Source organism: Astyanax mexicanus, chromosome 13 (assembly GCF_023375975.1).
Source record: "Astyanax mexicanus isolate ESR-SI-001 chromosome 13, AstMex3_surface, whole genome shotgun sequence".
Classification (NCBI taxonomy): Eukaryota; Metazoa; Chordata; class Actinopteri; order Characiformes; family Acestrorhamphidae; genus Astyanax; species Astyanax mexicanus.
In genome coordinates this window covers 34661631-34768714 of record NC_064420.1, presented here as the reverse complement: position 1 = coordinate 34768714, position 107084 = coordinate 34661631, and the positions used below count along the sequence as shown (strand labels likewise).

Here is a 107084-nt window from a genome sequence, read left to right as displayed (position 1 = left end):
CTTGCAAGACATTGCTGTCCACTGTGGGTAGTAATGCATTCTATGACTTATTCCGTCACACAGGTGACCCATTGAATAAAGGAATGCCAAACAAATGTACATTACATCACATTTTACATTACATTACATTTGGCAGATGCTTTAGTCCAAAGCGACTTACAATAATGATGTACATAGTGTAATAGAAGTTCAAGAAAAAGAAAAACATTTTAGACAGGGCCTAAAGGAGATAAAAGCTAAAATAGTGGGATAGAGGAGGGAAAAAGGGAAAGGAAATTTGGAAATAGAAAGCCCTATCCATCTGCCACTCACTATCTGGCCCTGCCATGAGCACAGCGGTCAGTGTTCAGACTCGCTCACAGCACTCATTTCCTAGTAAAAGGTTTGTTATCACACATCGCAGATCCAGATTAATAAGATAGTTCAATTAATAAGATAATTTGCAGAAAAATCTGGGATGCATGGGGTATTTTATTGCAGGGCGCCATTAGGAACCTGTATAAAAACAAGATGCTTACAACTACTTTCATAATTTATTGTTGGTAACCTGAATCTTCCTTCTAAAAATCATTGCAAACCAACACTTCTTTCTGGGCAACTATTTTTTATATGTATTTACTTTTTTTAAATATATATCATGCTGTGTATCTTATTGCAACAAAAAATACTAATTCTTATCATTCTACCTTGTTAAGGTTTCATGATATTGTGTCTAATTATATTAGAATCAGAATCAGAATTGCCTTTATTGTCACACGGTCACAAGTACCAGCGAAATTAGCCATCAACCCATCCATACAATAACATACAAGGGGAAAACAGGACAGGACAGGAAGACAGGGTAAGACGCAGCGTGTGTCATATCTCCCTTCCTTACTTCAGCTGGTATTTGGCATTGCGCCTAATAATGTTAGGCTTGTGTAAAACAGCTAGGCCTTGAAAACCCATTTCATGAAGCTCCCGATCCTCAGTTCTCATGCAGTCTGTAGTGACTCAGTGAGTGATGCAACAGAGGACAGGCAATTTTTTACATGGGATGCGCACTCTGTGACCCCACTCTGAGTTCGCATAGTCTGCCACTCTGTGGCTGAGCAGTTGTTCTCCGATACCCTTGTGTTATATATTTATAGGATAGTTTTTCATTGCTCAGTTATGTTTTTATATTTTTATATTTGTCTATGAAGATGATGCTTGATTTTCTATTCTGTTAGCAGTTAGTGTTTAAATGCCTAAACTCCATAATTAGACGTGTCCACATGCTTTTGGCAATATAGTGTAAGTCTGAGTTAGTCATCCTTGTTGGACAACTGAACAATGACGTGTATGAGTATCTCAGCATCAGACTGCTGATTTAACATGAGGCCTGTCATGTCCACGTCACTGTGCTAATAGGTTTATGCGGAGGGCAAAACAGAAACTTAGTCAGCATATTAGTTTGTAAAGTTTGCTAAACATATACAGAGGTCTCTGTATTTAAAATACTAGAATGAACATTTTGGAAGTACATATATGTAAAAAAAAAGACCTATTCATTCCATGTTTCTTCTAAAATCATTGTTATTATTTAAGTTGGTCTCTATTTGCTGCAAAAACAGTTTCTCCTCCTCAAGAAAGACTTATCTTACTGTGAACATTTGATCGCAGTTGGAGGTCAGACATGGTGACCTTAGGGAGTATATTGTCAATTGGAAATAGAATTTGAATGTCGTTGTCACCAAAGGGTGCGACTTAAAATAGACATCCCTAATAATAATCTAACTAAAATGAAGGTCTGGATTGATTTGGATATATATAACCTGGCATGCCACAAGTCATAGGATAGCATCATATAAAGTTATGGTGAAGTGTTACCTCAGGGGGCAGCTTGGGAACACCCAAATCTGAAAAAGTTATGAGGTGTTATCTTGTAAATAGGGACAAACAGAGGCCAGTATGCTAATAGCAAGGATATGTGAATGATCAGAGTTCCAGAGATGTTCATAGTGGGTGCCAGGTAAATGTTCCATTTCTGAAGTTGTGCATGCATTTAACATTCTTCAATCCAGAATGGGAATGAAGGCTCACTTAGCACTACAGAGCTAGGTACAGTGCCTAGCAAAATCTTAAAGCTTTACTAAAAGGCTAGACTTCCCTTCCCTTCCCTTAAAGTGTAAGATCCTCTTTATTATAAGGGTAAAAAGAATTCTGGAGGGTGCTGGTTCACTAATCTTTTTTGTACAGGCGGGTTTGTTCCACAAATCCCTGTGGAACCCATTCTCTAATTTAAAATTGTACACCAAAGCAAACATTTTAGTCTAGGCTCCTCTGGGGTTCTAATCCTGTGGTCCACCGGCACTGCACAATTTAGTATTTTCCTGCACCTAAGTAATAATATTAGCATACATTTTCTGTCCTAGCCATTTGGAACCCCCAGATTGTCTAAACCTGTTTTTCAATCCCAGTTTTTCGTTCCTGAGCTTGACAGTTCATGGAGATCATTCAGGCTTTTGCAAACTTCCAGGGAGTCCACTTGAGATACATATAGATTTCAGAAGATTTTCTGTGGGAAAATCCCTTAATTTGTGCCATTGTGTCAATGTGATATCATTTTGGAGTAGTAATCCTGCATAGTTAGACAAATTCTGTGCACAGCAATTGACTGACATGTGGAGCTTTTAAATTTATCTGTGGCTGTGGACAAGTGGAGGACCTTGTGTGTACGCACTGTGCATACAAACGTGTGCAACTTTTTATGATAGTATTGTGATTTGTGACTTTTCCCACACACCTCTTTTAGAACTGCTGCTTTAGCACTGCCGAGTAGCCAGCGCGCTCGGAGGAAAGTGCAGCGATCTGTTCCGATACATCAGCTCACAGACACCTTGTGCTGATCAGGAAAGAGTACCCACCCAGGGAGAGCAAGGCCAATTGTGCTCTCTCATGAGTCCAGCAGCTGATGGCAATCTGCATGACCAGGATTCCATCCAGCGATCACCACTCGGTGCCCTTTTTTTTTGGTTATTTTGTGATTTTTTGTGATTATCACGCCATTGCTTTATACAAACAAAATGCGTCACAGACCTTTTTCTTGAGACCTTTTTCTTGGGCTCGAGCTTGGGCAGAGAATTTAAACTCTTGCCAGGGACTTTCTTTCCCCACACCACATCATAGGCTAATACTGCTACTATTAAATGTCACTATCAAGTGTATTAAAAGCAATAGAACGAGATTGTAGGTCTGCCGTGGGCTGCTGAAGAGCCGGGGAACACTGCAGTGAGGTAAATAAACTGTTAGATACCAATCCTTTAAACTGGAGGTGAGTGGGAAGGGGGTCTCAAAGTGGGAGGGGGCTCCAAGTAGGGGTTTGACGTGATAGCGGAGTAGGAGAACCGTATGAGCGGGGCTTGTGATGCAGGGGCGGAGACAGAGAGAGAGTGAGTGAGAGCGCCTGAGCGACAGAGCGAGCTTGTGCATACGAAAGAGAAAGAGAGAGAGAGAGCGCGAGCGCTCGTCCCCCCGCCCTCCCTCCCTCTGGTGCTCTCTCGCGCGCACGGCAGCCCGCGCGCACGCTGCGTCTGAGCGAGGGGGGCTCTCTCATCACATCGCATCGAAAAGCCCAACTTTGATTTTCACCTCCACGAAATTTACCACGAATTATTTCTCCGCCACCTTACCCCCCTTCTCTGTTGGCTTTCTTTCTCTTATTTTTTCCTTTCCTACTCTCTTTTTCTTCTTTTTTTTCCTTCGTCCTCCTCCTGAACCACCCCTCCCTTCCCTTTCCCGCTTCATCCACCACACTCATCCTCCTCACGCGATGCCTTCATCCCCCCTTTCTCCCCGCGCCGAGGAGCCCCAGCCCGAGCCCCAGCAGGCTGCAGCAGCCGCGGCGCTGCTGTAGGACTCCAGCAGCATCCCCCCTCCCTCCGCCCCGCAACTCAGCGCCGCAACGCCGCTGCCCGCAGCCCCCGCTGGCCCGAGGAGCACATGGCGACGGAGAGCAGGTGATCGAGGTCGCACGTCGAGTCCGTTTTCTCCTGAGACAGAATCCTCAAGAGCAGGAATTGCTCCCCTTTTTATAATCACCCCCCTCCTCTGCTTCCTTTCCTCCCTGCCATTCTCCTCCACCAACACCAACACCACCTCCAGCAACGCTGCGTCGATGTCCTTGGAGCATGGCCTGGTGAGTCTGCTTGCTATTGAGATGCACAGCACCTCAAAAAACAAACAAAATAATAAATAACATATACAGTGTTTAGCTGCATTCATTAGCTGCTTTTATAAAATGACCATAACCCTGCCTCCTGTTTATATTGTGTTAGCTAGCTATCCCTAACAGGGACATTTCAGCAAACGTGGTAGTTATTTAGCCAGCTATTAAACTAAATCATGTCCTAAGGTTTACTAATAGCTGTCCTACAGGCTCCCCTACAAAAAAGAGAAACAAAACTGCTGCATTGAAGCCCAGTGTCGAGTTGTGCTCCCTTCTCAAAGTGTGCTCGCATAGTTTTATCACATGCATAGTTAAAGGTAAAAAGGTAAAGCTGTGTAACTAGCATAGTTATACCGAAGGTACAGATACTTCACTAGATTAAAGTGCCACCATATTAAAAAATGCTACCAGTATAGAAGTATGGGCAGACTTTATTTTATTTGCATAGTCTACACTGTATATTTACTGCAGCAGGACAAATGGAAGGTATCCTAACTGAGGCAATAAGAAAAAATACTAAATCTTTTTTTTGTATTTATTTATGTATCTATTTGACTCGCCACTCACACTCTCAAACATAGCATATAACAGCAATGAATAGCTCAAAATGCACAAAACACCAGAGGAAAACACAATTATTATCATGAAACCCAATCAAACATTAAAAGCTGCTAAATGGCACATATCGATGAGTAACACAGCTCGACAGAACACCGGCATGCAAAGCATAGCCTATTTCTCACTGTCAAAACCTGCTGCATTATACACTACATCTTTTGAGAGCGTTTTTTTTCATCTTGTCCACGGCGTGTTTTGCTCACAGCAGCGATCACCACCAGCATCATCATTAGCGTTCACACTGAATTGGCTCGATTCGGATTCGGGCTCGCGCGCAGCGTCTCTCCTCCCATATGCAGCTCGAGCGAACCGCGTCACCTCAGCGCACCTCAGTCAGTGCTTTCGCCTGGCGTAGGTGTGTGTGTGTTTATGTATGCGTGCGCGCGAGAGAAAGAGAGCGACCTGTCAATTCAGAATCCTGTGTGTGTGTGTGTGTGTGATTTCTCCCCTGCAGTAGTGCTGCTGCCCCCCTCACTGACTGGAAGCTGGATGGATGCTCGCTATAGGTGCTCGTGTTTGTAGAGCATGACTGTGCGCTAGCAGCCTGTAGCTCGTGTGTGTGTGTGTTTGTGCGTGTGTGTGTGTCGATGTGGACGGCCTTTTTTCTGCAGAGGAGCAGCAGCCCGGTAACCTTGCAGATTGTAGTGATGGTGTTGGTGGTGGGGGGGGGGTGTAGATGTGGGGAGTGTGTGTGTGTGGTGGGATGTGGTGGAGGGGGGTGGTTTGTGGGGGGCACCTTCTCTTGCAGTGCAGCCCATCGCCATCACCACTCTCATCCATCCACCAGCTCCAGCTTTTCCCTCCTCTTTTTCCTTTGAAAAATATATTTTAATTAATTTATTGAATAATTAATTTATTGTCTCACGACTAGTTCTGCGCCACTGGACACTCAGTCTATTTTTTGTGAGCGATCGCCCTCTGAAGGTGACCAGCAAAGGTCGTTCTGGGTTTTTTTTTATTGTCGAAAAAAAAAAAAACGTAGAGACAAAAGCCTGACGTGGGATGAGTGACGACAGAGGGCTGCAAAAAAACTCCACTGTCCGGAGTGCAAGAGCTGCTCTGGTTTAATTTAGGAGGATGTATGTGGGGTGTTTAGGATGTATGTGGGGTGTTTCATCACAGCAAGGTGTATGTGTCTGTGGGTGTGGGACAGAGGGGAGAAAGGACACAAGAAGAAGGGGTAAGGGGGGGAGGGGGGTATGGGTCTTGTGGATAGCAGTGGGGCGCTAATAGTCTTGGTGGTGTTGGGTGTTGCAGGGACTGTTGTGGTTGAGCCACTGCTGCTCAGGCTCATGACCGTCATTGAGTCCATAAGTCAATATTCTCTTTTGATTGGTCATTTGGTTGTACTTATCAAGATAGGACCCCTGTCACTATTGGATGGATGGGGATGGGGTGATAGTAGTACAATGGCTAGGCTAAATCTGTGGCTTTGACTGTAAACTAGGCTGCATTTGGATTATTATTAGCATGTCCAGGAACATGTGATGCACCGAAACCCTGTAAACATTGAACTTACTATGAAGGGAAGAGGAGCTTGTTGCTCACTTGATTCTGACTATGTTTGTGTGTGGATTGGGGAGATGCACAGGTGTGTGTTTAGCCTGTGTAGGCCAAGTTTTTCCAGATAGTTTTACTGAAAGTGCTGCATGATGGCTCACTGCATTTACACAGTCCTGGGCCACTTATGCTGCTCATCCATGAGCAAAGCTACAGCTTCTCAGAGTAGCATAAACAGGACGTGTTCCCAAACTTCACACGAAAGTGCTTGGAGAAAGTGTGGGCGCCCCAGTTCTCTGTCCAACTTGCCCTAGTTTGAGTGCTACTATTAAGGAGATGGTTAAACGGGACCAAGGTTGTGTGTGTGCAGAACTGCTGTTGGACTAAGAAGCAAGTGTGCTTCACACACTGGATAGATTGGCCTGACTGGTGCAGTGCCATGTATGATTCATGAGTTGCAATTGAGGGGCCTGTAATAGAGTGTTAAACTGTTGATAAACATGCATAATACATTGACATGTCACATTTCATGAGACAGAAATTAGTATTGTGTTCTATGATTTTTGCCATATCCCATGGAAGCCAAGGAACACTGTACTGAGCTGCAGGATAAGCAATTGGATGCGATTTCTCTGCCAGAGTCACATGTCAGGTTTGCACGGACAATTCTAGCCAGAAGCAACCAACCACAGTCATTGCCATTCGCTACGCTGTCCACTGTGGGTAGTAATGTGTTCTATGATGTATTCCCAGTACATATGTGACACTGAATTAAGGAATGTTAAATGCCCACAACAACTTGTCTCATCGAAATGTCCCATTCGAAATGTCCCATCCATCTGGCCTCACTCCACATCAGTTATTTCATGAATTGAGTCCATCATGTAAAAAACATCAAAACACATATAAGCAAATATAGCATATGTACAACGTTCCTTTTCAATTATGGTGGTGAGCCATTGAGCAATCAGGTATGATGTTCGACTGGATCTACATGTTGAGTCTGCTTTTGGCTTTTACACAGCTAATAATGTGAAATATGAATTTAGTTTGTTTGGCATAGTCACACACATAGTTTTGGTTCCAAATTACTATGCTAATAGAGATGGGTGCTTGTGAATAATCTCTGTGTGGCAAATAACCTAAACATGTAAGAGCTTTTGAAATGTGCTTTACACTTACACATCTCGATTACAAACAAATTGGCATCGCTTAATAACCCATTTAAAGCATTTTATTTTTAGGAGGTCAAAATCTTATAGACCCAGTTTCCACCTGGTCTCTTAATCTGTCTTAAGAATCAAGATTATATTTGAATGAGCTCAAGTCACATAAAAGAGCAAGTGTAAACGCACCCAAGTGACATTTAAAACAGACACAAATTGAATCACACGGTGGTCTGAAATGCATGTGAGCCGCATTCTTTAGCAGTGTAAACACTATGATCGCAGAGCAAAAAACAAATTTGCACATTCTGTCCTTCACAGTGTTCAGATTTCACTCTGAGTAACTGGAGAAGCCTAAGTGTAAATACAAGTTGCTAAAATCAGTGTACTAGTCACATAAAGTGAACAGGTGTAAACAGGGTCTATCATTCTGTATACTGATCTGATGCTCAGTATTGGTGTTGGCCCAATACTGGCCAAAATTACTGGATCAAATTTTGAAAGAAAAAAGTATAACCCGATATGATCCACTAACCTACACTCTTATTTCAAGCCTACATGTCAGTATTTGTTTCATACTTTGAGCATGACCTTATTTAGATGGTTAAGCAAAGTGCATTTAAACACATTTTATATTAACAGCTTAGTTTTGAAAGATGTAAACAGATGGAATCTGACTGATATTGATATTGTGATATACATAAGGTTGCAGTTTCAGTATCAAACAATAAAAAAAGCGGTATCAAAGTGGTATGTATGTGTTTTTCTATGGAATGATTATTAATGACTTTGTATTTGACATTTGTATACTTTCTAATGTGTGCATGAGTGCATGATTTTGACTGTAATGCTGCAGTGTGTTGATTAAATATTGTGTGTGTTTGTGTATGTTGGATTATGTTTCCTTAGTTCGTATATAATGGTTGCTAACTTGAATTATTAATGTGAGCTATTCTAGGATGTTCCTAAACTGCTGACCAGAGAGAACAGATTAAAAAAATTGTTAGATAGCATTTTAAGCTAACTCTGCTTCCACTATAAGGACACTTATAGAAACAATTAATAAGTTATATTTCTGTAATGTTAATTGATCATTATAAATTCAGGCTAAATTCAGTTTTTTATAAAAATAAATAAAAAATAAAAAAAATAACATTTTTGTTTGAGCATCTGGACTTCAATAATTCAATAACCAATACTGGATTACCTGGGACCACGATTTCAAATTGATGCACCGCTAAATTCTTAAGCAGACAAATGAGCTTGTGAGGCATCGCTCCAAAGAACCCTGTTTTGGCACCTTCATTTTCAAGTCTGTACTGAACCCCTAATTGAAGACTGTGCTCTCTGAATACCAGAACGCTGAAGCTTTTAAAGGATGTTTGTTTTGAGCGGATGGTGCTGAGTGTAGCGACTGTGCAGGGTGTGGCTCACACTCATTTATATTAAATCAGATCAAAACAGCAGCAGTCAGTTCATCGTCCGCTGTGTTTATATTTACAGCGCGGTCAAGGAGGTACAAGCAGCTTGACAGCAACATCGTCCAGATGTTTATCACGTTCTTCCGTGGGCCTGGCCGAAGCTTTGCCTCTGACTTTTGCGGAGCCGAGGTGCTTGTGTTACTCCCCGTAGACTCCTGCGCCAATGCAGTCCAGGGCTCTGCCTGAACGGCAGCGGCTGCTGTAAGGGGATGCAGGCCACTGCAGTGAGAGTGTCTGGGAGGAAGTGGAGTGTGGGGCTGTAAGTAGAGTATAATTGGAAAAACAAAGAGAGAGGGATGCGGAGAGGAGAGGAGTGGGGCTAATAAAGTGGTCAGTGGGAGAAAGTGGGGAGAGGAAGGGAGAGCCAAGGTGGAGTGCACTCACCAAGCAGAGAGTAATGTCTCTCTTTCAGCATGAGGATTAGTGCACGGTCGGGGAGAAAGAAGGGGTTGTTTTTCTAGCTTGGTGCATTAAAATATGTAGACTAAAATTAAAAACGCTTCAGAGATGCTGCAGGTGACTTTAAATGAGTAATAAAAAAAAATCTGTGATTAATAAGTAAGGGACAGATTCAGTGTACTTGTTGCGGTTTTGAGGAGACCATTTTGTAACGAAGAACCTCATTTAAAATGATTCTGGCCTGTATGTTGGATTGATTAAGTCTTACACGAGTGTACACACTCTTAGTGAAAGATGCTAGTTATTCTGGAGACATTGTAAATTATGGTTCCAGTAACAACAACTTCAATTAAATGTGTGTAATACATAAAATTCTTCATAAATATATAAAAAAAAATCTAACATCATATAAATACAATCTCTACATTGTTCACATGTCTATGACAATGGGTGCATCCCAATTGGGTATTAATTACTAAAAAATTAACTAGTTTCTGAGTATGTAGTGCAGTATAGTCAAAAGTGTATACAATGAACGATATTCTCAAATCTCTATGTTTCAAGAATATACAGTATAATAATATATACAGTACCAGTCAAAAGTTTGGACAAACCTGTTTATTCAGTGTTTTTCTTTATTTCTTTATTTAATGTATTTCCTACATTGTTGATAAATATTAAATGCATTAAAGCATTTAAGGGACACATAGTATTAAAGGGAATTAAGTAGTAAAAAACAAAACCGGTGCTTGGCTTGTTTTCTCCACGATCTCCTGATCTAAACCTGATGAACTGAGATGCTGATTTGGGATGAGCTGGAGCTTCACAGCGTGAAGGAAAAGCAGAAGCTATTGTTCAGCACCTCCAGGAACTCCTTTAAAACTCTCACTCATGAAAACACTAAGATTAAAATACCAAGAGTGTGCAAATCTGTCCTCAAAGCTAAATGTGCTACCTAGAGGGATCTAAAGTATAAAACATATTTTGGTTTGTTTAACACTTTCTGTTTAAAGAAAAATTCCATGTGGTCCTGTATAGTTTTAATGTCTTTAATATTAAACTTACAATGTAGAAAATCCTAAAAAGGTAGAAAACTAATTAAATGAGATGAGGTGTGTCCAAACTTCTTCTTGTGTAGCATTTCTAAGAGTGTAACTTATAAACCGAAGTATTAAATAATGTAAAAAACAAATCATGGTAGTAGCTAAACAATACATATTGTGACTGATAACTAAATATTAAGCAAAAAGGGTGGTTTAATGTGAAGTGCTGTATTCTACAGAAACGTACCGAAACATAAGAGTTTAATGTCCATGAAAGATTGTTAGGTACATGACATATGTATGTCACTCAAAAACAGACACATTGCATCATCATGAGATGAAATAAAATGTTACAACGAGAATATCACTGAAATTCTTGCTTATTTTTAGTTGCTTCAAATCCAAAGGTGAGAACTGTGAGAGAGAAAGAATAAATATGGGTCACTTTCTCTCCATGTGACAGTGACAGGAAGAAGGATGAGAGAGAGGTATAAATGCATGTACCACTGCCTGTGTAAATACTTGTTATTTTACTTCTCAGAAATCAAATTAGACAGAAATTCCCCAAAAAATGACTGGAATTTCCATTATATATAAAGAAAGAAATTATATATATATATAAAAAGATTTGAACATTTCTTCGAGGGCAACATGGATAGCATGTGTTTTAAAAAAATGTTACTCATAACAGTGAAAAACCTCTATATGCTAGCCCACACATCATAACCAAATTCTAGTGACACATTGCAAACGTATTAGGCTAATATTATGATTATGTAATCACATTCTTGTGCAAGTAATGTAAATACGAGTTGGGATTTGAATATATTTTCATTTCATTTATATTCAGTTGTTCAGTCAGTGGTCTTTAGTTTGGGTCGCTGGTGCTCTGAGTGTGTTCATTCCTGTCCACTAAGGAGAGGAATTTTGGGAGTTCCAGAATGATTCCAGAACAAACCGTAAACGTTAGCAACTCGAATACAACATAAATCTGACAATATCTTACATTATCAGAAGCGAAGGTTCTTAGACTTTGGGAGCGATTGCAGCTGGGGGCTCTCTGTGCTGCCAGTAGCTTGTTGTCTCTCATCTCTGGTCTGGTTGTGAGTTCCTGTGGGAGTATGTTTGCTCGTGTCCTGCTCACTCAAAATCCACAAAAATCACCTTGGTTCCGTCCTGCCGCATGACAGCGCCTTCATTACAGCCTGTGCGAGGCTGCTCCCCACCGTGAGGCTCTCCGTCAGAAGCAGGGCCCACGGGCCTCAGTGCCGGATCTAACCCCTGTCACTGGCAGCACTGCGACCGGGGACGCTCGTGGAAAATCGAGTTTATTATATATTTTTTTTGCATTAGCAAAACTACAAACTGACAATTAGATGAAGGATCCGGCTATCATGCGTTTAGAAAGCTGCATGCATTTGTCATCCTGCAGAAATAACTCCAGAGATGTCTGACCCCACACATCAAAGCTGCATAGGAATGGACTGAGTTTTTTTTTTTTTTCTCCCTCTGTTCCCTCTGTATCACTTCTCTTTGTTCCATTTTTGGAAACAGAACATCAGGGAGCTGCTTCACGGGAGGAGAATTATTCATCCTAAAGGAAACTCAGGCTGACAGTAAGTTACTGTCACCAGTCTAATTTCTTAAGATACGCAGTGTCTGCTTAAATGCCGTTTGTGGGCCGAGAAGAAAGCTCCCCGAAATCTCGCCTCGTCCGCAGGACTATTTTAAACCGTTTCCTGGTCCCACAGGTCCCTGGAGAGTGGCTTTGAAAGTGTTAGTGTTTATTTTGATTTGCTGTTCTGAACGTGGCAGTAATTAAAGCTGTAATCAGGAAGCGCTGGGTTTCTAGCAGGTTCATTTTTGGCACCATGACAACCGGGCCTTTCAAGTGACACCAGCAGAACTGTAAGCGTGCCATCACTAAAGTGTAGTGTGTGATTACTGCGCTTTCAGTGTAGTATTGCAGCACGAGCAGCAGTACGGTGGTAATGATAGATTTTTCTAGTACATTCCCAGTAGTCCCAGCTTACAGTACATTTCTAGTACATAACTTTACATCCCTTCTTCTCATGATCACACAGTATTTTTGCTGTTTCTTTGCTATAACATAACAGCTGCCTCTCTAATGAGCTAATTAGTTGAATCAGGTGTGTTAGATTGGGGTTAAGTTAAGGGAAAACAGTAAGTGTGCACTAGGGGTGTTCCATATCGTATCATAAGCAATAATATCGCCAACATTTTTGATTATTGTGAACAATATTATATCCTAAAATATGGTGACATATCACCCACCACTATTTATCACATCAGGGTACTACTTTTTTTTAAATTGTTTTTAGCAAAAGAAAAAATTACACCATTCTCATTTTTCATTATATATTTACTAAAGGCAAATTATATATGTCCAGTTTTATTTGTTTTACTTCAGTCCTGGATATATAGAGATATTTGGAGTGCATTATAGATATAATATCATGACATTCTGGATCATTGACTTCTGTTACAATCTGATCAAATTAGTTAGCAATTTGATAAAGTTAGCATTTTTCCTTTCACCTTTCCACCTTTAATTTCACCTTAAATGCATCAAACCAACAGTTTTAATACATGCTGAGTTTTAGAGAAGCTAGCGTTTTTTTTTCTAATTAATTGTTACTAGAGCCTGCTAGGGGATATGCGCCTCATTTTTAGTACATTTATATCTCACTCGTGTTTAGCGAACAAGTGGAACAAACTACCTTCCACTACCAGATCAGGAGCATCCATCGTTACCTTTAAGAAACTCTTGAGGACAGAGCTCTTCAAAGAGCACTTACTCTCTTAACACCTCTAACTAACTAACTATCTAACTAACTAACTAACTAACTAATTCTAAGTTCATTTCCTTCTTTCCCATTGGCCTCCTTTAGGCCTTACCTAAAAGGTTTATTTGCCTTGAACTTCTATATCTTATATTGCTGATTGTTCACATCATTATTGTAAGTGACTTTGGACAAAAGCGTCTGCCAAATGTAATGTAATGTATCAAGTTAATGCTAGCATTTTTTCTCAGTCTTTTGTTCCACCTTAAATGCGGCAGCAGTTACATTTAAAGAAAGGAAATCAATGAAAACATTTTTTTAATAAACTCAAAGCTTTTTTGGCAAGATCTTACATTGTGTGAAAGTGTGGAAGAATCACAGCCAAGTTTGACATTAAGTGTGCACAGTTGTTGTGTTCTGGACACGTTCAAAAATAATAATAATAAAAAAAGCATTAATGGTATTGTCTTGGGTTAGTTCTTCATGTAAACTATATATTTTTTAATAATGGTGTATTAAGTGTTGCATGTACAATTACAACATCAGTTTTCTGAAAATCTCGAATTTTGAATCTGAACGAAGCCTGTAATTTTAACTTAAATATTCCTAAATTAATTGATATTGAATCAGAAATGGAATTTAATTGGCACCTTGTGAATCTGAGCCTAATTAATTCTGTAAATCAGAGGTGATACCCAACCCTAATTTTCTGTATCTTCCTTTGATAAATACCTAAAACGCTCTGTTTTCAGTTTGCTATCTGTATTGAAAAAAAGAAAATGTGATATCTTAGCTCTTAGCATCTCTAATAGGTAGACAAAAAGATAGCAGCAGCGTTTTTTCACACACAGGCAAATGAACTCTAGAGGACCTTGGGTGTGGATGGCGTGTTTGAAGGTCAGTGTGCGAGTGCCGTTTGTACATGATGTTCTCTGCATCCGACTGAAGATCATACGTGAGCGTCGGCTAGAAATGCAGTCGGAAATCACAGCAGCGGTGCAGAAAGCCTTATTACATCTGGACCTGCTTGTTTTGTTCAGAGCTTGGTCGTGCATTAGGGCCCTGTCGGTGTTCAGGCTCTGTAATTAGAATGAAGTGAGCAGCATACTGACTCATTCCCCAACACTTCTGTTGCTTCTTTTTTTTTTTTAACACCAGTGCCTTTGATATTGAATTTGGGCTCTCGCTGAAGCAGGCAGCAGAGTCACTTCCTGCAGTTTTGTTGTGTGCTGTTTGATTATGGAGAGCAAATGGACTGAAACAACTAGTCATGAATCAATCCGTTATGCTGGATTGGTATCGCTGCTGATGCTGACCTTATTAAACAGATCAGAACACGATCAATATTGTTTTACAGTCTGATGGTGTGATTGTATAATCCGCCTTGAACAATACCATTCAAATTTGCTCAACCTTAAAATGAACGTTGGCATATCTGGGCATAGAGAAATATTTAAGGGCTAATTTAGGCTTTTTTGCATTCAGTAGGACAGAGTGTTTTCACAGTAGTTTAATTTCTAACCAGGCATAATTGATAAAATAGAATTTAAAATCTTGTAATTGCGCAGGTACAAACTGTCTGGGTGTTTTTTACGGTGTGGAGTCAAAATTAAGATTAAATAGATTTTCTAATTGAAAATATGTTCTCATCATACAGCCTTGGAAAAAAATAAGAGACCATTGAAAAACAATAAGTTTCTTTGATTTTACCAAATTAAAAATCTCTGAAATATAATCATGAGAAAGATGGATGATCACAAGCCATCAAACCAAGCTGAACTGCTTGAATTTTTTCACCCGGAGTGGGATAAAGTTATCCAAAAGCAGTGTGAAAGACTGGTGGAGAACATGCCAAGATGCATGAAAACCAAATATTGATTTCTAAACTCTTAAAGCTTTATGAATATGAACTTTTTTTTTTTTTTTTTTTGCATTATTATTTGAGGTCTGAAAGCTCTGCATCTTTTTTTGTTATTTCAGTCATTTCTCATTTTCTGCAAATAAATGCTCTAAATGACAATATTTTTATTTGGAATTTGGGAGAAATGTTGTCTGTAGTTTATAGAATAAAACAACAATGTTCATTTTACTTAAACATATCTATAAATAGGAAAATCAGAGAAACTGATTCAGAAAGTGAAGTGGTCTCTTATTTTTTTCCAGAGTTGGATACAAATTGTGTGTCATTGGGCGGGCAGCTTTACAGAAGGCTGGTAAGGCTGATATGACATAATAGTGAAAATCTTTGAGTGAAAAGGTTCTTTTGGTTCCATAAGGAATCTGTTTTTTTTATTTAACCAAAAGTGTTTTTTTTCTGCCATCTTGAAAGTGGCACTACATTTAATTTTGGCTGTGTAATCGCACTAACATTAGTGTAGGGCGTACAGGGTATAGATTTTAGTAGTTGCAACAGCATAGTCAAGCTTTTTAATCTAGGGACAACTGTGGTGACTAAACAAACTGCCACTGGAAACTGAGAACCCATGTAGCCACTCTAAACAAACACTGTAGCTGTCTGATGTGAATAATTAATGTATTTGGACAAAAACTGAATTGTGAGCTACAGTTTCTTGTTGTATGAGATTTTTGCCAACAGGCTGTAAAGCCTGTTTAATCTCTCAACAGTTGCTGTGAAAGAACACATTTGTGGGTGCATCCTGCAGGGGTCATTGTAAAAAAGACATTAAAGGGGCCGTATACAAAATGTTTCTTTGCATGTTATAAGTAGGACAAATGTCATATAGTCTACTTATAACATCTGCTTAGGTATTTGAACTAAAACTGTTAATAATTTAAAGCCAGATTTTTGTGATGTAAACAAAGTGATTTCTGAAAATCATTATGCATTATGAATAACATAATGCATAAAATACAGCTCTGGAAAAAGTTGAGAGAGTACAACAGTTTTTGAATCAGTTTCTCAGATTTTGATATTTACATGTTTGAGTAAAATGAACATTGTTGTTTTATACTATAAACTAATGTTACAGACAACATTTCTCCCAAATTCCAAATAAAAATAGGGTTCAGAAATTAATATTTGGTTGAATAACCCTGGCTTTTAATCACAGTTGTTATGCATCTTGGCATGTTCTCCTCCACCAGTCTTACACACTGCTTTTGAATAACTTTATGCCACTCTTGGTGCAAACATTTAAGCAGTTCACCTTGGTTTGATGGCTGCAATTGTCCTCTTGATTATACTCTCACAAGTTTTCAGTTTGGTAAAATTAAGAAAAAACATCATCATTAAGTGGTCTCTCATTTTTTTTTTCCATAGCTGTATTTCTTATGTCTTCAGATTAAATAGAATAGGGGGTTGAGTTATAAGGTATTGAGGAGATGGGGTGGAGTAATTAAGTATTGAGTAACAGGGCGTGGAGTTCTAATGTGTTGAGAAAATGGGGTGGAGTAACGAGGTCTTGAGGAATAGTGGTTGAGTTATGAGGTGTTGGGGAGATAGGATGGAGTAATAAGATGTTGAGGAGATGCAGCTTGGATTATTGAGGAGATTTGGTGGATAAATTGAGTATTGAGGAGATGGGGTGAAGTAGTGAAATGTTAAGGCAATGGGGTGGAGTAATGGAGTATTGAGGAGATGGGGTGGAGTAATAGAGTATTGAGAAAATGGGGTGGAGTATTGAAGTGTTAAGGCAATGTGGTGGAGTAATGGAGTATTGAGGAGATGGGGTGCATTAATGAAGTATTAAGGAATAGGGGGTTAAGTTATGAGTTGTCGAGGAGATAGGGTGGAGTAGTTAAGTGTAAAGGCAATAGGGTGGAGCAATGGGCTGTTGAGTAATTGGGGTGGATTAATGGAGTATTGAGGAAATGTTGAGTGTTAAGGAGATAGGTTGGAGTAGTGAAGTGTTAAGGCAATTGGGTGGAGTAATGGAGTATTGAGGAAATGTAGTGGAGTGTTAAGGAGATAGGTTGGAGTAGTGAAGTGTTAAGGCAATGGGGTGGAGTAATGGAGTATTGAGGAGATGGGGTGGAGTAGTGAAGTGTTAAGGCAATGGGGTGGGGTAATGGAGTATTGAGGAGATGAGGTGGAGTAATGGAGTATTGAGGAGATGGGGTGGAGTAGTGAAGTGTTAAGGCAATGTGGTGGAGTAATGGAGTATTGAGGAGATGGGGTGCATTAATGAAGTATTAAGGAATAGGGGGTTAAGTTATGAGTTGTCGAGGAGATAGGGTGGAGTAGTTAAGTGTAAAGGCAATAGGGTGGAGCAATGGGCTGTTGAGTAATTGGGGTGGATTAATGGAGTATTGAGGAAATGTAGTGGAGTGTTAAGGAGATAGGTTGGAGTAGTGAAGTGTTAAGGCAATGGGGTGGAGTAATGGGTCTCAGTAAATACAATAAAAACATGTTTTAAATCTTCTTTCTTTTTTGTATTTAAATTGGAAAACCAACCAATGCCTCCTTTAAAAAGTAAAAACAAGAAAAAAAATCAATAATACCATTTTTTTTTCATTGCTAAGTGAAAAATAAGCCTGGAGTTTAATGGGTTAACATGCTGAGTAATAGAAGCTTGCCTCCAGTTTGATGAACTGCATTTCAGATATTGAGTATGAACGTGTTTAATGTGGTGAATGATTACGGTAATGATTATAATGAGTGATAATGATTATTATATTTGGGAGATGTTTTTTTTTTTTGTAACCGCTTGAGGGGTGTGCGCTGTGTCTGATGGTGTGCATGTTTGTGTCACTGTTTTTTGTTGGTTACTTTAGACACATTACATAAGGCGCTGGACAATTTATGTAATACTGCTCCCCTCTCTCTCTCTCTCCCTCTCTCTCTCTTTTTCTCTCTTACTTTCCGATTTCAGCCTGAGCAGATTGGCTTGTGCGGCACCAGGCTAGACCTGGGGTAGCTTGCTGCTAGTGCATTATCAACAATATATCACCTAATGGGACGCTAGCACACTCCTGAAAAAGGTTTGGGGAAAACAGATCAATATGAATACTCAGCATAATCTTCAGCCATCTGCCTCCTGCACACACACCACAGCTGCAGCGCTGTTTAACCATGGCCCACTGATGGGAAATGGAAGCGCTCTTATAGGCTCTGATGGAACGGTTTTCTGCAAGTGACCATTAACCCTGCGGATGCACACACACACACACACACACACACACATTCACACATGCAAACATATTATGATTCGAGGTCTGACCTCTTATCCATATTCATGTGACATCCACAACCCCTGATGATCTACAGTCAGCACTGCACCACCAGTAACCTTCACTCTGTACATTACTGAAACACTGCAGAAGGATGAGCAAAGACAAGGAAAGAAAAGGAGAAGAGAAGCAAAAAGAGGAGAAACAGGGATAGAAGAAAATAGAGAGTATAATAAAGAAAAGCATATGAGAGGAGAGAAGCATGAAAAACAGAAGAAGAGAAGAAAGATTTTAAGAAGAGGGGAGGAAAGCTTGAAATGAGAGGAGATGAAAATAATGGAGAGAGCATAACAGACAAATACAAAAAAAAGTGCAAGCAGAGAAAAGGAGAGCGAGATGAGAAGATTAAACAAGATGAGTTCACAAATATGTTGTTCAGAAAAAGAAAACAGACAAAGGGAAGTTAAAGAAAAGTAAAGAGGAGTATGAGCAGTGAAGGAGCAAGAATATAAAACAGGAGAAAGAGGAAAATATTAGGAGGAGTAAAATACAAAAGGAAGAGGAAAGGAGACAAGAAAAGAGGGGAGGAGGAAAGCCTAGGAGGAGTAAAGAGAAGAGAGGGGGAGTAAGGAGTTGAAAGGAGGAGTAATATGATTAGAGGGGAAGTAAGAGGACAGGAGGAGTAAAATAAGAAGAGATAAAAAATTAAAGGACACGAGAGAGGGAGTAACAAGACAGAAGGAGTAAGAGGAGTGTACAGGAGAAAAAGAAGGTAGGAAGGTTGGGGAAAAGGAGAGGAAAAAAAGGAGGAGTAAATGGGAGAGGAGAAAATATTAGGGAAGGAATAAAATGAGAGGGAGTATAAGAGTAGAGTAAAGGAGGAGTAAGAAAAGAGAAGGAGAGAAATAATTAGAGTAGATCAGATGAACAGAGTAATAGGAGAAGAAATGAGGAGTAAAGAATGGTAAAAGGAGAAAAGTAGGAGAAGAAAAGGGGAGCATGAGGAGAAAGAGGAGAAGAAAGGAGAGGAGGGGGCTGGTGGTGCTGAGGGTGAGAGGGTTAGTGAGTCAGCGTGTGAGCGAGTGATGACTCTGTCGCTCCTGCACACTCCCAGCCCTGTGGGCCTACATGGACCTCCTCACACACACACACACACACACACACACACCTTCATCCCAGTGAGAATGATGAGACATGCAGTGTATGAGTGGGCTAGAGAGAAACAGCAGCAGCAGCAATGGAGACAGCGAATCCTGTGATGGCATGTCTTAAGTCAGTGTGCTTACGTGTAAGTGTGTGTGTGTGTGTGTGTGTGTGTATGTAAAAGAGAAGACGAGAGAGAGAGAGAGAGAGAGAGAGAGAAAAAGAGAGAGGGCGAGCGAGCATGAAAGAAAATGACTGTGTGCGTCAGGGTATAGCGAGGCCGAAGGATCTTTGTGGGAGTCTGAGGCATCTGTAGGTTGCCATGGAAACCTCGGGCCAATGCAGTTGTCTTGTTCTCTTGGGAGAAATTGTATAAATTATTTGCATCACCGACTGTGGGAATTTACATAGTCCGTCGCTGTACGTCCAGATATTTTTGTCTCCTTTGAACACGAGCTTGCTGATGAATATGTTTCTCGACGGAGGAACGCATGAGGGGGAGTAGAAAAAGGAAGAGGAGGAGGGGGCAGATGAAAGAGAAAGAAAGAAAGAGTTAGGAAGGAAAGAATAATAAGAGAGGTCAAAGACAATAAGAAACAGCCTGACCCGTCCGTTATCTAAGGCCTGCGTGGTGTCTAATTAAAAGAGGTGCGATCGGTGCATCACTCAATTAAAGCGAGCGAGACCATTAGCAGCACTGAGGTTAGGAAGGCATCCGTCTTCGGCTCTTCTGACTGAATTAACGCAGAGTTGGCCAACTCTCCCTCTAAACCCAGGAGACGGAAACGCTGTCAGATTCCTCGTAGGATGCTATGCACTGTGAATCCTGGGTGGAGCTTAGATAAGCTTGTGTAGCTGATAAAATGGCTGATATTAGGATTCTACAGATTCTACAGATAAAGTGGCAGTCCTCATTATTTTGTTTCTTAACTGAAAGAAGAAGCATTTATGAGTGGAGAAGAGACAGAATATTGTGTTTAATGGTACCAGTGTGCTGGAATAATCATGCCTGAGAAACCTAATATATTCATTCTAAAAACTCGGGTGTTGGGTCACTTTTAGCCAGATCTTCTGGCCACGTTATGCATTTTTACGTACTTACGTACAGCTTCCAAAAGAGGATTCAGCTCAGTTCTACTGAACACGAGCGGCTGGTGGAGCAGTGGAGACTTCAGAAGAGGAAACTCAGACCTCAGTAGCTCATTTACTCTTAGTAAAAACAGGAGATCACATCACACCCGCCCAGTTTAAAATGATTCTCGCAAGCTCTGTACAATTACCCATTCTCACCAGAGAGGGCCCTAAATCCCAAAATGTACGGACATCAGCTTTATCCTTTTAAAATACATTTGCAAAAAAAAATGGGTCTCTGGATTCTTATTTAGCAGCTTTTAAGGGTTATTTTTAAAATGACTAATTCAGGAAGCAGAAACTCAGGTCAAACAGCTTGATTATTGTAACACTTACTGAAACAATACCAGCAAATAGAACTAGAATATAATCGAGTTTTCTGTGATAAATCAGACATTGACAAATATCTTATACAGTGTCATGTGTGTTACCACCTATACCCACCTATACTCATATAAATAGCTGTTGCTATTCAATGCACAGTGTTCTTCAGTGATGCTTCTGTGTTTTTCTCAACTTTTCCTCAAATACATCAATGCAATTTAGTTATATAGCAGAGAGAGAGATAATAGGTAGCTAATGCAGAAACAGGTTCTGAGTTATGAGTATGAGATGTTGATGGGCATATACTCAGTGTTAATGTTAAAAATAGATAATGTGGAGCTATACCTAATACAGAAACAGGTTCTGGGTTATGAGTGTGAGTAGATGATGGGCACATCACCACATATAACTGAACAGAACACTGAAGATACTGATCTTTCTTCTTTTTCTCTCTCTGTTCTTTTCTAGGCTTACACACTCACGACGCCACACTGTTCTCTCTAAACCCTGACCCCCGACCTGCACGCCCGGCTCGTAACACTTTGTTTGTGATCCCCCGACTCCCTCCTTTATCCCCGTCCCAGATGGATTGGAAGCGTTCCAATCCCTCGTTCTGTTGACCCTCTGGCCGCGGGGGTAGAGTGGAGCGGGCAGGATTTCTTATTTCCCCCCCTCACATTCAGCCAGAGTTTTGCCCCAGCCGTGCCCTCCTCTGATGGAGAGTTAGTTAGTTAAGAGACGCAGGTGCAGCCGTGGGAGGGAGAGGAGAGGGTGCGAGCGACAGAGCCACAACACAATAAACGACACAGGCAATCCCCAGCGACTGAGACAGAGTCTCAGGGCATTCCATAGACCTGGACCAGGAGAAGACGCACAGGCGCGAGTAAAGCGGGCCGAGAAGAAGCCAAAACAGATTCCAAAATGTCCACGACAGCCACCATGGGCGAGATGGCGAACAGTGCGGTGGAGTTTTACCCCAAGCGGACGGGCAGCAGGGCAGAGGCCAACCACTCGGGCGACTTCGGGGTCAGTCTGGATGAGCTGCGGTCTCTGATGGAGCTGCGAGGAGCCGAGGCCCTGCAGAAGATCCAGGAGAATTACGGAGACACAGAGGGCCTCTGCCAGAGACTGAAGTCTTCCACCACAGATGGTGAGACCAATGTTCTACTCTCATCAGCATGTTTTCTTCCTCTCTCTCTCTCTCTCTCTCTCTCTTTCTCACTCTCTCTGTCTGCATTTCTCTTTTTCTCTGTCTTCTGCTCAGCTATTATTTTTCATTTTTTTCTCCTTCATCATCACATAATTATCATGGGTTATGATTAGTTACAAAACATATATTGATTTAATATGAAATAGTGGTGTCTTGATTTAAACAGACCTGTTTTGGCCTTTTTAAGTATCAGTGACAAAAATGCATTCTATGTATTATATATACATTATATGTATATATATTCTATGTAATATATATACAGTTCTGGAAAAAAATAAGAGGCCAAATCAGTTTCTGCTATTTCATTTTCAATCAGTTTGCTATTTATAGGTATATATTTGAGTAAAATTCAAATTGTTGTTTTATTCTATGAACTACAAACAACATTTCTCCCAAATTCCAAATAAAAATAGTCATTTAGAGCATTTATTTGCAGAAAATGAGAAATGGCTGAAATAACAAAAAAGATGCAGAGCTTTCAGACCTCAAATAATGCAAAGAAAATTCAGAAATCAATATTTGTTGGAATAACCCTGATTTTTAATCACAGTTTTCATGCATCTTGGCATGTTTTCCTCCACCAGTCTTACACACTGCTTTTGGATAACTTTATGCCACTCCTGGGACATAAAATTCAAGCAGTTCAGCTTGGTTTGATGGCTTGTGATCATCCATTTTCTTCTTGATTATATTTCAGAGGTTTTCAATTTGATAAAATCAAGGAAAAACATCATCATTAAGTGGTCTCTTATGTTTTATCCAGAGCTGTATGTTTCATTTTCTTAATGGAGTTTCCAACACTATACAACTACAATAGTGTGCGCTAATGTGCTATCATGTGCTAATACAAAAGCCCCACGTTAGTGTACATATTGTTTATTTTTATTACTCTTCATATGCAATTGGATTTTCAAAAATCACGAAAGGTTTTGAATCCTGATGGGGTTTATCCTGTTTACAGATATTCCACCTGAATGTCTCTGCTTCTGAATTACAAGCTCATTATGAATGAGCCAGTGCAACTTACGTAACCTCAATTTGACAAAGCTTGTTGTTTTATTTTAGTATATCATTGAGGTCACCTTGTCTTAATTTAGTTCTCTGTGTACATTACCCTCATAAATGCTTCTCAGTCAAGGTCATGAGCATTAAACATTAAAAGCACAACACAGTCCAGCAGCAGATTGAGTTATCTGAACTCACTACAATAATAAACTAGTGGATGAAGTTAATATTTGTGGCTGGTGCTCAAGCATAACTAGCTGACTCATCTCAAATTGAGCTGAGGACCGAGGCCTGAACTTGGCCTGTGTTCCCTGTTCTCTCTCTGATACTTTTGGGATAAGTTGAGATTTATGAAGATGATGAAGTTACATCTTAACTTTACTAATTGTTGTCACTAAATTCAGTCAAACTCTGATGGCAATTTCCCAGACACTAGTAGAATCCTTCATTGGCAAATAGAGAGAGTTACTCCACAAAAACAGAATAAACCTTTTGTAATATCCTTAATTCCAGAAGAAACAATGAATAAGCATTTATAAGTATCCCAATACGTTTGCCGATATAAAGTGTTTTTTGAGGTAAGATGGGTGAAGGTCCAGGATCTGTTAACTATGTTAGCCTAGCAACTTCTGTTCTATAGCTAAGAAGCAAACATCAGATACCAAACATTCATAGCGTCGCTGTCCAATAAAAAACACTTATCTCCAAAACAGCATCCTTACAGGAGAGAGAAAAAACCTTGTAAACTTTCAATGGAAGTCAATGTAAAAAAAAATCTACAGAAATCAGTTTCTGTAGTAAACAAAAAATCGACAAAAATGGAGATAAGTGTTTTTCATTGGACAGCGACGATATGCTGTTTAAAGTAGGGGTGTAAAAAATCTCAATATTATATTGTTTTCTAATATATTGTTTTGCAATTCTGTATTGATTTATTTTTTTAATCAATTTAATCTATACATTTTTTAAATCAATTTACATGTGGAGAATGGCACTGGTTTATTTTGTGTTGTGTTTTAACTCTGACCACTAGATAGCAGTGCTGTACTCTGTTGTTAGATCCCACTGTTCTGATTGCTTAGAAATTGCATTACATTTATTTTATTCAGATTTTATACATTTTAGCAGGTTGTTTTACATTATTGCAGTTTAAAAATTAGTTTGAACAGCTACAAAATTTCACCTTGCTTACAGTATTACAATACATTTCAACAAATTCAATCAAAACCTCTGTATCGTGTTACATAATATTATATCTCCAATACACAGCTCTAGATTAAATGCAGACACTGGATCTGATGAATGGTAAACTTAAAGATAAATTAAGTAATACATCACTTATTTAGCCTTTGAACTATTTACAGCAGTCAGTGTGTAAGTGTAATGTTATTTTGCGTAATGTAGAAACAATGATCTTAGTGAACTTAGTCTTACTTAGATTTTTTACCTTATTCTAAGTAATTTGAACTTAGTAAGCATACAAATCAACAAATTTGAAAGTAGCACGGGCGGTGTTGGCCAAATGTATTAGTGTGACCAGCATTGATTTGTCCTTTTCTAACGTGCAATAAATACACCAGCAGGTATTGGTTTAAAATATTGGCCATATTTTTCTATGTTTGTTACCGATGTAATTGGTAGCGATATAATTCTGTTATCTTCGTGCAGCCCTTGAGAAAACCAGTGATACTCTTCTCTCTCTACCTCTGTTTCTGCACCTCATCCTACTTTCCCTGTCATTCTCTCGGTCTCACCTATCTTATCTGTATTTCTCCTAACGCAGTTGTTATGCTGATGTAGTTTATTTAGCTGGGAGTCTCTGAGTGAACGCAATCTCAGAAAGCAAAACCCACCTAGTAATTTGCCTCTCTTTCTGCCATTCATCCATCTATCCAGCCATCTCTCTCTCTCTCTTCCTCTTTCAGAGCTCCCCCCCCACACACACACACACCTTCACACCCCCCTCTTGCCACTCATCCACCATTTCTCACTTCTCACTCAGCCAACTTCCCACTCTGGGTGCAGGGTTTGTGTCGGGTTGCTAGGCTACGGCGCTGTCGGTGGTGAGGTGGGTGTAGGGAGAGGAGGTTACTGGGTAAACACTTCTCTGCTGTTGGTGAGACTCGCTCATTCACTCTTGGACTGGAAGGACCTCGATCTGTAAGCATTTGAGGGTCCGTGAATGAGTGAAACATGGTCCACTACAACGGCCGCAGTAATTAACTAAAGATAATGAGTTGCGAGGATGTGTGGTCATTATTGTTATGTCTCTATTTAAGGGTAAAAATATACTTAAACATGCTTATATTTAAGTATAAACAGCTCTGGAAAACATCTCTCCCAAATTCCAAATAAAAATATTGTCATTTAGAGCATTTATTTGCAGAAAATGAGAAATGGCTGAAATAACAAAAAAAAGATGCAGAGCTTTCAGACCTCTAATAATGCAAAGAAAACAAGTTCATATTCAAACATTTTCAGAAATCAATATTTGGTGGAAGAACCCTGGTTTTTAATCACAGTTTTTGTACATTTTGGCATTTTCTCCTCCACCAGTCTTACACACTGCTTCATGCAATGTAACGTTATGCCACTCCTGGTGCAAAAATTCAAGCCGTTCACTTTTCCTGCCAGCACTGCTGGTTTGTCAAGCAATATTGCTTTAGTTGTGTTGTTGTAGTGTAAATGCTGCACATATCATATATACCTTTGAATGATGGTGTTGCTACAATAAGACAAATTGACAAGCATGAATGTAATCATAATTTTTAAATGATCATTTCCAGTTCAGTGGAACATAGGCTTGGCCTTACTTCATGTTAAACAGCTTACCAAATTATAGTAAATAATTTGATTGCTTTCAACAACAAGAGTGTTAGTAAGGAGAGAATGTTTGATGATCAGCACCTTATCTGGTTGCCAGCTCATCCCAAAAGTATTAGATAAAACACCATCATTTCACATTGGCCTGGTAAATTAGGGAGAAAATGGGATCAAAATTAGAAATAAATGTATATAAAAAGAGTGCACCGATGTGGAAATATTAAGCTGATGTCAGTATCTGATGTCTTTATGCACATATCAGCACAATTATTTAAAGCATCACAACATACAGGGCACTATTTTAGCGATCTATAGGCAAGCTGTAAACCGTGCACCATGCAGCTTGGTTTAGCGTGTGTCAGTGTGTCTTTGCTATCGTAATGACGGGAAAAGTACACCATGCAAGCCTCGTAACACACAAAAGGCTTATACTAATTCTTTGAATTAATCATGGATGTGTTTTGTTCCTAACGTGAGATAAACCAATCAGTGTGTGACTTGCCATTACCTTTAAGAGCCAGGTGCGCTCTGACTTTGGCGGATTGCTTTTTTAACAGAGCAGAGGGAACTGCAGTGTTACTTTATTTTGTTATTCTGTATTTTGTATTTTTGTATTCTGGTGTGTTTTCCGTTGCCAAGATAGCAGTACACCAGAAATGGTCATGCCCATCAGTGTAGATATATCTGTGATCTCTGACACTATTAAAATGTCACAGGCCCAAGGCATTAAAACATGCTTTTGACTGTTTGCAGGGTGTATGGTAGCAATGAGCATCATGACGCCCTTTGCACAGGGTGTAAGATAGAGCCCACAGTCTCTTCTTGAGTTAATTTAATACATGATAAAATTTTAGTCAAATCTTAGTCTAATGGCAATCATTTTAAAGCAGGTATCTGCCAATGCTGATATAATTCTGATGTTCTCATTCATCCCTAGTAAACATAAGTTACTAACATGTGTAACAGTGTAACTCTTTTCTGTAGTGTTCTCAGAGCTTGCTTGTCCCATTTTGTGCGCTGCTGATATATCGGACTCTTTGTGCAGTGCTTCACAACCACTGGTTTATAACATTATAGGCTCATTTGGACTGATCTACTGTCTCTCCCGTGAGTACAAACCTATACTTCAAAGAAATGGACTTGGATCATTTACTGAAACTAGCAGATGGATTCAAGTTCAGTCTAGAATGAAGACCTCAGACGAGTTTGGCTCGAAGTCTGACAGAGGAATTTTGCTGTTGTTTGATGTTCGAAACTACTAGTAACGAGTCCAGGCTTTGCACTGTGCCACCTGTGTCCGCAAATCCGTGGGGCAATGCAGCTGGATGCGTTCCCAGGATACGGAGTCTGGACTGTAGGGGTCACTCGCTTCTTTTCAGAGTGATGCACTGAGCAGTTGTGCAAAAAGTGGTTTAGCCCAGAGGTTCTTTATTTACAATTCAGTGAACATTTTCTGTAATATAGTTGGTTTAGCTCATGCTCAGTCTGAGTCTGGGGTCATCCAAGTCTAGGACCTAATGGTTTCTCACAAGACTGGGTAATGCATTGAAAATGAAATATATTTATTATATTATCTATTTTGCTGTGGGTGGTACATAGCACAAATTGGAGTCAATAATGAAGAAGGAGCACTACTTCAGATTCCTCAGCATAACTGTTTTTGAAATAAATTATTAGCTGATAATTGAAACTTGGATGGACACAGTTGGATGCTCTAACAGGACAGTCATTCTAAATACAAACTCAAATTGTGCAAAATTATAGTTTTCTTGTTGCTGCTGTTTCTGCTAATTTTTAATTTTCCCAAATAAACTGACATGCCACAAGTCGTGGGACAGGACCTAGTATGCCCTAGTATACTTTTATCATATAAAGAACACCTGACTTACCTAAGGGATGTGTCTGTGTCCGCTTGCATGTAATATGGATGTGATTTCTGCTGTAGTCGCTTGTCTGTTTACGTGGACAGTTCTAGTCAGATGCTGCTGGTTACAATCATTACCCATTACCACCCACTGTGCTGTCCAGTAAATGCCTGCAGAAGCCTAGCTTAAACTCATCACTTCGCTGTGAGCATGCAGGCCTTTGTTCTTCAGTCTCACCTACAAGATAGCACCTGATAACAATGTACAGGGGTTGTACAATGAAACTGAAACACCTGGTTTTAGACCACAATAATTTATTGTCCCGACGGACAGTTGTGGTGGAAACAGGAGAGTTGAGGTGCCGTGATTTGGGCAGCCGTTGTTAGCACCCGAACATCCCTTTCAGACAGCTTCCTCTTGCGTCCACAGTTAATCCTGTTGGATGTGGTTCGTCCTTCTTGGTGGTATGCTGACATTACCCTGGATACCATGGCTCTTGATACATCACAAAGACTTGCACGTCTTGCGCCAGCAAGACGTGCACCAACAATTTGTCCCTTTTTTGAACTCTGGTATGTCAGACATAATGTTGTGTGCATTGCAATATTTTGAGCAAAAGTGTGCTCTTACCTTGCTAATTGAACCTTCACACTCTGCTCTTACTGGTGCAATAATGTGCAATTAATGAAGATTGGCCACAAGGATGGTCCAATTTAGCCATGAAACCTCCCAAACTAAAATGACAGGTGTTTCAGTTTCATTGTCCAACCCCTGTATAATGTAACAATGTAAAATTATGCCTCACTGTTGCTGTGTTTATTTGCTATGTAATTAACATGATCTAACAAAGATCTACACTTACTGAAAAAACATAGTGTATCCAACAAGAATGAAAGCAGAATTAAATCTTGATGATATGATGGCACAAATCTGTGCATGCATGCATATCAAATATTAATATTCTTTCTTGCCAGCTTTAATCAAATTCGAAACCTTGAAACTTTAACTGTACAGCAGCCTGTAGACATTAATGCGCGGGCAGCTCAGTTTTGGCTCACCTTGCGCAAGTGAAAAGGAGTCTTATTGGATGTTTTATTAGATGTCAGCAACATCCAGTGTGAACGGCTGCAGCAAATGTCCTGCTAAGGATGTCCTGCTAAGTGCAAGCTGAGGCATCTAACTAAACCTGTTACAGTAGACGCACATGACAAAAGCTGAGGGAGACGAGAGGAGAGGAAAGGAGAACGGGGAGGAGGTGGAAAAGTGATGGTGAGCGGGGCTGACATTGTGATGATGAGGCTCTGAAAATGGAGGTACATTAGTCTGTGTGTCTCTCTCCATCTCTCTCTCTCTCCCCGGCAACACATTTCAGCACAGCGGAATGAGGCCACTGCCTCGTCTGTGTATGTACCTCTGTCTGTTGCTGTAACACTACACCCAATACATCTGAATCTGCATCTGCCATTCTATCAGCCTAAAACCACAGCACGGATGTCCATACTGCAGCAGCACAGGACGAAAACCTATCTCACTTCGTTTGGGTTGGGTTGGGTTGGGTTGGACAGAGTGAGCGAGGGAGAGAGAGCGAGAGAGTGAGCGAAAGAGAGAGAGAGAGAAAGAGAGAGAGGGCGGGAAGAGAAGGAGAGAGAAAGAAACCTAGTACAGCTTGCCGCATTGTCAAGGACATACCAAGGGGAGATGGAAAGGGGGGGGAGTGAGTGAGTGAGAGAGAGAGAGAGAGAGAGAGAGAGAGGAAGAGAGGCAGAGAAGAAGGGAAGGAGGGGTGCATGAAAAAAAGACAGGAAAAAAAAGATTCTTCATCAAAAGGCTGGGTACAGGCATGACTACTCAGCAGTTTTTTTTTTTTTAAACCCCTTCTTCCCCCTTATCATCACCTGTCGTCTTCTAATCCTGGCTTTAAAGGAATGCTCCAGCGTTTTCCAGCATAGTCCCTGTTGGATGTATGTGTGTATTGGTTGTATATGGTTGATTAACATAGACCATAATTTCAACACGGTACTCTGTACTTGCTACATTACTACAATGTGAGAAGCATATTAGCGTAATTGTTAAAATGAGAAAATGTTACATCCAATAGAAGCCTATGGAATGTTACTGAACCACTGCATTATAATCAGTTTGTAATCAACCTGATGCTACAAATGCAACAATTAGAGGCTAGAGCTCAGAAAATTCTGGGGTATTCCTTTAATTCTAGCTCGTTCACACGCGCACACACACACACACAAACACTGGGCTTGTGCTGTTATCATGGATGCTGTAGAGGAAGTCAAAGGGTTCACTCTGCAGTGTCTGTATGTTGTTCAGTTGAAGCCAGACCATACTTCCTCTTTCATTCACTTAGTATGTTTGTAGACTGGCTGATCCTGTCCTCATTGGTTCCTACAAATATATCACACACACACACACACATTGACTGATGTCAGTGGTGCGTTGTTAATTGTGTCTAGCTCCAGGTCATGCTTCCGACATGAGCGCTCCATTCCACCATTGCGGCTCACTCCAGTCAGGCTCTGCAATGGAGCGGGCCAATCAAAAATCTATTCTTACCCCAGCACAGGCTGCTCTGATGCGATGACATCATCTGTAGCCGGGCGAAAAAGGTGCCCGGAGACAGGAAGTTGAAGAGCAAGCGCGGGTTTGTGCTTGATGTCTTCATTGCCATGGAAACTGCACACAGCCGAGAAATAAAGGAAGAGGGGTGGCAAGAGAACAGCTGAGAGAGCCCTGAAGCAGGCATGTGAGGGGCAGGCCGAGCCGAGCTGAGATGCGTAAGCAAGTAAGGGTTTGGTGAGAAATCGCAATTTGCACAATTTTCCCCCTCAGCCCAAATCTAGATGATCAGCAGAGATTCAGTGTTCAGCGTGTGAAGTTTGCTTTTCCACAGGAGAGACATGAGAGGGTTGTTGAAGCTGTCAAGTGGTGGAAGGTTGGAGCACATTGATTCGCAAATTCATGCATAGATTTGTGCAATTATGCTTTTCCCGCTCGAGCACACCTGATATAACACCTGTAAAACACACATTGACAGTTTTAGTAGGTCTCTTAGAACAGGCAGCAAACTGTACCCCTGTTGTCAACCCCTGGATTAGCATCATGAGTCAGCAACCATATATCTAAATGATCCAGTATCACATCCAAAAAAAAAAACAGAGAAACTATACTGAATGCACTCGCACGGTATGACATGTAGTGATGTGAATGATTACACCTTTAAGTATATGGCCATTTTATCTTAAATTTACTAGTCTTAAAAATGGAGATTTAATACAAATGCAATTTTCTTATAATTTATGACACTCTATGCCATAATAGCTTGTGTTTCTCCCTTTGGCTAAAATTCCATTCCTTATTCAGACTTTTCTACATATGTCTAAAAGTCCCAGACATCAACTGTAAGAAAGATTTTCCCACTCCTCTATGCAGAATTCTTTCATCCGTGTGATTTCTTTGCCACACACGGTTTCACATCTGTGGATTAGCATAATAAAAACTTTTTTAAATAAAAAGCATTTTTAAATTATTTACATTGATACATTGTAACTATGCCAACTACACTGACAATGTATGGGGATACTTAAATCAGGTCACCCAATGAGAACATTTTTTTTTTTAAACATATGATCAGTTCATCTTAATTTTTACAGTATAACTAAACAAATAAACTAAAACATGAAGAAAAAAAGCATTCTCATTTGTAAGCTATATTGTTGCTAGGTTTGTATTGTATATGCATTGTTGCTAGGTTACCAGTGTATGTAGTGGAGGAATTCCTGGAGCTTCGGTCAAAGTTCTATTTTCACTTTTGTAGAAGGTCTCTTTGCCAATAATATTGTGTGGTTATGAAAAAGAGTATAAAGCTTATTACACTAATCTTAACTCTGCTCAGAGCTCCTCTCTGTGATGATCTAGCATGTTCGTAATGTAAAAAAATACAGCGCATCCAACAAGAATGAAGCATACATCTTTTATACAGCTATTAAAACACTGTAGCACACGAAGTACGTAAGTGATTCCACATGCTATTCTCTTTTATCATTAAATTCATTCATATTATTTCCCTTCCACTGATGTAATGACCAGTAGGACTCCTGCAGAAAGAGGCTAATTTAGACATGCACTTAAAACACTGCTATTTTTTGGTTTCTATTACTTGTTAGCAACATTAGCTTCATAGCACTAGTGCAAAATAAGCACAAAACATGTCTTGATTGATTAAACACTTTTGGGCTATGGAAAGAATTGTGTAAATTTGATATCTCACTTTAATAATGACTTTTGAGTAGATATTCAGCTCCTCCCTCTGACATAATGTGCTTTGGTCTCCCACTGCTGATGCGTGGGAAATAAACAATGAATAATTCACGTCCAAAATGTATTAGATTTTGTGAGGTTGGTTTCTTAGGGTTGCGCAACGAAGAACACTCCAGTATAACAGGCTGCAGTCACTCAAAACCTCTCAGGAGAGCGCTCACTTGATTCGGTTGCTCATGTTTTGCTCATCAGTTTCAATTGAACTTTTATTCAGACTGTGCTGTCTTTTTATGGCCTTAACGATATGATTATGGGCTTTATTGCAACGGTCAATTAGATATAAGCAATAGATACAGTATTAGCTAAGGGATATCATTACATCGATTGCTTTATGTTACTGGGGCATGTTTATTATTTTCTCACTGCATGGTCATTGTTATGATGGTGGGAACAGGCTGGAGTGGAGAGAGCCTGGAGATATTAGTGATATTAAAGTGCAATGTGGTGGGAATATGAGGAAAATGAAAGAGGGAAAGACTGATACCAAAAGGTGCCAGTTTGGTATATTTTTCAGGACGTTTATTTTTTGTAATTATGTGTCTGTGGCCTAAAGTTATGCCTCTGGGAGTGTGTGCTCTTGTTGGTTAGATATGAATTACTACATTTTTTTTTCAGATCCCTCATGAGGAAAGATGCAGTAATAAGAAGTGAGCAAATCCTGATGGAAGACCTGAATGTTTTATGAATGATAGGTTAACATTTAGAGATTATACCACTGTATCCACTAACTTTTGAATCATTGGAGGACAATATTGTATACACAAGTCTTCGATAGTCAAAATTATTGATATGCAAGACAGAAGATTAAGAAGAAAAGTTCAATTGGCTATGTATCAGTATTGCCAATTTACACGGCCAATTACCCATCCCACTCATTAGGACTCCTCCTATCACTAGTGATGCCCCAACACCAGGAGGGTGAAGACTAGCACATGCCTCCTCCGATACATGTGAAGTCAGACTCTTTTTGAACTGCTGCTGATGCAGCATTGCCGAGTAACAGCACAGTGTGAGCGCCATCTACCCACCCAGATGGAGCAAGGTCAATTGTGCTCTCTCAGGGCTCTGGTAGCCAATGTCAAGCTGCATGAACAGGATTTGAACCTAGGATCTCCTGATCATAGTGGCAACGCTTAGCCACACAGCCAATAATGTCTAAACCACTGGAAAGTAAAAATGGCCAAATTGTGCCCAATTAGCCATTTTCCCTCCCCTGTGTCTTGTGACTCGTTAGTGTTACAAGGTCTTAGGTGTGAATGGGTAGCAGGGATGTTAAATTTGGTGTTTTCGGCACAATTCTTTCATACTGACCACTGGATACAGCCTAGACCAGTGGTTCCCAACCTATGGGTCGCGACCCAACCTATGGGTCGCCAAAGATCCACGATGGGTCGCGAAGCCCTCTTGATTTTAAGGGGTTTCATTTTAATACTAAATATAGTCTAGGGTAAGCAAAATTCGCCACATAGTTGTATTATTTTATTGATCTAATTATTTTTTTCTTCATAAGATAAAAATTCCTTATGTTTTATGTATCAATTTTTCCTTTTTTACGTGTTTATTTTATTCATCTATAGTAAATGTCAGTTTTTATTTGTCATTTCTAACCCCCCCCCCCCACCCCCCCACCCCCCACCCCAACCCAATTATACACTTACATCTTTTACATTTGGGGGGGGGGTTATGTTGGGTCACCAAAGCTTACAATGGTAAAAATATGGGTCCCTGAAGAAAAAGGTTGGGAACCACTGGCCTAGACTGTAAGAAGACTGATAATGATAACGACCTCAAGCACATCTCCAAGATGACCACTACCAAGCGTGTCTCCAGACCTAAACCCAATTGAGCACCTCTGGGGAATCCTCAAACGAAAGGTGAAGTCGTAGAAAAATATTGACACTTTGGAGTCATTTGGAGTGTAGTCACTTTTGTTTTCAGGGGTTTAGACATTATTGGGTGTGTATTGAGTTATTCTGAGGGCACAACAAATTTACCCTGTTATACAAGCTGTACACTGACTACAGTGTATTTACATTGTACATCAAAGTGTCATATCTTTAGTGTCGTCACAAGAAAATACATAAAAGACAAAAAGACAAGAAAAGACAAAGTACTCACTTTTTTTAAATACTGTTCATCCAGTGATTTGCTGATATTTCACTGATTTAGCCCATCCAGAGAGCTTATCAGATCATATTTGCGAGTTTCAGATTACAGCAGCTCTGTGCCAAGCTTACTGTAGTGGTGCCTTGGTCACAGGAAGCTGCACTTTCGTTTTCAACCAGTAGATAGAACTACAAAGCTGCCGCATGGTTGCAGACACTGGCTTGTCCTGATTTTAGCTCTGTTTAGTAAATGATTTTGTATTGTAGACAACTCTGTCGCAAACTCATGTATTTGTAGAATGTGTTTGACTAACACTCCTCGTGGAGGAAAGGCAAAAAAGACAAAAGGACTTTTAACACAAATAACTGGACCCCCCTCTCTAGAGTGCATCCTTCACACTGTAAAGTGTGTAGCTATTAGTACAGCAACACATCAGAGCTAATAAACACTTCTATCTATTCAAAACAGCAAACAGTGCAGACCATGTTTAAACATGACCAAAAGTACAGCAGCAACACTCAGCTAAAGAAATCATTTTTAAAATAATGTTTTTAGTTCTGGATAAGCAGCCCTTTAGTTGTTGTTTTTTTCACTCTGTGCTCCACAGCGCAGTTCTGCATGAAAATTCATGTCTCTCTCAGCTGGAGAATGTGTTCCACAGAATTTTTAATGGGGTTGACACAGTTTGACAAATCCTGGGCAAGAATGTGACCAATGACAAAACAGCACAGAGCAAACCAGTGCCCTAACCAAGTATGTAAATACTTATTTCAGGTTTTAAGAAACACCTATATTGTTCTATAGTTCTCATGAATTTTGGAACTATTTTTTAACAGGGTAATCAAAAATGGCAAAAAAAAATGGTTTTCAAGAAAAGTGCCTCCTCCTACCAATTATAAAACATGGTGGTGATAGAATAATGGTTTGGATATGCTTTGCTCAGGGCATAAAAGGCTTGGTAGACATTAGGGAATTATGAGTTAGAGATTTCTTTTTCTAAGTGAAAGAAATGTAAGGTCATCTGTTTGTAAGCTGAAGGGCAGTTGGGTCATGCAACAAGACAATGATCCAAAGCAAATGCAAAAAGTAAATGCAGTTGTTGTTTTTTTTTTTTTTTTCTAGGTTTGTCTGATAACCCAGCAGACCTGGAAAGGCGGGCGCAGGCGTTTGGTCAAAACTTCATCCCCCCTAAGAAGCCCAAAACATTCCTGCAGCTGGTATGGGAGGCACTGCAGGACGTTACCCTCATCATCCTGGAGATAGCAGCCATCATTTCCCTTGGCTTGTCATTCTACCAGCCTCCGGGGGAGGAGAGTGAAGGTGAGACAGACAAGTGGGGCAGTGGAGGGGAGAGGATGGACAGAGAACTGTGTGAGATAGGAATAGGAAGTAGAGCTTAGATTCTCTGGGCCGTGTCGGACTGAATTTTACCACCACTTTCTTTGAGCTGGGTCGGGTTGGGTTGGGGCGTAGGCATCTGTTTTTTTAATGTTATTTTTATTATAAAAATTATTATAAAGAAATGTCGTTCAAATCGCAATATAGCAAAGTAACAAATAAAACAGTTTTTAAAAAAGTTGCACAAGTGCGCAGTGCACACTCCACTTGTCCATATTACGCACTTGACTTGCAGCACTGTGCAGTGCAGTTTATTGCAGTGTATAGCCTTATTACTTTTTTTTGTGTTTTTTCACATAGACTATAAGCTCAATATAAAAAATTCATTTGTTTAGAAATTATTTTCTATTCTATTTTCTATTAGATTAGAGGAAAGTCATTCAGACATCATTTTCGTAGCCTAATTTACTGATGTTTAGGCTTTTGGATCATTGTTCACATTGATCACATTGTTCATGTTTTAATCTTTTGGAGATCTGTTCTTTATTTAAATTTTTTTCTTAAATAATAGGTCTTCTTCAGTGTTGCAGTGTTAATTAACCTTATTCTCATTAGATTTCGCTGATTCAAACAGCCTGAAAATATAAAAAAAAGCTCAGTTTTAACGCTCTACTTACTAAATAAACAATATTGGGTTTAATTTGGAATCTGGCTTAAAATGACAGTGTATTGGAAGGGGCCGGGCTCAGGCAGAATGTACCTGATCTAAGCTCTAATAGGAAGTGAAGTTTAGAAGATGTTTAGAGTCAGTAGGGTCGTGTTAGTTAATAAAGGGAGAAAAAAGGGGAGGGAGGGAGGGAGAGAGAGAGATATGGAGGGAAGCCTGGAAAGTGGGAGAAAAGAAAAAGGAGCTGGGTGGAGGGAGAGTGGGAGGATTTAGTTTGAGAAAGGTGAGAGGGAGGGTGAGAAGAGAGATCGAGGGAGGAGGAATGATTAGAGTGAATGCAGAAATGAGGGAAGAGGAATGAAAGAAAATGGCAAATGAAACTTCGGGAGAGTTTAGAGGAGGATGACTAGACTTTCATGTTTTGTATAAAAAAAAAAACTAAACTGAACCAAACTTTCTTTCTTTGTCTGACTTTAATCGCTCCTCTCTGCAGCCTGTGGGAATGTGTCAGGAGGTGGGGAGGACGAAGGAGAGGCAGAGGCCGGCTGGATTGAGGGTGCGGCCATATTGCTGTCGGTCATCTGTGTGGTACTGGTGACGGCTTTCAACGACTGGAGTAAGGAGAAGCAGTTCCGCGGGCTGCAGAGCCGCATCGAGCAGGAGCAGCGCTTTGCTGTGGTGCGCAACGGCAATGTCATCCAGATCCCTGTGGCTGACATGGTGGTGGGAGATGTGGCCCAGGTCAAATACGGTCAGTCCTTCAACCAGAACATGTGAAAGAGTGAAAGATAAACTTGTTAAAAAAAAATTATAAAATTGTTAGGAACGAAAATGTGAGGTTAAGAACTCAAAAAAAAGATCAGTAGGCATTTGAGAACCATGGGTGACTCGGTGGAAGAGAGAGATGTTTGTTTTCTGTGGTTCTTGAGTGATGGTGGGTCAAGCCGAGCCGTACTAAAATCTCTAAGAGCTCTCGTTGCTGATCTGGTTTTGACCAGTGCCATCATGTATGAAGGAGCTGGTCCGCTTTCGACTTTGTAGCCCAGCGTCAGGGTTTTGAATCTGACGCAGGCCGCTACAGGAAGCCAGCAAAGAGAACACAGCAAAGGAATCATAAGACTGAACTTCGAAAGATTAAAGACGAGTCGTGCTGCGGCATTCTGAATAAATTGCAGGGGCCTGGTGGCTCGCAGCGGAAGACCAGCCAGAAGGGAGTTGCAGTAGTCAAGTCTTGAAATAACAAGAGACAAGTGCACAAGCACTTGAGTGGTTTTCTTTAGAGAGAAACAGTCAAATTCTCCAGATGTTATAAAGGAGAAATCTGCACGACCGAGTCAGATTTGCAATGTGTTTTCCCTCCACATTTTACTTTTCACAGCAGTTTTTTACTTTACTTCACTGATTTGCTAGTGTCAGACCCTTTGTATGAAAGCCAAGCCTTAAGATTAAAAAACAAAGGAAGATAATTATTTTACGGAAGAAAAAAAGTCTTTAATGAAAGTTGATGTTGACTGTTTTTGTAAAGTTTCCATTTCTTTTGTCGAACTAAAATCTAGCTAGATTGTCACTCACGTTTCCACTCACTGCATTATCTACAACTTCCAGAAGTTCGGTTATGAGAATATGTCTCCAAAATTTTTTTTTTAAGCTAGAGTTTATTTAATTAGCATGCCAGTACTGTTACAGCCACTGTAATATCTGCCTCTATGCTGCGCTGCTCTGCAGCATAATTCCTGCTACAGGACAACACACCCCTCATTTTCTTCTTGATTAGGACCTCCAATAAACAAGGATTAGAAACGCTACAAGAAGCAAAAGTAAAAAACAGAACATTGTGAAAAAAGAAGATAACATCCAAATTCTCTGGAATAGAACGTCCGTTTTTTTAATTCGTTAGCAACTGGCAACACATGTGATATTACCAGAGGTGGAAAAATACAGAAAAATTGTAATTAGGTAAAAGTACCTTTTCTTTGCTAAAATTCTACTTAAGTAAAAGTAAAAGGATCCATCTAAAAATTTACTCGAGAAAAAGTAAAAAAGTACTCAATTTAAAATGTACTTTGAGTAAAAGTTACATAGTTACTTTTAATTATTTGATGTAAAAAAGTACAACAAATCATAAATTTAATTGTTTTAAATGAACTATTATTTCACATAATAATTTGGACCTTTCAGGCAGTATTTGTTCAGACCACCCCATTAAACATTTTTAAGAACAAGTGACATAGGTTTCTATGATCCATTTTTTTCTTTACTGTTAAAAGTTATGGTCTTATAGGCGACAATAAACTGTATTTTTATAGTTTTACAAGTGATTGTTATATTTTAACTTGTTTTTTTTTACATTCAAGCAGATTGCTTATGTTAAAAAGACTTACCACCACATGCTTTCACAGGTTTGATGTGGAAGTTTTGAAAGCTGACAGCTCTGTCCGGCGGGGCACATTTTGTATTGCATGTGGACGTTATTGCCTCGTTATTCCACGCTCGAGCATCCGTGCGCCAGCGCATCCGCGCCACTTATTTATTTTTTTTTATTCAGACAATTGTGTTTTTCCCAGCATTTTATTTTTTACTCAGTAAAGGGGAGTTTTCCAATGTAGCGAAGTAGAATACTTGTGTCAAATGTACTTGAGTAAAAGTAAAATTACCTATTTTAAAAACTACTTTAAAAATTACAAATTACTCATAAAATATACTCAATTACAGTAACTTGAGTAAATGTAATTCATTACTTTTTACCTCTGGATATTACAGTATTATTATTTATTATATTATGTAGAAGCCAGTTTTAAATGTATCCTAGTTTTAGGACAGTCTTCTAGTTATGTCTGAATGTGTCTCCGCTTGTGCTCTTGCAGGTGACCTCCTGCCCACTGATGGCATCCTAATTCAGGGGAATGACCTGAAGATAGACGAGAGCTCCCTCACTGGAGAGTCGGACCACGTGCGCAAGTCAGCGGACAAGGACCCCATGCTTCTCTCTGGTTAGTTGTGTGTATTTGTACGATTGTTTATTTGTGTTTACCTCGTTGACAGCGTATATCAGTATGACGGAGAGGCTGCTATGGAATCCAGATGTTGCTAATCGGATCAGCGTGTCTCTGGTTCCTGCCATGTTCTGCAGCGTGTGGCCTCCCTCTCCTGCCTGCTGCTATTCTTAGGGCTCACCACCGCTAACTCCATTCATTCTATTAGGCTTTCCTGCCATACGGACGGCGTTATTGAATAATAACCTAATGATATTTGCCTAAAGAAGACGTATGGGGAGGCTGGGTGGGTAAGCACTGTGCCTGCAGCAATGGGAAAGACTCTATGCTGGTCGCTGTTATGTCATTAACATGGTCTGGATGAAAGGATGGACAATTTGAGCAGTTTTTGCTGTATGAATTAAAAAAGGAAATTAAATAGATCCTGCCTTATTAGTGAGAAATATAATAAAAGGGTTTCACTATTAATACACTATTAATGACTTCAATTGAACCTTCTGTATTTTAGACCTTAAAACTGACAGTATAAAAAGGGCATACATTTATCATCAATCATCATCATTGCTCTGCTTGATGTTTAGATTGTATCTACTGTATATGAATATCAGTATGTTGGTAGAGAGATTGTAGCACTAGTGGTAGGCCACCTTAAAATGGCAATAATCCTGCATGATATTTCTTATATATACAGTGGTAATATAGTAGGAATTATGTGTTTATTGCATACAGCAAACATTAAAAATGAATGCTCAGTTAATTTGGTCATTAATTTTTCAATTTCCTGCTATTCACAGGTTTGCTTACATAGGAACTTAAATAGTGAATAGTAGATCATTGTAGAGGAACTTATTGTCCCAACAAATCTTATGTTAATGTATTAGTAATTTATTTATAACATCAAAACACACATCATGCTGAATAATATTGTATATTTAAGTAGCTATTAGCTTTGTATGTAAGCAATATGTATTTTACTTATTATAATGACAAGTGTATTCTAATGGGTATTTTTCATAATAATGTGCTCAATTATGTGCTCAATTAAGTTTATACAGCAAATCTCCACAAGGCAGTACTCTGTTGAGTGTTCTCCCTCCAGATCAAACCAAACCAGTTACACATAAACAACCTGTTCATGTTCTTTTTTTAAATCATAGCAGGTTGTAAACTGCATAGCAGGCTCAATTTGATTAATGTTGTTATAATTACATATATAAGCTTAATGTACAGTAGACATGTAGACATGACTTCAGTATTTTTTGCAGAATTTAGAATTGCACTGGTGTGGAAATTAAAATGAGTGAAGGAACCCATTAACATAAATGAGCTGGTGTATAGACCCACCCATCCAGACTTTCAGCATTTAAAATAGAAAGCAAAAATAAACTGTTATTTATTAAAGATTCTGCTTTTTAGAAGGTGGCAGTTTGCAGTTGCAGTATATATCATTATATATTATATTATAATATGTTTAGCATATTTTTCAAAGACATTTTTTATCATCCGAGGAATAGTTTCACGACAGGCCTATTTGTTGTATAAATAAATAATAAAAATATAGATTTGAGTCAGGAAACTGTGCTGGAATCTGGCCTTCAGTTCCCACTCTATATATTATACATTGATTAAATAACCCAAACCACTAGTCTGGGTGCTGTTAATACAGGCTTTTGCAGGGCCCCCACAAGAGATTTAAATATAGGGAGGCTAAGCTTTGATTGGGGGATCTGATTTGTGGGAGAAAGCTTCCCACAAAAGAAAAAAAAATCTGATAAGTGTTTTATGTATATATTAAAAAAAAAAAAAATTACCTGAAAAAAAGGTCTAATAGCATTAGCAGGACATAAATTCACTACTCAAATACTGAGAATATTGATAAGAATAATCAAATGTGCAGTGTAAATATGTCCGCAAATAACCTGGACTGGATTTTTAGGACAATGTGAAATTTAAAACAGAAAAAATATTTTCTACTTGTTTTTTATTTATTTAGCTCACATTTAGGTAATTCTTAAGTAAAATATTTCCCCACTCGTTTTCCTTTTTCTTTAACTTTCACTATAAAATGCACTTATTTGTATTTGTGGCCATATTTGTGGTGTTTTGTTCTCCGATTCACTCCCTCTCTGTTTTTCTCTTTTCTCAGGCACCCATGTGATGGAGGGATCGGGTAGGATGTTGGTGACGGCTGTCGGAGTGAATTCTCAGTCTGGCATCATCTTCACTCTGCTGGGGGCTGGAGAGGGAGAGGAGGAGAAGAAAGAGAAGAAAGGTAGGTGTGAGGTAGAAGAGGCAGTACCACACACACTCACAGCCTCAAACATTCACACACACACACACACACACATACACACACAGTGAAAACAAGGAAGTTGAGAAGCAGAAGAAATGAGTAACAGATATATGGAAGCTTCATTCACAAAAAATCTCAAAACCCTGACACACTGAACCTATAGCTTCAGAGGAGAAAAAGAGAGAGAAAGAGAAAGATAGAGAGAGAGAGGCAGTGCTGAATCAGTGAAAGTGTGGGAGCAAGTCCTTTCAGATCCTTCATAGCCACCAGCAGCATGGCCAAGTGGAAAGTGGCTCATGCTGGCTCATATAGAATACATAAAGAATCCTGTAGCTGAATGAAAGAGCAGTGTGGTCAGTGCCTGGAGGAGAATTTATGAATAGGATGAAAAGAGAGTACAGTATGACAGCACAGGCATGTCTCATCTGCCCGGACTGAGAGTGAACTCCAGCGTTTGGTTCATTAGTCTCAGTATCAGAGCTGCAATAGGTTATTGAAATTTTAAGTGTTTCGGAAAATCGTTATAATAGATCATGCCAATAAATCTGTGTTTCCAACTGCTTATGTTTTACACTGATAACTGAAGATAGCACGAAACACTTGCACTGTACAAAACAAGGTAAAAACTAGCTCACTGCACCCAGTGTAAAAAGACTAATAATTCAAACATTCAGGTTTGACTTCTCTCTGTGACCCGTACATTGCTATAGTTAAGTTTAGAGATGCTGAGTGGAACATTTAATGAGGGCTAATTTTGCTGTTCCACTTGACTGTTTTTGTACATTACCAGAGCTCTGATTGCAATATGCAGTTTTTTGAAATATAAAATTTAATTTATTAAAACTGTCCATTATATTCCTGTTTTCATGCGCTTTAAATAAAATTGGCCAAAAAATGATAAAGGGAAGCTACTTGCTTCCAGTGGCATCCAGGCAAAAACTGGCAAATGTGCTCATGTTTAATTTAATGCACTAAAAATAAAAAAGGCTGCTAATTAATGTTCAACTCTTACGAAAATACTGCAGTACAGGCAGCCATCTTTTGTGAAAACATATTCAACATAGTCAACAACAGATTAAATAAAAAAGCTAAGTCAAGAGGTGAAGATCATAGAGTTGTATTAGCAGTAAAGTTTCTGCCAAATAATAATGTATTTAATTTTCTTGGACAGTTTGCCCCAATATGTGCATCAGTTACAATGTTTGAGTGTGATATCACGTCCAGACTCAGAAATCAGAAAAATAAAAGACCTTGTAATTATACAAAATTGGAGGAATCGTAAGAAAATACTCAATTATGAAATTATAAAATAAAAAAAAATTCTGTTAATAAGTTACATTCCCTGCTGTATGTATTCATGTACTGTATCCTTAAAAATTGCGCATGTACCCGTGTTTTTCGCACTATAATCGTCAGATTGCGTTATAATCCGGTGCGCCTTATGCATGAATTCTACCAGTCAGGTTGTAATGAGAAGTAAAGCCACTTTGCTAAAGTACAGCAGTTTAAGTGAAGTTTCTCCAGCACCGAGACTCAAGTAGCATTAGCATTAGCCGCTAAGCGTGCTAAGTGCTAGCTCTTTAGTCGCTCAGAGGTGAGTATTATCGGCCTGTAGCTTGCTGCTAACCCCGGCTAGCACTGCTTGAGCAGCATTAGCATTAGTCGCTATCCGCACTAGCTCTTTCTTTGTAAGTACATGGGACTAACCGCTAGCTAATATCGCCCTGGCTTAACAGAACACTCAGGGTTCCTCAGTGCAGCTTTGTTAGGCGGCATTAGCCATTAACCGCTAGAACTTAGCCGCTAAGAAAAATAGCTATACTCACCCAAATAAACATTTTTCAGATGAGAAATCAGTGTAGATTAACACCCAGTGCTCATTTGACTTTTTTACAGTTTTGTTTATTTAGCATAGCTTTACTTAACATAGTTAGCTATTGTTACACCATTAACAAGATCAAAGTAGCTCCACACTTCATTAATAGAATTCTGATGGTCCTGACATTTAAAACAAGGCACTAAGAACGAGGCAAGAAAGTGCACAGATAGTCTATTTAAAAGACTATGTTTATACAGATAGTACCTTTAGTTCTCTGGGTGCCGCCATCTTGAAATTAAGTCCCGATAAGTCGTCTGACAAGCACAAACAAATAGGTAGGATAGGACAGCAGATTGCAAAATTAATTCTGTGGTTATGCATGAATGCTCTTCTACATGGCTTCTACGTGAGCCTGTACTGTGCTGTAAATCAGCCAACTGAAGGAGAGCACATCAAATTATTAACAAACCCACCATAAAAGAAAAATCAGCCATTTTACTTACCAAAATAATAGATTTCAAACTTGTAAGCAGTTCCTGCACTCACATTTATTTAAGCATATTCTTTGAAACATCTTTCAAAAATGTATCCGAAATAACTGAATCAAGTAAAGTTGTACACTAAATCATGTCGTAAAGAGTGGTAACTACAGTGAATCGTGGTAAAATCAGAGATTTAGATTCCTATCACAAATTATGAATTCATCTAAATGAACTCACTACACCCTGTCTGGCTCAATCAGAAGCAGAGATAGGGAAAGAGAGAGTGTGGAGGAGGCAGAGAGAGAGAGAATGTTCTGTTGCTGTCCCACTGAATCACTCTCTCAGTGTGTTTTCAGCTCCGGTATAATCTAGGCAGACTGAGAACTGACTCACAGTAAAATGTTCCCTCTTGTGTATATCTTCAAAAACAATGTCATCCAGCCACATCTGCAGACTAATTTAAGCATGATCTATCTTACTAGAGTACCTTACTAGAGTATCTTACTAGATACTTCCTTGGTACAGCATCCCTAATAGCAACAGTAATGTAGTCTTAGCCTGGGCTACATCTGGAATATTCCATATTCCGAAACTGATCACATATGTATCCCTTTGTTTTACATTTGCTAAATATAATTACACTCATTGTCATTTAAATAGTCGCAAAAAATTTTGCAACCAGAAGGAAGTGTTTGGTTGCAGTGTTATTCGGAGGCGAGGTAAAGGTTGCCAAAAAAAACAAATGCTTTCAATTGTAGAGTGATATGGGCAACTTAATTGAGCTACACATTAGGGCTACACGATATTGGAAAAATTTGATATTGCAATGTTTTTTTTTATTTTATTGACAATATATATGTGATATTAAACAATGCAGGACCCATGACATCACCTATGGCCCCTATCTAGAGAGTTAAGATGCTTTAGAGTCAGCCGATCACACAAAACCCGAGGAAAACAGCAAAACAACAATCAGCCGTTTAATCAGGCATTTAAATGACCTTTTAAAAGGTAAATAAGGGCATTTTTCTGGGATTAAAAGCATGATTTTGGCTGTAACTTGAAAAATCTTTGCAAAACTGTGCCGGACTGATGTGCACAGCTTTCCACAGGCTGTCTGTCGCTGTGTTTACAAGCACATGCCCAGCCATGTGGAGGCCATGCGGTTACCTCGTGTTTCTGTCGCCTCTTTGTGCTTCTCAGGCAGCAGCAGTTGCATTAAGTGGCAATGCAGCTGGAAATTGCATCTTAAAGACACAAATACTAAGCTGTGTCTTCATTCCAAGCTCTTGTGACAGCAGCAGTATGTGGACAAGCGTTGTCCTTTTGGAGATTCCAGATGTGGCCCAGGTTTAGCCCGCATTAATATTGCAATTAGAGATATTCCCCCACTTCCTGACATACTGTCACGTAACGGGCAGTGTTATGACGACTGTTCTTTGTTTCTTACCTCCACCCGATCCTTAAACCTCCCACAATCCCTCCTCCACACCCACATGACCCCGCCCCCCTCACGCTCCCCAATCAGAAGAGAGTAGTTACTCACTCACTACTGAGGCCAAACAGAGCAGCATCACCAATGGTACGTATCGCTACAGACAGACCAGCCTTCTGACCAGCACACAGAACATGCAGTAAAGACTGCAGATAATGCACTGATAAAAAACCTGGCCAGCCCACACAAGCAAACACACAAACAAACACACACTAACACACTACACACACACACAGCACAAACAAAATGACAGTCCTCACTGCAGTTCAACCTCAAGTGCCGTATATGTGTTACTGTTAGTTTGCTGTGTATGTTCATGTATGTATGTGCAATTTGTGTGTGTGTGTGTGTGTGTGTGCGCTTGTGTGTGTGTTTCCATAGTTTTGTGCTTTCTTGTTTCCTTCACTCAACAACACTGTGTGTGCTCTGTCTCTCATTCTGTCTCTGTCTGTTGCTTTCTATTCCCCTATTACTCTCTCTTTCTCTCTTTCTCTCTTTCTCTCTCACTCTGTTCCTTTCTTTCTCTTCACTATTCCATCTCTCTGCTTTCTTTCTTTCTTTCTTCTCACTGCCCTTTTCTATTCTTCTTCCCCTCTTTCTTTTACTATCCAACATGTTCTGTTTTTTGTTCTCTCATTCCTTAATCTCTGCCATCTTTATTTTTTTCATCATTCATTCTCTATTCATTTTCTTTATCTCTCTTTTCACTCTCCCATCACCTTTGTTCTCTTTACTCTCTTTTTATTTTCCATTCTGGGATCTCCCCTTTTCCACTTCTTTCTCTCTGCTTTTTTCCTTTTTCTTATTTGTGTCTTCTGTTTTTTTTCTCTTCGCTCTTTTTGCCTTCTTTTTTTGTCCTTCCCTGTTTGATGCTGTTGCTGCATCTTTCTTTCTTTCTTTATTTCTTTCTTTCGTTCTTTCTTTCTCATTTGCGTCTCTTTCACTTTCCATTTTTCTTCCCTTTTTCATTTCCCTCTTTCCCTTATCACTGTCATCTTTCTTTCTCTTCACTCTCTCTTCCATTGCCTTCATTCCCCTTGCTCTTTTTTCTTTACTTTCTATTTCTCTTCACTGATGTATTCTTTTCTCCTCTTTTATCACTTTCTGTATTCCCTCTTTCCCTGTATTTTTTCTACTTTCTACTTCTCTCCTTGCTATCTTTTTCTCTGCATTTTCCTCTTATTTCTCACTATTCTATCCACCTCTACCTTAATTCTGTCCCTTTTCTACATCTCGCTCCCTTCCCTTCTCTCTCTCTCTCTCTCTCTCTCTCTCTCTCTCTCTCTCGCAGGCAAGCAGCCAGAGGCAGCAGTGGAGACCAATCAGAATAAAGGTACCAGAGGGACAGTAGAGTAGATGAATGAGAGAGGCACTGAGGGGTTAATTATTTGATTGCTGTGGGAAATCTTCACCCAGTAGTTCAACTAGTTGTTGTTAATGGGGGCTATTATCACAGGGAGATGCTAATGTCATGTATGCGCACATGAACGTTTATGGATGTGTTGCAGGGCTGCATTAATACACTCTGAGTGATGTGTATGTGGTATAGCTTCATACGTCCACATGTACCGGTGCTCCATTTGTCGCATAACGGCATACATGACAGCCGGGGCTTTAGCAGACCTCTCTCTAGCTGTGGCGTGTTTTACAGCAGTACACTGTGCTTGCGACATCGTTATGTTGTATGGTGTGTGAAGGGAAACCCTCTGCTGAATAGACACTTTGCTGAATAGTGCTAAAATGTGCAGCCTCTGTGGGAGTTGATAGGGGTGATACACTTGTCCCGTAGCTTGTAGCCACTCTGCGTGTGTTTCCACTGTGCCGTCAGTGACTGTGTCTGCATTCGTCTCGCTTTCTCTCTCGCCATGTGTCCAGTTTCGTCTATAACGCCATATGTACTATCAGCTCATAGTAGAAGAGTCCAAACTGCGATGTGTTCTGGTAATGCATATAGTATTGTGAATGGTGCGTGTTGGTGGCTCATGCTGCTCACCGCAGCTCCGAGCCCTGCCAGGACAGATTTGTTGTCCGTATGTAAATGACGCTCAACTTCTGTCCCGCCCACCAGCCAAGAAGCAGGATGGCGCAGTCGCCATGGAGATGCAGCCGCTGAAGAGCGCGGAGGGGGGAGAGGTGGAGGAGAGGGAGAAGAAGAAAGCCAACGTGCCCAAGAAGGAGAAGTCCGTCCTGCAGGGCAAACTCACCAAACTGGCCGTTCAGATCGGCAAAGCAGGTGAGTGATTCTGTAGCTCACCAATCAGAAGAGAGTGAGGCATTGAATAAATGAATGTTCCACCCATAACCAACTAAATTAACATTACTAAATGTTACTGCCAGTTTGCAGTACTAGTATAATCTAATTATGTAATTACTAGCAAGTAATGGGCAAAAGTATTCGCTCACCCATTCAAATAAATGAACTCAAGCACCAAGACTGCATTCAGGCTGCTTCTACAAACATTAGTGAAAGAATGGGTCGCTCTCAGGAGCTTAGTGAATTCCAGCATAGTACAGTAATAGGACGCCACCTGTGCCACAAGTCCACTCGTGAAATTTTCTCACTACTAAACATTCCACAGTCAACTGTCAGTGATCTCATAAGTTACAGTTACAGTGGAAGCAACTGGGAAAGAAAGCAACTCCTCAGCGGATGCTAAGAAGCATAGTTCGCAGAGGGTATAAACTTTTTTTCAGATACAATTGCTTCAGACCATAAACCTTTATTTAGGGTTTAGATTAGTGTAGAGAGCTTTATGGGATGAGTTTCTGTGGTTAAGCAGCTGCATTCAAGGCTTACATCACCAAGTGTAAAGAGGCAAGCAGATACTTTAGGCGATATAGTGTATTTATACCGAGCCATCAAGTTGCGGAGGTCAAGGTAGTAACTGTCGTCTTGTTTGTCCCCTCCTTCTCGCAGTGAAGTGTAGAGAGTGACTCATACACTTGTTTCTATCTTTCTTTATTGTTCCTCTCTCGCTGTTCTCACCATTGAATTTAAAGACTAAAAATAAACAAGTACAGTATAAATTATGACAGAGCCATAAACTGATGGCAGATCAGTCATGGTTCCTCTGAAGGGTTTTTCTATCATTGTGAGTTTTTTTTAATCTTCTTGGTAAAGCTGCTTTGAGGCAATAGTTATGAAAAGCAATACATCAAAAAATCTGAATCGAATTAAATGAATCAGTCAAGCTCTACAGCAAGCAAGCATTCAAATGTAGCATTGGAACACTTTATGTTGAAGTCTGGAGGATCAGGTGTCTACAAACGTGTATAGGATTGTTTTTTTTTTTAGATAGAGGTTAAGCCTAGTCTTAGATTACATATCTCTTTCAATGGAGACTCTCCATTTACAGTTCTGTATAGTCCGCGGAAATTATCATTTAGACTCAGCCATTCATTCCGGCATTGTCTCTGCAGGTCTGGTGATGTCGGCCATCACAGTGATCATCTTGGTGCTGTACTTTGTGATCGAGACCTTTGTGGTGCAGAGACGGACCTGGCTGACGGAGTGCACGCCCATCTACGTGCAGTACTTCGTCAAGTTCTTCATTATCGGAGTCACCGTGCTGGTGGTTGCCGTGCCTGAGGGTCTCCCCCTAGCTGTCACCATCTCTTTAGCCTACTCAGTGAAGGTGAGGAAGACCAGACGCACCCTGAGTATATGTGTGTGTGTAATTTGCAGTTGCATGAGGCAATCAGACACGCAAATGTACTGTAGCAGTCAAAACTTTGGACAACAAACCAGGCATTCAAAAGAAGAAATAACACGTGTTGAATTAGAAGCTGACAGTGGTAAAGAGATTAGCCCCAGTGATGCAGCTGTACACAGTCTTGGCATTCCCTCTCAAGAAGCTGTGTGAGGATCCTCCTGGGATGCTTTTTCAACAAGCTTGAGGGCATCCCTTGGGGACCCTGGTCAAATTGATGTGTGTGTGAATCTCCTAAGTGAAAATAAGCTGCAACAGAGAATACACTTCTAAACATTTTAATGCATGGTTACTGTTAAAAATAAAACAAAAAATGTGTTATACATATAAATGTTATGCCACATATTATGTCATAGTTTATTGTCCTATACAGGATCTTTAAGGGATGTCCAAACTTGGTGACTGCTAAAAGTGTCTTTCTCTAGAGGACTTGAATGACCAAAAATGAATCTTATCTGTCATTTTTTTTAACAATCAATACTATCAAAGACTTTGAATGTTCAAATTTAGTTCAGAATTATTGTACCATGGTAAATCGTATTAAGAATAAGAACATGTTAATGCAATGCGTAAGAAGAAATTAATTCCATGACTGATGGAAAATAAAACATTTTCCATGACTCTTTTGTTAATTTTCAATATTCGCAAAAACTTGATGGATAGTAACTCTTGCAAACAAGTGAGAAAACTAATTTAATGTCACCTTTTGGGATGACAATGTTTAAACTGTCTGTCTGTCATGTAATTTATCTTTGCTACATTGATTTTGCTGGATTATTTTAACTGGTTTTATATTGTTGATGGCATGCAAAAATATTGAAAACCTGGCCAGAAAACCTTTCTACTGCAAAATGCAATAGAAAGTTATTTTGGAACATTTTTATTGGTCGCTTCATCGTGGAATTTAAACAAAATGTGAAGAACAGCTGATAGTTATAAGTATAACCAGATTTTTAGATCAAGGACTGAGATTTATGTTTTTCCACGGCATCAACTGTATTTTACTTTTTTTTTTTTTTTAATTAAAACACTTGACCTATATCTGCCCATCATCTGCTACTTTCTTTCAGAAAATGATGAAGGATAATAACCTGGTTCGTCACTTGGACGCTTGTGAAACCATGGGAAATGCCACTGCCATTTGTTCGGATAAGACTGGCACTCTGACCACCAACCGCATGACCGTGGTGCAGGTACACTTGAACGACCAGCACTTCCGAGAGATCCCCGAGCCCAGCCAGGTCAACCCCAACACCCTGGAGATGGTAGTTAACGCCATCGCTATCAACAGCGCCTACACCTCCAAGATAATGGTGAGTGTATATATATATATATATAGACAGTTTATAGATGCAGATGGGATCCTTGTATGGCATCCTCTCTTTTTATTATTTCTTCAAGCACAAAGGGCCCGTTATTGGGTAAAGTAATTCATCAGATATTACACATGTAATAATGCCTCAGTTTTTGTTATTCAGTGCAATGTTGGTTTATGAACAAACCCAGGCATACATTCAGACCACAAGTTAAATACCGGTAATTAACAGCTTGTTAAAAAACATCTGGAAAACCAAAGTGAATAGATAAGTAGAATAATAGCAAGTATTTTTTACCCCATCCACATATTATACATTTAAAAATGTAAGTGTTTATCTTAGTCTTTAGCAGAGGTGACATCAGTACAAAAGTTTTTTCTTAAATTTATTAACTGAGACATACAGATGTGGAAAGAATTAAGAGACCACTTAAGTTTCTGAATCAGTTTCTCTGATTTTGCTATTTGTAGGTAAATGTTTGAACAAAATTAACATTGTTTTTTTATCCTATAAACTACGGACAACATTTCTCTCAAATTCCAAATAAAAATATTGTCATTTAGAGCATTTATTGGCAGAAAATGAGAAATGACTGAAATAACAAAAAATATGCAGAGCTTTCAGACCTCAGATAATGCAAAGAAAAAAAGGTCATATTCATAAAGTTTTAAGAGTTCAGAAATCAATATTTGGTGAAATAACCCTGATTTTTAATCACGGTTTCCATGCATCTTGGCATGTTCTCCTCCACCAGTCTTACACACTGCTTTTGGGTAACTGTATGCCACTCCTGGTGCACACATTTAAGCAGTTCAGTTTGGTTTGATGGCTTGTGATCATCCATCTTCCTCTTGATTATATTCCAGAGGTTTTCAATTTAGTAAAATCAAAGAAACTGTCTCTTATTTGTATTTTTTCCAGAGCTGTATACAAGCCTTTATGTGTAAATATTGTTTAACGCTAGAACTGCAGAATCATCTGTATCATACGAATGGCATTTAAATCTCTTTCCTTAAACAAATGTAAACTAACAAGTTCAAAGCTTGACAGATTCATATTCATTTCAAGGATGGCTCTAAAAATAATACACAAATACTTCAAAAATCTGACCAGACTGACCATAGACCTTTTTTTTTAGAAGTTGCAGTTTTTGAAGTGTAAGGAGCAGAGAGTAAAGCATTTTTTAAGGTGCTGCGTTTTACCTGTCCACACAAAAGCACTGAAAACAAAGTTCTTAAGTAACCTCCACCCTGGAGATTGGCTGGCCCCGAGTTCAGTTAGCATGCAGTCGGCCTCCTATCAGTCTAGATATCTGTCAGCGTGTCTGCAATGGGAGAAATAACAGAAAAGAGACAGGTTAGGTTAGAGTGATGTGCTCATCTTACCCCTACTTGAGAGTCTATTTTATGGTAGATTTTGGCCATGTGCTGCTTGGTCCTCAGTGTCAGTGGCTAGCTGTGGATAATTGGCATGTTCTGTCCTTTAAATTCTGTCTTTTAATTGCCTTTCACATTTTTAATTCAGCACCCTGGTCAGCGCTAATGTACTATGGAGTGGCTCATATATTTTGTATACTTATATATTTATGTCTTTTTTGCTGAAAACTTTCACTTTTGATTGAGAAGGGGTTTGACACAGTAATTTGATTTCTCAAATTGTAGGTCAAAAGATTTAAATTTTTATGTATGATAATTTGATTTATAAAAAGGTGTAATAAAAATTTAGGTGTGTTTCTTCTGATTTAAAAATGCCAGAATGATCACATTAAGCAGACTCAACCAAGGTTAAATTTTCGTGCTGTTTTATTCATTGTCTTTCCACCCCTGCCTCCTCATTCATTTTTCATTCACCCTCTTCTCTCTGCAGCCTCCCGATGTTGAAGGTGGTCTGCCTAAGCAGGTGGGAAATAAGACTGAGTGTGGCTTGCTGGGCTTTGTGCTGGACCTGAAGCGAGATTATGCACCTGTTCGTGAGCAGATCCCTGAAGAGAAGCTCTATAAGGTCTACACCTTCAACTCCGTTCGCAAGTCCATGAGCACTGTGGTTCAGCTGCCAGACGGCAGCTTCCGCCTCTACAGCAAAGGAGCCTCCGAAATCCTCCTGAAGAAGTGAGTCTGCTTCTGTACTGTTGCTGTTATTGCTGAATATTTTTTGAATATAATACTCACACACTAGTCCACAGTCTACCGTATTTTTCGCACCGGATCATAAGGCTCATTATCAATAATAAAAGTGAATTTTTTGGTCTATTTTTATACATAAGGTGCACTGGATTATAAAGCACATTTTATGCAACTCTAGTGAGGAACAGGGGTGTCGCCATGTTTTCCCTATAATTCAGCAGGTCTCGCATCTGGGTGGCGAGACCTGTAAGGCTAAGCCATAATAAACAAAACTGTAATTCTTAAAAGAAAAAAACATTTCAGACAAGTCAGACAAGTTAAACCAGCGCTAGATGTTAATCTACACAGATTTCCCTCCTGAAATCTGTCCATTTGAGTAGAAAAACTGCTTCCATTTATTAACAGTAAGCTTAGATTTCCAGATTTCCACTGAAGTTGAAGCATTAGCATTGGGGTTAGCAACAGGCTACAGGCCGATAATACTCGCCTATGAACAGCCAAAGAGCTAGCGCTTAGCGCGGTTAGCGCTCCAGCCTTGCTAGCCGGGGTTAGCACCAGGCTACAGGCCGATAATACTCAACTATGAACTTCCAAAGAGCTAGCGCTTAGCGCTGTTAGCGGCTAATGCTAATACAGCTGGAGAACTGAGCTGAAACTCCTATATAACACTGTACTTTAGCGGAGTGGCTGTTCTTTACAACCTGACTGGTAAAATTCATACATAAGGTGCACCGGATTATAAGGAACACTGATTATTTTTGGGAAAATTAATGGATTTTAAGTGTGCCTTATAGTGCGAATAATACAGTATGTGTGGAAGTGAAGTTAATTTTTAATTTATAGACCTGTAATTTCCGATATATTTATGCAACAATTTAAAATATCTTATGCTTTTATATTTCTTCTCCTATTTTCATATTCCTCTTGCACTTATGATTCACTCCTTTCTTTCCAGATGTTCATCCATCCTAGGTGCAGGTGGTGAGACGCGGAGCTTCAGGCCACGGGACAGGGATGAGATGGTGAAGAAGGTGATTGAGCCCATGGCATGTGAGGGTCTGCGTACCATCTGTATCGCTTACCGCGACCTGCCCGGAGACCCCGAACCTGAATGGGAAAATGAGGCTGACATTGTTACTGACCTTACCTGCATCTGTGTCGTGGGTATCGAGGATCCTGTGAGGCCTGAGGTATGTGGAGATCAGACTTGATAAACGTTATGTTGTGTATATGTTGGGCAAAATAATCAAGCAAGTCAATCATAAATATCATACTTGTGCTGAGCACAGGTGAGATGTGGCCTTCCCAATAATCCATATGTTTTAAACACGTACACACCAGTGAGTACACTCGGAAAACACACGCAAATAGTCATCGTCACGTGCCCGGGAAATATTGAGGGTTAAGGGCCTTGACTATGGACCATACAGTGGTGGCCTACTGGTGTATCTATGACATGAAAGAACATGAAATGTAAAAAGCCTGGTGAAGTTGTAAGAAGTGTTTAACACAGCACTGCTTTTTTAATGAGACGCAACATAGACATCCAATGAAAACAGAGGTAATTTACATATATTAGTATTGAAGACACAGTTTAAAAAAAACATGTTTAATTGCAATAAATAGGGAGAGGATGAAGAATGATTATATAAAAATGAATTATAACATTTTGGTTAATTACTGTTTTTGGTACATAGATCTAGATTTTAAATATTTCTTTTATTAAAGGTTTTATTACAATAGTGCATTTAAATATACAATAAATGTAGTTATTCAATTGCGTTAATTAAAAAAATATATAATTAGTAGAGGCCAAAAACCCTTTTTTGTTTACTATGTAATTACAGATGTATTCCTTAGTTGTTTTGATGTCTTCAGGCAAAAAAAGATTTTTTACTTTTTGACAGAAAATTAACATTTCTGCTGTTCTTTATATTCAGTATTTCTTTGTGAATGGAACCTTGTGTTTGGAATTTCCTGGAAATCTATATTTTTAAATTGTCTTTCATTGAAACTCATGGTTTTCTGTTATTTTGTTAAGTTAACATATCCAGGAAAAAGGGTATTTGCAAGACAGCTGCATTAAAAATAAAAATATAAAATGTGTCTGCAAATGCTTATAGTCAGACCACTACATTCAAAACATTCAACATTACAAATATAATAACAAAATATCTTGCCCTCCAGACAAGGTTGAGGTTCAGGTTGTGGCCTTTGTGCAGATATTGTGTGAATATCACTTAACAGGTTCAGTTTACAGACCCTAGCAAGCCAAAGGCCACGATAAAAATGTGTGCGTTCATCCGTATTATATTTTCATACTAAAGGTCCCTGAAGCCATCCGGAAGTGTCAGAGGGCAGGCATCACTGTGCGCATGGTCACTGGAGACAACATCAACACAGCACGCGCCATCGCAGCTAAGTGCGGCATCATCCAGCCCGGCGATGACTTCCTCTGTCTAGAGGGCAAGGACTTTAACCGGCGAATCAGGAACGAGAAAGGAGAGGTGATGCGTGCTGTTCCTGACATCAGTAACCTTGTCTTATCAACTTTTATTGCTTGACAAATTATCCATACACACACACACACATAAAAACAGCATACAGACTGCAGTTTGTAAACTGACTGTACTAAACGTCATTCCTGTAATAAGAACAGTGTGGCCTCTCTGTCTCTGCTGGTTTATGTGTTTCAGATCGAGCAGGAAAGGATTGATAAGATCTGGCCTAAACTGAGAGTTCTGGCTCGTTCCTCACCCACAGACAAGCATACTCTGGTTAAAGGTAGGAAATTTTATCCATTCACTCTCTATGGACCTCTGAAGTCTAGTATGTCATCATGTAGTCAGGGTCATGTCTATATTTAGAACACTGGGTCTAAACTGGGTTTCTGTATGACAGAAATCAATGGGATTGTAGAAACTGCTGCAGCTGCACCCTGTGGCAAACAACCCAGATATACAGATATACTGAATTCGAAAACAGTTTGAAGCTGACAACAAGGACTCAAAAAAAAAAAAAACTAAAATAAATTTTGATAAAAATGATAAAACGAGACAACCCCAGTACATTGCACCAACTGTCAAACATGGTGGTGGTAGCTTCAAGCTCTGGGGCTATTTTGCTGCCAGTGGATGAAATAGTGAAGAAAGACGACTTAGGACAACTTGGACAAAACTAAGCGATATCTGAGTGTTGCTGCTCATCTCCAGGCATCATCGACAGCACTGTGTTGGAGCAGAGGCAGGTGGTGGCTGTGACAGGTGATGGCACGAATGATGGACCAGCTCTGAAGAAAGCAGATGTGGGCTTTGCCATGGTGAGTGAATCTGTCCTTTCTATCCTTTTCTATATGTTGGCCCCATACGTGATGATGAGGTGCATTGGAACTGTGTTTTCTGGAATGGTGGTATTTTATTCAGTCATTTTGGGGGGATTTGAGAATGAGTTGGGATGATAATCATCCAATCAACAGGAGCCCAGTAGAGACTATCAATTGACCCATCTATCAATCTACAGTGTTCGTGAATCAATGGTTTGTTCTTCTTAAGAATGAATTCAGCTACTTTGAGTTGTGCAATTTATAACATAGATGTGCAAAAGTACGCACAGACAGATGGTCTAGTTCATGTAGAACTAGGAACACTGTCAATAGAACATTGTTGAGCAGATAAACGTGAATCAATGGGCTCCATGCTCAATAATGTGGAGTAGTGGGGATGAGCTGGGTGGCCAGTATCCAACATTCTGACCTTCTTAAAGAACTTGTTCCTGAATGCAGTCAGATTCTCACAGCAATGCTTTAAGATCTAGTCGAAAGCTTTTCTTGCACAGTAAAGACATTTGCTTCAATAAAAGCAGTATAAACTCTTTTTAATATCCTTTATTTCTAAAGAAGAGAATGAGCAGGTGTCCCAACACCAACATTTTTATTTATTTATCTTATACATCTATATGACTATCAATCCATCCATCCATGTACAATATACTGTAGGTCTAATTGTTTGTTGACCCCTTCTAATTAATTAATTATTCTATTTATTTTATGTAGATAAATATGAACCTGTTGGCAACATGCCTAATGCTGTGTAGCAGTGAAACTCTCCGTCTGGAAAGATCTCATTAACGCTCTTGTCACTGAATTCAATCAAATAGAAGCAGAAACAGAAAGTAGTAGAAACAGTTACTCCAATAAAAGTAGGATAAACATAATATATATTTAATCTACGGCTCTGGAAAAAATAAGAGACCACTTAAAAATGATGAGTTTCTTTGATTTTACCACGTTGAAAACCTCTGGAATAGAATCAAGAGGAAGATGGATGATCACAAGCCATCAAACCAAACAGAACTGCTTTGATGTGGCATAAAGTTATTCAAAAGCAGTGTGTAAGACTGGTGGAGGAGAACATGCCAAGATGCATGAAAACTGTGATTAAAAACCAGGGTTATTACACCAAATATTGATTTCTAAACTTCTTAAACTTTATGAATATGAACTTGTTTACTTTGCATTATTTGAGGTCTGAAGACTCTGAATCCTTTTTGATATTTTAGCCATTTCTCATTTTCTATAAATAAATGTTCTAAATGACAATATTTTTATTTGGAATTTGGGAGAAATATTGTCTGTAGTTTATGGAATAAAACAACAATGTTCATTTTACTCAAACATATACCTATAAATAGCAAAATCAGAGAAGCTGAAGTTGTTTCTTCATTTTTTCCAGAGCTGTATCTATCTATTTATCTACCTATCTGTCTTTTGATCTTTACATCCTTCCCTCCATCCATGTTTTCGTCACCCATCCCTTTCATCCCACTTTCTGAACTATGGAATGCTCTAAGCTATAGAATCTGCTATGCTTTATCAGTGATTCTGCTGTGGAAACTGTATCATCACTGTATCATGTTAAAGATCTCCCATCTGGCCCAGAAGCAGAAAAACCACCTTCATTCTCTCAGCCTTTTTATAGCGTTACTGCTCTTTTACACGGCCAATGAATCTTTCATATTGTTTTAATGTTTCTGTGTAAAATTCAACCTTGCAGTACAAGCAGATTGTATAAACACTGTGATGGGGAATTTTCTAGCCACAAGTTTTCCCTTCTATGGGCAAGTGTTTATGGAAACCCTGCTTTTTAAAGCCTGTTTTTTATTTGCAGTTGATGATGATAAATGTAACGGTCCCAGTGTTCAGGCATTTGCTGTTTGTTATAGCACACAAAAGCCAAGTTTGTCCAGTCTGTCTGAACTGTTTCAGTGCATTGCTTTGTGACACAAGTATTACCTTGAATTCTCCTCTCTGTATCTCTCTCCCACTCTCTTTCTCTCTCTCTCTCTCTCTCTCTCTCTCTCTCTCTCTCTCTCTCTCTCTCTCTCTCTCTCTCTCTCTCGCTCTTTCTCTCAGGGCATAGCTGGTACTGATGTAGCTAAAGAGGCCTCCGACATCATCCTGACTGATGATAATTTCTCCAGCATTGTGAAGGCAGTCATGTGGGGGCGGAATGTCTATGACAGCATTTCGAAATTCCTGCAGTTTCAGCTAACTGTCAATGTAGTGGCCGTCATCGTGGCCTTCACTGGAGCCTGTATCACACAGGTAATACACACTCACGCATCACACATTCATGTACACACACAGCAAATATTCAGCACACTTACTTGGACAAGCTCTCAGGCTGTAATCTGTCAGGCATCCACCACAGTTCCATGACAGTTTCAAGTGTGAGTAGCCTGTGCTAGATCAGCATTAGCTCCATGTCATGCAGGTTACTGGAACTTACTGCATTGCACCTCATAGACAGGCAGAGGACAGTGGGGAGAGGCACGCTGAGTTCTGAGCCCCCCGCTGGAGGCTAATAGTACTGAACACTAAACTCTGTCCATGAATACCTGTATGAATACTGGATGATGTCCCACTGTCTGAGTACTGGATGTCCAATTATGAATATCCTGATTTGACTGCAAGGACTACTGTAACTTTGCTTAAATTAATAAGCTATAGTTTTAAGATATGTAAGAAAGGTAGGGAGAATCCTAAAATGCTGATGTTGAAAATGTGTTTTGAAGTCTTATTAATACAGAATACTTAAATACTGTAGTTAAATTATAGTTATACATATCTGGCAAAAAATAAGAGACCACTTAAAAATTTATTTTTACACCAGGAGTGGCATAAAATTATCCAAAAGCAGTGTGTAAGACTGGTGGAAGAGAACATGCCAAGATGCACGAAAACTGTTCAAAAAATCAGGGTTATTTCACCAAATATGGATTTCTGATCTCTTAAAACTTGAATGAATATGAATATGAACTTGTTTTCTTTGCATCATTTGAGGTCTGAAAGCTCTGCATTTTTTTGTTATTTCAGCCATTTCTCATTTTCTGCAAATAAATGCTCTAAATGACAGTATTTTTATTTGGAATTTGAGAAAACTGTTGTCTGTAGTTTATAGAATAAAACATATACCTATGGTATATTTGGTATACTCTCTGCATTTAAAAATAAAGGTTTACAAAATGTTCTTTAAGCGAAGGTATGGATGATATGATATGGATATGAAATAACCATTTTTGCAATTTCTTGGTTGATATTAAATCGTAATAAATTATATAATTTTCTAATTATTACCAATTTATGCATATTTTAAAATTAATATATAATAGGATAATAATGCACAATTTTTACAATTCACTTTCAAAATTAATAATGTGTAAACATTGGAACTCACTGGACTAAAAGAATGCTTTGTATCATCTTTATTTTTTAAAATCTGAGCCTTCTGTTAGATACAGTGACCAGATATCCTGAAATGCCAGATCACCGTATATAATTTTTTTTGTATACAGCTCTATAAATGTGTGCACATGATTGTTTTTTTCAGGACTCTCCTCTGAAAGCCGTTCAGATGTTATGGGTTAACCTCATCATGGATACGTTTGCATCTCTTGCCCTGGCCACCGAACCGCCCACTGAAGCTCTGCTGCTGAGAAAACCCTATGGCCGCAACAACCCCCTCATCTCCCTCACCATGATGAAGAACATCCTGGGCCATGGAGTCTATCAACTTGTCATCATTTTCACCTTGTTGTTTGTTGGTAAGCAAGGAAGTCCCTCAGTGTGATTGTGACAGGTTTCTTAAATCTAATCCTGGAGAGCAGTGAGTTGATCCAGACACAGAAATCCTCTAGATGGTCTTCAAAAAAAGATTTGAAAACCATACAGTGTCAGAATCCACATAAATAAGTTTGAAGGTGGCAAAAAAAAGAGAATAGCGTTATCACTGAAGTGAGAGCGTCTTAAAGAGTGATTTGTTTATATTGAAGATGTTAAGGTGAAGAAAGCTGACAATGGTCCATGGAGACTAGAAGTTTTTATTGTGTAAAGAGTTTATTGATCATCTTGTTGATCAGCTTCTCCCACATGAGAGTTTCTCAAATGAAAGACGTGACATAAGCCAGCCTAATACCAGTGAAAAGTTTCTTTTTAAATACTGAATTTCTGACATGTTATGGAATTTTCAAGTCTCAGGTCATATATTGTTGGATTTTTGGAATTTAGTTTTTGGCTTTAATTTAATGTCATGATGAAAAGGCTGTCAGCGCACTCTGGCTTCACAGGGAGTTGAACAATGCTTAGAGTCCTTGAGTCTTTTATAGGGATCCATTGTGCTACATGGCAAATTCAGTGAGTTGCCACTTTGAGAGTGCAATTACTAAATAACCTAACACAGGCTAATCATTTCAGGCATGCACAGTGAATTTCTTTCAAACTGTCATATTTACTGATATGGACAAAATCAGATTGGGCTTTTGATTTTTTCTTTTTTTTTTCTTGTTTGGGTGTCATACAGGTGGGTTTGTGTGCTTAAAAATACTGTAAAATAAGCATCTAAATTGTACCATGAGCTGGTCAAAACATGAGTATTAGCAAAACCAGATCCAGCTTTACAAAAAACTACAGTTCTTGCATTCTGTTCCCCAGAAAACATTCCAAAATATGTAGTTTTTTACAGTGACCACTGTGCCTCACAAACGATTCAGGCATGCAGTTTGCATGTTTTTATTTGTTTATTCTATTTTTCGGACTATAAGGCACACTTATATTAAGTCCTTTAATTTTTCAAAAATCGACAGTGCGCCTTATGTATGAATTTTACCAGTCAGGTATTAAGGAGCAGTAAAGCTACTCCACTTAAGTACAGCATTATAAGGGAGTTCCAGTGAAGTTTCCGCAGAGCTAAAGCTGAGTGCAGCGCCATTAGCATTAGCCGCTAACCGCAGCCCTGGCTCTTTCGCTGTTTAGAGGCAAGTAATTTGGTCTGTAGTCTGCATGGTTGCCGTGTTAAAACAAACTACGTTTGATGAACTACTAGCTAAATGACTAGGTGTCATTTACATCTCGCTTAGACAAAATATGGGAAATCTAAGCTAACTGTAATTAAACAAAAGTGCTTTACTCACCAAAATAAAATGTTGTCAGAGGAGAAATCTGTGTAGATTTACATCCAGTAGAAAGGATTTTTTTTCTCACAAGAAGTGAAAAATGGCAATACCCTTGTTTGCCCTATTTTTTCACTCTAAGGCTCACTTAAAATCCTTTAATTTTCCCAAAAATCGTTTTCTGTATGAATTTTACCAGTCAGGTTGTAAGGAGCAGCAAAGCCACTCTACTGAAGTACAGAGTTATAAAGAAGTTCCAGTTTAGTTCTCCAGCAGTATTAGCTTTAGCTGCTAACCATGCTAAACTCTAGCTTTTTAGCCATCCAGAAGTGAGTATTATCGGCCTGTACCTTGCTGCTGACCCCGGCTAGCATCATTAGCATTAGCCGCTATGCTCTTTTGCTGTTCAGAGACAAATATACTGGACTGTAGTCTGCGTGTTTACCATGTTAAAACAAGCTATGTGGGACAAATCGCTAGCTAATATCGCCCTGACTTACCGGAACATGCTGGGTTTCTCAGTGTAGCACTGTTGGGTGGCATTAGCTGCTTACCGCTAGCGGTTAGCCGCTGATGCTGTTATCTTCAGTGAAAATCTTTTACATTTTAGATTACTGTAGATAAACGGAAACGCTTTACTTACCCAAATGAACAGTTTTCAGAAGAGAAATCTGTGTAAATTAACATCCAGCACCTGTTTGACTTGTCTGACTCGTCTGGAACTACAGTTTTGTTTAGCTTAGTAGCTTTGTACCTTAGCTTAGCTTTATAGTGGTGAGACCTGCTGAATTTAGAAGGAACACATGGCAACACCCCTGTCCCTACTACTAGTTACTAGTGTTGCATAAAATGCCCCTTATAATCTGATGCACCTTATGTAAGAAAATAGACCAAAAAATAGACTCATTATTCAGTGTGCCTTATAGTGCGATAAATACAGTACTTCACTGTAGGCATCCTTACTAGTGTCACTTATAATGTGTCTTATAATCTGGTGTCGCCTTGTGTATAAAAATAAACCAGAAAATAGACTTTTATTTTCTGTTAGTCCAGTGAAATGGTCTTTATAGTTTTATAGTCTTATAAGCTTTATAGTCCAAAAAATTTGGTACATACACTTTCATTCATTTCAAGCCACATTAGCTTTTTGGTAAAATTGTAACACTAAAGAGTTAGAAGAACTTCAGACGACAAACAAGGTCTTGGCTGACTGACTGCATCTGGAACAAGGGGGAAATTGTTTAAGTTCTCGAGCACACTTCTGTGTCCCCAGCTCTGACCTCCATGTTCATGTCTCTTCTTCGCTGCTCAGGAGAGAAGATCTTTAACATCGACAGCGGCCGCAATGCTCCACTGCACTCGCCTCCCTCCGAGCACTACACCATCATCTTCAACACCTTCGTCCTCATGCAACTGTTCAACGAGATCAACGCCCGCAAAATCCATGGAGAGAGGAACGTCTTTGACGGCATCTTCTCTAACCCCATCTTCTGCAGTATCGTGCTGGGCACTTTCGGAGTTCAGGTCGTACACTGTCTACACTGCTTAAACTTTTAGCACTAGTTCTATAGAGGCTCTTTGAGTTAACAATAGTGGCTTTTACAGAAAATTGAGCGATGTTTAAGAGGTCACCCCATATATAGCAGATTTTCTGTCTTGTAGAAGGGCCATATGACGATAAATAAATAAAAAAAAAAAAAAATATATATATATATGTATACAGTTTGTAATAGTTTTCATTCATAACAGCACTCTTTTCTACCTGCAGAGCAGAAGTACATTCATAGATGGAAACATCTTAAGACACAGTATGCACATTTACTGATCTAAAGGGGAAAATTCTAATAACTTATTGCAAGGAGGGGCACCATATTGGGCACTCTATCACTATATATTTTTCCCCCCCATAAGATGGGTAACCAATAGGGCACTTTGTCTCTTTTTTGCCACTCTAAAGGCTCTCTAAAGGAAAGCTGCCCCCTGGACTCCCTGCCAATGCAATTATTAATCGTGTAAGAAGGCTAGCACGAGAGGTGGTCCATACCATCAACCTCCTTCTATTAGAATAAGTGCTCTTACCCCAACTGAGAACAATTTAAAAAGATGAAATGCAAGGTCAGTTATTGTATATGACTGATTGCAGTACCGCCACACAGCATATTCAGCGGTAGAGTCAGAGTTGAGTAAGTGGATGGCTTGCTGTGTTCCATCATGTGTGACTTGTGTCGTGTGTGTCCACTGTACAGATCGTGATTGTGCAGTTTGGGGGAAAGCCCTTCAGCTGTGCCCCCCTCAACATGGAGCAGTGGCTGTGGTGCCTGTTTGTGGGAGTGGGAGAGCTCCTGTGGGGCCAGGTGGGAGGAGAGAGAGAGAGAGTGAGAGAAAGAGTGAATGAGACAGGAATGGAAACGATGAATAATGAATGAATTATAAATTATAAAAAGAGTGAGAGAGAGAAAGAAAGAGAGAGGAAGTGTGTGTTATAAGGCAGGAATGGTGATAAGTGGATGAGTTAAGAATGAATTATGAAGTGTGCATCATTCCATTTAAATAAAATTTTAGTCACACAACTAAAAAATATGGGTAAAAAATGTGGATGTTTTGATTATACAGCTCTGGAAAAAATTTAGAGACCACTTCAGTTTCTTAATCAGTTTCCCTGATTTTGCTATTTATAGGTATATGTTTGTGTAAAATGAACATTGTTGTTTTATTCTGTAAACTACGGACAACATTTCTCCCAAATTCCAAATAAAATATTGTAATTTAGAGCATTTATTAGCAGAAAATGAGAAATGGCTGAAATAAAATAATAATTTGGTGGATTAACCCTAGTTTTTAATCAACAGTTTTCATGCATCTTGGCATGTTCTCCTCCACCAGTCTTACACACTGCTTTTGGATAACTTTATGCCACTCCTGGTGCAAAAATCTAAGCAGTTCAGCTTGGATTGATGGTTTTGTGATCATCCTTCTTCCTCTTGATTATATTCCAGAGGTTTTTAATTTGATAAAATCAAAGAAACTCATCATTTTTAAGTGGCCACTTATTTTTTTCCAGAGCTGTATATACCACACATATAATTGTTCTTCAATGACCAGAAGTCAAAGCAGAGGTGACTGTAAAATGGTGGACTACATGATATTATTTTATGTTGTGCTGTGACGAGTCAATCAGACACAGCAGTGCTGTTGGAGTTTTTAAACACTGTGTCAACAATATTGCACTCATATCTTGCTTGTGCACCGTGTAGAATCAGAGACAGAAGCTCATGTTTGTATTTCTTTTATCTTCAAGTCCTTTATCAGTGGTCAAAGAACCTTGGACACAGGACTCTGGTCACAGGATGCTGTTTGCTGAATGCTGTTGGCCGGACAGTGAGGTGTTTTAAAAACTCTGTCTGATCCACTCATACCAGCACAACACCCATACACATGAACAAACCACCCAAATAATAGCTGCTCTGTGGTGGTCCTGTGGGGTCCTGACCATTGAAGAACAGGGTAAATGGAGAATAAGTATAGCTGAAAAAATTTAATTGACAAAAGTGTAAAAACAAGTAGCTGGTATTAATGTTAAAGCTTAATACCACCTACTGATATGCAGTACACCTACAGCTGATATACAGCCCAAAAATATGTTGATATGTAAACATTTGCAAAAATTGAGATTTTGTACATACATACAGGATTGGTCAGCCTCTCTCTCACTCTTTGCGCTCCAGGTCATCGCCACAGTGCCCACCAGCCATCTGAAGTGTCTGAAGGAGGCGGGCACGGGGCCGGGCACTGATGAGATGACTGAGGACGAGCTGGCCGAGGATGAAGAAGAGATAGACCACGCTGAGAGAGAGCTGCGCAGGGGCCAGATCCTCTGGTTCAGAGGCCTCAACCGCATCCAGACTCAGGTGCTGTGTGTGTGTGGGTGTGTGTGTGTGACTGCAAAGGCCTTGTCCCCACCAGTAGCAGTAGTGCTAGTAGAAATCATAGTAGTGCTGATAGTGCTTCACAGACAGTGAGACACAGAATGCTGTTTTGATTTGCTTTACCCTCGCTTCTCTCTTTTTCTTTTGTTTTCTCTTTCTTTTCTTTTTTTTTCTTCCAGATCCTCCTAGAGAGTCACTAATACGTCAGTTTACATTGCCTATGATCTTCTCTATCTCTCTCTATGTCTCCCTCTCTTTCTCTCTCTCTCTCTTTCTCTCTCTCAGTGGTCACTGCTTTTGGGATCCTGCACTAAATGAGTATAGATTTCCCTGACAGGGATCTATAAAGCTCCTCCCCTGCTCAAAGCTGTTTTGCTACTCTATTATGTAACTGGAGTCCTTTAGAGGGCTGATTTATTGCTTAGTTTCTCTTTTGCCTCTGAGCTGCAGGGTTCATCCACTGGAGGTCTATGGGACTTCCCACTACTGCTCTGCCTAATCCGGACATAAGAGCTTTTATCTCCAAATTCCTTGAACATTTCCAGTTCTGAAAACTCTCAGCAGTGTACTTTTCTTGGAACCTTTTCTGTAACTAAGGGGAGGATCAAAAAACGAAGGCCATGGTTTTAGAGTTAATGCTATTTTGATCATTTCAGAGTTTCCATGTGTCCTGGAAAGTCTGAAAAACCTAGAAATTTAGAGACATATTTTTTAGTTACGAAAACACATGAAAAATATGATAATTAATAAAAACATTGCAAAATAATTTGTGAAGTCCTGGAAAAGTTGAACTATTAATCCACTATTTGCATATTACATATTATAGCATTTTATCCACTGATCACTTGTTTTTTGTTAAAGTTTGTAATGCAACATGACACTGAACTTCTTTAGGGCAGATCTGGATTTGCGATTTTTGGAAAAGCCCCCATCACTGTCACGCAAAATCCTTGTTTGTCTATTTCTGACATAATCACTTTTTGGCATAATGTTCTTTGTAATGTCAAAATTTCATAATGAACATTGTAATAAAATATTTTTTACTCTGTCATCCATTAAACAATTTGTTTAACAGCAAGGAATTGCTTAAAATACTAGTTGTTAAAAGTATAATGACCTTTTCTCCTCTTTAGGAGAAATCAGTTATTTTTTCTACTATTTTAAATTATTTCATTTTAAGTCTTCATTAATGAGGAAATATAATAAAGAAGGGCTCAAATATTACACTCAGGAATAAATGTATTTAAGTGTGCATATTAAAAGAATTGTAATATGTTAATAGTTTGTTTGCTGTTCTGAAAGTCATGGAGGATGTTCTTAAGGAAGTCATAAAAGATCCAAATAAGAGAGGAAACTCTTATGTATTTAAATGTATTCAATTGGTTAGGTTTCTGATCTTACTGAATTATCAGGTTCTGCTTGTTTCTTGGTCCCTCTCACTTCTGTCTACTTGTTTTTCTCTCTTCATCACAAGGGCTCTCTCTCTCCTTCAGTACTTTCCTTTCATTTCCACACTGTGTGGGTTATAGATTTTCTTTCTCTCAGTTTATTTCATTTCTTTTCTTTTTTTTTGTTAAAGCTTTTCTTTTTCGAATTGTGTCATTGCTTGTTATTTACAAGAGTTTTAAATGAGCAAATTCCCTTTGTTTTAAGGTAACCCCTCTCTGAATGTATCAGAACCAGTGAGCTTCTATGTATTTACAGGTGTGTGTGTGTGTGTGTGTGTGTGTGTTATTGAATGTGCTCTTTCTGCTGGAGCTAGAGCAGTGCCTTTCCCTCCCCCGTGTCTGCTGAGACAATAACAGAGCTGGGATGATGGTTGATGGGACACTGTAAGGGGATGTTATGATGTGTGTGTGGACTAATAGGGAGGTGTTGCTTGTTTGAGGTTGTGTAAGGCTGTATTGGGCTGTTTGTTGGGGTTCGTAAGTCAGTATGTGGTTTGATGGACCAAAATGCACCAAGAAAAACAATGCTCTTACAAATCAGCCAGTGATGCTGTGATTTGTTGAGGTCTGAGAAAATTTTATATAGACCAAAATAACTGTATTACCTGCAGTGTTTTTCACAATCTTTTGCACACACTTAATCCAATAAGTGCAGAGCATTTTGTAATAACAGTAATTGATCTATTGAATAGTACTACGAATACTAATATCTGTTTGTAATACAATGAAAAAAAACTGTTGTCACATTAATTATTTTTTATATACTTTATTAGTATACATTTATATTGAATTAAATTAATTCATTTATATTTACACTGTATGTACACATATTGAGGGATGCCCCTCCTAATGTATCGTATTTTTCGCACTATACGGCGCAGCGTATTATAAGGTGGATTTTAAGAGACACTATAAGGAACTTCTAATTCAGCAGGTCTCAGAGCTGTGTGGTGGTGGGGGTAGCTAACTAAGTTAGGTAAAGCTAAGCTAAGTAAGTTAAACAAAACTGTGATAAAGAAAGACTTTCTTTTAGAGTCAAATGAGTGCTGGATGTAAATCTACACATATTTCCCTCCTGAAACTGTTTATTTGAGTGAGTAAAAAACGTTTTCTTTTTCCGTTTATTTACAGTAAGCTTAGAAACCCGAATTTCACTTAGGCTGGAGCATTAGCATTAGGAGCTAACTGCTAGTCTTCCGGTAAGCCAAGGTGATATTAGCTAGCGGTTCATCCCACGTAGCTTGTTTTAACATGGTAAAGGGGCAGAAGGCACCTCTAAACAGCAAAAGAGCTAGCGCTTAGTGTGGTTAGCGGCTAATGCTAATGTTTTTCCCAGCAGTTCTAGCCAGCAGTGCTCTGTATGGGGAAATAGTGGTTAGCTGCTAATGCTAATGCTACTCCAGCCTCTGTGCTGGAGAGAGAACTAAACTGAAACTCCTGTAAAACGCTGTACTTAAGCAGAATGGCTTTACTGCTCCTTATAACTAGACTATTAAAATTCATACAGATTATAAGGCACACTGACAATTAAAGGATTTTAAGTTTGCCTTATAGTGTGAAAAATACTGTATATTTTACCTACAGTAATATAGGTAATTGTTGGCACAGATGTGCACATCTATAGTCCAATTACTTTTGTCCACATAGTGTGTGTATTGCAAACATGTTCAGCATATTATTAGAAAACATATAGTTAGAAACTGTTTATGATTAGACTCCAGATTTCTGCTCTGCCATTTCAGTGACATTGAAATGTTTTCAGCAAGGCAGGAAGGGAAGTCTGCTTGCTGCTCTGGCACACAATCAATAATCATTCTACAATCCCAGCTTCAAAGAGAATCTTTTAGAACTTTTACACACACATAACACATAGCACCCACACGCACACAAACATGCACATCACCAACAGTTGGTAACACATATTATCCACATACATTTGCTAATGTATACCTACAGACACTCACACACACAGTGAGCTGAGTGGATGGAACGAAGCTGTATGATAAAGGGTTTGTTGTGGGCGTGGCAGACACAGATTGCTGAAGTGCTAGCAAAGCTCCTTACAAGGTTTCCATCGATCCCTGCGCTGCCCGACACTGCGTTGACAAAACAAAACACACATTATAGCAGTTAGCCTCGTGTCATCAGTCAGATGAATTTGATCAAGGCTTTCTTCCAGCAGTGGCTCCATGAAAGAGTGCAAGCTTACCCTTCATTAACAAGATTTAGACACAGGTCATGGCCCACAGTTTCATCTGCTCTAGACCTAGTCTTAGGGGGAAGTAGCACATTAATAGGTTTAATAAGTGTGTTGGAAAATGGGTGTGCTTAGCAAAAGTTTCTGGAAGGAAAAGTCTAATTTAAAATAAACAAAATAGGTGTTTTATGCTGCCCTCAGGTCCTCCTCGGAAAGTTAAAGATCGTAATTACGACTTGAAATGCGTTTGAGTGTTTTATGGTCGGTTGGAAATGGACATCATTAAGAAAATCCTTTTGTTTATATATTATATTATATATACAAATTATATATGTTTATATAGTATGTGAAACAGTTTGTTGAAAAACTGTTTAAAAATATCCTAGCATAAAATCCATATATGTGCACGAGGCACCTAGCTTTGTTGCTATTCCTTAATAACATTAGTGCAAGTTGTTCTGAACCACCTGTACATTTAATATCCATAGAAATATAATTATGTCTAAAATTGGGTTTGCAATAGATTTATTTTTTCGAAAAAAAAAAAGAAGTGATATTAAAATTTGCAGTGATTTCACCAGAACTCAATATCCTGACATATCATTGTTTTATTTATACACTATGTATATGTAGATTGAAGTAAAAATAAATTATATTGGGGAGTTATATCTACTTGTTGTAAATTAAATAATAATAATGAGAAAGGTTTATGATAATGTCACTTGTATTGAAAAGTCACCACACAGAATTAATCAAATGGCATCATGTGAACTTGGGACTCCTAGCTTTCATTAACTGTCAGCAACATTACTATTCTTTACTATTTACAAATATATGTATACGAATAAATAATATTCTTCTGTTGGATTTGTAGCTAGGCGGGCGTAGTCAGAAAATGACCTTTTTTCGCAGAAGTTCCAGTTATTTGTGATTTTTAAGTAATAAAACAAATATAATTGACAAATAGACTGCACAGGGACACTCTGCCTCTGCTGTTTAGTGAACTCTGAAGTCTTACTGTTCTCTATAGGCCATCGTTTTAGGCATCCTCACATGCATTTTGGCATTTGGAGTAATGACAATATTGTGCCACTTTTTGTGTATTCCAGGTTCACTTTGTTTTCTTTGAAAATAAATGAGAGTTGATTGACACGGTCAGGGAATGTGTCTGAGCAGGCGTGAGGGTGTGTTTGTTTTAATGCGTATTCCAGTGTCTTTGGGCTCTTCAGTTGTGAAATTGTGGTGTTGGAAAGTTGTGGCTGTGCCCGTGTTTACTACCATTCTTTCTACAGAAATGTTAATAAGATGGTTTTTGCTACATTCTGTTATTTTTTTCCTGGCTCTCCTCCTTCTTCTCTCTTTCTCTCTTTCCATCTCCCTCTTTATCTGTCTTATCTATCTCTCTCCCTCTCTCAAATGTGTGAAGTGTGTGATATGGTTCTCTCTCTCTCCTGCAGATGGAGGTAGTGAGTACATTCAAGAGAAGTGGTTCGTTTCAGGGTGCAGTGCGACGGCGCTCGTCTGTGCTCAGCCAGCTCCATGACGTAACCAATATTTCTACCCCCACTCATGTAGTTCTCTCCACTGCCAATGCAAGCGCCGCCCCCGGGAGTGAGTCCCCCCGCTTAACCTGTGTCAGATACAACACACACACACACACACACACACACACACTTGATACATGCAAAACACACTCGCTGACACGTGTTTGTTTTTATAGTTTGTCAGGCCACGTGTCCCTTATTATATAGGTGTATATTAATACATATATGATATGTATATAACTATCAACATAACTAACTATATCCAAACTATAATTTATATATATAAATATGAATGGACCAATGTAAATACTCCACTTACATGGAATTAACACAACTACTTTCACTTCAAATTAAAGTTATGTGTTAGCTGATCTTCAGTAACAAAACCAAACGTATTTGCTCATGTAAAATGTGAAATTTTATGATATAATTAAGAAAAAAATTTATTTAGCAAACTATATTTTAATAAATTAAAATATATATATATATTTATTTTATTATTTATATTATTATATTTATATTATTTAAGCATTTTCTTACAAAATCCTTTATAATAAAAATAAACAAAAGATAAACACTTTTGCTCTTTTAAAATGAAACCTTCCTCAGGATTATTCTTCTGGTCCTAATAAATGTGTTTCTCATATTTGGCCTGAAAAAGTATGAAAACAAACACATACATACTTTATCACACACACACACACACATGCACACATCTCACACCAATAACTATTAACACAGTACACTGGCAAACACACAAACACTGCCCACCCGCATACACACATTGCACCAGGGGTGCAGTGTAATGTTTATTATCTACTGTTTATTTTTTATTATTTCTTTACATTGTTTTTCTGAAAGTTGCCTGTGGTCAGTCTGGTTTCTGTGCGTGTTTGGCTCCTTGCAAGTTGGCCCGTCTGACCATGTGGACTGTTGTTTGCACCCCTGCCCCTTCTGTCTTGCTGTGTTGGTCCTCTCCTCTCGCTGTCGGGTTGTCCTTGTCTGGTGGGGCTTGATTTTGTTTTCAGTGCCCTCTGGATGGGCCAAGTAAGCCATTCTCTCTCTCTCTCCCTCCCTCCTTACTTTCATTCGATCAGACCACTTACAGCGCCGATGCACTATGTTAAATGCCTCGTCTGCTGCTTCGACAAGGAGCTGTTTGTGGTTTAGAGTTTCGCTCTCAGAGTTGGGTTACATGTAGATTCCAGCATCCACTTCAGAGCTCTATGGAATGATCCATAATGTAACTCGAGTTGCACAAAGTATCGACAGTTCAGTAACAAAGTTCAGTACTGCAGATTGCCGAACAATTCACTGCTTTTTTCATTTCTGTATTTAAAAATAATAGAATAGTTGTGTTTATATAAAAAGATAATGAATAAAAATTATTTGAAACCTAATCCAAACATCAATGTTAGTCAATGTTTGGAAATCCAAGATTCCATATTTCATCACATATATTGCAGATAAGTTTATGGCATTCTGGGAATAATACAGTATCAGTTTTAAAATGTACAATTGCAAGATAAAGTAAGAGAACTTAACTGATTACTTAAAATAATTATTATAATCATAGATAAACACACGAACATTTGTCAATTCATGTTTTTTATTGAGCACATAGAGTAAATACCCACAGTGCAGGCTAGAAAAAATAGATTGGCCCTGTGTTTTAATAACGTCTGCAAAAGCTAAGAGTTTCAAATAAGGAAATAAAATATGACCATAAAATAAAGGCTGCAAAGCATTGTTAAAGACCTGAACAAGGTATGTACTGTGTCCTTTCCAAAAGAATATATGGAAAGCAGTCCATACCTTCAAGCTAAGTAAATGTTGGGTAATGCAACAGGACAGTGACCCAAAGCAAAAAAAGTAGATAAACTAAAAAATGAATTAAAATTAAGTGTGCACTCACATTTAATCAATTCAAGACCTTCTTAGAAATGTGATGTAACTGAAAGGTCAGAAATCTCTTCCTAGTGATGGAGCTCTGATGGATTTTTAAAGTCTTCTTAACATTCTGCCCAACCATGAGAGGAATCTACCTAAAAAGCATTGGATTGAAATTGGATGCTTCTGAGGAAATGCAGAGAGAACATGGCACCGGGTTCTTTTTTTTTTTTGAGAGGTTTCTGTTGCACTGTAGGTTTGCAGTGGTACAGAGCTAGAGCTCAAAAGCTTTTCCTGCGATCATACATGCCAAATTGTGGCGAAGTGTTCCGGCCTGTGCAGGGGTAAACCTTCGAGTATAAGCCCTACGAGGTTCTGCTCTCTCCCTCGATTTCTCTCTTACTCTGCTTCTTTCTTACTTTCCTTCTTACTCTCTCTCTCTTTCTCTGTCTTCTGCCTGTTTTCAGAAAATGCAGGTTACGTTTTCTCATCTTTTCTGAGCAATTTTGTGAAAGTGTCACCTAATGTCTGTGTGCTTTTGACTTTCTAACACAGCTCCATGAATACAGAGTCAACTTTTCCTGTTTTTGTCACTCACACTGTCTCTCTCTCTCTTTCTTTCTCTATTTCTGTATCTCTTCTATCTGTTTTATTTTCTTTTACCTGTTTTCTATATTTTTCTATAGCTACCTGTTTTGTTCTGTCCTTTTTCAGGGATCTTTTTTTATTTAAAAAAATGCATAACTCTGAACATGAAATACAAATTTAAATATATGTATAAGGTTCTTTTAACACCACTCATTTAAGCTTCGTACTGTTTTATGCATAAGTTTTCTTTTTTTCGTGATTCGCAGCGTAGTGTTAAGAGCGAATCCTCAAAGCTTCTCAAACTTTAAGCTTTAAGCTCTTGTGTTTTGTTTTGGCTTTCTTCCTCCATCACTCTTGTGTGCGCTCAAGGCTCGTTTCTTTGGGTTGCAGGGTAGAAGTGTCAGGCTTATGTTTCTCATGTTCCCCCCGCAGCTGTCCGCTCTGTGTGCTGCTCCATCCTCCATGTCAACACACGTCTCATCCTATTTCTTTTGCAAGTGTGTAGATGTGAGTGTGTTGTGTCCTGTGTGTTGGTGTGTGTGCGTGTGTGATGGGTTTTACATGTCCTCACATGTCCACGCTTCAGTGTAAGATCCCTTTTCCTCACCCTCTAACGCCTGGCTCCTTACTCACTCTCTCCTCTCCTCTCCTCTTTTTTTTGTTGCTGTCCTCATCATGTTGGCTTTCTCTGCCTGCAGTCAGATTTGTAGGCAGAATGTCTGTGTGTGTTTAAATGTGATTTCAGCCTCTAACCTGCTCCCTTATAGGTGAATTACAATGGGAAAAGTTGTAAAACATCAGGTTTATCAGGTCTATATCTTTCTTAGTTAGAACAGAACTTGGTAATCAGTATAGATTAATATTTATTGAGATTTAATCAGAAATTCGTGCAGTATATAGGTATATTAATTCATACTCATGCTCAACTAGACACAAATATAAAAAAAACATTTACAGAAATCAACAAACAAGAATTATTGATTGATGTGGAAGAAACAGTTAACAGGAAAATAAGATAATCTTAGATATGTAAATTATTAATTATTTCAGCTGATCAGTTTTGAGGCTGTCATGATGTTAAGAAAATAAGATAAATATATATATTTTTTATTGTTATGAGCATTGGCGTAGGAACCGGGGGGGATAGGGGGGACATGTCCCACCCAATATTAGAAACAGGTGGTTTTGTCCCCCCCAAAAATGATATCGTTTCACTCAGATCAGCTGTACTTTTTATGAGGAGACAGACCGGACCAATCACGGAGCCGGTTCAGGTATTAAGTCCCGCCTCTCAGTAGAAACAGCCAATCAGCTTGCTTGTTTTGCGGCGCGCGGCGGCAGTGTGCTGTTGGGGAAGCCCCTCCCCCTCACTGTGAGATTTAGCAGCGAGATCGGGACACGCAGCCGCTTCAGCTGATCTTAAAACAGATCTGGATATACGGAGATTTTTCTAAAAGAAAGGTAACGGTAGGCTTACCACGTAAACTGTGATGATGTTTCTGATAGCTGGTTAAAAACACACGTCTTTGAATCAGCACACAGATCAAAACCCACTGTGATTAATAAACTGCAGCTGTGTTAGTGAGTTACCTTAACTTTGGAATTAGCAAGATTGGGAGTCAAGGTTAAAGAAAAAAACAGCTATATATGTAATGTTCAACTTGGCCTGTACCTGATCAGATAATCACTATTTCACTATTAATTTAGTATTACAGGACTTACTGTGAGCTATAATGAACGAAAATACATTTAGCTAACTAGTTATCTAGAAGCTGGATGTAGTGGATAGCCAGAATGTAGTACAGTACATTATGTTAGTAGTTTAAAGCAGTTTCTTAACCCTGATGACTGCCCTTAAAATTGTGTGTTTTCCAGCGGATTTAACTGATCAGCTAATAAACATTTCTTTATTGAGTTTACCTGTTCAAATCCCTTAGCTCCCTCTAGACCCTAAATCAATCATTATGTATATCCAGCAGTGTATTAGACACATCATACCACCACTTACTTTAATAAATGCCTTTAAAGCAGCGAAAGCTCTAGAATATGCAGAACAGTGTTAATATGCAGTAGAATATGTAAGGACAGGGCTGAGAAACAGTGCTGTATCGTGACTTCTGTTCATTTGTAGTTCACAGTAAGACCACATGTCCTGACGTTTATAAAAATCTCTAAGAAACGACAACATCTTAAGAAGAGCTCAGGAGAAAATGTAAATATATGACAGAATTATAATGCCAATTCATAATAATAAAAATAAGAATAATAATAAAAAATAATAAACAAATCTATTATTATTATAAATATTAGGTGATAACTGATCATTTTTGTCATATGTATATAATTCAGACATTGTATGCATAATTTTTAACAGTAACTGTAACGTGGAGTAACATGTTTAGGTTGTAATAGCACCTTATAATAATAATTTACTTTTAATTAGTCATTAATTAGTAATTTCCACAAATGTTGTTCTAGGAAACTGTAGGGTGGGCTTGGGTTCATATTGGCAAATGTGCCCCCCCCATAATAATGTTTTTAAGAATTTTTTTAGGCGAATGAAAGGACATCTAAGAATAATTTATTTCTTAAAACTCCTCTTTGAAACTGCTTCCTGGCTCTACATGTTCAATAGTATTTACACACCTTCTAATTAGTCAATTCAGCTACTTTAACATGCACTCATTACTAACACATGCATCTAGTTGCTCACACACAGCTTTTCTCTGTAGAATCTCTGTAGAAAAGCTACTAGAAATACTGCCAAACACTGGCTGTGAAACTGTGGATCTGCATTGCATATGGAGTGATGGAGCTCCAACTAGTGCCTACTGGATGAGAGATGTTTATGAAGAAGTGAATCCTCCAGCATCTGTACCTGACCCCAGTAATGCTCTTGTGGCTGAATGCAGTCAGATTCTTGTAGCAATGTTCGGACATCTAATGTAAAGCCATCCAAAAGGAGTAGAAGCTGCAGCTGCAGCAAGAAGAGAAAAGACTCCTTACTGAGACTCTACACATGTTTATATCATATTTAGGTAGGTGTATCTGGTATTATTTTCTTAGGCATTACATACGTTTAATTATACAGATTATCCAGTGGTTCACATTTGTTTTGACTGGGGTTTAGTAAAACATGTTCACCCCATGAACGCGTGGCTCTGATGGATATCCCTGTTTACCACTGGCCTGTCAGCTCTCTCATTTGTTCAAACATTACCGTGTATGGTAACTCCCTCTGTGTGTGCAGGAGGGTTTCACTGGAAAAAAGGTTATGACTTCACATGAGTTACAGCAGCGCTCTTGAAACAACTGTAGATCTGACCTCTTCATCTTCCCCGTGAACTTTGGGACGTGAGGCTGTCAAATATCAAACCACTTGGAGGAATACTGATGATTAGTGTTAGAGATTTTTACAACAGATCAGAGAGAGTTGGGACTGTACTGAAGATGCAAATAACAAATCCGTATTTATTACATTTACTTTTGCTTTTATTTCATTGCAGACAGTATAAACACAAAGTATTTTATGTTTTGTCTGGGTACCTTCATTTCGTTTAATGATATACATCCATTCTTGCAGTTCAGGCCTGAAACATATATTAGAAAAAGGTGGTACAAGGGTCATTTAGGCTTAGTAATAGGGTGAAATAAATAACATTTTTTTATGTCAGTGATTAAAATTATGATTTTGTTCAGTTTTTACAAAAGGCTTTAATCAGCAAAAGCCCTGTCAGGACAGAATTAGTTTCTCAGGGGCTTCAGGGGTAATTTTTTTTATTTATTCCTGTCCAGAACGACCATATATGTGTTTTTCTCAGACGTCCTCTGATTAAATTACAGGCTGAATTACCTACTGTTTTTCTTTGTACTCCGTGATCCTCTGGTAATTTTAGTCCTGTCTGGATCCACATCTATAAGTTTCGTCACCTCGCGTTTAATAATAAAATAGCTATTTGTCCACTGCCACGCACCGTAATTTGGGCGTACGTTTCCACGGAGATCCACGTAAACACAACAGCAAGTGCAAATGGAGGAGCTACTGAACGCGATGTCATGTGACCAAGAAAGCCAAAAAAAACTCCCTGGTCTTCGTGTTTTTATTTGCAGTCCGGATGCAAGAGTTTTATCACTATTAGTAAAAGTGTGAAACATATTTTTTACACACGTCCCCCTGAGAAACTAATCCGGTTCGGATAGGACTAAAGAAAGTCAGAGAATATCTAGTCAACCACAATACAAAATTAAATTTACAAAAGCCACTTAAAACTTTACTGTGCAAAACAGAAGCCTTATGTTTAGCATGTCCAGAAGCGGCATCGACTTTTCTGAGCTCAGATGCATGTGGGATGAACAATCGCACAGTGCAAACATGTATTGTGCTCGGACAAATCAGTATTCCAGATTCTTTTTTGGAAAAAGTGGAAGTTGTGTGCTGTGAATCAGTGAATTAAAGAACCATCTAGACTGTAACTTGCAACGAATCCAAAAAGCCATCACACTGTCATGGTGTGAAGATGTGTCAGTACATGTCTTTGATGCAGCTTTTGATGAACACTTTTTTAAGGGATAATTTGAGAAAAATGTATGATGTGATTAGACAAACAAATAATACAATGGGTTCACATTTTTATTTGCATTTTTCATGTTATCCCAACATTTTTTCTGATTTAGGTTGTAATTTGCTAAATACCATCTACATCCAGATACATCTTATACATAGAGTGACTACTACAATTAAATGTGTACAACTACATCAACCTGCATTAGTGACTCATGATAAGTAGATCCTGGGATCTACTGTAGATCCATATCTGTGTGTTTCATCAGTTTGCTGGTGAAGCGAAGGTTGTTTAACCCTGCATTCATTAGAGGGACTGTAGAGCATCAAGTGACGTTGATGATCTCAACCCTCAGGATGCAAGTTTTTGAGTCTAATTCGACTCGACGCGAATTCATAAGGTCAGCGGGATGTGAGGCCATTTTCTTAAGCAGGATGTGAGGTCATTGTCATTAACCTTCTGTTTTCATCCACCCAGCTTTTAAGCACTCTTTCCTTCTTCTGCTTACACGCTCTCACTCTGTTCCTGCTTCAGGGACTCTTATTTAGCCGTAGACGATCTTTAGGGAAAAAAAATATAATGATTCAAACGATTTGCTGAAGAGAAATATCTAATTTTAGTTTTTTTTTTGTTGTTTTTTTTTAATGATCGAGTTTTTCCATCAAGCTCTTTTCTTTGAAGGACAGCGTGGGGGAGACAGTGGACTGTAATCTGGCATGCTAACCATCCAGAGCAAAGAGAAAAACATCAGTAGTGACATCCAGTCTTTGCTTTCATCCATTTCTCTACTGTGGGCATTATACTCGAAAGTTTACCTGCATCCATGCAAAAAAAAAATAAGAAAAGAGAAAACGAATACTAAATGAAAAAATGCCGACAAAATGAAAACGAACAACACAAAAAGTGAAGAAAAATTCAGTTGCATGAGGTCTTTTTCCTTGGTGACAGACAGGCTCTTTGGAAAAACAGATAAACACTTAACCAAATGCTTGACCGTTTCTTCCTGTTTGTTTGTTGGTTTATTTGTTTGTCGTTTTCTTCTGTCATTTGATATCTTTTCTTTCCAGTTCATTTAGCCTCTTTTCCTTTGCTGGGTGAGTTTCTGTTTTTTGGACTGGGGTGAGAGGGGTGATGGGGAGGAGGTGGGCTTTACCGCAGCAAAGGAATGTGCATCTAAATCTTCTCATCTCCAACTCTTTTATATATTTCTATACATGTATACACACACACACATCACCGGCGCGTGTGTATATGTGCTACAGCTTCATTTGATTTGTCCTTACAGCATGAGCCTGGCTGCTTTACCACCATGCATTCAGTTCTTCATTCCCTTTTTCTTTTCTCTTCAGTTCTCTTTCTCTTTGTTTTTTTCTTTGTTCCGTTTCTGTAACAGAACGAGACAGCTGCACTGGAATGAGCGTGTCCACTGTGTGTGTTGGTTTCTGATTGGCTCCTGTGCTCCTCCACTCTTCTCCTGGTTTAGCCAGCCTGCAGCAGAACGCATCCAAGCTCGCGCCAGCTCTTCTGTTCACCCATCTGCACCTGTCTGCACTGCTGCATGCGAAACGATGCTCTGCTTTCTGTTTACCTACCTATCTCTCTCTCTCTCTCTCTCTCTCTCTCTCTCTCTCTCATTTGCTCTGTCTATCTTCATCTCACTCTCTCTGTCTCTCTGAAATATGAATAATAAATAAATAAATAAAAGCACTGCTCCGACACAACCATCCTAAATTATCCCCTACTGCTTTTTAGTCTGACTGGAAAGAAGCCGAATGTGGGAGCGATCCTGAATTGTGCTACTTTCGGAGACAGACAGAATCCAGGCATATGATACTGTACCCACACAGTGGCGTGTTTGTGCTGATTTTGCCGTGTCTGTGTTTACTGTGCCTGTTCTGTGCTTGTCTTCACTGTGGCAGTGCTTGTTAAGGTCTTCTGTCACAGCAAGTGGGTGGGTAGACAGCGTGGCAGGAAATTACCCTGGTCAGTGCAGGCTGAAGTCATCATCCCCTATCAATTAGTTTTTTACTTCAGGTGCCTTAAATTTAGAGATGGAAAATACTTGAATAATAGTGCTTCATTACTATATTTACGTATTAATAAAATGAAGTATTATTAAAAATATATACACTTTTAATTAAAATACATTTTCATTTAGGCCTTTAAAATATTCATTATAAATCTTAAAGATTATACTTTTCAGTAAGTTGAGTTCATGTGCATTTGAGCCTCAAAAAAACATTTGATCAAATTAAGTTTAATTTTAGTTTGTACTCTGGACAAATGCTGTGTGATCCAAGACTAGGCTTAAACTCTGTCTGGAAAACTACCAATAAGAGTGAAATACCTTTTAGGCTAGTCATAGATTTAGCCTAGTCATATGCTATATATTGCTTTTAGTGGAAATTCTCAATTCAAAATTTGGTGCAATCTTAGATTTAGCTTAATCCCTGTCTGGGAAACTGCTCATAAGAGTTGATGGAGAATCTCCATTTAGAAAGCTGAAAACCAGCCTGTCAGGAAAACAAGGTCTGTAGGCTCAAACTTCACTTCTAACCATTTTAATGACATAACTTGCATATTAATTTCAGAGTAGTTACAAGTACAGTAATCCATAGTCTTAAAGGAATAATCTTACCCTAAAACAACTCAAATTTATCTCGTTGAATTAATAGGGTTTCAAACACATATTTTATAATATGTTACTGCTGTTATCCAAACAACTTTTATTTACAAAATTGGTACTTCAGAGGAAAAACCTGTAAGTTTATCGCAGAGTATATAGCACTAGTTCTGCACAATATCAGAAACAAAATGTTGTTCTGCAGTAAATGTTGGAATATTAATAAAATATGCATAAATACAAATAAATAATTAGTATTGAGCAAGTTGTAGCATTACATGTATGTTTAATTTGGGGTACCTGACATTTCATGTCCTGCTATGCGAGTATTGTGTCAAATCAAAACGCTCACATTACATGATAGACTAATAAATGCACTGTAATGATGGTGCAATAGTTTTTCATTTCTCATCAGTGTGTTAGTTTCAGGTTTGATAACCAGACAGCAAGTTCAGCTCCCATTAAATGGTATTTTTGAACTGTGAAAAAACCCTAAAGCTCTGTACAGCTTACTGTCAGAGAGCAGTCAGAATTTAAATAATTCACAAAACAATGAACAATATTATATAATCTTTAAAATATCTTCATAGCTACACAAAATGTTTTAAAATGCAGTTTTTAAAAGAGACTTTTTTTCGGTCAGAACTGAAAAACAAAATTACTCACAAAACAGGTTTTAGACATTACTCTGCATCTCACCCTAATCTTCTAACAGCCCATGACTCTTCTCATTAACACTCTTTTGGTTGATGGCTTCATTAGGCTGTGCATGCTCACAACATGTGATGCCGCATCACAGTCACATGACCTGAGAGCTTCATTGCTTCATTTTTGCATCCCTGTGATGTAGCCAATCCCCTGACCTCTGCCAGCGCCAGTAAGGCATCAGTCATATTGACATGACTGCATCTTACCTCCATCCCACCAGGTGGACCCCCCAGTCCTGCGTCTGTGTGTCCTGCCATTTCGCCCTCCCCACCTTCCTCTAATGTTCTTCCCAGCACTCTGTTGCAGATTCTAACCCACCCTCTCTCTATCTTTGACTGCTTGTCTATGTGTGTATTAAGGCGTTATTCTCTCTTATTCTTTTTCTTTCCTCTTGTCCTTGTCTTTTTTCTATATCTCTATTTTTTTTCTCTGCCTGTCACTGTCTGTTCATGTCTCTCACACTTTTAGTTCCTTTCTAACTGGTCGGTATACACACATAGCAGGCATTTCTGTGTTTTGTGTTGTTGGCTGTGTTTGTACTCATGTGCTTCCATTCGTCCTCCTGTCCGAAACCTTGTGTGTTCTGATTTGAGTTTATGAGAATGAACGTCCATCGTCTTGACTGTGAGTGGCAGTGGTGAACTGACTGTTTGAGCCCATTTCCTGCTACCTCAGTTTATGGTTTGTTTTTCGTTTGTCATCTCTCTTCCTTTGAGAAACTCTTAAGATCTGGTTGCGCAAGATGTTTTTATAGTGGTAGATGTAGGTACACAAATCAGAATTCTCCCAATCCAGTACAGTTTTGATCAAATCCTGATGGCACTTTTAAGTGTTTTGAGAAAGATGTGAGAAATAATTGGCTCATTTTGGCTCACTTTACAGTCATTATATTTGGTATAATGGTGCAGATTTGACGTGACATTGCAGCAACTTGATCTTGAGCTGTCTGTGCATTAAAAGGCATGTCCAGAGAAGGTTCTTCGGTGTCCAGGATCAATGTCTGCCAGACTCGTACTAAAAGATTTCTTTGTTTCCACCTCTTCTCTCTACCCACTCTGCCTTGTCTTGCCCCTTCCCTTTCCCCTACTCTCCCGTTCCCTCCTCATCCTCCCTTTTCCCTCACTTCTTCCTCGTCTTCCCCACTCCTTCCTCCTCTCCCTCAGATGCGGGTGGTGAAAGCGTTCCGTAGCTCGCTCTACGATGGCATCGAGAAGCCCGAGTCCAGGAACTCCATCCACAACTTCATGGCGCACCCTGAGTTTCTCATCAACGACTTCATCCACAACATCCCGCTGATCGACGACACGGATATCGACGACGAATCGGAACTGTCCAAGCACAACCACCACTACCAACAACACTACGTGCACCCGGCTCTCCGCAAACCCCCACCTCCTCCCACAGTTCGCCAACATCCTCGCCCCTACCGCCAATACAGCCTGCCCGCCACGCCCAACCGCAACAACAACGCCATTGAGAGCAACGTCCACCACCTGACCCGACCCACAGACCACATCGGACACTGGACCTCCTTTCCCAGACAGCCGTGCCCCCTCCTCAGCCTGGAGACTTCGTTATGACTGCCTGTCCAGGGGCCCTGGAGGAAGGCCACCTAAGGGACTCTGAGGATACAGAAACGTAAGATGGTGGGTGGGGTGGGGGGGCTCCAGTGGACACAGCAGTTAAGAGTGCTTCTACCCCAACTATTCAGAAAAAACACAGACCACCAAGTCCACCCAATCACCATCATTCACCCTCACCACCACCACCGTCCACCAAAGTACACCTACGTCTTTAGAGGCCCACAGACACCCACTTCCTCTCACTGTGTAGAGGGGAGGCCAGTGTGCTGTGTGTCTGTGGGGACCAAGAGCAGGCCCCGGAAGGTGAGGAACGCAATCCCCATTCGGGACAGGTTGGGATTGGGGGAGAGGGTGGTAGGGGTTGCGGAGTGTGGGGAGTCATTTCAGATGGGACTTTTAACGGTAAAATCCACGCTTGTGACTTTTGACTCTCCAGAGTGGAAAAAAAGGCATTCTGAGCTCCCCCAGGCGGAGTAGGGGTCCAGATCACTCCACTTTTTATTGATGTTATTAACATCATTATTATTAGTCTCATAACTACGACCTTATTATTCTGACCGTCATCGTTAGTGCTCGGATTATCACCATCCTGTTTGGACATGCGACTTTTATTACTCTATAACTGATGCTTTATGGATTAGCTTTAACAACATTATTTATTGGACTTTTTTTTAAATATTTATTCATTCATTGAATTATTTATTTAGAGTCTATTTATTTATTTATTTATTTATTTCGTCATCTGCTCTGCAACATTTTTTTACACTCTCGCTTTGTCTATTTCTCTCTTTGTGTGTGTATGTGTTGTGTATGTCCTGAAAATAGAAAAGAAATAACAAAAATAAGTACTAACAAAAACAAAGTTACAGTAAAATTTAAAGTAATTAAATTATAATGCGTCTGCAAATAGCAAAATGAAAAAAAAAAAAAGATTTATTCATCCATTAGATCAAACTGCATTTATCAAAACTTTTTTTTTTTTTTGCAAAAAATATTTAAGAGAAACATTATTCTTGATGCCTGTTGTTTGAGTCAGTCGATAAACTCTCACTGGAAGTACGGTTTGTTTCAACAAAAAAAATACATTCTTATTATTTTACACTTTTTATTTAAAAACATCCTAATATGTTGCGTGAAATATGCTACAGGGTAGAAGATTTGGGCAATCCACCTTTTCACAGACTTTTCCACTGATATGTGACAGCTGGCTCTGATGACTTTGCATCATATCAGTTCATGCCCTTTGGGTCATCTCAGTGATGGCATCGGCTGATTTACCACGGCTAAAACTGAATGTGGATCTGCCCGGTCTCAGATTTCCATCGCATTATCAGGACTGTTAATTTCGTTTTCGTTCGCCATGGTTTGCGTATCACGCCAACAGAAATGCATTTACCCTTTAAAGCATTGTGAAAAAGTATGATCCTCTCATTATCATATACATACTTGCTGGCCCTTTAAATCCATTCATCGTCACTCTTTCATTTGGATGTCATCATTATTATTATTATTTTGGTTTGTTCTGAGCTCATGGAGCAGTGATAAATGTTTGTGAAGTCAAACATCTGACTACAGACTGTGGTTTCAGGGTCTGAACCAGGACAGAAAACCCCCATATTCTTATACTGCCACTATAACTCTCATCATGTGACTAATATCAAAGAAACCAAGGATGGACAATCTGTGAGACTGGCATGGCTTTTTATGTTTTTTGCACATTTTCAGGGCTCACTGGTTCAGACAAACAGTTTAAAGGTGAAGGACCCCTGTGGTCACCAGTGGACTTTGACAAAATGCAAATGAACCCTGTTTTGGTTTGGATATGGGTGTGTTTTGGTATCGGGAACACTGGGATACCAAAAAACTAGTCGAGACACATGCTGCCCAGAGCGGCATGGTGCCCGCGCCATACCGCAACATGCATGATGTACCATGACACATTCTAGAACACTAGATTCGAGTACATTCCATTACCACGCCATGGGTCTCGGTACCATAGGGGATGGCATCCTCTTACACCCCATTTAGATTCTGGGTTGGTACAGCCGAGATCATATTGCTATCTAGTCAATGCATTGCAATGCAATACAATCACCTGGGGAATGGGACCGGCACTTATGCAACAGACTGCCCTGTCCACAGCTCTGTGAAATAAGCTTGATAAACATGTACATAGGGCTCTCAAAAATCCTTTATCTGTATAGAATACTTTTCTAGAGTGCACAGTTATCAGAGACTGGCAAATGTCGAAAGCATATAATGCAAGCATGAACATCGGTGGATCATGTCATTGCATTGCTCCGTGGTGTCTGTGCAGAGCATGTGTTGATAATCATAGCGTACCTCACTGTCATTGTTTGACTTCACCTTCGTCTAATGGATGGTCCATTTCTTCACTGGCTTTCACTGTGTCTCTTCAGCAGTAGGTGGACATAACATTTCTCCTTACGGTCATTGACGTGCTGTTGCCTGCAAACGTTCTCCTCCAGTTCCTGAGCCCTTTTTCTCACTCTTGGATTCGAGTGGTCACTCCATTGCCACTCTTACTACTTCTTATATGTCGGCGTAAACACTTACTAAAACCGTTGGCTTGTCCAGCTGTGATCAGGAACTTTAAAGCTGAGGGACGTTCGAGGTTCAGAATCTCCCGTCGAGGACCAAGAAGGAGAACTTTAGAATGTGGATCGGTAACACTAGATTCCTCCACCCATTTAAAGCACTACATAGATAAAGGATTACCTTTTATGTGTCCAAGCCATTGAAAAGGGCCATGTTGCTCACACAGTCCCAGTAGAGTCTCACGTACTGAGAGCTCTGGTAGGTTTTGGGTGATCGTGGAACCCTTTCAGTGCAGTGACACTGAGTAAACTTGCTAACATCACAGCCAATGAGGGAAGAAACGTTGACTAAACTTATTCAACCCATAACTATGATATATCTTCACCTCTATCTTCTAATCCTAAAGCTTAACTGTTAACAGTAGTCTTCAAAGCTATACTTGTCTCTGGATGATTTCAAACCCAAGTATCTGCGTTGTAGCCCCCCTCAATCTCATTGAACTCCCCACACAGGGATGAAATATATAATGGCATACGTACGGTATCCCTCCTCTCCACTTCAGCTATCAGCAGCTTCACCAAGGCTCAAAATCCTGATAGAGTTGAAGGTATGTATACAGAAAAACAAATAATCCAAAAAAAAAAATACAAATAAGTCCATCATCTGCCTTTTGTTCCATTTCGTTGTAGGAAATTCACTCAAGGTAAGGTGAAAAACTTCAAAATGTGAAAAGAGTATATAATATAATATATTTAATATAAAAGTTATAAAATATTGTACAACTGCACCACCGCTGTACATTTTTGCCAAAATGTGCACATGTGCATCTTTTGTTTACAATTTAAGCACTTTTTTTTTTCTTCTTCTGTCTCCTCCTCTTTTTTTCTCTTTTTTGCTTTTTTTGTAAAGAATTGAAATTAAACATCTTGTACATTATTATAATTATTATTATGATTATATGACTATAATTATTGTTTTTTCCAGCAGTGCTCTTTTAACTGTTGGAAAAAAACAGACAGTTGCACATTCTCCTGAGCATACTCTTACTGCGCTACAATGAATAAAAAAAGACAAAAAAAAGAAGAGAAAAAAAAATCCAAACTATTAAATATATTAATAATTACCTGCCTGTTACTTAAGAGAAAAAAGTATCTATATATGATGAAAGAACACACCTGTATACTGTAGACTAATCTGTATGGCAATCTAAGAATTTACTGGGAAAATAAGTCAACACTTTTTGTCTGTATAAAAAAACAATCAAAGTATTCTACAATAATAACTTTGACCAGTGTCTGTGGTTGTGTTTCATTGTGTGGCTGTGCTTATTTCTTTTAAAAGGGGGTAAAACACGTATGCACCAGATTAAGATGTGTGATCAAGTTCTTGGGCCATAAAATTGTGGGAATACACACTCTAGCACTAGTAAGTTGTTGGTATCAAATCATATGTGTGAATGTATTGATGATAGTGATGACAATTTAAGGGCTAAAAGACATAAGGGCAAGACTGTACAATTGAAAGGAGGCTCTAGTACCCTATTGGGCTGCTTCTAGTCTTGATACAAGATGAGATGCAGTTGGGCATGGAGGCATACAGGTTCTGTATGGTATCCTGCGGCACATTTGCTCACAGTTGCAGCTGGGCCTGTAGATCCTGCACACTTGGTGATTTCTTAAGTTGGTATCCCACTTGGTCTCATAAATGCTCAATTGGTGATAAATCTGGCAATCAGGCATGTCAATAAGGTGTTGCAATCTGGCAGAGACAGTCCTAGGAAGCACTTGCTATATGTGGGCGAGCATTATCCTGCTGAAAAGTGCCAGTTCGAGGTTGAAATGTGACCACAGGATGCACTGCACATATCACTGAGCTGTTAGTGTGCCTCGCATCTGACTATCATTAGATCCCAAGCAAAACCTGGATTAATCGCAAAAGAAGATAACGTTCCAGTTCATAGCAGTTTATGTCTGTTGCTCACAAAATCACTATAAGAAAACCATTATTTTTGTTGAAATGACCATCCTGCTTCTTTCAGTCCAATTATGTGCCTCTTTTCAACTGGTCAAAAGGACACAAATGTTTTAGTGTGTTTTCTTTCTTTTTATGACTTTTTTACAAATGTAAATTTAATATTGAAGGCATTAAAACTATACAGGAACACATGCAGAATTATTTTATAACAAAAAGTGACAAACAAACCAGAATATGTTTTATACTTCAGATAAAAAATTAGACACATTTAGCTTTGAGGACAGATTTGCACACTCTTGGTATTTTAATTTCAGTGGCTTCATGAGGTAGAGTCACCTGGAATAGTTTTCTCAGCATCTTGAAGGAGTTCCAGGAGGTGCAGAACAATAGTTGCTGATTTTCCTTCACTCTGTAAAGCTCCAGATCATCCCAAATCACCATTTCAGTTTCAGGGTTTAAATCAGGGGATTGTCAAGAACAAACACATGTTTTGTTTTTTGTTTTGTTTAGTACATAATTCCATATTGGTTTCATGTCTACAACAAAGAAAATAAATCAAATATATAAAATATATACAGCTCTGGAAAACAATTAAGAGACCACTTCAGTGTCTGAATCAGTTTCTCTGACTTTGCTATTTATAGGTATATGTTTGAGTAAAATGAACATTGTTGTTTTATTTTATAAACTACGGACATTTCTCCCAAATAAAGATGCAGAGCTCTCAGACCTCAAATAATGCAAAGAAAACAAATTCATATTCATAAAGTTTTAAGAGTTCAGAAATCAATAATTGGTGAAATAACCCTGTTTTTGAATCACAATTTTCATGCTTCGTGGCATGTTCTCCATCAGTCTTGCACACTGTTTTTGGATAACTTTATGCCACGTTGCAAAAAGTCAAGCAGTTCAGCTTGATTTGTTGACTTGTGATCATTCATCTTCCCCTTGATTATATTCCAGAGGTTTGTTAAAACCAGTGAAACTAATCATTTTTAATTGGTCTCCAGAGCTGCATATGTTCCTTTAAGGCACCACTGACAGTTAGCAATGTGTTTTTTCTCCATTAAGTGTTTTAATGTGGTTCAGCTTTAGGTAAACTGCTGATTATCATCACTAAAGAACTGGAAAGATGAATTAAGTACCACACTGTAGGATAAAATGACATTAAGATGAAACCAGCACATTTCAATAAATGAGTGTATGAGCAGAGTTTGCCTTTCCGCTGCGGGTCGCTGCAGCCAATTTCCAGGGGCATTTATCAGGGCTGCCTTCAATTAAATTACCAGACGTAGTGTTAGTTATGGTTTTCCAGTCGACCTGTGCAGCCCTGCTGAATGATAATGAGCCGTGCAGGAGTGTAGCCGACGTAGACGAGGAGGTTTTTGTCACAAATATTGCACAATTTCTGGTGTGTTTAAAGAGAGAATTTCAATTCAATAGTTTGATTCACGTGGAATGTGACAAAACTACGCATTGAATAAGAACACTATCTCTCCTGCTATTTGAAATATGTAGTAAAAAGTGTAGTTTTAGTAGTAAATGAGCCCTGGTTGTGAGAGTAAAGTCCACTTAAAGAGCTTTGAAAACTGTTCAAGAGAACTCAGTGATACCTTGTGCAACGTTTAGTACTGGTGAAGGCACCCCTGTTCACAGACCAGAGTTGCCAGGTTCGCAGTTTTTCCGCCAAATTGGGCTTGTTTGAAAATCCAGTGGCGGGTAAAAATTCAGAGAGAGAGATTGAGAGAGATAGCGATTAGATTGGAAGGGGGGTAGAGATACACAGAAAGATGGAGAGAGAAATCACAATGTTACCAGAAAAATATGTTACTATTAAAATTTCGTATCTGGGATATAAAACTTCTAAAATAACTAATAAAACACTGTTACAATATTATTAATGACTTTAAGATAAACAGCAATACTGATACTACATTTATTTTAAGCAAAATACTAAGTCGTACACTCAAAGTTGTTTTGCCATTTGCTTCAAACGTGTGACAGACATATATTTTGGGTTAGTTTAAGTTTCTGAAGGGAGGGTTGTCGACTGCCTTTGGGCTGGATATTTTTGTTGGACCTGGCAACCCTGTTACAGACGCACAGGAGCCATGGCGGGGAATTCGAAGCCGCAGCAGCTGTCTGTGCGGGTTTACAGCGCCCTTCAGGTACTTTTAATACTTTTAACAGTTGAAAGTAAAGTTAAAAATGAGGTTAAGGCTTTATTGAAGCGTACTGCACTTAAACTAAACTAAAGCGGGAATGTTAGTTAGCTAGGATACATGGCTAACACGGTGACTGCATTACTTCAGAGACCGTTAGCCTGTTTAGCTAACTAGCATGTTATATTCAAACTGACTGCTAACCTAGCGTTAGCTAACGCGACAAGTTAGCCAAACTAACCTAGAAAACGCTAGGTAAACAGTTGGCTAACAAGTTCGCTAGGTTAGATAACTAGCTATTAGTTAAATTAAATTCAGTTAGATTAAATTAGAATTATCCAGCTAACCTACATGTATTGTCATTACAATAACATGTCAGTAAACCGACCTTTATATTCGATATTTAGCGGATATTCGCTCTTCTGCGGTTCTGTTGCTCATACACAACGTCCTCAATTCTCCTAAATTACATTTTCCAAACTACAAACGTTAACTTTTCTCAAAATCCCAGTCCTTTCCTTTTTAAAAAAACCTAAACAAAGCTAAGGTGCCTTTTGTTGTTGATTTAAAGACATGACACCGAATAAAGAGAAAAGGTGAGGTAAAAAACATTAACTGGGTTTATATAAGTTAACTACTTCAGACTTTTTAAACATTGATGCAGTGCATCTCAATTACCAATAAATTATTACTGCGACACACCCGTAGGACAGTACAACTTGCGTTATATACAGTGGTATGAGATTTTTTTTCCTTTAATGAATTATTGGTTGCAGATTAACACAGTCATATTTGAGAAGTGAAATGAAGTTTATATGATTTACAGAAAGTGTGCAATAATTATATAAACAAAATAAAGCAGGTGCATAAATTTGGACACCCCAACAGAAAAATTACGTTAATATTTAGTAGATCCTACTTTTGCAGAAATTACAGTCTCTAAACGCTTCCTATAGCTTTCATTGAGAGTCTGGCTTCTGGTTGAAGCTATTTTGGACCATTCTTCTTTATAAATCATCTCCAGTTCGGTCAAGTTTTCTGAGCATGAACAGCCTGCTTTAAATCACACCACAGATTTCCAATAATATTCAGGTCTGGGAACTGAGATGATAATTCCAGAACGTTGTACTTGTTCCTCCACATAAATGCCTTAGTAGATTTTCAGTTGTGTTTAGGGTCATTACATTTATACACTAATGATTTATAATGGAAAATCATGAAAATAAACAGGGGTGCCCAAACTTTTTTTTATATTGTTGTATGTAAAATCACTTGTCTATATATGTCTAAGAATGAATAGTGGATTTTACAGTAAACTGCAGGTACAGTCTCAGATTGTGTAATTTGGAGTGTAGCTAGTTAATAAATAGAAATGTAAGCAGTATGATGATTGTTCTTCAGTGTGTTTGTACTTTAAAACTAAAAATAAACTGAATCATTGATTTATATTCAGAGCATTGGCTGCCCCCTGGTTGATGGACTTTATCTGACAGAAGCTGATCAGATGCAAGAGCTTCTGTGTACACCTTCATTACATCGCATGGACATCCTTAAATGGATCTGCATCAGGTAATCTAATATTACCTTTTTGGTATAGCACCTCTCATACACAAATCAAGCTCAAGGTGCTTTAAAGAAAGGTACAGATGGTGGTAAAGTCTACTAATGTGACTAGAATGAAGAAAAGCCAACCTGTAAAGTTGTCTAGCTTTGTAAAAGCTAGTGGATAATATTATGTATGTAATAAGTGTACAGCTAACCAAATGGAATCTAAATGTGCTTTACAAAGAATATGCCCCTTCCTGAGGGAGAAATTCTCTACAATCAAATCGGAGCAGACTGAGGAGGTGGTCAAAGGTAAGTGTATTCATGATAGTTATGGTCATTTAAACAGATAATGTTTGTATGTTCACATTTAGAGATGCCCCCTTTAAGTGAATGTTGGCCTGGATATGTGATGGTCTTATGTGTTAATACCCGTTACACTACATGTGGATCAACATGGAAAAAGACAGTGTTACAAATGCAACTAAATAAATAATCAAATTGCAAGTATGTTGGCCTATACTTACTGCTTTGTTTTCCCTGAACACAGAAATCACACGGTTTGGACATGAAATGATGCTGTGTAAACCTGATGATCAGCAGCTAATCCAGGTATGACATGTTAATCTAATGTTTATTTAATTTAATGTTTACTTTTTAGCACTAAAATGGTGAGATTATTCACTAGTAAATAATATTGTAAAAAAATCAATTGTATAGTGAAAATAATAAAAGAACTTTAAAAAATATAATAATCACAGCAGAGATTCAAAAATATAAAAGACTGGTGCTCATTCAGTATGGGTAAGGCACATGTACTTTTTTCATATTTGGAATTTGAACAGTATGTAAGTAATCTGTTCACTTGGGATTTTCGTATAACTCTTACTGTAAAAATACATTCTGTACATTTACTAAGCATTCTGAACTCTCTTTTTCCGTTTTTCTATTCCACAGGGCCTTGCCACACCATTACGGCAGCTTTTGTTTTTGGACGAGCTTCTAATGATTGCCCAAGATAGTAATGACACATCGTCCAAGTAAATGCACCTTTTGTTGCAGTACCACTGTGTGAATATTATTTATATAATATATATATATAATTTACTGACTTGCTTTATGATCAAAGAGAGAACTCCTCTGGAGATGATGGTGTAAGAAATGAGGATCTCCTGAAAGAGCTGATGTCCCCTGACCACCTGTCTGACCTGGTACAGCTAATGAATCCTGTCTGCAACCCCTGGTCTGCACACATCCGGGACCACCTGAGGGCTTTGCAGTCCACATTGACTAAGACAAACAACACTAAATCCAGTGACATAAATAACAGGTGATAAAAAAATTATATATATATATATATATATATATATATATATATATATATATATATATATATATATATATATATATATATATATATATATATAATATATATAAATACAAAAGTGGAATTTAACTTCATCACCAGTAAATATTTCATTTGCTTATTTATTTATTTAATTGTGTTCAAGGACTCATCAGCATTTAGGCTTTGGCAAAATTGATGGCAATGATCTGACTAAAGCCAAAGAGCTACTGCAGTCCACTCAGACTGCTTTAGCAGAGCTACACAAAGAGGTGGGGCATCAGGAAATCTTTTTTACGTGTATAACCTTTCAAGTAATATGTTGTATTTTAATAATGCTCTATTTGTGCTTTTTCTTTTTTTTTTTGTTAAGCTTTACATTCTGCCCCCCATGTCCTCACTCTTCCTTATCTTCTTCCTCAGTGTGAATTTCTGCATTCAGACCCTGCAGGCCCTGGAGCCTCACTGTCACCCTGTGCTCTGAAATTGGCCATATCTGACATGGCTCAGCTCATGACCGCCTTTAGCCATGTCTACCACACAGACTTCAAGGGTTACTGCCAGAGAGCGCCCCCTGTACTCGATCCACAGGCACATTTGTTCCAGTCTGTACATCAGCTCCTGCACAACTGCAATATGGTAATGTACATGAATACCTGCTGATGTTTGAAATTTAAGTTGGAAAATCCCCTTACTGCAGATGTAATTGATCAGCCATGTCTGATGTTGGGTATTAAAAGGAAGCTATGCTGTGGCATTATTTAAATAGTTTAATGTTATTTATTTTCCATTTCACATTAGAATATTTGTTCCAAAATTCAGATTTGAGTGGTGGAACTTGGTCTCTTCACACTGTGAAAGTTTTAGCAGGAGGAGAAAAAATTATGTTAACAGTGTCTTCTGTTTTGTTTTTAAATTGTTTCATGATCATGTATAGTGCACATATACACATATATATCATATATATTCATATGTAAATGGTTATCGCTAGAAAGACATGCAGACATGCAAAAACAAATTTCCTCTAATGAGCTTATGCAGTGGACATGTGTGTAGACTTACATTTTGCTAGCTTTGTGACTCCAAAGCAGGAAACTATACATTCTGACTGATCAGCTACATTTGCAAATGTGGTAATGGCAGTGAACACATTTAATCATGAGACTCTGTAAATTCCCTTCTACAGTTTAAGGTAATTGTGGAGGCTAAATGATTTAGGACTGTTGCTACCTGTTTTTTATTTTAATTGCTTAGCCTTACAGATACTATTATTTATTCATAATTGGATATGTGATTGTTACATAATTGATAATTATGGGTAAGCAAGTCAAGCAAAGTAATGGATTTTATTATAAGATTGATTTATTATAAAGATCCCTAATTTTGATTGGTAGTACATGTGGTAAAAATGCATATAAATAGGTGTGTCCTCTAAAGTCCTGTTTCTGACAATACCATAAAAGAGTAGGAGAATTTTAGTATGTATGTAATGCAACTCAATGCAGAGTGGTTGAACAGAAGAGTGATAACATCTTTGTTATTCAGGAGCTGGAGGCTCTGCAGCAGCTCTCAGAAACCTCGTCCTCACTGGCAGAGACAGTCAAACATAGACAGACAGAAAAGAGATACTGGGCCAAGGGAGAGAAGCACACACTACGTGAGTAGTTTTCATCTCTTTGTAATTAGCAGGTTTTTGAAGTTAGATACATCAAGCTTCATGGGTCCCACTTCAAAACGACACCATTAATTCTAAGATGAACAACCTTTTCCAATGAGAACAGCCTCTATAGTAACATTTAATGCTAATGTGGGATTAGAAAGCCTAACTCTCAGTCAACAAATACGGCATTTTATATTTACAGTTGCATGATCTGCCCTCTTCATGGCTAAGCTGTTGTTGCCCCTAAACTTCTGCATTTCATAATAATAGGCCTTTGCCCTTGACTGGAACAGCTCTAGCAGGGCAAAAATGTAACTTGTGGCATGTTTAAAGTCACTGTGCTTTTCAGTATGATGCATTCTACTGCAAGTGTAAATTTTGATACACCTTTTATACACATACCTGTTAGCAATATGTGTGCCTGAAACACCTGAATTCAAAAATTAGGATTGTCTACATACATTTATGCCATACTATGCATAATCTCAATTTATCTGCAACCTGGCTTTTCCATATAATGATAATGTTCTTATATCTTTTAATGTTTTTAGTTAGCAGTGACATTACTTTATATTTGTTTGAAATATTAATCAGTATTTTTTTTTCCAGCTAATCGGTTGGAGTCACTGAAGAACAGATACGCTGCATTTCTAAACCATCACTAATCATAACATGTTTTTCTAGCTTGAGATTATAATGTAGTGTGACTTTTCAGAAGTTATTGTCAAATATCATTGTATCTGCAGATTACTAACTTGAGTATGTAAATATTTTGTACTTTAATTGCCGTATTTTACTAAAATGAATTATAAACAGCATGCTGTAAATAAAAGTGTGGTCAATATATGATGGGATGAATATTGTCTTTTTGTTGGAATGTGATGGTGGTTAATTTTCAGGTTGGTTATTAATTGTACTGGTTGTTTAACAAAAAAAAAACATTCAAATATGGCTGTTTTACTTAATATACAAAACAAAAATTATCTTCTGTTTATATCTAATGATGATTGTACAATCAACAGACTATTTGGGGAAATAATGATGAGCCCAAATCTGACATGCCACATATCATAAGACAGGAACTAGTATTGTCCCCCAAGAACACTGCACAGACTTAAACTGTAAACTCTATAAAAATTTGTTAAATTTCCCTTTAGCCTTAATTGTTCTACGGTAGAGAATAAGATAGAAACTGAGTCTGAGTACAAGTATGGTTGTCTGCCACTCTCTCAGCCTCCACATATTTGTCTTTGTAAGTTGGTGTGATGGGAGGGACCACTTCCCAAAGTAAAGATGTAATGCTAACTTTACCCAAGAACTGGAGAGATAGTCATTGGGTAGCTTGACTGGTTTTAAGGTGGTTAGTAGGTGAAGAATCTTCCATTAATTAACTTTGTAACAGTTCTCATTAATTATTAGCTGCAGTATGGAGGGAGAAAAGCAAAAGTCTAAAGAAGAAGACTTTCCTTTTAACAAACCAGGGGATAAAGAGGTAAGTGTAATTATTCACACTAGGGTTAGGGTTTTGCTTTTGGGTTATTATCAGAATACTGTGTCTTTGACTTAAGTGTTGATTTATTTATCATATTTATAAGACTTCATATTTTCCCAGATTAATCACGTTTTATTTTCTTTGACTATTGTGACGCTTTGCCATGGCAAACTGTATGACAGGGTGGCGATTTAAGTGAAAATTGGCATTTGATGAAAACATTGGTGACCTAGACTTAAAACTTAAACAATTGTTCATGATGACGTTGTTTTGTTACAGTATACAGTTTGATTTTGGAAATTAATTTATTGCTAAATATTTTACCATGACAGTGTGGACAGCTTAACTTTATTTCTGGATTAACAGGTTAGGTCGTGATGCCACTCATGTCAAAAGTAAGTTTAAGTCTAAATGTATGGTTGTCCCAAGATGTTTAAATAGATTGATATTTTTATGAAAATAGATAAATGAATAATTAAAATGTCTAAGATCTCAAGAATTTAAATAAGTTTAAAAGAAACTGTATGAAGTGTACAAAAAGTACTTTAAAATGTATATCTGTATATCTTTATATCTGTCAATGTGTTCAGTCAGGATAAGTCTTGATAAATGTATTGTTACACTTTATGTATGATATTTAAAAAGCTATTCTGTGAACATAAAAGACATGTTATATTGATAATGACTTCTTTAAACTCATCTTTTTTTCAAATTTTATTAAAATTTAATTTTTCTTTTCTTTTTTAAAAGCTTGAGTAAATGTTGAGCTCTCTCTTTAGTTGTATCCTTTTAAATTCTCACAGTAAAAGCTGGCCAAATTTAGTGCCTAGAAACTTCTAGTGAGAACGGTGCAGCAGCAGCAGCTCAAATATAGCACTGAGGTGACAGAGTAGTTTCTGATGAAAAGGCTCTTTGATTTGAGTGCAGCAGCATGCCTTTGTGTTTTGTGTCAGACACCTGGATTCCAGATGGGTTTGAGGATCAATGAAATAAAGCTCCTGACAGATTTTGTTTCAGTGTAACTTTGTCAAGTTCTGAGCAAACGATTTATGGCAATTCCAGGTGATTTTTTTTTTTTTTTTTTTTTTTTAACTTAGCTTTCAAGGTAAGTATCTGATGGAGCGCCAGGAATCAAACTGGTGTGATCAAACATGTCTTGTTTTTTTACACTTTAAGATAGCTGTGCACCTTGAACTTGCACAAGGCCAAATCTTTTTCTCCCAAAGCAGGCCTACTTTAAATACTGTTGCCACTGAAATATGATTTACAGTTCTTTAGCCCATATTTTGTCTTGAAGTACTGCTGCTGTAATCAGCGGTTTTAGTGTGTATTTAAAGAATGGGTCAGGGGTGTTTTAAGTTTGAATGCTACAATTTGGCACTTTATTCTTTCATATCATACTGAAAAATCCAGCTTTGATAGTTTCGATAGTCTTAAGAGTCAAATTGGTTGAAGAGCAGTGGATAAGATACTAAGTCTATGTTGGTTTTTGGTGCATTTTATTTTATACAGGCTTGGTTTAGCTGCTCAACCAACATGGACATGTCAGGTCATACTGGTTATCTAAACTGATCAAGCTGATACATTCTAATTCGTTAAACTCTGCTGGTCAAGAGCTTAACTAGTTAACCAGTTTGAACTGATTGCTATCTATCTATCTATTCATACTATCTGTTCTATCTATTCATTCTATCTGTTCTATCTATTCTATCTATCTATTTATTCATTTTTTCTATCTATCTATTCATTCTTTCTATCTATTTATTCATTCTATCTGTTCTATATATCTATCTATTCATTATATGTCTATTCATTCTATTTATCTATTCATTCTATCTGTTCTATCTAATCATTATATCTGTTCTATCTATTCATTATATCTGTTCTATCCTATCTATCTATTCATCCTATCTGTTCTGTCTATTCATTCTATCTGTTCTATCTATCTTCTATCTATCTATTCATTTTTTCTATCTATTTATTCATTCTATCTGTTCTATCTATCTATTCATTCTATCTATCTATTCATTCTGTTTTATCTATTCATTCTATCTATTCATTCTATCTGTTCTATCTATCTATCTATCGATACAAGTGGAGTGTTGAGTTATTATAGCTAACAGTATATCTTTTATTCCTGAGCTCATTTAAAATATGCTAAAATAGCAAATTGTGAAGTTTTTCCATCCCTTAAATAATTTGATGATCATTTCTGTTACCTCTAGTCTCAGGGTCAGACAGGCAAGGCCCACTGGCACATGGATATGAACCACTATGCCACTAAGAAGAGTGCAGTTCAGAGCATGCTGGACGTAGCCCTGCTCATGGCTAACTCCTCCCAGCTGAAGACTGTACTGTATGAAGGGCCTGAATACAGGTTCTACATCCCTCTCATCACACTCATCACTCTCTCCATCACACTCCAGGTCATTGTTGGTCTACTTCTCATATTCATTGGTAAGCTTGAATTTGGGTTTTGCCCACTTCTCTTCCAACTCTTATTTTTCATAAATCAATTTTACATGTGGACTAAATGTGCTCTCTCCTCTCTCTCTTCTTCTTCTTTTTTTAGTCAAATATAATCTGAACGACATGAGGAAACAGCCTAAACTCAACATGATGAACAATGTCACCACAGTCCTTGTCTTTTTTATTGTTCTCATCAATGTCTTCATTACTGCTTTGGGATTTGACTCGGCTCGGTGAGGAACAATTCAGTTTATATTTACATTATTAGACTCAACTCAACTATTAGACTCTATCTCTACTCATAAAAGATGTTTTTTTTTCTTTTTGTACAATTTTCCAAACCTGCAACATATTACAAAAGAAAAGAATCCAGTCATAAGTATTGGATTTGTTGTTTAGAGAATTCTGATTGTTAAAGATTTATACACAGTCAGTGATCAAAACCAGTTATGCAAACCAGTTTTGCTTTCTGGCATGTCTTGTCCTACTTGTCTGGTGTCAGACAAAAGAGAATGGGTTCCAGTTTTGATTTGTGATTCCTCTCATGCTTTATTTCTTTCGTTTTGAGGGAGTTTTGATTTTGCCTGTGAGCTCACTTTAAAGGCTCTGACCTAGTTTGCTTTAATGCTGGATTGTGAAAATTAGTTGTGAAAAGTGCTCTAGACAACAAATAAAATGTCATTAAACTGTATTAATATATTCCAATATCATTTTCATATTGTTTTATATATTGTTAGTGTGGTTGTCTTTGCTTTGGATGCGCCATTTAACTGGAATAATGACTAAAGCTTAAGCCTGTAGACCAAAATGTCTTTAAAATGTTTTTAAAATGTTTTAGTGACGATTTAGACAGAATCTAGTTAGATCTTTACTATTATCAATTTTCATAATAAATAAGTAATACTGTTTTTAAATTTTCTTATTTACCTGATTAAGAATACTAATTAAATTGTTCAATTCTTTTTTCAGTCTATTTGCTGACTTTGTTAATTTATGTTAACTTTTCTTTTGTCATATTTTAGGACTAATGTGACGGTCCCTGCAGTTCTTTCTCAGACTGACTTTACTGGAGATGATTAATTTCCATTCAGACTATACACAGTGAAGTGCCCACTGCCAACGCTCATCTGTTTTCTTCAGACTCAGATTTTGATCCCACTCAAAATTATTCTATTGTGTGGCTTTTGCGCAACAAGCCTATTTATAATACATTTACAAGCATTTTACACTTGGACTTTTTTTGTCCAGTTAAATCAGATTCTAGTTTCACCCTTAATGTGATTTATTTGAGCAGGTGTGAATACAGTAATCACAATCAGATGTGGACAACTGCAGTCTTTTTAAAAGATGGTGGTCTTTGTCTTGTTCTAATGAACAAATTAGCTGTTCATTTGTGGTGAGATTGTGATCTGAACCAACTATCAGGTGTACTTCACAAGTCTGAGATAAATGGCTCCGGTAGACGATTGTGCTTAGCATTATGGGATTCAGCAGAGCAAGTGAGCAGAGAACTGGCTAAATTTGAACCATGTAAAATTGCACTGAAATCTGCACTAGTCAAGAACATAGGACCATCTTTCTGTATTTACTTTCTTTCTCAAACCAAGAGGTTTGGCCAATAAGAAGAGTAAATGTTTTCACATGGTTTGTTGTGACTAATTTTATTGCACATGATTGCACAGATTTTTTCCCACTCTATGAAAACAAAGAAAAACATTAGTAAAATGCTCGATGATTTCTACTTTATTTATTGATTCGGATTAGAGCAAACACACCATAGTTGTGAAAATGCTCTAAAACATCAAGGACTGGTTTTCCAAACAGGGATTAAGCATAGTCCTGGACTACAGAAGATTTTTAATAGTGATTCTTCACTGAAAATAACAAGTCTTAAACCTTGACTGGAAAACCAACCCAAAGTGTTAAGTCAACCCACAGGCGTTAAGTCTAACCTAACTAATATAGTCTAAAACTATATTTTCTGTACTATTGAATTTCCTTTCAGTATGCTGTGCAGTTGTGGACTAGTCCTGATCAGAGAAACCACTCCAAATATGCTTTGGTTTTGTATGTTTAAATAAACTTAAAAACAAAAAGTTTTTGGATTGTCTTCATTGGGTTTTAAAATGTAACTAGATTGCAGTTCCTACAGAAACTGCGAGTGTGATTGCAGTGCTGGCTGGTATCTGCTATGGTGTTGCTAGGTGGTTGCTAAGGTGTTGCTAGGTGGTTGCTAAGGTGTTGCTATGGTATCCGGGGTGGTTGCTAAGGTGTTGCTAGGTGGTTGCTAGGTGGTTGCTAGGCGGTTGCTAAGGTGTTGCTATGGTATCCGGGGTGGTTGCTAAGGTGTTGCTAGGTGGTTGCTAAGGTGTTGCTAGGCGGTTGCTAAGGTGTTGCTATGGTATTTGGGGTGGTTGCTAAGGTGTTGCTAGGTGGTTGCTAGGTGGTTGCTAGGTGGTTGCTAGGGTGTTGCTAGGCGGTTGCTAAGGTGTTGCTATGGTATCCGGGGTGGTTGCTAAGGTGTTGCTAGGTGGTTGCTAGGTGGTTTCTAGGGTGTTGCTAGGGGGTTGCTAAGGTGTTGCTATGGTATCTGGGGTGGTTGCTAAGGTGTTGCTAGATGGTTGCTAGGTGGTTGCTATGGTGTTGCTAGGCGGTTGCTAAGGTGTTGCTATGGTATCCGGGGTGGTTGCTATGGTGTTTCTAGGTGGTTGCTAGGTGATGTATATGCATAAATTTGATTAAATGGTGTTTGCACGTTGCTACGCAACGTGCAAATACATCAATCAGCTATGCACGCTAGGTTGCTCTGGCCGTTCGGGGGTGTCCAAACTTTTGACCCGTGGCTCCATTACACACAGTACTGGGGGGCCGGGGTGTCCAAACTTTTGACCCGTGGCTCCATTACACACAGTACTGGGGGGCCGGGGTGTCCAAACTTTTGACCCGTGGCTCCATTACACACAGTACTGGGGGGCCGGGGTGTCCAAACTTTTGACCTAATGCTGTTTTATCCCATAGCTGCTCCATTACACACAGTACTGGAGTTCTAGCTACCTGTCCTTCGATCTAGCTGCCGTCCTCCGATGGCCCCATTCATTCCTATGGGGCCACTTCGTACGACATTCGTACGAAATCCGTACGTCGTAACTTTTCGTGACGCATGTTTTCGGAAAGAGCTCAATAAGTTCTACAGGTCCTCAATTGGTTTCATCTTCGTATCTCAAAAATTGCGACGTCCACGGGCGTGCAAAGTTCTGCCCATTCATTTTCAATGGGCAAAAAAGCGCACACTTACGAAGTTTTTACGAAAAACGTAAGTCCGATCGGAAAGCTGTATACAAGCCCACCATTCCCGATAAGGACGCACGTTTTGTCTTTTGAACGAAGTCGATATCTCGAAAACTGCGGCACTAGTTAACCGGACAAAAAACAGGTGGAATAATAATAATAACTAGATTGCAGTTCCTACAGAAACTGCGAGTGTGATTGCAGAGCTGACCGGGGTACCCAAACTTTTGACCAGTTGCTCCATTACACACAGTACTGGGGCACTGGGGTGTCCAAACTTTTGACCCGTGGCTCCATTACACAGTACTGGGGCTCTGGGGTGTCCAAACTTTTGACCCGTGGCTCCATTACACACAGTGCTGGGGCTCTGGGGTGTCCAAACTTTTGACCCGTGACTCCATTACACACAGTGCTGGGGCTCTGGGGTGTCCAAACTTTTGACCCGCAGCTCCATTACACACAGTGCTGGGGCTCTGGGGTGTCCAAACTTTTGACCCGTGGCTCCATTACACACAGTACTGGGCTCTGGGGTGTCCAAACTTTTGACCCGTGGCTCCATTACACACAGTGCTGGGGCTCTGGGGTGTCCAAACTTTTGACCCGTGGCTCCATTACACACAGTGCTGGGGCTCTGGGGTGTCCAAACTTTTGACCCGTGGCTCCATTACACACAGTACTGGGGGGCCGGGGTGTCCAAACTTTTGACCTAATGCTGTTTTATCCCATAGCTGCTCCATTACACACAGTACTGGAGTTCTAGCTACCTGTCCTTCGATCTAGCTGCCGTCCTCCGATTTGCCCCATTCATTCCAATGGGGCCACTTCGTACGACAATCGTACGAAATCCGTACGACGTAACTTTTCGTAACGCATATTTTCGGAAAGAGCTCAATAAGTTCTACAGGTCCTCAATTGGTTTCATCTTCGTATTTCAAAAATTGCGACGTCCACGGGCGTGCAAAGTTCTGCCCATTCATTTTCAATGGGCAAAAAAACGCGTACTTACGAAGTTTTTACGAAAAACGTAAGTCCGATCGGAAAGCTGTATACAAGCCCACCATTCCCGATATGGACGCACGTTTTCTCTTTTGAACGAAGTCGATATTTCGAAAACTGCGGCACTAGTTAACCGGACAAAAAACAGGTGGAATAATAATAATAACTAGATTGCAGTTCCTACAGAAACTGCGAGTGTGATTGCAGTGCTGGCTGGTATCTGCTATGGTGTTGCTAAGGTGTTGCTATGGTATCCGGGGTGGTTGCTAAGGTGTTGCTAAGTGGTTGCTAAGGTGTTGCTAGGCGGTTGCTAAGGTGTTGCTATGGTATCCGGGGTGGTTGCTAAGGTGTTGCTAGGTGGTTGCTAGGGTGTTGCTAGGCGGTTGCTAAGGTGTTGCTATGGTATCCGGGGTGGTTGCTAAGGTGTTGCTAGGTGGTTGCTAGGTGGTTGCTAGGGTGTTGCTAGGCGGTTGCTAAGGTGTTGCTATGGTATCCGGGGTGGTTGCTAAGGTGTTGCTAGGTGGTTGCTAGGGTGTTGCTAGGCGGTTGCTAAGGTGTTGCTATGGTATCCGGGGTGGTTGCTAAGGTGTTGCTAGGTGGTTGCTAGGTGGTTGCTAGGGTGTTGCTAGGCGGTTGCTAAGGTGTTGCTATGGTATCCGGGGTGGTTGCTAAGGTGTTGCTAGGTGGTTGCTAGGGTGTTGCTAGGCGGTTGCTAAGGTGTTGCTATGGTATCCGGGGTGGTTGCTAAGGTGTTGCTAGGTGGTTGCTAGGTGGTTGCTAGGGTGTTGCTAGGCGGTTGCTAAGGTGTTGCTATGGTATCCGGGGTGGTTGCTAAGGTGTTGCTAGGTGGTTGCTAGGGTGTTGCTAGGCGGTTGCTAAGGTGTTGCTATGGTATCCGGGGTGGTTGCTAAGGTGTTGCTAGGTGGTTGCTAGGTGGTTGCTAGGGTGTTGCTAGGCGGTTGCTAAGGTGTTGCTATGGTATCCGGGGTGGTTGCTAAGGTGTTGCTAGGTGGTTGCTAGGTGGTTGCTAGGGTGTTGCTAGGCGGTTGCTAAGGTGTTGCTATGGTATCCAGGGTGGTTGCTAAGGTGTTGCTAGGTGGTTGCTAGGTGGTTGCTAAGGTGTTGCTAGGCGGTTGCTAAGGTGTTGCTATGGTATCCGGGGTGGTTGCTAAGGTGTTGCTAGGTGGTTGCTAGGTGGTTGCTAAGGTGTTGCTAGCCGGTTGCTAAGGTGTTGCTATGGTATCTGGGGTGGTTGCTAAGGTGTTGCTAGATGGTTGCTAGGTGCTTGCTATGGTGTTGCTAGGCGGTTGCTAAGGTGTTGCTATGGTATCCAAGGTGGTTGCTAAGGTGTTGCTAGGTGGTTGCTAGGGTGTTGCTAGGCGGTTGCTAAGGTGTTGCTATGGTATCCGGGGTGGTTGCTATGGTGTTTCTAGGTGGTTGCTAGGTGATGTATATGCATAAATTTGATTAAATGGTGTTTGCACGTTGCTACGCAACGTGCAAATACATCAATCGTCTATGCACGCTAGGTTGCTCTGGACGTTCGGGGGTGTCCAAACTTTTGACCCGTGGCTCCATTACACACAGTACTGGGGGGGCCGGGGTGTCCAAACTTTTGACCCGTGGCTCCATTACACACAGTACTGGGGGGCCGGGGTGTCCAAACTTTTGACCTAATGCTGTTTTATCCCATAGCTGCTCCATTACACACAGTACTGGAGTTCTAGCTACCTGTCCTTCGATCTAGCTGCCGTCCTCCGATTGGCCCCATTCATTCCAATGGGGCCACTTCGTACGACAATCGTACGAAATCCGTACGACGTAACTTTTCGTAACGCATATTTTCGGAAAGAGCTCAATAAGTTCTACAGGTCCTCAATTGGTTTCATCTTCGTATTTCAAAAATTGCGACGTCCACGGGCGTGCAAAGTTCTGCCCATTCATTTTCAATGGGCAAAAAAACGCGTACTTACGAAGTTTTTACGAAAAACGTAAGTCCGATCGGAAAGCTGTATACAAGCCCACCATTCCCGATATGGACGCACGTTTTCTCTTTTGAACGAAGTCGATATTTCGAAAACTGCGGCACTAGTTAACCGGACAAAAAACAGGTGGAATAATAATAATAACTAGATTGCAGTTCCTACAGAAACTGCGAGTGTGATTGCAGAGCTGACCGGGGTACCCAAACTTTTGACCAGTTGCTCCATTACACACAGTACTGGGACACTGGGGTGTCCAAACTTTTGACCCGTGGCTCCATTACACAGTACTGGGGCTCTGGGGTGTCCAAACTTTTGACCCGTGGCTCCATTACACACAGTGCTGGGGCTCTGGGGTGTCCAAACTTTTGACCCGTGACTCCATTACACACAGTGCTGGGGCTCTGGGGTGTCCAAACTTTTGACCCGCAGCTCCATTACACACAGTGCTGGGGCTCTGGGGTGTCCAAACTTTTGACCCGTGGCTCCATTACACACAGTACTGGGCTCTGGGGTGTCCAAACTTTTGACCCGTGGCTCCATTACACACAGTGCTGGGGCTCTGGGGTGTCCAAACTTTTGACCCGTGGCTCCATTACACACAGTGCTGGGGCTCTGGGGTGTCCAAACTTTTGACCCGTGGCTCCATTACACACAGTACTGGGGGGCCGGGGTGTCCAAACTTTTGACCTAATGCTGTTTTATCCCATAGCTGCTCCATTACACACAGTACTGGAGTTCTAGCTACCTGTCCTTCGATCTAGCTGCCGTCCTCCGATTTGCCCCATTCATTCCAATGGGGCCACTTCGTACGACAATCGTACGAAATCCGTACGACGTAACTTTTCGTAACGCATATTTTCGGAAAGAGCTCAATAAGTTCTACAGGTCCTCAATTGGTTTCTTCTTCGTATTTCAAAAATTGCGACGTCCACGGGCGTGCAAAGTTCTGCCCATTCATTTTCAATGGGCAAAAAAACGCGTACTTACGAAGTTTTTACGAAAAACGTAAGTCCGATCGGAAAGCTGTATACAAGCCCACCATTCCCGATATGGACGCACGTTTTCTCTTTTGAACGAAGTCGATATTTCGAAAACTGCGGCACTAGTTAACCGGACAAAAAACAGGTGGAATAATAATAATAATAATAAGAAGAAGAAGAAGAAGAAGAAGAATAAGACTTAAGAAGATCAATACTGTGATTGCATTACTGCAATCACACTAATAAGAATAAGACTTAAGAAGATCAATACTGTGATTGCATTACTGCAATCACACTAATAATAAGAAGAAGAAGAAGAAGAAGAAGAAGAATAAGACTTAAGAAGATCAATACTGTGATTGCATTACTGCAATCACACTAACTAGATTGCAGTTCCTGCAGAAACTGCGAGTGTGATTGCAGTGCTGGCTGGTGCTAAGGTGTTGCTAAGGTGTTGCTATGGTATCCGGGGTGGTTGCTAAGATGTTGCTAGGTGGTTGCTAAGGTGTTGCTAGGCGGTTGCTAAGGTGTTGCTATGGTATCTGGGGTGGTTGCTAAGGTGTTGCTAGGTGATTACTAGGTGGTTGCTAAGGTGTTGCTAGGCGGTTGCTAAGGTGTTGCTAGGCGGTTGCTAAGGTGTTGCTATGGTATTTGGGGTGGTTGCTAAGGTGTTGCTAGGTGGTTGCTAGGTGGTTGCTAGGTGGTTGCTAAGGTGTTGCTAGGCGGTTGCTAAGGTGTTGCTATGGTATCCGGGGTGGTTGCTAAGGTGTTGCTAGGTGGTTGCTAGGTGGTTGCTAGGGTGTTGCTAGGCGGTTGCTAAGGTGTTGCTATGGTATCCGGGGTGGTTGCTAAGGTGTTGCTAGGTGGTTGCTAGGTGGTTGCTAGGGTGTTGCTAGGCGGTTGCTAAGGTGTTGCTATGGTATCCGGGGTGGTTGCTAAGGTGTTGGTAGGTGGTTGCTAGGTGGTTGCTAGGGTGTTACTAGGCGGTTGCTAAGGTGTTGCTATGGTATCCGGGGTGGTTGCTAAGGTGTTGCTAGGTGGTTGCTAGGTGGTTGCTAGGGTGTTGCTAGGCGGTTGCTAAGGTGTTGCTATGGTATCCGGGGTGGTTGCTAAGGTGTTGCTAGGTGGTTGCTAGGTGGTTGCTAGGGTGTTGCTAGGCGGTTGCTAAGGTGTTGCTATGGTATCCGGGGTGGTTGCTAAGGTGTTGCTAGGTGGTTGCTAGGTGGTTTCTAGGGTGTTGCTAGGCGGTTGCTAAGGTGTTGCTATGGTATCCGGGGTGGTTGCTAAGGTGTTGCTAAGTGGTTGCTAGGTGGTTGCTAAGGTGTTGCTAGCCGGTTGCTAAGGTGTTGCTATGGTATCCGGGGTGGTTGCTAAGGTGTTGCTAGGTGGTTGCTAGGGTGTTGCTAGGGTGTTGCTAGGTGGTTGCTAAGGTGTTGCTATGGTATCCGGGGTGGTTGCTAAGGTGTTGCTAGGTGGTTGCTAGGGTGTTGCTAGGGTGTTGCTAGGCAGTTGCTAAGGTGTTTCTATGGTATCCGGGGTGGTTGCTAAGGTGTTGCTAGGTGGTTGCTAGGTGGTTGCTAAGGTGTTGCTAGGCGGTTGCTAAGGTGTTGCTATGGTATCTGGGGTGGCTGCTAAGGTGTTGCTAGGTGGTTGCTAGGGTGTTGTTAGGCGGTTGCTAAGGTGTTGCTATGGTATCCGGGGTGGTTGCTAAGGTGTTGCTAGGTGGTTGCTAAGGTGTTGCTAGGCGGTTGCTAAGGTGTTGCTATGGTATCCGGGGAGGTTGCTAAGGTGTTGCTAAGTGGTTGCTATGCGGTTGCTAAGGTGTTGCTAGGCGGTTGCTAAGGTGTTGCTATGGTATCCGGGGAGGTTGCTAAGGTGTTGCTAGGTGGTTGCTAGGTGGTTGCTAAGGTGTTGCTAGGCGGTTGCTAAGGTGTTGCTATGGTATCCGGGGTGGTTGCTATGGTGTTTCTAGGTGGTTGCTAGGTGATTTATATGCATAAATTAGATTAAATGGTGTTTGCACGTTGCTACGCAACGTGCAAATACATCAATCAGCTATGCACGCTAGGTTACTCTGGCCGTTCGGGGGTGTCCAAACTTTTGACCTGTGGCTCCATTACACACAGTACTGGGGGGCCGGGGTGTCCAAACTTTTGACCCGTGGCTCCATTACACACAGTACTGGGGGGCCGGGGTGTCCAAACTTTTGACCTAATGCTGTTTTATCCCATAGCTGCTCCATACACTCACAGTACTGGAGTTCTAGCTACCTGTCCTTCGATCTAGCTGCCGTCCTCCGATTGGCCCCATTCATTCCTATGGGGCCACTTCGTACGACATTCGTACGAAATCCGTACGTCGTAACTTTTCGTAACGCATATTTTCGGAAAGAGCTCAATAAGTTCTACAGGTCCTCAATTGGTTTCATCTTCGTATCTCAAAATTTGCGACGTCCACGGGCGTGCAAAGTTCTGCCCATTCATTTTCAATGCGCGAAAAAACGCGTACTTACGAAGTTTTTACGAAAAACGTAATTCCGATCGGAAAGCTGTATACAAGCCCACCATTCCCGATAAGGACGCACGTTTTCTCTTTTGAACGAAGTCG

At 39.3% G+C, this 107084-nt stretch overlaps 3 protein-coding genes across 10 annotated transcripts; all 3 read left to right on the top strand.

Annotated features, from left to right (window-relative positions):
• Positions 1 to 3523: 3523 nt before the first annotated feature.
• On the top strand, positions 3524 to 85877 carry atp2b3b (ATPase plasma membrane Ca2+ transporting 3b). Of its 8 annotated transcripts, none has more exons than XM_022677413.2 (23): positions 3524 to 4159; positions 21397 to 22078; positions 35395 to 35592; positions 36771 to 37028; positions 39142 to 39267; positions 41417 to 41542; positions 45393 to 45446; positions 46651 to 46692; positions 47428 to 47592; positions 48780 to 48994; positions 50140 to 50382; positions 52252 to 52493; positions 53464 to 53698; positions 54836 to 55015; positions 55205 to 55292; positions 55721 to 55827; positions 57919 to 58110; positions 59396 to 59609; positions 62266 to 62477; positions 63200 to 63307; positions 64679 to 64861; positions 69982 to 70068; positions 81603 to 85877. In XM_022677413.2, exons 2-23 carry the CDS (start codon positions 21850 to 21852, stop codon positions 82017 to 82019), a joined length of 3921 nt encoding a protein of 1306 aa, XP_022533134.2. In that variant the 5' UTR covers positions 3524 to 4159; positions 21397 to 21849; the 3' UTR covers positions 82020 to 85877. The 8 variants fall into 8 exon arrangements, with proteins under 8 accessions (XP_022533134.2, XP_022533131.2, XP_022533127.2 ...); XM_022677410.2 differs by having other exon boundaries at positions 69982 to 70135; positions 81603 to 81741; XM_022677406.2 differs by lacking the exon at positions 69982 to 70068.
• A 2743-nt stretch (positions 85878 to 88620) lies between these two features.
• haus7 (HAUS augmin-like complex, subunit 7) lies at positions 88621 to 94113 on the top strand. The gene is made up of 10 exons (XM_007249875.4): positions 88621 to 88723; positions 90171 to 90286; positions 90507 to 90574; positions 90813 to 90874; positions 91220 to 91302; positions 91392 to 91592; positions 91774 to 91879; positions 92031 to 92246; positions 93153 to 93264; positions 93877 to 94113. The coding sequence occupies exons 1-10, from the start codon at positions 88667 to 88669 to the stop codon at positions 93930 to 93932; spliced, it is 1077 nt and encodes a 358-aa protein (XP_007249937.3). The 5' UTR covers positions 88621 to 88666; the 3' UTR covers positions 93933 to 94113.
• A 578-nt stretch (positions 94114 to 94691) lies between these two features.
• si:dkey-93l1.9 (Ninjurin domain-containing protein) lies at positions 94692 to 99327 on the top strand. The gene is made up of 4 exons (XM_007250010.4): positions 94692 to 94759; positions 96985 to 97216; positions 97332 to 97461; positions 98251 to 99327. The coding sequence occupies exons 1-4, from the start codon at positions 94694 to 94696 to the stop codon at positions 98306 to 98308; spliced, it is 486 nt and encodes a 161-aa protein (XP_007250072.2). The 5' UTR covers positions 94692 to 94693; the 3' UTR covers positions 98309 to 99327.
• Positions 99328 to 107084: the final 7757 nt, after the last annotated feature.

Bases quoted from the DNA above. Each gene is read 5' to 3' on its own strand.
- atp2b3b (XM_022677413.2), top strand. From the start codon at position 21,850: ATGTCCACGACAGCCACCATGGGCGAGATGGCGAACAGTGCGGTGGAG. The intron at 55,293-55,720 runs GTAGGAAATTTT...GCTCATCTCCAG, and splicing joins CAAGCATACTCTGGTTAAAG to GCATCATCGACAGCACTGTG. The intron at 63,308-64,678 runs GTGGGAGGAGAG...TTTGCGCTCCAG, and splicing joins GAGAGCTCCTGTGGGGCCAG to GTCATCGCCACAGTGCCCAC.
- haus7 (XM_007249875.4), top strand. From the start codon at position 88,667: ATGGCGGGGAATTCGAAGCCGCAGCAGCTGTCTGTGCGGGTTTACAGC. The intron at 90,287-90,506 runs GTAATCTAATAT...TGCTTTACAAAG, and splicing joins CTTAAATGGATCTGCATCAG to AATATGCCCCTTCCTGAGGG. The intron at 91,593-91,773 runs GTGATAAAAAAA...ATTGTGTTCAAG, and splicing joins TCCAGTGACATAAATAACAG to GACTCATCAGCATTTAGGCT.
- si:dkey-93l1.9 (XM_007250010.4), top strand. From the start codon at position 94,694: ATGGAGGGAGAAAAGCAAAAGTCTAAAGAAGAAGACTTTCCTTTTAAC. The intron at 94,760-96,984 runs GTAAGTGTAATT...TGTTACCTCTAG, and splicing joins ACAAACCAGGGGATAAAGAG to TCTCAGGGTCAGACAGGCAA. The intron at 97,462-98,250 runs GTGAGGAACAAT...GTCATATTTTAG, and splicing joins TTGGGATTTGACTCGGCTCG to GACTAATGTGACGGTCCCTG.